Source organism: Microtus oregoni, unplaced genomic scaffold (genome assembly GCF_018167655.1).
Source record: "Microtus oregoni isolate MIOR12 unplaced genomic scaffold, Mior012 000016F_ref0000370, whole genome shotgun sequence".
In the NCBI taxonomy this organism is placed as follows: domain Eukaryota; kingdom Metazoa; phylum Chordata; class Mammalia; order Rodentia; family Cricetidae; genus Microtus; species Microtus oregoni.
Genome location: NW_024543075.1, coordinates 18,025,617 through 18,158,658, shown reverse-complemented (window position 1 = coordinate 18,158,658; position 133,042 = coordinate 18,025,617). Strand labels below are relative to the sequence as shown.

Below are 133,042 nucleotides of genomic sequence, written 5' to 3'. Positions count from 1 at the left end.
ACCTTCAACCCCAACAAGCGCATCACTGTAGAGGAAGCGCTGGCTCACCCGTACCTGGAACAGTACTATGACCCAACAGATGAGGTGGGCTGGCCACCAGGAGCTGGGAGGGGCATCAGTATCCCCAGTGCTGGCCTGTGCCTTACTGTCTTTGCCCCCTAGCCAGTGGCTGAGGAGCCCTTCACCTTTGACATGGAGCTGGATGATCTCCCCAAGGAGCGGCTGAAGGAACTGATCTTCCAAGAAACAGCCCGCTTCCAGCCAGGGGCCTCAGAGGCCCCCTAACAAGAACAGACACCCCTGTCCCCCGGGACCTGGTGAGTGGCTCACAACGCCCTTGGCTGCCTAGCCTGGGTGCCTCATCCACGTGTGTGGTACCAACAGAAGGGCCAGGGCCTGCTAGTCATTTGCGGCCCACCTAGTCCTTTGTAAACCACTACCAAGGCCCGTCCATCTCCTGCTGTCATCAGTATCCACTGGAGACCCACAAAGGCGAGGGATCCTCCCACTCTGAGGAGTCACCCCAGGCCTTAGGATGGGGTGCACCACAATGGCTTTGAGAGGAGGCCGCAGTCACAGTAGCACTTGGTGGTGGCTGCTGTTGCTGCAGAGGAGGGAGCCAAGACCCACGGACTGATCAAAGGCACTGGTCTCAGGGGCTCAGTGGGGTCTCCCCAGCTCACTTTGCTCTTCTTCCTTCAGGTCCTGCTCCTACCTGGTCCTTCTCTGCAAATCGTTAGTAATGAACTTTGCTCAACCCGGACCCTGGCAGCCCAGGCTGGACTGAGGGTGGGCCTGGCCATCTTCCACTCCGCTGGGATCTCCTGCTTCAGGCAGGCTCCCCTCACCCCAACACCTGCCCCATCTCCCTGGGGCCTAAGTGGTGAGGTGGCCCCAGAGCTGATCTCCGCTGCTCTGCCTTTATCTACCCCGCTAGCCCTGGCTCTGGCAGACCATTCTGGAACGGAAGGGCCACGACTGCCCTAGGACCTGTGCTATAGAGGGGTGGAGGGCACTGAGTAGGGACCCAGGCTAAGCTCTGCCCTACTCAACTTGTTGGAACTCCACCCTGTTTTCCCCGAAGGAACATTCCTAAGTCTCAAGGGCTAGTTTCCCTGAGGAGCCAGGCCAGGCCAAACCCTCTCCCTCTCAAAGCTGCCACATGTAACGCCCTTGCTGCTTCTGTGTGTGGGTTATTGGAAGTGGAGGTGGGGCCCGTGGAGAGCTGGTGCCCCTCCCCACCTCCCTGTGCCTGTATCTAATATATAAATATAGAGATGTGTATATGGATGACCCTGCCTCCGTCTCTGTGTGCCAATGCGACCCCCAGCATGCTGCTTTCACGACTGACCCCTGCATGCAGCTGTGGCCTCACATAGCCACAGTCTTTGGCTCAGCTGGCCAGGGGTGAGGATGGGTTATAAGGTGTTCCAGACTCCTGGAAAGGGGTCAGTTTTCTTTCAGTCACTGTGTTCCCTAACAGCTTCCTGTTTAACTGGCTGGGGTGATTTGTCGTGACTCAGGAGCACCCTACACCCCAACATTCCTGGGAAGTGGCAAAGGTAGTTATAGATCCTGGCCACAAGCACTCATGGAAAACAGGAAGTTCTAAAAATGGTGAGGGGAGTTGCTCACCACCACCCCCCCCACACACACACACAGTCAAGAACAGAAGGGGTGCTGGGATCTACAGAAGGTCTGTGGACATGAAGCCCAGGGCTGCCTGGGTTCCTGTGCCTGCCCCAGCTCTGGGACATACTGCAGTCTGGCCGGGTGCCAGCGGCATAGCAGCAGGCTCAGCAGGTCCTGGGGCGTGGTGCTGCCCAATAGTAGAGCCAGCCTACACCGGCTCAGCGGGCAGACTCAGCAGCAGGCAGCAGCAGACAACAGAGCCTTCTGGGACTGGGGAGGCTGCACTGTGGCAGGCGCCTGCGGTAGGAGTGAGGCTATGATCCCTCTCCTGTACTTGGCTCTGCCCACCCTGGGCAGCTACATCATGCTCTCTTTCTTCTTCTTGCGCCGACCTCATCTGCTGCACACAACCCGGGCTCCCACCTTCCCTATCCGCCTGGCTGCCCACCGTGGAGGTGAGCTGAGTCAGGGAGGCGGGAGGCGCTGGCAGCCACTTGGGGCGGTGTGAGCCTAAGAAGACAGGTGCCACAGTGGGCAGCACATAGCCGAGTGAATGAAATAAAGACAGAGGTGAGGAGAGCCACGGGGGCCTGGGAGGCATGGAGCAGGGAGGGAGCCAGTTCAGCGTGGCTGATGGGAAGAGAGGAAGCAAGTAGGAAACCATCAGGAAGAAAGGAAGACAGGAAGGAAGGTCAGGCCAGGCCCTAGGGACCCACCCAAACTGCCTCACACAGGGTCCGGAGAGCGGCTAGAGAACACCATGGAGGCAATAGAGAAGTAAGTCCGACATGTAAGGTTGTGGGGTGAGCTCTGCAAGGCAACCAAGGGTGCTATTTATCCACTTCCTAATTTGGGTGTCTTGAAGCCCCTGGAATTGTACAGGTGGGGTCATATGTCCCACCATAAATTCTGTCCCAATATCTCCCCTCCACTACATGCCCTGGTTCTTCCCTTGTCCTCTTCCCCCACCAACCTTTGCTCTCATAGTTCCATGGCCCAGCGAGCAGATATCTTGGAACTTGACTGCCAGCTCACACGGGATGGCGTGGTGGTAGTATCACACGACAAGAACCTGTCCCGCCAGTCGGGCCTAAATAAGGATGTGGACAGCCTGGACTTCCAGGTGAGCTCTGCAGCCCCTCACACTGAGAGCTGACACTCGTGCACATGCTTCCTAATGTCAATCTCCGCCCTCCACAGGAACTGCCCCTCTACAAGACAGAACTGGAGATTTATTTCTCACCAGGTAGGGTGTGGACAGCCAGCCCCGCACTGCTTAGCCACCTCTCATATACTCTCCCTACCCCCCCCCCCCCCAACGCTCATCTATCTTACTCTGACCCCAGTTTTTGTGACCCAACTCCCAGGCCATTTTGCCCATGGGTCAGATCGGCACATGATACGGTTGGAGGATATATTCCAGAAATTTCCAAGGATTCCCGCGATTGTGGAGATCAAAGAAAAAAATGAAGAGCTCATCCACAAGGTGGTACTGAAGCCAGGCAGGTGAGGGCAGGTCCAAGAGAGGCCTGACTTCCCTTACTCCCTGTGTTCCCATCCTAGGTAGCCAACTTGGCTAGGAGCTTTGACCGCAGTGAGATTACTATTTGGGCTTCAGAGAAGAACTCAATCATGAGGAAGTGCAAGGCTGCCGTGAGTCCCTCTTTCTCTGCTATGGGGCTAGAAGCCACCCAGTCCAAGGAGCCTACGCTAGAAGGGCCCAGTATGGCCCCTGGAATTAGGTTTGAGCACAGTCCCCAAGAGTAGGATTTGGAGAAGTAGGAGAACGTGACTGTGTGCACTGGTGCCATGAGGCCAGTACTAGGGAACCCCCAGTACTGGCTGTGCTGTTCGGCTGTTACTGTAACACAACCTCAAGAAACACTGGCTATGCTAGTCCGCTGTTATGGTAACGAACCTCAGGAAACACTGGCTGTGTTGATCAGTGTTACTGTAACAGAACCTCAGGAAACACTGACTAGGCTGGTCAGTGTTACTGTAACAGAACCTCAGGAAACACTGGCTGTGTTGGTCAGTGTTACTGTAACAGAACCTCAGAAAACACTGGCTAGGCTGGTCATGGCTCACAGTTTTGGAGACTTTAACCCATAGTCACTTTGTCCCAATTGCTAGAGGTAGAGAGGGCATGAGAAACAGCCACTTGCTAATGGCGGCTGAGGAGTGAAGACAGTGCCTGGTCTGGCTTCTTCCTTTTTCTCCTTTTGTTTCATCCAGACTCCTAGCCTACAGAAATGGCGCTGCCCACATTCAGGGTAGGGTTCCTCCCTCCCCTAGCTAATTCTGTGGAAACATCCTCACACACCCCACAGGTGTGTTTCACCAAACTCCAAGGTACTACTTCTTAATCAAGTTAACAGAATTAACTACTTCTTAATCAAGTTAACAGACTTAACCATTACATTGTTCAAGGTGTGACTTTGATGTCCTGCCCTGGTCCCCTTGGCCCTTGCCAACTCTGCTGGTCCCCGCTTCTCACTTCTCTCCTTGACACCCAGAACCCCGACATGCCAATGGCCTTTACCATATTGCGATCAATCTGGATACTTCTGCTCTACTACCTGGGGCTGCTGCCTTTTGTCTCCATTCCTGAGAAGTTTTTCTTGTGCTTCCTGCCCACCATCATCAACAGGTACCAGGGGTGAGAGGGGGCTTGGAAACACCCTGCTCAGGCCACACTGCCCAGGACCTGTGGAGGAGACCCAGGATCCCCAGTTCCCTAAGAGTTCCCCAAGAGTCTTTAAATTGTGTGTGTGCGTGTGTGTACATATGCCCACCTCATGTGTGCAGTGACCTACAGAGGCCAGAAGAGGGTGTCAGATCCCCCAGAACTGGAGTTACAGGTGGTTATGAACAGCACATGAGTGCTTAGAGCCAAATTCAGGTCCTCTGAATGAACAGCAAGTGCTCTTAACCACTGAGCCATCTCTCCAGCCCCAAGGCCCTTTAGAGAGGGCAGCGTTTGTTTTATTGAGACAGAGTTTCATGTATATTAAGCTGGCCTGGAACTAAGTAGCTGAGGAAGGCACTGAATTTTTAATCCTCCTGCTTCCACATCACTAGAGCTGCGGTTATAGTCATATACCACCACAGCTGGTTCTAGTCAGGGCCAGACACTGAACCCAAGGCTTTTTGTTTTGTTTTGTTTTGTTTTGTTTTGTTTTCGAGACAGGGTTTCTCTTTAGCTTTGGAGCCTGTCCTGGAACTAGCTCTGTAGACCAGGCTGGCCTCGAAGTCACAGAGATCCGCCTGCCTCTGCCTCCCGAGTGCCACCACCCGGTGAACTCAAGGCTTTGTGTGTGCTTGCGGAACAATCTACCAACTGAGTCACATCCTGGCTTGTTTGTTTGTTTGAATTTGTTATGGGATGTGTGTGCCATGGTGTGCATATGGAGGCCAGAGACAACCCTCTTTCCGCCTTTGTGTAGGTTCCGGGGATTGGACTCAGGTTGCTAGGCTTTCATGGCAAGAGCCTTTATTCACTAAGCCAGTGTTTCTCAACCTATGGGTCGAGACCCTTTTGGGGAATGAATGACCCTTTCACAGGGGTAGCCTAAAATCATCAGAAAACACGGGTATCTACATCATGATTTATAACGGTAGCAAAATTATAGTTACGAAGTAGCAATGAAACTAACTTTATGGTTGGGGTCACCACAACATGAGGAACTGTACTAAAGGGGCACAGCACTAGGAAACCACCACACTAAAAAAAGGGGGGTGATCTTTCTTTTTTGAAACAAGGGTCTCACTATGTAGTCCAGGCTCACCTCAAATTCTCAGTCCTCCTGCTTCAACCTCCTTAGTGCTGGGATTATGGGCCTGTGCACTGTAGTTCTTGCCTGGCATTCATGAAAACTAGGGGGTCTGTGACCCCCTGACTTGCAGGCAAGTATGTTATCAGTATGCAGCTGTAGAAGAAATTCACTCACTCAATACGTTGATGGCAAATGTCTCTGGTCAATGTAATTGTAGTAGTACATGATAACGTGGGCAGGCCAGTCTAGGAAATATAACTGCTGTGCCTGGATCAGGCCCTCTGGGCTTACAGCCTGGCTTTCTCCTTCTCTAAAGGTGAGTCAGTCCATTGTGCAGCAAGCAGCACTGTTAACAAAGTAATGTAAGAAGACGTATTAGGAACTAGATACTTCCTTAGCGGGGTGGGAGGGGGCCTGCCTTGTCCTTGGCCTTTCTGACAACTTCTCCAGGATTGTCCCCAAAGCTCTGGTTCCGCTATGTGGTTCTCAAGAAAGCTAGCTAGCCACACAGCCCCTTCCAAAGCATTGCACTGGCAGTGTTTACACAGGGTTAAAGGTTTTCACAGACTGGGGGAGTATTTGACCTTTATCTTATAGCACCCCATCCTGGGAGGGAAGAGGCACGACAGCCCTGTTAGTGTCAGCTATGCTGAGAGTTTCTGTGACTTGCCCAGGGTCACACAGCTTGAAATATTCCAGAGCCTGACCTAGGACATGGCTCTAAAATCACCCAGGGAGGAAAATAAGCCATGACAAGAAGCAGTGTCTCATCTGAAACAGCTGTCCACGTTTGGGCACTGTGTCAAACACCTGTAATCCCAGCACTCATGAGGCCAAGGCCAGAGGGTTGCAAGTTCCAGGCCAGCCTCAGCTATTCTTAAAACCCCACACAGACTCAACCAGGAGGACCCCCGTGACGTCCTGGAATCAAGTTGGTTCCAGGCCCATCGCTGATGCACTTCTGACCCCCACTGTCTAAACTCAGTTCCCTGTGCTGAAGATGGGAAGAGGGACAAGCTCTTAAACCAACGACTCCAGGACACAGTAGGCTCTCACTGAGGGATGAATTATTCCTCCAGGCAGCTTCATAGTTTCTTCAGGCTAGGCCAGGGGTGCACTGGTCAAGGAGTCATTCCCACCACATCCCTGTGATGGGGGTAGAGGGGCACGGACAACACCAAGGAGCTGACCTCACCAGTTCTCTCCACAGGACTTACTTCCCATTTTCCTGTGGATGGATGAACCAGCTGTCAGCTGCAGTTACAAAATGGTGAGGCGGGCAGGGCTGCCGGGTGGAGGTGTCACACAGGGACCTGCTACTGTCCTTTGTCCCCTCTCATCGTTGCCTTTGCTATCCCCATCCTTCCCCAAGGATCATCATGAGGAAGAGTCTGATTCAGTACTTGCAGGACCGAGGGGTGCAGGTGAGGACTCTGACACTGCCCCAGCAAGGAGCTGGTTCCCGGTATATACCTGGTAGCACAATCTCCATCACACTGCAATCGGAGGTGGATCATTTGGGCAGGATCCCACCCCTGAGTCTCAGTTTCTTTGCCTATAAAATGCAGAGAATGAGCCAGGCAGTGGTGGTGCATGCCTTTAAATCTAGCACTTGGGAGGCAGAGGCAGGTAGAGCTCTGAGTTCAAGGCTAGCCTAGTCTACAGAGCAAGTTCCAGAACAGCGAGGAAAGAAACTTGAGAAACACAGAGAAACCCTGTCTTGAGCCCGTTTGAATGCAGAGAATGGTACCTGTAGCTCTTTTGAATGTGCACCTGGGATTAATCAGGGATTGATAATTTAGCGTCTGCTGGAAAGGCCCTGGGAAACCAGGCCCAGCCCACCCTGTTGCTCTGCCTTCATCAGTGGTCTATGGGAATAGTGAAGGCATTTTGGTTTGGGTTTGAGTGTTTTTTTTTTTTTGTTTATTTTTTATGTGTAATAAGTATTTTGCCTATATATATATCTGGCCTGACGTTGAGGCCAGAAGATGGCGTCAACTCCCTTAAAGTCGTGGTTACAGATAGTTTTGAGCTGCCATGCAGATACTGGGATCAAATCTGTCCCTCTGGAAGGGCAGAGTGCTTTTAACTGCTCAACTATTTCACTGGCTCCTTTTTGTTGTTGTTTTGAGGCAGGGCGTCACCATATAACTCCTGCTCTATAGACCAACCTGTCCTCTGACTCACAGAGATCTACCTGTCTCTGTCTCTTGAGTGCTGGGATTAAAGGCATGTGTCACTATGCCTGGTCATGGTTTTGTTTTCATTTTTTTATTGTCTTATTTTATGTGTATGGGTGTTTTGCATGTATGTATACCTGTGTACCACATGTGTGCCTGGTACCCAAAGAAGTCAGAAGAGGACATCAGATACCCTGGAAGTGTAGTTACAAATGGCTGTGAGCCACCATGTGGGTGCTGGGAATCCAAGCAAGGTCCTCTGGAAGAGCGGCCAGTGCTCTTAATCACTAAGCCATCTCTCCAGCCCCTGGTTTGGTTTATTTTTCTTTTTTTTTTTTTTAATGTAGACCAGGCTGGCCTCAAACTCATGGCAATTGTCCTGCCCCTGCCTCCATAATGGTGGAGTTACAGGCATAAACTACTGTGCCTGACCTTGGACATTAAATCAGCAAGCCTCATTGAGATGGTTCCAGGCATCTACCAAATGTGGGGAAAAGAAATGAAGACCGACAACCCCATGCGGGATGTGACATCACAGCTAAGGACAGGAGTCAGTACTATGGGTCATGGGCAGACGGAGGTGGGATCAGGCAGAAAAAGGACAGGGGAAGACAGCTCTTGAGGAGAAGGACATCACAGGTAGGCATATCCGAGCTTAAGCTTGGAGAGCAAAAGTCTGGGCTCAGAAGAACGGGGTGGGTTCCCTAGGCTAAGCGCAGCAGAGGTCAGTTAGGCCTGTGACCCGCAGCACGCAGGAAGGGAAGCCTTTGAAGGCTGGTGCAAGAAACCTGACCTAGACAATTCAGAGTGAGACTCGCTTGTACACAACACGGCGACCCTATGATGGGGGAGAGTGTCATTCATAGCCTGAGGCCATCATGGACAGGAGTCAACCTTGGGTGACAAGAGCAGGGAGCGCCCAGGCTTGGCTCCTGCCTGTCCTGGTGTCAGTGAGGCTCTAGAGAACAGCTCTTCCTTACCAGCCCTCGCTCACCGCTGACCTCCACGTGTTTAAAGATGGGACCCTCATCTGTGAAACCCAGACAGCAGAGATCCGGTGAGCTCCTGGAATCAAAATCCCATGTCATCCAGGTGCCCTGGCTCACACACCTAATCCATGGGAAACTGAGGCAGGAGGATGGTGAGTTTTAGATCAGCTTGGGCTAAATAACACTCCCTGCCTCAAAAGAACAAGACACCTGACTGGAGAGATAGAAGAAAGAAAAAAAAAAGCAAACAGGAAAAAACCCAAAAGACAAAACAAAGACAAACAAGGAGGGCATTGCAATGGCTAAAGGCTTCTGCTATCAAACCTGATGACCTGGGTTTGACCCATAACTCCTACGAGCTATCCTCTGACCCACACACCTGGGATGCTGTGCACCCACCCCCACATAAACAAACATAATCAGATGTTTAAAAATTAAAACCCAGTGGCTGGGGGTGTGGCTCAGCGGGCAGGGCGCTTGCCTAGCAGCCGCAACGCCTGGGTTCAGTTGCCAGCACCAGGTAACACACATAGTGGCTCTCGGTTGAGAGCGCTGGCTGCTCTAAGGCGCACCCAAGTTTGGCTCCCAGCACCAGTAATCAGTGGTTCACAATCACTGTAACTCCAGCTCCCAGGGATCAGATGCCCTCTTCTGGCCTCTGTTGGTAACAGACATAACACCATACCTATAAAATAAATAAGTAAACCTTTTTAACAATTTAAATACAAATAAATAATAAAAAACAACAACAAAAAGCAAAACAGAAACAAAACAACAGGTATAACCTGAGCACCTGGGACACGGAAGAAGAATGACAGAAGTTCGAGGTCACCACCAGCTGCGTAGAGAGTTTGAGGCCAGCTTGGTTACAAGAGACCCTAACAGAGAGACGAGACCTAGGAAACTGTAAAATAATTAGTGATAGGCTGTTGAGTATTCAACTTAAAAAATATATTACATTTGTATGTGTGTGTTGTGTGTACGTGGGGGGGGGGGGGGCACATCCCGCAGCGTACACACAGAGGTCAGAGAGTAAGTTATAGGACTTTCCTTCCACCATGTGGATGCTGGAGATAAATCTCAGGTCCTTGGGTGCCTTTACCTGCTGAGTCACTTCACTGGCCCTGGGTTGTGTTTTTTGTTTGTTTTGTTTTCCAGGGCTTTGGAAACAGTGTTACACCATCGAGCAACATCCCCAGCTCTTGGGTTGTTTGTTTGTGACAGGTCTCATGTAGCCCAGGCTGGCCCTTGAACTCCCTATAGAGCAGAGGGTGTCCTTGAACTTCTTTTCCTCCTGTCTCTTGCTTCTTAGTGCCATAAAAAGAAACAAGCACCCACCACTGCACCCGGATTTCACCTTCTGTTTTGTTTTTCAAGACAGGATTTCTCTGTTTAACAGTCCTGGCTGTCCTCGAACTCATAGAGATCGGCCTCTTCGGCCTCCCAAGTGTTGGGATTAAAGTCGTCCACCTAGCTTTTACCTTTGTTTTTAATAGAATTTCTTACTTGTTTTGAGACAAAGTCATTCTATAACCTTGGCTGGCCTAAAATTTACTGTATAAACCAAGCTACCAAGCTGCCCTGGAACTCACAGAGATTCACCTGCCTCTGCCCTCCTGAGTGTTGAGACTCCTTAATTTTAAGTTCACGCACTTATTTATGTATTTATTTTTGAGACAGGTCTTGCTATATAACTCTGGCTGACCAGCTACTCACTGTAGCCCAGATGGCTTCAGAATCTTTCACCTTCTTGCCTCAGCTTCCCGAGTGCAGGGCTTATAGGCACACACCGCAACACTTGACTCTAAGATCATACAATTTAAGTTTTGATAACAGTTGTGGGGTTTTTGTCTTGGTTTGATTTGTTTTTTGTTTTTTTTGAGACAAGGTTTCTCTGTGTAGTCCTAGCTGCTCTGAAACTCACTCTGTAGACCAGGCTGGTCTCAAACTCAAGAGATCCGCCTGCTTCTGTGTCCCCAGTGCTGGAATTAAAGGTGTGCGCCACCACTGTCCATCAATAATAGCTATGTTTAATAACCAGTCTGAAAATTCCTAAAAAGGTTACCATCAGCTCTAGCTCACCATTGCTGAGAAGTCTGTGCAGAAGAGGGGGTGCCACCTCCTGGAAACTAAAGGAAGTGTTGGGTAGATTTGGAAACTAAGCTGGTCCTTCTTTCCCGCTCAGGTGCTATTTTGGTGCCTTAATGAAGAATCGGATTTTGAAGTGGCCTTCAATCTGGGGGCCAATGGTGTGATGACTGATTTCCCCACAGCCCTGAGACACTACCTAGACAAGAAGGAAGAACCAAAGCCCCCTGCTTCCTCAATCTGAGGCCCTGTTCTCTCTTTAAGAAAAATAAATATTTTCTCGTCATGGATCGAAGGGTTGGAGGGTCAGTCTTGAGGACTAAAAAGATGGGACTGTCACCCAGCATGTAATGCTTACACACCATGAACACAGCTCTGGGTTAGATGCATATTGCGTGGGAGGGCACACAACATCTTTGAAGAGATCAAGAAAACCTGAGATTAGCTGGGCCTGGTAATGAACATCTTTACCTCAGTACCTGAGAGGCAGAAGCACGTGGATCTGTGAGTTAGATGCCAGGGCTACAAAGTGAGACCTCCTGCCCCCAAAAAAGTCTGGGAGGCCTAATTAGGCTGGCCCACTTGTTCTGCTACATTCTACACCCTGTGCCAGCTTGGCCTTCACTCTGAAGCATGTTAACCCAGGTGTCCTGAGCCCAGACTCTAGAGATCACAGATTCAGTGGTTTTCCTGAAGCCATTAAGAGACCCAGGCATACAGGGACCTGATTTCCCTCACGTTGCTGCTGTCGGTCTCCTTTAACACATTGAGCTGCAGCAGGCAGGCATGGGGGATCACAGGCTTCCCACTGTACCAACTGTCCACTTTCTGATCTCCAACACTGGGACTTAACTCTAATGGGTATTCCTGATGCAGTACTTTTCAGGCCTGCTGGGTACTGGGATTCTGCAATGAACACAAGTCTATGTAAGCCAGACACATGTTGAAACAGACATTTCCACTGGGATCAGACCTACAATAGCCTGGGGGCCAAGCATCCCAGAGGATGTCCGGAATAGATGATGTCCAGCAGTAGAGACTGGCTCCTAAAGCTTTGGTTCTGGGAGTCTACTAGCAAAAGGACACCTTTAGGCCTTTCCTTCCAAGAGTCTGCTCCACGTGCTTGGGGAAAGTGAGACTTCCAACTTTGACTCTTACCATCTGGATAATCTCTGGAGAGGATCTCTTCTTCAAACCTCAGAACCTGGTCAAATGGAGAAACTACAGGATTGTGGGAGGGATTACCAGACTGGCCGGCGGATTAACGAAGACAATTACGACTATTTCTCGGGGGGCGGGGGGTGCGTACAGACACCACCTCCTACTAACCCCACGTCGGGTTAGAATCTTTGTCTGTTCGAGCACCAGGGATAGCTATAGGCGAAATCAGGCCCGGGCACCGACTGGCTTCCGAGCTTAGGCTGCGAGTCGCAACCGCATTTCCGGGCGAGCAGGCAAACTGAAGCCGGGAGCAGGGGGAAGGGCAGACCTGCCTGCGCTGGCCGCCGTATGACGCGCCCCCTCATTTGCATGCGGCCCTCCGATTGGCCACGGCGGCCGCCGGGACAGGAGGCCGGCCCCCTCCCCCTCCCGCCGCAGCCGCGGCAGCAGCTGGTCTCGGTGTAAACAAGTCGAGGCGGCTGCGATCCGGGCCGGGGGGGACGGCGCCCATCAGGAGCGCCCCCCACTCCCAGGCCAGGCTACCCCGCGGACCGGGTCCTCCACGCGCCCAGGCGAGGTGAGGCCTGCGCCGACGTCGCTGCGCGTCGCCCCCGCCCCGCAAGCGAGGACTGCCCCTTCCCCCGCGCGCGCCCCCTCCCATCCCCTCGCCCCAGGTGAGCCCCGGGGTCTCAGGTAAGGCTTGGCGACGCAGGTAAGATGCCCTCGGCGCAGATGAGGCTCGGCGCCTCCAGGTAAAAACCCCTCCTCTCCCCAGGGGACCCTCCTCCTTTGATGAGGCCTCCTGCCTCCTCCAGGTGAGAGACCCTTTCCCCAGGCGAACTCCAGGTATCCCACGTTTGCCCTGCCCCTCGTCCAGATAGGGTCCCAAGGACTAGTCAAGCCCCGTACTCCCTCGAAACTAAAAACTGGCAGCCCATCCACTCTGAAGCCCCTTCTTCCCGTTTCAGATGCCAGCTCAGCAGGGGTGAGGCCAGAAGCAGGTGGGTGACTCACCTGGAACTCCTCCTAGCCTCAGTTTACCCGCTGATGCAACCTGAGGCCTCCTCAGTGAGTCAAAACTGAAATGACTCTGGTCCCTGGTGAGACTGCTGGCTCTAGGGAAAGGAGAGAGCAGCCAAGTGTGACAGAGTCCCCATAGTTCTGGGCTTGCCTACAGATGTGTGGCCTTGGTCCTGACAGCCCACCTCTCTTCCCTGGCAGGCACTGGGCTCCCTCTGCTCCCCGTGGGCCGCTCCCCGCGTGGGGCCACTGCCCTTGGCCCCCGCCATGGTGCGGATTTCGAAGCCCAAGACGTTTCAGGCCTACTTGGATGATTGTCACCGGAGGTATAGCTGTGCCCACTGCCGAGCTCACCTGGCCAACCACGACGACCTCATCTCCAAGGTGAGCAGGCCACATTTGAGTCTAGAATGGCAGTGGGCTGCCTGGCAACTCCCCATCGACAGCCCTAACCCCTTCCTCTCGTCTTCCCACTACCCTCCAGTCCTTCCAGGGCAGTCAGGGACGTGCCTACCTCTTCAATTCTGTGTGAGTATTCACCTCCTTCCTTTCTTTTCCTGACCTCTGTTGTGACCTGTGACCCCTGGCATCATGCCCAGCCCATATTCCCAGAGTCCCTTGTTTCAGACAGGAAGCCATGATCAGGCCTGTCTTAGAGCCAAACACAGACACTCAGTATACTAGCTAGAGGGGAGCTCTGGGGTGCTGAGACCCTCCCTGGGACCACCCTTTGTCCCCACAGGGTGAATGTGGGCTGCGGGCCAGCAGAGGAGCGGGTGCTGCTGACAGGTCTTCATGCTGTCGCTGACATCCACTGCGAGAACTGCAAGACCACCTTGGGCTGGAAATATGTGAGTTCGTGATCTCTGACCCCAGGCTGGCCTTTGATCTAACCTCACATCCCTTCTTCCTCGAAAGCATTCACCTTTCAGAGTAGGACCTGGCCCAGCACAGACAAAACAGACTTTCTCCCAGTGACTGCCGTTGGTCCTTTGCATTCTACAGAGCTTTGAGGATGTTCCGCTTCCCTCAGAGGCACCAGTGCCCCATCCTAGAGACGAAGAGCAAGTAGCGTCAGCATTTATTGAATGCTTGTACGCCACGCGCTTGAGCACACTTGGCGTATAGTCTCTCACTCAGTCATCACAGCGGTTCTGATGGCAGAGTCTATTCCGGAAGACAGGGAGGTCTGAAGGTGTTAGGACATTTGCCCCAGATTCCATAGCTAAGACCCTGCATGGATGTGGAAGTTAGGTGCACAGATCCCTGCACCGCTTGCGTAGCTTCTGATGCTGTCTAGCATCTGATTTCACAACCTCAAGTCTCATTTCCTTATGTGGCACTGGAGCATAAAGCCACTAGCTGGGGTGGAAGATCTTTATGAATATCAGATTGGATGTAACAAAGGGGGTGCTTTTGGGAGTGTACAAGGAATTGGGTTGGAAAAAGCATTACTTGGAGTGGTTCTTGTGAGCTGGAGGCCCCAGTCAGAGACAGACAGTCCTAACCTGACTTTACCTCTGGCCCTGCTGCAGATTTTCTGTGTGTCCCTGGACCCTCTGAAGTTCCTAAAAATGTGCCCTAGGCCAGAAGTTAAAAACTCAAATGTCAGCCAGGCAGTAGTGGCACGTGCCTTTAATCCCAGCACTCAGGAGACAAAGGCGGTGAATCTCTGTAAATTCAAGGCCAGCCTAGTCTGCAGACTGAGTTCCAGGGCTGCCCTGAGAAACCCTGTCTTGAAAAACAAAAAACCAAACTCAAATGTCAGCAGGGTGTGGTGTTATATATCTTTAATCCCAGCACTCAGGAAGTAGAGGCAAGTGATCGCTTGAGTTCTAAGCCCACCTAGAATAACACAGTTCCAATACAGCTCGGGATACATAGACCCTGTCTCAAAAAACAATAAAAACTGCCGGGCGGTGGTGGTGCACGCCTTTAATCCCAGCACTGGGGGGGGGGGGGGGGGAGGCAGGCGGATCTCTGTGAGTTCGAGGCCAGCCTGGTCTACAAGAGCTAGTTCCAGGACAGGAACCAAAAGCTATGGAGAAACCCTGTCTCGAAAAAAAAAAATAAAAACCCTCAAATGTCTAGAAAGCCAAGCAGATATTGTGGATTTGTAAATGGGCAGCATAGATTTAGGGCAGGAAAAGCAGGCTGGGGCAAAATGGAGTGAGCATGTATATTTAGTTTAGTATGTAAGTTATATTGTGTTTTTTTAAATGTGGTGCTTGTAACAAATCCAAGCCCTCCCACATGCTAACCATCTCCAACCCCTAAAGTTATTTATATTAGGCGATCTGCTATCTAAACAAAACTATCTATAGGCTGAAGTGGCCCTCAGGCCACCAGTTTGCAATCCCTGGACTGTGAAATGAAGTCTTCTAGGTACTTCCATGGCCTCCCTGTTGGAGCTGCTGTCATTAATGTTCTAAAGGTACCCACGACTCCACATTCCAGTCCCAGTGAGAAACGGCCCTGCCAGTTCTGTGTTTGTGGGCAGGGAGCTGGGCTTCTCTGGGCCAGTTTTTTCATATATAAAACAAGACCAGTCATATCCCTTTCCCAGCCCCATTGCCTAGCGGTAAAAGTCTTGTCCATGGACAGCAGCCCTTTCTCTCCTTTTCAGGAGCAAGCCTTTGAGAGCAGCCAGAAATACAAAGAGGGGAAGTACATCATTGAACTCAACCACATGATCAAAGACAACGGCTGGGACTGACCTAGCTCCTGACGCATGTGGCTTCACCCTGGCCTGGCCGCCAGGGGGAGCCACTGGTTTCGCTCCTCCTCAAAGGAGCTCAGTAACCTTGGCGCCCCCACAGGGGAAGGATCCAGCTCCTGTACATATATTTTATTGCATGCACTGTGAACTTGGGTGGAGACCAGGAGGGGAATTGCACCCCCAGCACCTCCCTGCGATCTGGCTGGCTTGGATCTCATTTTTTAACCCCTTCTTGTCCTGCCTGTCCCATAGATATGGCCTGTGTGCTGCTCTCATGGCCCTGGTGCACTATCTTTCTGTGAACTTCTCCCACTGGATCCCTCTTATCCGCAGCGTGTCTGTTCTCATTCTGTAGCGTTTGTAAATAATAAAACAATGGAATGGAGACTGCCCGTGGTTCACATGGAATACAAGAAGGGGGACCTGGAATTCAAGCTCCTTTCCTATAGACAGGTTACATTTTGAGCCTCAGCAGGAGGGATGGGGTAGGAACAGTAGGCCAAGATGGTCTAACCTTTGACCTCTTGCCAGTGTATGTCTTGGCTTTAGTGCCTAGGAGGCAGCTTCAGGGAAGGCCACCACTTCTCTGGCTTTATATCCATGCTTGGACTACAATTCCCAGCAACCCCAGCACAGGCTCTCTGTGGCCTTTGCGTGCGTGTGGCGCAGTGCTTACTGGGAAATGTAGTTGAAGTGTTTCTCGGAGCAAGCCCTCACGCCTAGCATGAGCTATCAGACTGTGGAGTTGTGCACTTCCCTCAACTTCTGAGACTTGGAAGTTTTTGAAACTGTAAATTAAGTAGCACTCTAGGCTTTAGTCCTCTGCTGCGGTCTCTTGTGGAAGATGTCCAGTGTCTGGCATGGCATGTCTGCTCAGGCACCAACCCTGCACTTGTCCTCCAGTTCACTTCGCAAGGCGAACTTCCAAGTGAACAAACAGAGGGGTCACCTTCCAGAAAGTCTGGGGCTTTAGGGTCTAACCAGATCCAGATACCACCCCTGCCCCCCACCCGGGCTTCCCCCTCCGTGGGAACGGAGACCAGCTGGCCGGAAGCGCCAAACTGCGTCCCTGTCCTAGCCCTAGGGATCAATCAGGCCGAGGAGTTAATTATGTAATGAGGGGGCAGGGGGTCGGGACTAGTGAAGCCGTGAGGGAGAGGGGAGGGTACCCAGGTATCCGGCCTCCTCTTGGACCCCTTCGAGGCCCCAGGGGTCTCCATTCCAGCCCACCTCCCGGGCCCCAGGGAGGGGAGGGGCTGTGATCTCTGGTTTGGAAGGGGCTGTGCTGTGAGCTATAAAGGGGGCATCTCTTAGACTCTGGACTCTAGCAACGGGACACAAGGCCAGAAGCTACAACATGTACCATCCACGAGAGTTGTACCCCTCCCTGGGGACTGGCTACCGTCTGGGACACCCCCAGCCTGGGGCAGACTCTAGCTTCCCACCTGCCCTGGCAGAGGGCTACCGCTACCCTGGTGAGCGGTTGGATCGGCTCTGGGTAGGGGGCAGGAGACTGGGAATATGTGGTCTTCCCCTGGATCCTCATTCTTCCCACATCTCCAGATTTGGATACCTCTAAACTGGATTGCTTCCTCTCTGGGATTGAGGCAGCCCCCCATACTCTGTCTGCACCCCCTCCTTTGCCCCTTCTGCCAACTTCTCTGGGCCCTGAGACAGCACCACCACCTCCAGAGGCCCTTCACTCGCTTCCTGGGGTCAGCCTGAGCCTGGAGAACCAGGAACTGTGGAAGGAGTTCAGCGCTGTGGGGACAGAGATGATCATCACCAAGGCTGGCAGGTGAGGGATGGCCAAGTCAGTTTCTGGAAGAGACAGACTTCCTGGGGACAGAGCTGTGTTTAGGAGTTTCTCCAGGGGTAGTAGAACCCAGAGAGCAGAATCTGACTGGGGCCTGACACTATCTATGACCCTGGATGGATAGGAGTTACACTGTAACGAGGTTCAAGGATCAGTCCAGAGAGTCTGCAGCTGGGTTTGGGAGCCATTCTATGAAGGGTCAGAGAGGTCAGTCTGGGCCTGGGGCAAGGAAGTCTGGATGGGTTATAGGTTGGCATATGGCCTAACTCAGAAACAGCCTATGAAAAGGGGCAAAGAGCAGCCAGTGACCAGTGTCAGAAAATCTGTCCAGGATCAGGGTCAGTATGTGGCTAAGTCCCAGCTCATCCTAGAAGGTAAGTGCTCAGTGTGTGAGCTCTGGCAAGGTCTCTAAGGCCTGAACCCTTGATAAATCCTGTTTCCAGGACCCGGCACCTATTGTTTCTGAGGAAAGTTAGTCTTGCAGCCGCAGGGATCAGCGATGCACCACGGTGGGAGCGAGCGAGCGACTCAGACTCAGGCTTCAGGAAGAAAGCAGTCTCCCGTGTTTCTGCAGAGTTTGAGGGGGACAGCAGTCAGGAGTCTGGGCAGAAGGGGCAAAGACTCTGAGACAGGATGCTAAGGTGTTGTAACAGAATGGAGAGTGAAGGGGCAAGTGGGGAGATGAACCTGCTGGGGCCTGTCAGAGCCCCTAACCTGTCGGTCCCATCTCCCCATCTGTAAAATGGAGTAAGTCTTCCAGCTCTTAGATTCTGCACTTGAGGATCAATTACAGCTCCCTTGCTCTTACTGTGCCAAAATTGAGGTGCCTGTTGCTAGTTCCTTTGCTGGTGCTGGGCTCACTTGTGCTAGTGGGTAGCTCCAGCCCTTTCCATTCCTCCCCCTCCCCTGTGCAGGCGCATGTTCCCTGCTTGCCGAGTGTCAGTCACTGGCCTGGACCCGGAGGCCCGCTACTTGTTCCTTTTGGATGTGGTTCCAGTGGATGGGGCTCGATACAGGTGGCAGGGCCAGCACTGGGAGCCTAGTGGCAAGGCTGAGCCCCGCCTGCCAGACCGTGTCTACATTCACCCTGACTCTCCTGCCACGGGTGCCCACTGGATGCGACAGCCAGTATCCTTCCATCGCGTTAAGCTCACCAACAGCACGCTGGACCCCCATGGCCACGTGAGGCCCAGGCTGGGACTCCTTGGTTGGGTTTTAGGGTGGTACTGGGTAGAAGATAGGCTGGACCCCAGGTCAGAGAATCACCCCATGTCTTCCCTCCCAGCTGATCTTGCACTCCATGCATAAGTACCAGCCCCGAATCCACCTGGTGAGGGCCACCCAGCTTTGCAGCCAACACTGGGGGGGTGTGGCCTCCTTCAGATTTCCCGAGACCACATTCATCTCTGTGACAGCCTACCAGAACCCTAGGGTGAGTATCCTTGCTTGAGGGAGGGGCAGTGCCCCGCCCGAGCTACTGGGGCCTTGACCTGGATGTGTGTTCTCAGATCACACAGCTGAAGATCGCAGCCAACCCCTTTGCCAAAGGTTTCCGAGAGAATGGCAGAAACTCTAAGAGGTGGGCATCATTCATTCAATGGGTGTTTACTAATTGCTTACTGTGTGCCAGGCCCTGGGAACATGATAGTAAGTAGTAAAAACACTTCTCCACTCTTGATTCAAGAAATACTTGAGGTTTCTCAGCCCTCATACGATGGATATTCTAGTGGGCAGTGCAGCAGACAAAACCAAGAGAAACCTAGGATGTTCTAGTGAGCAATAAGCCACGGGAGGATGGGAAGGACTGGAGGACGCAGCAGATAAAAGGCACCCTGAGGACATTAGAGAAAGACCTGAAGTAAGGGGAAGATACCATGTGGGTGCCTGCCAAAGCAGTGCAAAGGCCCCGAGGCACAAGTGTATTGCAGTGAGCAGAAGGAAAAGCAAGTCAGGGAAGCGACTGCTTACCAATGAGAGACTTGGGTGTGGGCCTGGGGAGAGCCTCTGGTCTACCCCAAGACAAGTGACTGGCTCACTGGCTCACATGTAGACAGTGGCACGTCATGAGGGAGGCTTTCCTGCCTGCAAAGTTAGGTGCAGCAAGGCTCCAGAGAGGCTGCGATATGGCCGACGGCCTGGCCTTTGCAGTTGGGAAGGTGCTGTCTCGGATCTTAATACCCACGGGGGAAAGCACTGACGAGCCAAGTCCAAGTCAGAGAAACCTCTGCTCTGCTGCCTTTTAGTGGCTTCTCTGGCCTTCAGTTTCTTATCTGTAAAGTGGGTATAATATAGCACCTGCCCAACAGGGTGCCTGGGAGAGTTAAGTACTATTAGTGCTACCATCATCATCACCATCATCATTCCCCAGGGAGCGAGATGCTCGTGTGAAGAGGAAACTTCGGGGTCCAGAGCCGGCGGCCACAGAGGCCTGTGGGAGTGGGGGTGAGTGCCGTCCTGATGGTGAGGCCAACTTGAGACACTGAGCCTTCCCTAGCCAACCTGTGCCTTCTGTCTCCTCAGATACACCAGGGGGGCCCTGTGACTCCACCCTAGGTGGGGACATTCGGGACTCAGATACAGAGCAGACTCCAGCTTCTGCTCCAGCTCCTCCATGTGGTGGTCCCAGTGCTGAGGCCTACCTCCTACACCCTGCAGCTTTCCATGGAGCTCCCAATCACCTACCAGCCAGGTAAGGTGCTCCAGGAGGGCTTGGTGTTCCAGGACGGGTGGCCTCTCCTCTTCTGACACCTCTCTCCTGACTTCAGGAACCCCAGCTTCCCTGAGGCTCCAGACCCTGGGCGCCCAGCCCCCTACTCAGCTGCATTCCTGGAGCTACAGCCTGGATCAGGGGGCTCTGCCTATCAGGCCGCTCCATCCTTTGCTCCACATTTCATTCAAGGGGGCCCCTTCCCTCTACCATACCCAGGACCTGGAAGTTATCTGGACATGGGATCCAAGCCAATGTACTGAGCTGAGTAGTAAGCCAAGACAGGGCCTATGCCATCTTCCCTTTAAAACCTCCTGCTCCCTTCCCCCAGCCTGGTAGCACCCTCATTCAAGTGCCCCCACTACCACCAAATGGCTGCCTTGGGCCTCTCTCTCCTCTACCCCTTACTTCACACCTTGATTTCACTCCACCCCCTCTGGCTTCAAAGCTCAGGCAAGGCTGCTCAGAGCCCAGCTGGGGCCAGCTTCCCCTTCTCAGCTCTCACCTCAGTGTGAATGGAGGGAGACTTTGCCTGGCCAAATGGGGCCCAGCCCAGCACCCCCACCTCCTGGGGGCCTCATCACTGGTGTAAGTCACACCAGTTTGTTCTCAGGATCAGAGTATTTTTTGTTAATAAAACTCCAAAGACTCAGAAACTAATGGTGTTGGCCCTGGGGGAGCCTGGGGGAGCCACAATTGTAAGGGGAGACCCAAGCAGTTTCCAGATGCTTGCCCTTGTGGATGTGAAGTAGCCTGCTCAGGAAGATGGGTAACTTCCCTCACAATGGCTGTTTAAGAATTAAGGCTGTCCTGGAACCTGGCCTTCACCCAGAACCTGGGAAAGATCACCAGATGGAGCCTAAAGGCTCTGTGCCAGGGGACAAACAGGACAGGTTTCCATGTCCACCTCGGTCAAACCTGACAGAAATCCCAGAACCCCAGTACTAGTTTTCTTGTTTTATTAGAATTTTTTTCTTTTTTTTTCTCAAAATGTTTTATCTAAAAACAAAACCAAAAAAGAAAAAAAGAAAAAAAAAAAAAAAAAAGGAAAAATGACTGGAAAACTTCACGGACAAAGTGGGAGAAGGAGAGAAGCCCGGAGCAGAAGCCCCAACCTCTCCAGAGCAGTCCGCACCCTGGGGCCAGCCAAGCCAGGCAGCCCCTCCACACCAGCCTCCGCCTGGGAAGAGGGCAGTCACAGTGGTCCAAGGGCCAGAGGGGCTGGGGCCAAGGAGTCACAGGAAATAGTCGGCCACCGGCTTCTTGGAGGGGATGCCACGTGTTTCTTGGGGTGCAGCCTCAAAGATGATGAAATCTTTCTGGAGATGCTCATCCAGTTCCAAGATGGCTGCCACATTCCCACAGCTGGATTTGGGAACAGCACCGTTAGCAACAGCGGCCTAGATGTCTACCCTCACCCTAGCTCCTGGTCCTGCCAGCTTACCGGTAGCAGTAATTAGGTGCTGACCACACAGTAAGCACGGTCTCATTGAAGTGCCACTTGTAACCTTCCATCACCAATTGGTGGGCACGGCAGATCATGTCAATGTCATTGGCTGCATTGAACTGGGCCACCACATCACTGCCAAACAGGTAGCCTGCCCCACGGGGGCTCACTCCCCAGCCTGTGGTGTCTGAGACAAGACAAGGACAACATGTGGGCTTCTCTGGCTAACTACTATACCAGAGTTAAAAGCCTGTGCCTCTTCCTTCCCTCATCAACCTTGCCTTCTTCTAGAAAATCCTGGAGACAGGATAGCTCTGAGGAGAAAGACTGCCTCATGGCTGGCCTCCTCATCAGCGGCCATAAAGTGGACTGTCCAAGCAGCACTTAGTGATAGGAGGCGCTCACAGCCAGAGCACCAACCATCAACAAGGACTCCTGGCAGTAAGGTCACTTTAGCCCCATGGGGCAGACTGCAGTAGCAATGATGGGACTGGAGGGTATGCTTAGGATTGGTATGCAGAAAGCCAAGCTTTAAATTTCAGTTCTGCCTCAAACAAAATAAGGAACCCTCAGAGGTCACTGTTCTAGGGAAACTAGTTTCCCCTCCAGAGAAGCTACTGTTAAGGTCTAAGGCCTCTTTCCACCCTGTGAGCCATGAAACCCAAGGCCACCACTAGAGGCCTCAGTACACCACCACTCATGCTGTCTGCTCTTATGGAGGGTCCAGTCAGGCAGTGGAAGGCAGAAACCAGTGTGGACCAAACTTGCCCTTCTCTTCCCTGCCCCGACTCTCCTCTCTTGTCATACACTTGCTTTATCCAGTCTCCACAGCTAACGGGACAGCCAGTGCAGGTACCGCCCTCACCTTCAGGGTCAGACCACAAGAGGTCACACATGGGTCCATCATGGGGCACCTCTTGCTTCCGGTCAATCGTCCGGATCTGGTCCAGGGTCTGGATGGAAGGGGAGAGGCCCCCATGCACACAGAAGATCTAGAAGGGAGTGTAATACCACAGAGAATGGAGGTGGAAGCCCAGAGTCCCACCACTGCCCCGCCCCCAAGGAGATCCGGCCAACCTACCTTGCCATCGATGATGGCAGACAGGCTGAGGTAGTCAAAGATCTCAGTGCAGTAGCGCCAGACAGTCACTGAGCCATATTTGCGCAAGCACTCATCATAGAAGCCATAGACCTGGGTGATCTGGCGGCTCTCGTGATTGCCCCGGATCAAAGTGATGCGGTCAGGATATCGAACCTAGAGGCAGCACAAAGCCAGGACTGGTTATAGTCTCCATCCCCCACTTGGCCCCTCCCAAGTCTCCAAGATGTATCCACCAGCCTCACTCAGTCTTCACCATGATCTGCCTAACCTAGACTCCTGTTATCTCTTACATAATCATGGTGTCCCTGCCTCACAGGCTCCTAGGGGCGTTTTCCAGAGAACTACAAGACCAATGATTCCTCTCACCTGCCAGACTCAGGCTCCAGTCCTCAGTGCCCCGCCCCACCCCGCCCCGCCCCACCGTGGCCGCTCACCAATGAACTCTCCCAGTTCACTCAACTCCTGCTGCTCCCCGAACACACGGCCTCTGCCTGCTTCCCAGAACTCACATCACCAGCCTCTTCCTCAAGGCTCAGGAGACGGCCCCACTCATGGCCGCAGTCATGACCAGCCCCGCTAAGCACACAGTCCACAGCCACAGCAAAGCTCCAAGGTAGGTGACAGGGAGGGTGATGAGGGCAGCAAGTAGTGGCCAAGGCTCATGTTCCAGGGGTCAAGTGTCCTCACCTTAAGAGCCAGCAGGAGGAGGAAGGTTTCAACACTGTAGAAACCACGGTCCACAAAGTCTCCCATGAAGAGGTAGTTGGTCTCAGGGACATCGCCACCTACCTGGGAGGAGGGATATGGCTCTGCTTGGCCCCAAACTATCCTCTCTGGTTGCAGTGGCCAGAGTCTAGCTGAGCCCCTTGTCTCACCCAGAGACCATGCAGCCTAAGGCCTCTCAGAGATCATGTCCTCCAGTCCCCCCTAGTTCACAGCCCCAGTGTCCCCCCACTCACTCTGAAAAGCTCCTTGAGGTCATAGAATTGTCCATGGATGTCACCACATACCTGGGAAAGAAGAATAGGTAGACAGAGTGGACAAAGGCACAGTCTTTTTGTTCCCAGGGATCATCTTTCAAAACATCTGTTACACTCCAGGCCAGCCAGGGCTCTATCACTCCATCTTAGGACCCAAATTCCACCTCTAGTCCCAAGTGAGCCTGTTCTGGTATCATCTATTGCCCCTCAGTGAAAGCCAAACGCCCTGGTGCAGGAGATGAGTTTTTCCAGGTAGACCTGCAGCAGCGTCAAGAAGACTGGCTTCATCTGTCTGCCCCTGTATCCAGCACAGTTACTAACACAGGACTACTGTTTCACAAACTTCTGCCTTGGCTATGAATGAGCACCCCACAACAAATTGCAATTCCCGCAGCACCTTTTATGTTCTTGTGCTGCGCAAGCTAGAACTCAGGGCCTCATGCATACTGGGAAAACACCCCATCACTAAGCTGCAAACTTGCCCACCATCTAATCTTATATCAGGGCTCACCTGAAAGTCGAGAAGCAAGAGGCTAGGGATGTTCTAGCCTCTCATAAATTTAGAGGTGGGGGCTGTTATCAAACCACTTAGGATGTTCATGTCCTCAAAATACCAAGTCAGGCTCCAAGAGACAGAGTACTCACTGTGACTGGCGAGTCCACCCTCTGCACGTTGCTCTCTTCTACCAAGATCTCTCTGGAGACATGAGAAGACCAGGGTCACCAGTCAGGCCAGCCCAGCCCAATTCCTGACCTTTTTTGGAGGGAGGGAGGACATGAGGTAGTCCTTGAACCTCCATGGGGCAGAAGGAAATCCCCATGACTTGGTCAGAAAGCACTGACCATGGCCTTCCACCACTCAATACCTGCAGCCAAATGGACCAAGTCCAAGTTCTCACCCCGCCCCCAACCGCCATTCAAGTCCTTCCAAACAGGCCGGGACATTTCCAGCCTTGATTCTCCCAGTGGTTTCCTCTCAAGAGGAGAGCTCACACCCCTGGGAGGGAGGTCCCTTTTCCTTAGAGCAATGACTCTCCCTAGGTTGAGCTGACCTCACTCCCTACCAATCAGAGCCCTCCTCTCAGGCTATCCAAAGTAAGGGTAAGGCCCAGGGCAGGGTGCCCCAGATGCACCTTTTCAAAGGGTTGTGTTGCTCCTTCACTGTTGGCAATTAAAAGGGGGAAAAACAAAAAACAAAAAAAAAAAACCACTCATTTTGTATCCCTGGCTAGCCTGGAACTTGATGTGTAGACCAAGATCGTCTCAAGGACAAGAGATCTACCTGTCTCTGCCTCCTGTGTGCTAGGATTGAAGGACTGCACTACCGTAGCATGAATTTACAGCATATGGAATTGGCTCTAGTTCTTTTTTTTTTAAAGATTTATTTATTATGTATATAACATTCTGCCTCGATGTATACCCACATGCTAGAGGAGGGTGCCAGATCTCAGTACAGATGGTTATGAGTCACCATGTAGTTGCTGGGAATTGAACTCAGGACCTCTGGAAGAGCAGCCAGTGCTCTTAACCTCTGAGCCATCTCTCCAGCCTCCTGGCTCTAGTTCTTGTAGTGTGAACTACTTCTCAAAATCCCTTCGGCAGTTCCTGCAGTCCACTCTCAGCAGCCCTCCCATCTCCAAACCTGAGCTTAAGCACAGCACTAAGCTCACACGCAGGTCAAGACAGTATAGACAACTGTGTTAGGGTCAGTGTCATGGGATGGCCAACACTGGGCAGATCCCAGGATTCCCAGCACAGAGATGCTGAGCTCAAGACCAGCCTTGTTCAAGGCCAGCTAGAGCTAGTGGGAGGAAACACCGCAGACACAGTCTCTATCTCCACCCCCCACTCCCTGCCACACAGGATTGGAGGGCAAGGGTGAGGACCAAGCTACTGTTCCATTAAACAGGGTAGAAGCCACACTGAAGCAGTTCCCAGAAGAGGCAGGTAACTAGCCTCAACTGTCGCCTGTGTCTTTCCCTTTCACCCCTACCCTGCTTGAAGGTTCCTTCTCACTGTGCTCTGACAGCTGGTGTCTTTCAAGGACTGGCATCTCTTAGAAACCCCTGATAGCTTCAATCCACAAATACGCCATTAGTTCCCTTCCCACCACGAGTATCACCACCTCCTGACTTACACTACCCAAAGAGCACGCCAAGTTTACTTCGAGCCCAGATCCACTGGAAGAATATTCACAACCATTTTACTGAACACAATCTGTTCCACTTTACTGACTTCAAAATCATCACCGCATAAAGTGGCAGAGCAGACTCAAGTCCACTGTCACCGCATCCAAAACTTCCTAGAAAATGCTGCCTCTCTCCATATGTATAGCGCTTAACTCTTTTAAGGTTTTTTTTTTTCTTTATTTTATGAGCCACAGTCTCACGTGGTGGCCTTGACCTAGCTGAAGATGACCCTAAACTCCTTAGCCCCCCCCCCCACCTCCCAAGTGCTTGGGAGTAGAGGTGTGCAGAGACTGTGACTTTTTATTTCTTTATTTTTAACAGGGCCCCACGCAGTAAACTAAACTGGTCTGAAATTCATTATGCCCTATTCTAGTTTATCTACTATGTTTCTCTTAGGGTACTAGCCGAACACGAGACTGACCCAACTCCATCTTCTTGAATCACAACTAAAAGGACCAGTATTCGGAGAGGCAGTTCCATTCCTTCCTTGCTGGTAAGTGGAACAATCATAGTCCGTGTTTGGTAAAGTGAGCACAAAACCACTTTCTCTTTAAGATGGGACTGAGAGACTTTTTACAAACCACAAGTTTTTTTTGTTGCCTTGAACCAGCTCTTTATTCAAGGCCTGTCCCAGAACTCAGTTCTCTCCAAGAAACTTTCTCTTTCGCCCCAACAGGGCAGGCCGGTTTCCCTGAGTTTCCTAAAAACTTTCTGTCACTCGCTCTTACTCCATTAGAAACGCATCTACATCCGATCCGTGGTTCCTGGGGTGAAGTGGCCCTCCGGACCGCTCCTCTCCGGGAATGCTTCCGGGATGGGACAAACCCTAAAGTTCTCAGCTTAGTCCGCCCAGCCGGAACCCCTGGGCGACCGGCTGGCCTCTCTCCTGCGGGCCCGCGGGCTCACCTGGCCTTAGCGCAAAGGGCCTTGACTTCGCTCTCTTTGATGAGCTCGCAGCGCCGCAGTTGCTCGATCTGCCGATCCAGGTCGCTGATTTCCGCCATGGCCCACCCCCCCGCGCGGGTCAGAGTCGGGGCCGCCGCCCCCTCCGGACCGCACAGGGGTCTCCTGGGAAAAGCGAAGGCGAGCCCGCCAATCAGAGGGCCCGTGCGGGAGGGGGGACTCGATTCTGGGACCGCCCCCCCTCCCCTCACGGCGGCCCAGGACCCTCGGTGTCTCGCTGCCCTGGCCGTACCCCGCCAACTCCCGTCGAACCCCGCGGGCCCGCGCTAAGGACGGTGGCCTAGAGGGGCCTCGGACAATTACCGCCGCTAGGACTCCGGCTGGGTCTCTCCGACTCCCCACTTTCCTTCGCTTTGGGCCTCCGCCACCGTCGCCTCTACTTCCGGCCCCGCCGCGGAAGCAAAGGGAGGCCAGGTCTGTCGCGCGCCGGAAGTGACATTTCCAATCACGCCCCTCTCGCGGCATGCGGAAGGAGGAACTAAGGAATCGGAAGTGGGCGGGCGATGGAGTCTGGGAGGCAAGCATTAGCGTGTTTCAATTATGTATGCCAAATGACGTGACCTCTGATAGACTTGTCATCTCACGTTACACTTTTCTCTTGCCTGCTTTCTGCCCTTCTTCTACGACAGGTCCGAGGGTGAAGCTGCCATGTTCATCATTGCTTTTCCACCGTTTAGAATAAAGCCAAGTATTGCAGACATGTATAATTGTTCAATGAATGGGCCAACCCTAGCCATGGTTCTTGCATGGCGCGGCCCTAAACGTTTGCCACGGGATTTCGGAACCTGAGCCACGTATGTGGCACACCTATTTGTAATTCCAGAATACAGGAGGTTGAGGATGGATCGTGGATTTGAGGCTGTCACAGCTACATAGTAAATACTCAAAAACAAAACCAAACAAAACCCACCAAGAAGACATATTTGATAAATACGACTTGTCACCAAGCCTAACTGATCTGAACTGGACCCTCAGGACACGCAGGGTGATCAGAGAGAGAAAACACACACAAGCTTAAGTCTAATTGAAAAAAATAAAGTGCCTACTCCACTCACACCGAGCTTCTTTTTAAGATTCCCTGCAACCCAAAATAGTCTAACATGTTTCTTCTTGTCTCACTGTGCCTCAGAATGGCCCAAAATATACAAAATATCCATCTGTGCTGACCCTAACTCACAGCAAATCTTGTCTCGGCCTCCCAAGTACTAATTACAGGTGTTATGCAACCCACACCCAACGTAACTTCCTATTGCCTGGACATATTTCCTTCAACGTGGCGATGGCTCAAGTTAACATGCTCAGTTGCAAAACTAAAAATTTAGTGTTTGAACCAAAGTTCAAATGTGAACCCAGAAAAAGCGGTTTTCAAGTCTGATTCCCATCCCCCGTTTACTTTCTGAAACTCAAAGCAACACAAAAGCTAAGACCCAGCCCTCTCTGAATTCACACTGAAGTCCTCTGCTTCCTTAGTCTTCTGACAGGTTATTGATTTTAATCTCCCAAGTCTCCACTTTGGCACGTCACCTTTGGAATTTTCGGTCTTTGTTTTTCAAGGCAGGGTTTCTCTGTGTTCCAGAACTTGCTTTGTAGACCAGGCTGGCCTTGAACTCACTTCTTGTCTCTGCCTCCTGAGTGCTCAGTTGAAATCTTTTTCAGTTTTTTACTGGCCCTCAATTATGTGGCGTAAGATTTGCTTCCCAAAAGCCAGGAGATGGTGGTGCACACCTTTGATCCCCGCAGAGGCAGGTGTTCTGGCTACAGAGTTCCAGCATACCCAGAACTACACAGAGAAACCTTGTCTCAAGAAAACAACAACAAAACACACACACACGTACAAAAAAACACAATCAGAGCTGGGCGGTGTTGGCACAGGCCTTTAGTCCCAGCACTTGGAAGGCAGAGGCAGGCGGATCAAGGTCTACAAGAGGTAGAACAGGCTCCAAAGCGACGAAGAAACCATCTTGGAAGACAAAAGACTGTCCTAGAGTTACATGTGGTGTGCAAAGAAGTGAAACAAAATTTCGGAACACTAAAGACTTTTCCTTTGAAGTGCTGGTGATGGAACCAGGGCTTATGAATGCCAGACAAGTGCTCACCCACTGAGCTGTATCTCCAGCCTGGGTTTGGTTTTGGCTATAGAAAATACATAGAAAGATGAGGACAGCAGACTGTTTTGATACCCGTACTAAACTATCCTACGCAGATCATAACAGAAAAAGTGCAAAAAACTTTCTTGAAGGGAAATCAGCACAGAAAGGATCCAGAGCAGGAAGGCTGGAGACTACAGGACACAAAATGGTTCAGATTAAACAAGTACCTATTAATACCTAGAATCATCAGCCACATCACATTATTAGAGATATGATGGGGCTGCACTTCAGAATACTTATTGCTCTTGCAAGACCCAGATTCAATTCCCAGCACCAACACACTGGCTCACTACCATGAATAACTCCAGGTTCAATGGATCTGAAACCCTCTTCTGGCCAAGGCCATCAGGCACTAATTGTACACACACACACATTCAGACAGACACTTTAAAAAAAAAAAAAATCCTATACCCAACATTGGATGGCAAGGATCCAAAGACTGGCCCGTGGTTTGGTGTGGGACTCTTGTTCTAGCCATCAAGGAACACCAGCAGCTCAAGAAGCTCCATTCTCAACCCGGAACCTGAGTTCTGCAGGTGCAGACCTATGAATTGTGTATCCATGTCTGTCTGTGTGGGAGAAGATTCGATTCTTCAAAAAGGTCCATGTTAGCCGGGCGATGGTGGCGCACGCCTTTAATCCCAGCACTCGGGAGGCAGAGGCAGGCGGATCTCTGTGAGTTCGAGACCAGCCTGGTCTACAAAGCTAGTTCCAGGACAGGCTCCAAAGCCACAGAGAAACCCTGTCTCGAAAAACCAAAAAAAAAAAAAAAAAAAACCAACAACAAAAAAACAAACCAAAAACCAAAAAGGTCCATGTTCTCAAAAACCTAAAAAGCTGTTGGTAATTCCATTTCATGTTGTATGCAATTGGGAAACAGCTGCTTTATCCCACCAATAAACTTTTATCTTGTTTTATCTTGGGCAAGATAACAAAGCCTAATTTAGGAATGAGAGGGCTGGGGATACAGCGCAGTGGCCAAGTCCTTGCCTAGTATCGATGAAGCCCTGGATTGGGTCCCAGTATGGCTTAAACTGGGCACTGTGCCCTATGCTTATAAACCCAGCACTTGGAAGGTGAGCAAATCAGTTACCTTCAATTAGAAGGGGTTACCACACTTCACAGTAGTCTTTCTCAAAACCCTCACCCAAACATACACAGACCAACAAAGCCCTACTCCATCCTTTTAACGGCACAGGAAGAATCCAAAATAAGGTTCTTTCCTAAACTTCGCTACCTCCCTAGTTCCCCTATACCCTACAAGACATGGACAACAGACTCGCCCTTAAATAGTTGTTTATTGGCAGTGGGCTGGAAGGGATGGCAGAATTAGCATTCGCAGACAACACCACACCAGTCACAAGGGCAGCAAGAGTGATGGATGGGAAAGCCTGAAGGCCCCCTCTTCAAAAGCAAGTGGGTAGGCGGGGGCCTGGAGTGTTGATGGGGCAGCCTTGGATCACCTCTGCTTAGTAGGCATGGTTAGAGATGAATAGAGATTCGCTGGCTGCGGCTCCAGACTGACCACTTGGGGTGTACTTTCCTTGACAAGCAAGGCTGTTGGCCTAAAAGGGAAGAGAAACCAGGTGAGAGTTCTTCTGGGTGCCCCCGTCCCCCTGAACGCCCAGGCACGCGCTCCCACCTTCACGCTGCCTTACCAGGGCTCGCTTGATGTATTCCTCCTGGGCAGCCTTCAGGTTCTCCTTCTTCCCGCCCCAGGCCTTCAGAGCAGAGGCCTGCAGGGCCCTGCCGTAAGAGAAAGTCAAGGCCCATGGCTTCAGCAGTGGGCACTTGTTGATGGCATTGAGGTTGATGGACGCCTCTTCCTCGCTCTGCCCTCCAGACAGGAAAGTGACTCCTGGAGATCAAAGGCAGAAGGACATGGGGGGCCTTCACTAGAGGTGCAGGGCAGGGAGGAGCTGCCAGAAGCTACCCTGCAAAGGGGTCAAATGTGATGGCGTAGCTATCCACTTTACCAACCAAGATGAGGGAGTGGGCCTCACCAGTGACAGCAGGGGGCACTGTGCGACGCAGGGCTGTGACAGTTGCCATGGCAATCTCCTCATTGGAATACTTCTGGGTACACGCATGGCCTGGGGTGACCATGTTGGGCTTCAGCAGTGTGCCTTCCAGATAGACATGGTGGTCACTCAGAGCCTTGTACACAGCAGCCAGTACCTGGAACCGGGCAGGGTGTGAAGTGAAAGGACAAGGATCACCTGTGAGTGGACCCAGCCCACATTACCCTGGCCAGACAGGCAACCTAACCTACCTTCTCGGTTACATACTGGCAGCGCTTTAGGTCATGGTCTCCATCAGGAAGGATTTCAGGCTCCACAATGGGTACAATGCCATTCTGTGGGGAGGGACAGGGTAGTGAGGTCTCTTGACTGGGAACCCCACCTACTAATCTCCACCTTAGCCAAGATGTTATCTTGATGATGATAGTGAATCAAGGCTTCAAAGGCCTCAGCCTCAGATTTTCCCACAATCCCCCCGCCCCGTTCCCTCCCACCACTGCTTTGTAGAGTGGCCTCCACTTGTTTGGCATTGAGAACAGTTGCTCTGGGGGAGGGAGATGTCCTGGCAGATGGACAGAAAGCTAGCCCACACTGGAACCGAATGGCGTAGGAAGTGGTCTACTGTGGCCCAGTCCTTCAGTCCCACCTGCTGGCAGATGCTGGCATAACGGGCCAGAACATTGGCATTTTCCATGATGGCAAGGGCTGAAGGAGTATGCTCCCCAATCTTGAGCACACAGCGCCATTTGGCAAAGTCAGCTCCATCCTTCTTATACTGGGCACAGCGTTCTGACAGCCCATCCAGCCCTGAAGAGGAGGAACAAAATGAAGAGAGGCAGAGTCATGATTCCACTCCAGGCCCCTGGTGAGCTGGTGAGGAAGGGAAGGAGGCAGATCACACTCACCTTGGGTGGTGGTCTCACCATTGGTTCCTGCCAGGGGTACCACGCCTTTATCTACCTGCCAGGATACAGGGCAGCAATTCAGCTCTACCATCCTTCCCTCTACCCAACCAGCTCCATCCCTCACTGCAGCCTCTCAGGGCCTACAAATATTTTTTATGAGTCCCTCGAGGAAAGATACACGTATTATCTGAGAGAACATTAATTGGAGGAGCCTCTCACTAAGCAAACCGCTTCACTGCTTTACACTTTGACTTTTTCAGCTGTAAATAAGGAAAATCTTATTTAAACAAGCTGTAAAATAAGGAAACACCTTAGAACCATAGGGGGCTGTAGAGTTCAGAGATAGAGCACTTGCCTAGTATGCAAAAGGAGCTGGGTTCCACCCTAAGTCTGGAGCAGATCATACCTAAATCCCTAGGCCCTGCTAACTCAGCACCCAGTCCCTGTCCTATTAATCCGCTTCCCCAGATCCATCTCTAATCTTACACCTCCAGGGCCCTTACCTTAATGCCCACAACACCGCCCTTGGACTTGATAACTTGGGGGAAGGGACGTCCATCATCCGCCTTCTGGTAGAGTGTTTCGTGGAAGAGGATCACCCCCCCAATGCAGGGATTCACACGGTCATCAGCAGTTAGCAGCAGCTGGCGGTAGAAGCGCCTGTTCTCTTCAGTGTTCTCAGTGCCAATGGACTGCAGCCGCTTAGCAATGCTTCCTGGAGGGAGGATAGTGCGGAAGAACAAGAGGATCAGCCTGCCACCTCCAACCCCAGGTTCCCCGCCCCTTCCCCGTTTCTCCTGCCTCTACCGCACCAGTGGACTCATCTGCAGCCAGGATGCCCTTGCCCGGAGCCACAATTCGGTGAGCGATGTCAGACAGCTCCTTCTTCTGCTCCGGGGTTAGTGCTGGGTATGGGTAAGGCATGGTGCCAGTGACAGCACGTTCCTGAGGGAAGGAGACAGATAGGGACAAGTGGTTAGTTGGGCCATCCTATAGTCTCCCCTGGTAAATGAGGACTCCTTCCCTGGAGGGCAGGGAAGCAGCCCCACCTCCCCTGCCCCACTCCCTGAGGGTCCTGGGCTACTTCCTGTCCCAGAGCTCTCCCGTACACCCAACTTCCCTATACTAGACCTGCCTCTTCCTGTACCTTTCCTAACTCTGTCTGTTGCTGGGTGTTGCCCAGCTCAGAGTGGGGTTGCTCACTGGCAACTGGGGGAAAGGAAAAAGCCAGAGCCAGGGACAGGCGGGTCATGTTGAAGCTGGACCCATCTGGCTTGCGCGTTGCCATGGGTCACCTTGCCTAGAAACAAAATTGAACCGGGAGTATTTTAGAATATAAGGATCATATAGGGCAGAGAGCCCAATACCATCATCTGAAAGAGCCCAAGAAAGAAATCATCTGTGTTTGAAGTCACACAGCAAAGAGAGGAGATAGAACCCAGATTTTCTGACTGAGGTGGGGCGTCCCTTGCAATCTACCCAGGTCTGGCCCTGGCTTCAAGGACAAGAACCCAGATTTTCTGACTGAGGTGGGGCGTCCCTTGCAATCTACCCAGGTCTGGCCCTGGCTTCAAGGACACCCCAAGGTCAGGCCTCTCCCTCCTGGTGTGTGTGTGTGGGGGGGATGTTAGGAAAAGGATATTAGGAAAAATACATGGTAATCAAAAACAGAGAAAGGGCTATGGAGCTCAGGTGGAAAGGAAGCTTTGCCTCCACACTGCCCAAGGGGAAAGGGTAGAAGTGAGACACGTGCCCCACCCCTTCCCTGAAAAGTGCTCCCGAGTGTGCGGCTGTAGCAGTTCCAGGCTCAGAATCAAGGTCACAAGATAAGAAAAGATATCGAGGTGTTAATAGGCCACGGAGCAAGGCAGAGAGGAGTTTCCCCTCCTCCACAGGGGCTCCCCCAAAACGAAGCAAACTCCCCCACCCCATCGAGGAACCCTGACGCAGTATACGAGCTGACCTTCCCACACCCATCCTTTTTGGGATCCTCGAACTGGCAATGAGACCCTAATGCTTGCATAGGTGGGGGGAGTCCTTGCAAAAATAAAAAAGGGGGGTCTAATTTTCCATATCATCTTGCTTCCTCCCCCGCCATGACTCAGCGCACGGAGCTGCTCGTGGCGCAGCGCGCTCCCAGGGCGCAGGCTGGAGGGCAGAAGCTGGGCTGGGGGCGAGCGTGGGGGTAGAGAAGGGAGAAGCGAGGGGCCGTGGGGATGGAGGCTCCGCGCTGCTGCTTTGCCCCCGCCACCGGCCCGGGATCCTACCCCAAGGTCCCTTCCCCGCGCACGTGTCAAATGGCGCTCACCTGGCACAGGAGGGGGTGGGCTGCCGGCTACGGCGGTGGGTGAGCGAAAGGACGGAGGAGCGAACGCGGAGTCACCAGAACCCCGATCTGCGTGCGTTCCAAAAGAACGCAGCCTATTGAGCTGAGGGGGGTGAGGGGGTGACGACGGGAGGCGGGGCCTCGGACATTTAAAGGCGCCGCTCCGCCCTCTGCGGGTATTTTTCCTTGCTGGGACATTAAGTGTCCAATTGCAGGCAGGCACTGTGCACGGCACCGCCTCAAGATGCAACGATAGGAGGCGGCGCTGGGGAGGAGACGAGCGGTCAGAACCCGATCCCTCCTCCGCTCCGCTAGGACGTGACTCGAGCCACATCCCTCGGGTCACCAGGGCCCTCCCTCCCCCAGTTCCTGCTCGGCGCGCGCGCGAGCGTCGTGACTCAGCCGGAATGTGGGCTGGCGAGGGGGTGGGAGTGTCAGAGGGAGATGGTGGCTGGCCTCCCTTCTAGACCCCTGGCTTCCGGCCTGCACAGTGGCAGCCTGACGTCACTGCAAAGAACCCAGAGGTTCCGCGCCTGCCCGCCTCGTACGGCTACGGGGCGCAACCAGCCCCTCCCCTGCCCTAGCACCCACAAGGAGTGGGAGAGGGCGACTTAGCTAGCGGGGTACGCAGGCAAAGCCTCCTCGGACCGGCGCGCCAGCCTCATCGCGAAAGAGTGGCCTAGCCTGGTCCGGACTAAGCTTGCAGATTGGCGGGAGTCACCTCCCGCTACAGCTAAACACCATCTTTGAGGAAATGATCGACAAGGGCTGGCTCAAGCCAGACTCGTCTTCCCCGTACCTGATTTTCTTCTCCAAAATAAAAATCCGTCTCCGAGCTCTCTGCCACCCACTTACTCTCAGAGCATCCAGTTCCCTCAGACCCCAATCTGCAGCCCCATCCCTACCCTGGGATCTGGCGAGCGGCCCACCTGTGGCGCTGTGAAAGAAGCCGGCAGAGCCTGGTCAGCAGCGAGTGAGCCCGGAGGCCCTGGGCTGGGTTATAAGGCAGCGCCTCTCCTCCACCCCTCCCCTGCAGACACCCGCACCAGTGTCCCTGCCCGGTAACCCCTGCCCTTTCCCCACCACGAATCCCGCGGCAGGGACCTATATTTAGGGAAACCTGAGGCTCCTGACATTCATGCCAGCGTGGGGCCCCTGAGTCGGGGAAGAAAAAGGAAGCTTTGGGTTGCCTGGAGGGGAGGAGGTGCCCCTGCCCACTCACCGGTCTTTAGAAGAACCTCTTCCTTGAAAACAGAGCGGTGAAGAGTCTCCGGCCAGGGATCTATAAGGCAGAGCAAGTCGGAAGGTTGCTAGGGTGTCTGGTTGTTGCCTCCCACTGACTCCTTTGGTCCCCTCCTCTTTCTCTGGGCCTGCTGGTGGCTGTATCTTTTTTTTTTTTTTTAAGAAGAGCAAATACAGGCAGGATACTCACCTCTTAAATTAACTGGGAGTCTATAGGCAGGCTGCGACTGGCTGTCCCTATATCTTAATATTCCAGGTTGGCAGAGCCCTCTCATACGGTTGCCTGGGTGAGCGACGTCCAGCATCCTCACCTTCACTTATATAGTTTACCAGGGAGGGAGGGGGCGAGGGGTAGGGGCACTGGGCCGAACACCAGCCCCTTTTCCTTCCAGCCCTCCAAAGGAACTGAATTCAGCTGTCCAAGGGCTCTCAGAATCCTGTCCTGCAGGGAACCAGGCCCTCCACTCAAGGCTCCCAGGTTAGGCTGGACCTGCCAGCTGTGATTCCAGTGGCCTAGCAGTGGTGTCCTGAGGGCCATTTTAGAGGGGGCCCTAGGGGCTGGCCACTCCCCAAAGAACAAGCCCCCCACTCCCATCCTTCATCTGAGCTTGATCTCGAAACAGAGGCAGTTGAGGCTCTGGCAGTCCGGAAGCTGGCAGGCGCAGGCACAGTCACACAAGGGACAGCATTGAGGACATCGAGGAGCCCAACCCTGAGGGAGAAGAGAAGGGTGGATGAAGCAGCACCAGGACTTGGGTCTGCTTTCCTCCAACTGGAGAAGGGAGGTCCCCCTGCCCAGGGAAACAGAGGGTTCCATCCACCTTCTCTGGAAACAAAGCAATTCTCCACGCTGAGAATTCAGCAGTGAAACACAGTAGTACACTAGCCTACTCCAGTAGTGACACACGGTAGCACACTAGCCTACTCCAGTAGTGACACACGGTAGCACACTAGCCTACTCCAGTAGTGACACACACGGTAGCACACTAGCCTACTCCAGTAGTGACACACACGGTAGCACACTAGCCTACTCCAGTAGTGACACACGGTAGCACACTAGCCTACTCCAGTAGTGACACACACGGTAGCACACTAGCCTACTCCAGTAGTGACACACACGGTAGCACACTAGCCTACTCCAGTAGTGACACACACGGTAGCACACTAGCCTACTCCAGTAGTGACACACACGGTAGCACACTAGCCTACTCCAGTAGTGACACACGGTAGCACACTAGCCTACTCCAGTAGTGACACACGGTAGCACACTAGCCTACTCCAGTAGTGACACACACGGTAGCACACTAGCCTACTCCACTAGCCTCCAAGCTCCAGTGCGCAGGGGCTCCGTGGGTGAGGAGAGCAGACCAGTGAAAAACTGGCTTTAAGTCTGACTAGAATTTGGGGGGTCATCTCTGCTCCGCTCTGAGCCCTGTGCAACCCAGAGGAAGCCAGGACACGGAGAGCACATTTTGGTCCTCATGAAGGTAACTTCTGGGTGTTGGACTTCCTTGCTGGCATCAAACCAAACTGCAAGATGTCTTCCCTCCTTCCTTTGTGAGACAGGTTCTCACTGTATAGCTCATGCTAATCTGGAACTATGACACCTAGGTTGGCCTCAAAACCCTGACAATCCTCCTGCTTCCACCTACCAAGTACTTGGGGCTTCTGTTGGCCTTTGTTTTAAGGCAGAATTTCACTGTGTGGCCTGCCATAATAGAACTCACTTACTTCCTAGTGCTAAAGCAGGTGGATTTCTGTGAGTTTGAGGCCAGCCTGATCTACATCTTGAGTTCCACGGCAGCCAGGGCTAGATAACAGCAGTGGCTCTCAACCTGCCCAACGCTGCGATCCTTTAATACACCTCACGTTGTGGTGACCCTCAGCCATACAGTTTTTGTTGCTACTTCATAACTAATTTTGCGCCGGGCGGTGGTAGCATACGCCTTTAATCCCAGCACTCGGGAAGCAGAGGCAGGCGGATCTTTGTGAGTTCGAGGCCAGCTGGAAACGTTCGTGTTTTCCGGTGGTCTTAGGCAACCTCTGGGAAAGGACTATGTGATCATGAAGGGGTTGTGACCCACAGACTGAGAACCAGAGACACAGAGAGCTCCTGTCTCAAAAAACAAATAAATAAATAAACCTGACTTTTTAAGCCAGGTATCATGACTTGAGCCTGTAATCCCAGCACTTGGAGGAGAAGGCAGGAGAAGTTCAAGTCAGCCTGAGCTACATGAATTGTCTCTAAACGACAAACAAGACAAACAAACAAAAATAAAATGAGGGGCTGAAGCAATGGCTCAGCAGTTAAGAGCAATCTTCGCTCTTCCAGAGGACCTGAGTTCAGTTCCCAACACCTACATAGTGGCTCGGAGTCATTGTAACTCCAGATCCCAAATTCCAGGGGCTGTGACACCTTTTGATGTCCTTAGGCACACATGGTGTAGGGTTTTCCTCAGGCAAGCCACTCATAGATAAAGTAAAATGAATCTAAAGAAAAAAGGCTTTTTTCCCTCAGTGCGTAGAATCTAGGACCTATAAACATTAGGCAAATGCTCTACTTTTGAACCGCTCTGAATGGGGAAGGGAGCTTTTTACAAAACAAAATGGAAATGCATAGTGATTTGCCCAAAAGAACACAACCAGAGAGAAACTGGCTTGAACTGGAGTTGGTTTCCCTGGGCCTGGGATTCCCTGTGTCTATTTTCCCAAGGCCAGGAATGTTGGCTTCATTCTAAGGCTTCAAAGGCAAGGACAGTTGGTCTCATGTTCTCTACTTAGGGTGAAGACACGCTCAACAGGTGTTTGAGCCACAGATAGATGCTGAATGTATAAACTAAGCTAAGCATATCACTTTGCCTTCTTTAGGGAAAGGCAGAAGAGGGCCTCTCAACTCCAGGAGAGATGACTGTCTCGTGGACATAATGTCCTGAGAGATAGGAAGGGACATTCAACACACCAACCCTCGCTCCTCTGGGCTGGGACTGGGATGATCTGCAACTGCCCCAGGCATGGATGGGAGGCAGGCCAAGGTACTGGCGTGGACACACCCCGGTGGCTGTGTGACAGAAGGCTGGCTCCTTGAGGCCACGAGCAAAGCTAGTGACAGCCACAGTTGCATCAGAAACCGGGCCAAGCCAGGAATAGGGAAATGACCTTTCCAACAGCTGAGATTTCGGGGTACTGTGTCAGATGACCAGAGAGATCGGCTGTCAGGAGAGGCTCCAGCAAGGGGGGGAGCCCAGCCAGCCCAGGGGAAGGGGTCTTAACTGGCCTGTTACTGTCAACAGGGGCGAAGGCTGTCAGTGGAGGGGAAAGAGAAGTGGCTTCTTTGTGTAGAGCATGATTTGGGCATCTCTGGGGATGAAGTGAGGTCTGTGGGTTTCTAGAGGACCGCACCACCACTCTGTGTACAGAGCCACTGGCCAGAACACTTCACTGCCCTTACCTCAGGAAAGAGGGTATTAAAAGCGTCTTCTGGCTCTGTTCACAGAAGGGTTTAGTCCAGCCATTAATAACTGGCTAATGGATTTCTTGACTCTCACGAGCAATGGGCCCTGGAAGACCTCTGCTGTTTTAAGTACATTAATGACTCTGCAGCCTGTTAACCCGTGTTCTTGGGTGGGGTTTACCTTTTGGACTTCGGGAGGGCTGGACATTTTACTGGCTAGTTGGTGCTCACGCACTAGAATAGTAAGACCTAGGTGTGAATTCTGCCTGGCTAAATTATGTTCTGAGCCTCAGTTTCCTCGTCTCTGAGACAGATATCGCACTGACTTTTCAGAGTGCCAGTGGACCGAAATGAGATCCTTAGTGAGCACTCGGTGAAGGGAGCCACACCCGTCGTCTGGTTTCCCCACTCGCTGCTCTGTAGCCCAGGCTGTCCTTGAACTCACAGAGATCCACCTGCTTCTCCCTCCGGAGTGCTGGAATCAACGGCGTGTGCTACTATGCCCCGCTTTAGTGGTAGTTCTTAATTCTAACATACATCCAAATTACAGGAGCTTGTTAAAAAGTACAGACTAGAATCCTGTCCCAGACCTACCTACAAGTGAGCGAGAGGCCTGAAGGCCTGACATGCTTGTTTTTGGTCACCCCCTTCTGTGCCTAGAACTGTCTGCTCATTTATCTCTGCCCTTCACCACATTGTAAGCCCTGGGAGCACAAGGAGATGGTCTGGCTTATTTTTGCTGAGTCCCCAGGGTCAGCACAAAGCCTCACACGGTGGCTCCGTGTGTACTGTACACATGAGGGAGGGAAGAAACGAGGGCTCCATCATTCAGAGAGCAGGGCTCTCCTACAGAGAGGAAGAAAACCTCGGGTTTGTGGTCTGGCTGGCGCATCTGACCCCAGGCGAGGGAGTCACCCAATCTTCTGTGAGCCTCAGTGTCTACACTGGCCAAACAGACAGGCTCTGTAACCTTTTTGGCTGGCATTGTTACCATAAGGAACCCGGAGAACAGAGGCACTTTAATATCCTTGGAGGAAAGACAAATCAAGGACGGGGTGAGCTTGGCCTCCCCTTGGTCACTCTACATCTCTTTCTGGATCCAGCAGGAACTGGACAGGACCAGTTTCTCGTGTGCACAAGGTTCTGAAGCCCATGCACCAACAGGTGGGAGACCCTGTCTTCTCTCAGGTCCACGAGATTCTGAAGCCCTGCACCAACAGGTGGGAGACCCTGTCTTCTCTCAGGTCCACGAGATTCTGAAGCCCTGCACCAACAGGTGGGAGACCCTGTCTTCTCACAGTCAACCTCAGCACCTCAGCTCATTGCTTTTCCTGAGAAGCTGGATCCCTGACTTGTCACCCCATGTGGACAGATAGGGAAGGAGATGGTAACTCCTTGAGATAGGTGTTCTGGATCCCTTGTGCCTCTGCACAGCAAGTTCCAGCAGTGGCTTCATAGTGAGAGTGAACAGCTATCTTTTTTTTTTTTTTTAGTGTTTCAAGACAGGGTTTCTCTGTAGCTTTGGAGCCTGTCCTGGAACTAGCTCTTGTAGACCAGGCTGGCCTTGAACTCCCAGAGATCTGCCTGCCTCTGCCTCCCAAGTGCTGGGATTAAAGGCATGCGCCACCACCGCCCAGCCAGTGGCTATCTTCTTTCAAATAGACTCAGAAAGAGTTCTGAGTCTGATGTGGTTGCTGGGAATCAAACCCAGGTCCTTTGGAAGAGCAGCCAGTGCTCTCATCTGCTGGGCCATCTCTCCAGCCCTCAAATTTATTTTTGAGATAGGGTAGCTTGCCCATACTGGCCTTGAACTTCCTACGTAGCTTTACCTTGAACTTCTGATTGTTATTACGAGCCTATGAGTATTCTGACCTTGTGTGTGTTTGTGCACCTGTGCAATGCCCGTTGCCTGTGAACCGGAAGGCATCCACACCAAGTTTACGTGGTGCTGGGAATCAACCCAGTGCCTCCAGCACACTAGGCAAACACCCTCCCAGCTCAGTTGTATCGCCAGTCCTCATCATTTATTTTGAAAGTCAAAACATCTGCCAGGGATTTACACCAAGCACAGTCAATCCAAGCTAAGAATTTGCGGTGGCTCAGTCTGTTACCCCCTGCTAAGGAAGGTCATCACTCCAAGGACAGGAACTCTGTTGTCTTAATCTCTGAGCCCAAAATAGTCCCTGTCCAAGAAGGTGGTTGATCACACTGAACATTTTTAAACCCACAAACGTAAAAATTGTTGTCTTCTGTAGGTCAGCTTCTCCCTCGAGGATTCTATTGCAGCTTAAACTGTGGAGCCATTTGCGAGCCAAGGCTTTTCTGTGTAACACTGGGAAAGCCACAAGCATCCCCAAGCCCTCTTATTCCTCCACAAGGAGAGCAGAAGGAGAGAATAATACATCTATACCTCCAGGTTCAGGCACGGACACATGGCCAAGTGCGATGTGCAGTTGAAATGGTCATAAGGAAGCAGACTGTGTGGCGGAGCTCCATCTTTGCAGGGAGGGAGGAATGCGCGGTAGTCAGGAGGGTAGCGCACACACACAAAGAAGGCAACTTCACGGAGCACCTGGAAGATGACCGCTCCTCCTATCTCTGCACACTCCCTTGTTTCCTGTGATGCTAGCCGAGTGCTCTACCTCTTTGCCTTTCTACCTGAGTATTTCGTAGACAATACCTTTAGTAATAAAAATAGATTTTTATTGTAAAACCCACCTGTAATCCCAGCACTGGGGAGGCAGAGGCAGGAGGATCTCTGTGAGCATGAGGCCAGCCTGGGTTACATAGTGAGACCCTGTCTCAAAAAAGCAAAGCCAAACAAAACAACTAAACCAGCAAAAACCCAGCCTGCTTGATAATTAATATGATTTAATTTTAGAAATAAGATTAAGCCTTCCACCGTCTTGGCACCTATGAAGTCCTGCTGGGAACAGAACCTCTAAAAGGCAAATATGTCTGGAAGGCTGTGGTCCCGTGCCATTTCAGCTGGCTAGAAGCGAGGTCTCCGGAACCAAAGGGGGCCCCTGGCTCTGAAGTCTAGAGCTGGTTACGGCTGAGATGAAATTGAATTTTACTTGGGAAGAGAAGCGCTAATGTGCATAAAGCAAGAACAGCACTGCCTCCTAGAAGCACACTGAAAAGCCAGAGTGGTCTGGGGAAAGGGAACTCAGACCCACGGAAACAGTGGCAGGGTTCAGGCCAAAGGCCAAAGCAACTTTCTCGCCAAGGTCACTGGACACAGACTCCTCTCACAAATTTAAACTAACCACAAGGAAGTAAACAGAAGAGAAAAAAATTACAGTTAAGCCAGGATGTTGTGGCGCACACCTGTAGGCTCGGCACTCAGGAGACAGAAGCAAGAGGACCAGGAGTTTAAGGCTAGCCTTATCTGCAAGACCCTGCTGCAAGCGAAATTTTACAATTTTAAATAATGTTAAATTTAAATAAATCCTCATCTCTCAGAGTTGCTGGTGGAAACAGCACAGAGCCTCCAGCAGTGAGCTCTCTGGAAAATATCTCCCAACGAACAGAAGGCGTCTTGTTGAGGTCAGTGCTAGGTCCCGGTCCACACCAGACAAGCGCTTCACTTACAACCCTGTTTTCTTTTAACTACTTTGTTCAGAAGTCCTGATTACGAGGTTCAGTATGATGGTTCTCACCTTTATTCCCAGCACTTGGGAAGCAGAGGCAAGTGAGCTCTGTGAGTTCAAGGCCAGCCTGGTCTACACAGTGAGTTCCAGGACAGCCAGCACTATATAACAGAGAAACCTTATCTCAAAAAAAAAAAAAAAAAAAAAGTCCTGATCATGCACTGGGAGCGTCACACAAATCATCTTTCTCCAGCTGTCATCCTATTTTCTTTTCTTTCAAGTACCATTCATCTCCAGACACAATCTGATATGCGGCCATGTTGCCTTTAGCTGTCTGCCTATGACTCAGTACCTGACCTAGGGTTGCGGCTCAGTAATAAATGTACTGGACAGGGGGCTGGAGAGATGGCTCAGCGGTTAAGAGCATTGCCTGCTCTTCCAGAGGTCCTGAGTTCAATTCCCAGCAACCACATGGTGGCTCACAACCATCTGTAATGGGGTCTGGTGCTCTCTTCTGTCCTGCAGGCAGACACACAGACAGAATATTGTATACATAATAAATAAATAAATATTTTTAAAAAAATGTGTTAGACAAAGAAATGAAGGCCCAGACCATGCCCAGACCAGAGGGTTAAGAACGCGTTAAGAACGGAACTCACAGCTTCGCTGGGATGAGGGCAGCAGGCATCCAGGTAGTGGGCTGGACTGGGCAGAGGGAAGTCGCAGGCTTCTGCGCAGCTCCAGCAACAGTCCTGGGTCTCTGAGGCAGTCTGCTTCCTGCATGGGGAGCTGCAGTCTGTGCAGCAGCCCTGAGCCTGGGAGATGACAAGACTCAGGATCTGGACCAGACAGCAGGGACAGGCAGCCCTCCTCTCTACAAGGGAAGGACTAACTGGAGATAAGAAGGCTCTCCTGGTCCCAAGACCCATGCGACAGATGCGCTGACTAAATGGCAGGTGAGGGGACACACTAATCACCAGGTTCCTGGTCCCTTCCTGCCCCTCCAGGCTCCTCACCAGCAGGCAGTGCCTGGTCAGCAGCACCAAGCCCAGCAGCAGCAAATACACGCCCACAGCGATGAAGACGATAGCCGGGATAGGGAGCAGCAAGGGAGGGCTGCTGATGGACGCTGGGGCTGGATTCCATGGGCCAGAGGAGGTCTGGGTAAGCACAGAGGAGGAGGGGCGTGAGGTGGGGCAAGAGCTGTACAGGATGCCAGGAGGGGCACAGAGCTAGGTGAGAGGTCCACAGGGCACTGAGTCACCTCTGCCCTGTCCCTCGGCCATCTCAGCCATTCTCATCTTCCTATCAAGTACCTGCCGTCAGTTTAGAGATATCTGTGAAACACTGCTCTCCTTTGCAGAACACTTCTCTGCACAGATTTGTGTATCTAGCTCTGATCTGACAGGTTTCCCATCTCTCTCTGCCCTCGCCCCTCTTCTAACTCATTTCTTTCTTTTTATTTTTTTTTCCGAGACAGGGTTTCCTCTGTAGTTTTGGAGCCTGTCCTGGAACTAGCTCTTGTAGACCAGGATGGTCTCGAACTCACAAAGATCCGCCTGTCTCTGCCTCCCAAGTGCTGGGATTAAAGCTGTGCACCCCGCTTCTTCTAACTCATTTCTTTCCACATCAGACTGCCCTGGCATCTCCACCAGCGACTCCCAACAACTGCTTATTTCAGGGACAAAGCTTCCCCACCCTAGTCCTAGATACTCCGTCCCCCACCCCATACCCTGCAATCAGGCTCCATCCTCTCTCTGGCCCCTAGGCCTCTGCTTGTATTGCTTACTGTCTCTTTGATTGCTAGCACACTATCTTGCTAGGGATCCCTAAAATGTGCCACCTCCCGGGAAGTGCACCCTGGGCACTGTCTCACAGCTCTGGTCCAGAGCTAAAAGGTATTGGATAGAAAGAAAGCCCCCTCCCCAGTCCAAGCTCAAAGGCAGGAGAGCACATAGCACTGGACTCACGTCCATGGGGCAAGTCAACACTAGTCCGTCCAGGAGCTGCAGAAAAGAGAAGATTCTGGGCTCAAAGCCGAGTACCCTTAGGCCGGGGTGCCCAGTCTTCCCTCTCTTCCTGAGTGGGGAAACCTGAGGCCCACGGATGGCGGCTGGACAGGCGGGGGTCTCGGGATCCAGCACCTTCTCTTCGCCTGAGCCACGCCCTCAGCAGTCCCCAAGTCCCGCGGGCCGTTTACAGATAGCACGCTGCCTTGGGTCCGAACCGCCAAGGCGCCAGCACCGCCCAGGAGCTTGGCGCTGCTTCTTGCCTCTTGCCGTTGCCAAGGGGACCACAGTGCTTCTACTACGGCGGCCGCAGAGACCCAAACTCTCTATTCCCGCCTCATTGTACTCTCCTTGCCTTTTTCGACCACGTACCCTAGGTAATCGCCACCATCCCGGCTTTCCCTCCAGAATTGGAAGTAGCGAATTCTCGCCACCGCTGGCTCAGGAAGGATGCTCGTCAGATGCTGGATGTCGGAGGAGGCAGGCTGGGTCCACTCCCTCTACTGCAAAGGGGGAACTGCCTGCCTCAGACATACTGCGTTTTTAAACTTTATTTTCTGGAGAAGGGCAAGAGCAGGATCAATTGTAGACAAGGAGCAAGACTCCCCCAAGTCCCACGAAAAAGCAGATGCTCTGACTAAATGGCAACTGTGTCTCACGATAAAAGCTTGCAAGTGAGGGGATCACCAGGTTCCTCGTCCCCAAGGCCTTCCCTTTCTTCTCTGCCAGGCCCCTCTCACTTCACCAGCGTCAGTCCACCAGTCCAGTCCCGTGTGTCTTGTCCCCATCCCCGTCCGGCTGTCTGTCCCCTCCCCCCATTTCTCTCCTTCATTCACGTTTTGTTTGCTAAGATGAGGCCTGTGACCCAGGCTGACCTGAAACTCACACCATGTAGTGTGGTTTGGTCTGGGCCTCACAGCAGCGACCTCAGCCCCCTGAGTGCGGTGTTCACACCTGGTCCTGTTCTATGCTGAACTACCAACACCTACTGACTGCAGGATAAAACACAGCCTTCGCAGACTCAAAGCCATCTACTCAGCCTCCCCTGGCTTCTCTCCAGAGCTCGGAGAATAAAGCAAACTTCCTTCCCTCCTGCTGTCTTTCTATTGGAGGACAGGGCATACATACGTCTAGAAATAGATACGACTTTGTGTCTGATCAGTTCTTTCGGTGGTCCACGGAAGATCTACTTCAGGGATGCTGAGCCATGCACTGTCTCAGCTCTGAGGCCTTGGGGATGCTCTGCCCTCTGCCCAAAACACCCTTCCCTTTCCCTCTCTTGAACTCCTTCCTCGTCCCTCAGGCCTGTGCTCAGCTGTGCCCTTTCAGGGTCTTGCTGCCCACTTGAGGCAGACGTTACCATGTTGGGCTCCGCACTCTGCAGCCTCGTCCTAGGGTACTGAATGTCTCCATTTCTGCCTGGCCCCTGGGTCAGACTGCCAGGGCCGCGCTGCTTATCCTGATTCATCTCCACGACCCAAGCTCCTAGTACTTGGCCTTGAGACCACCCAGAAGACAACAGCCCCTGACACTAAAGACTCTGAATCCAGCTCTGACTCTACCTGCTGAGGGAGCGTTATCTGGCACCTGTTCCCTTGGCTGCTGCTGTGCTCAGTTTCCCTGTCACTCCTAACCTTCTGGTTGCATATGTGTGCACGCACATGCCTTTGCACACAGACACAGCTCTTGTGGAGGCCTGTGATACAGTGTCACCCACACCTGCTATGTGAAGAGATTCCGTCCCTGATGTACTTACCACAGCTGCTTCCCCTGGACTTCCTTTTCATTTTATATTTTTTACTTACTTTTTATTTTATTTTAGGTTGTTTCTCTCTCCCTCCCTCCCCCTCACCCCAGAGTCTCACTATGTAGCTCTGGCTGCCCTGGCTATGTAGACCAGGCTGGCCTTGAGCTCATAGAGATGTGCCTGCTTCTGCCTTGCCTCCTCAGTGCTAGGATTAAAGGTGTGCACCACTATGCCTGCTCCCTTGGGCCTCTTTACACCACAGAAATTGTCAGGTGGTGGCGCACGCCTTTAATCCCAGCACTCGGGAGGCAGAGGCAGAGGCAGAGGCAGAGGCAGAGGCAGGTAGACCTTTGTGAGCTCAGGCCAGCCTGGTCTACAAAGTGAGTTCCAAGACATCTAGGGCTATTACACAGAAAAAACCCTGTCTCAGGAAAATAAATAAATAAATAAATAAATAAATAAATAAATGTCAGGCTCTGTGCCACTATTGTATACAGATTCCTCCAAGACTGAAGCATTTCATCTTGCAGGGAAGCCCTTGAAACAGAAAGGTAGACAACTCAAAACAGCTTCAGGAAGTCTCTGACTCTGACCAGTTCTCTAGGCCTCCACCTGCTGGAGTAAGTGACACCTGCTGAGAGTCTTTCTCCAGCAAGACAAGCTGTGAGGATCCCTGAGACCAGTAGGTTTAGGCCAACTGAGTCACGTGGGCAGGACACTCTCTGAGCTGCCTGCTAACTGCAGTGTGCTCCTGGTTCTCTGCTTTCCGCGCTGTCACCTACCCTGGGGTGGGCTCTGACCATACACATGTCTTTGAGTCATTTCTGCTCCTCTAAGTAACTCCACACCCATATTCCTGTAAGTAACCCCGACGAAACTCATTGGCTAACCAAGTTGGACTTTGGTGATATGGGTACTTCGGTCTTTCCTGGGCTGCCTATCTGGGGCGAGTAGATGGTGAGTAGGTGGGGTGTGTGTTTCCCCAGGAAAAAGTTTTGTCACACAACAGTTTCCAGGTCCTGAATCCCCCTTCAGCCTTCAATCACAGCAGCAGGGCCCCAGCCATTCCTACACAGCCTCTGGCCTTCTCGGGAATGACTGAGCCCTAGGAACAGTGCTCGGCTAGTCCCTGAAGTCAGCATTGTTGGTTGATTTGAAGCGGGATCAGACTGCTTCCTTGAGATTCTCTTCTTTCTGAGTCTCAAGGACCAGGATGAGGGCAGTTTCCTCTCTCCTGTAGGAAAGGAAAAGCTCCCCCAGCCCCCCACCGCCTGTCTTCAGCCCCTTCCAACAGAGAGATGTGAGCCTTGGCAAGGGCCCCAGGCACACCCATGCTCTGCAGTGGCCAGACTCACTGCTGATGGTATTCTGTTCCTACCATTGGCTCCTCCAGAGTGTAGGAGGGCAGACAGTGCACCAGACAAACCAATAGGAGGGATGATGCATGTGCCTTGCTTTGCCAAGGCCCCACTTCTACCCACGTTATACCATCAGTAGGAGGTAGGGAACACTGACTTTACTCTAACCAATGGCTGCCATGCTCCTTCTACCTGAAGTTCACAGCTGAAGATGTCAGATAGGACAGTGTTGAACTGACCCAGAAGAGTGAGAAAAGGATACCATATTCCCCATCATCATGGACCAGTTGAGAGACAGGAGATCCAGAGGGACCAGCAGATGAGAGAAGCTTGGGCAGGCTTGGGTGTGACCCTGAGAGGGAGTCAATCAAGCAGCATTTTGATCTAATAATTCCGGCCCCTCCATTGGCTATCAGACAGCGTTGTCTTCTAGACACTAAGAAAAGGCTCCTGGGCTGGCAAGATGGCTCAGACATGCATGTCTGATGAACTGAACTCAACCCTCAAAAGCCAAGGAAAGGTGGGAGGAAGGAACAGACTCCTCTGATCTACACACACACACAGGCTGTAGCATGAGTGCATCTCTCTCTCTCTCTCTCTCTCTCTCTCTCTCTCTCTCCACACACACACACACACACACACACACACACACACACGAGAAGGGGGGAGTTTTCTCAACATTCCTAATATGAAAATGAAAGCCTCAGAGGGTGGAGGCCCACGCCTTTGTTCTTAGCACTCAGGAGGCCGAGGCAGGTGAATCTCTGAGTTCAAAGCCAGTTTGGTCTACAGAGAGTGTTCCAGACAGCCAAAACTACACGGAGAAACCATCTCAAAAACCAACACAAAGAAGATGAAAGGCCTTATATCTATGCCCTGACCACGTGGGAATGGAGAAGCTGCCCTTGCCCTGGGCCAAAGTAGCATCTCTCACCCCTGTGGTTCCAGAATACGGGAGAGAAGACAGGAGGAGCCTTAATTTGAGGATAGTCAGGGCTACACAGCAAAACCCTGTCTCCCAGACTGAGAGCAGGGTAGCTCGACGGTAGAGTTTTTCAAGGCATGCCCAAGGCTCTTCGCTTTAATCCCAAGTCCCATGGAAACACACATAATCGGACAGTCATTAATGACTACCCCGGCGAGGTCTCGTACAGGAACTGCACCTTATGCCGGCCTTTTGAAGCCCTCTGTAGAGTTCCTGCTGATATCCCTATTTGTACATAAGCATCCCAAGACTCAGGGGAGTCGAGCCCCACACATTCTCCCGGCAAGGGAGTGAGTGGCAAAACTAGGATTCAGACCCAGGCAGTAGGAGGCTCAGAAAATGTCCAAAGCTTAGCAAAGGTCACAAGGACAAGCTACGGAAGAACAGATTAGTGGACCCATGGTTGTCAGTCTCCATCTCACCTATTGTGAAGCTTGCTTGCTTTCTGGTGTCAGGAGAAAGGGGAGGACCAGACCTTCTTGGAACTGTACAAACTCAGGACAGGTACAAACCAAAGAGCTAAATAATGAATGTGCTGGCGCCGGGTTGGAGTATTAGGTGGGAAACAGACACCAGGGGCCGCTCAGCCGTTACTTATTTACAGCCTCGGGATGTCACACCTGCCTCTGCCCCCATCTGCCATCTGCCTGGGTCCCGACGAAGAGCCTGGGAGCCTTTGGATAAGGGAGCCCAAAGCCACAGGAAATGGTACACCCCAGCCCCAGAGGAACCTGCGAACAGGTCTGCAAGGGTGGGGCCCGGGTGAGAGACTTCCCAGGTGAGCCAGGCAGAGGGAGGGAAGGACACAGAAGTCACCTGAGCACCGCCCACATGGCCCCTTCACAGGCCATGTCCAGTGGCTACAAACCTTCCTGGTTGTAGTTCCAGGCATGGCCAGAGACTTCTAGAACACTTAAACTGCAGCAATGGGCAGAGGGTACCCTATCTTGAGTTTATTTTAGGTGGCATGCCAGTTTAGCAAGAACATACATACCTATACACAAAGACACACAGACACACACAAAGACATACGCTCCAAGGCATACATGCCTGCTCAAATATACTATTTCCTTCCAGCCCCCTTTCTATACTTTTGCTTGTTTGGCCCCTTTAAAAAAATGTTCTTATTACCATGTAAGTGTGTGTGTGTGTGTGTGGTGTGTGTGAGTACAGGTGCCCCATGCCAAGTGTGGAAGGCAGAGGACTATTTTGTGGGATCGATTCTCTTCTTTTACCTTTGTGTGGGATCTGGAGATTGAACAGGAGCTAGCAGCAAGCACTTTCACCCACTAAGTGTTATGCCCAGATCAGCAAAGTCCCCCAAAAGCAACAAGGAGACAGAGGCTCCTATGTAAAAACAAAAAGCCTTTATTTTATACAAGTTTGCAAACCCAGTCTCTCCATGTGTGCAACATACTGGAATAATCAGAGAGACACCAAGATCAGCTGGAGTTGGGTTTTTATAGTAGAAAAGGAGGGGGTGAGGAGTCTCTAAAGTTCAGAACCCCTGATAGGCTGACATTTGTCTAGGGGTATCCTGGTCAGTGTGTGCTGGCAGGTGATCCTATCTACAGCGGTTGAAATGTTAGGCATTTCCTTGGGACGGTCTGTTTTTGGGTGGTGCTCAGGTAACCTCAGTTTGTGGTTCTTCCTGCAACCAGGTATTGCTTCAGGGTAAACTACTGAGACTCAGGCCTCCATTAAACTTATCAATGGCTGATAAGTTGGAAGGTGATAATGGTTGGAAGTAAAGACCTTCCTCTGGGTGGTCTGTTACTATTTAGCTTACCAAGGCTGGCTCCCCCATCCTCCCCTTTTGTTTTGTTTTGAGACAGGGTCTTGCTATGTAGCCCAGGATGGCTTTGAATTGGCAATGATCCTGCTCACTCAGCCTGCCAAATACTGGGGTGACAGGGATGAGCCACCACACTGGTCCCCTTTCCACACTCCTGTTGTAGTCACGAAGAAGCTCCCCTTTTGTAGAGGGAGAATGAGTAGAATCATTGTATCTAGGGTAAACATTAGAATAACATCGTCTGCTACACTGTATCTAGGGTAAACATCAGAATGAATGGTTGTTTTCTGGAAGTACTTTGACCTTAAAGAAATCATTGTAGCACACAGGCTTGCTTTCTGCTGTCTACAGAGTTGCTTTTCCGAAGGACTTTTCTAGACTTTGCATGACTTTGGTCACAAGACTTTGGTGGCACACCTGGAGGGTCCTGCACACCTGGAGGGTCCTACCAACAGGACACAGTAAGGACTAAGGCTGCAGGGGAGGAATCTTTTCCTTCACAAAACATACTGGTTAGATCCAGGCGTTAGTATGAGGAACTTGTTTTACCCAAAACTACTTTTGTGCAATAATCAATAAATTCACCTCTACATGGCCATTTGGGGTTCAGTTCACAGAAACTCTTCCTCCCTGCTGCCAGAGAATCTAAAATTCGTCTTAGAGTTGTTATGCCCAAGTCTCTGGTCCCAAAGTGAATTCACGGAGCTGGATTTCTGATGCAAATTACATGAGGGTTTTTAATACTCAGACTCAAGTTTGGACCAACACCTTTCCAGCACCCCAGCATGGTGGGTGCAGAAAGTGTGGCAGGGAGCCCGGAGAGGGTAGAACTTTTAAAGGGGAAACGCTGTAATCATTTTGGGATTGGATAAGGAAGGCATAGGGTAAGGTAGTTTCTGAAACCATTGGTCAGTTTGGGGGCGTGAAAACCTAACAAAGAGCCATTAATGACTAACAAGGTATCTTCAAGGATAGGATGCCTCCTGGGAATATCTGGACCTCATTAAATTTTATGGCTCTGCTCCTTAACTTAATTGACTATTTTTAGGGTATCTGTTCAAATTTCTGCTATCACAGCACATTTCTGGAGCTGATCTCTGCCCTGCCCCCCAGCTCATTATATGGCTTAAGATGAAGCCCCTTCTTTAAAATGGAGTTTGCAAAGTCAGGTCCTCACAGAGTGACCTTCTTTCTTGGACGACCTGAGCAACACCCTTTTACTACCAGATCCAGTCTCTTATCCTGTCTTTTTTGGCTGAGGGAGGCCCTCAATACAGGGTTTCTTTGTGTATCCCTGGCTGTCCTGGAACTCACTCTGTAGGTCAGGCTGGCCTTGAACTTGGGGATCCTTCTGCCAGGATTAAAGGTGTGTGTCACCACTCCCTGCTCTTTCTTTTCTTTAGCCTCCAGTTTAGAAAGCACAGCTATGGGCTCTGGCCAGGACAGCCAAGTCTTGTCATTTATGATGCTTTGTTGTTGGTGGTGGGTTTTTTTTTTTAAAAAGATTTATTTATTACATATACAGTGTTCTGTCTGCATGTATACCTGTAAGCCAGAAGAGGGCACCAGATCTCATTATAGATGGTTGTGACCCACCATGGGGTTGCTGGGAATTGAACTCAGGACCTCTGGAAGAGCAGCCAGTGCTTTTAACCTTTGAGCCATCTCTCCAGCCCGTTGTTAGTTTTTTTTTAATATTTATTTATTTATTATGTATACAATATTTGTTTGTGTGTATGTCTGCAGGCCAGAAGAGGGCACCAGACCTCATTACAGATGGTTGTGAGCCACCATGTGGTTGCCGGGAATTGAACTCAGGAACTTTGGAAAAGCAGGCAATGCTCTTAACCACTGAGCCATCTCTCCAGCCCCCGTTGTTAGTTTTTTGAGACGGGTTTTTCTGTGTAATTCTGGCTGTCCTGTAAATCTCTCTGTAGATCAGGCTGGCCTTGAACTCAGAAATCTGTCTGCATCTACCTCCCAAGTGCTGGCACTAAGGGTGTGTGTCACCACTGTCTAGCCTGGCATTCCATTTTAAAAATATGTATGATTGCCAGGCGGTGGTGGCACGCGCCTTTAATCCCAGCACTCGGGAGGCAGAGGCAGGTAGATCTCTGGGAGTTCGAGGCCAGCCTGGTCTACAAGAGCTAGTTCCAGGACAGGCACCAAAGCTACAAAGAAACCCTGTCTCGAAAAACCAAAAAACCAAAAAAAAAAAAAAAAAGTTTGATTTTATTACAATTCTTATGGTGTGGGTGCTTTGCCCACACGTATATTTATTTACTGCTTGGTGCCCAGAGCAGAGGGAGGTCAGAAGAGGAAACGGGATCCTTTGGAACTGGAGTTACAGACAGTTTTCACTGCCACCATCGGGATACTGGGAATAGAACCCAGGATCTCTGGAAAAGCAACCTGTGCTCTAACCACTGAGCCATCTCTCCACCCCTCCCACCTCCTCCCTTGTCATTCTGTTTCCAACAGTGTTAAAGCTTTCTTTTTGGAGCTCACAAGATTGTACCGTGGAATTCACACCATGGGGCTCAAACTCCAGCTGCTAAGGAAGACCTCTTGGCCCACAGAAGAGAGGTCTGAAATTTACTAAATAGCAAGTTCAAGGCCAATCAGAGACAGTTGCAACTTTGTTTCAAAGATGACAGGGTGGGGGAGGGGTTCAGTTCCCAACATAGCGGCTCACAAGCACCTGTAACTGTAGTTCCCAGAGTGTTCAAGCATCTCCTGAATGCACACATTCATGTGGTTTATAAAAACTTGTGCAATGGTGTGCACAAACACATATAAATATTTTATTTATTTTTTTTTCATTCATTTATTTATTTTTGGTTTTTTCAAGATAGGGTTTCTCTGTGTAACGATTCTGGTTGTTCTGGAACTCACTCTATAGACCAGACTGGCCTTGAAGTCACAGAGAGCTGCCTGCCTCTGCCTCCCAAGAAATCTCTTTTTTAAGAATATGTGCATTGGTATTTTGTCTACATGTCTGTGTGAGGATGCCTGATCCCCTGCAACTGGAGTTACAAATGGTTGGGAGCTGCCATGTGGGTGCTGGGAATTGAACCCGGGTCCTCTGGAAGAACAGCCAGTGCTCTTAACTGCTGAGCCATCTCTCCAGCTCCCACATAAATAAATCTTAAAAAAAACACAAGCAAACAAATAAACAAAGATGGGGTGAGTGGGTGGGTAGAACACACTTTTAATACCAGCACTTGGGAAGCTGAGGTAGGTAGACTTCTGAGTTCCAGGCAAGAATTATTTTATAAAACAAAAACAACCAACCTCCCCACCGCCGCAAACACACAACAAATCCCAAGTATGACAAGTACACACACACACACACAACCTGGAGCATGTCACACAACTTCTCTGTGCAGAGGGTGGGGGCATCTGTCTAGGGAATTGTGAGGACAGTAGAGACATATAAAAGAATTTAGATTCTGCATGGCATCGGTAAAGGTTAAAAAAAAAAGGAATAAAGCAAGCCAGCAAGCAAACGTCTCGGGGTCCTGAGTGCCGGGATTAAAGCTGTGTGCTATTGCTTCTTTCTTTGTTATTTATTTAGGAAGAGGACAGAGTCCCAATCTGTAGCCTAGATTGATCTGAATCGCAGTATGTCTCAAACAGTGGCCTGAAACTCATGACAATCCTCTTCCCTCAGCCTCCCCTGTGCTGGGGAAATAATCCATCCAGCTGGAACTGATACTGTTCTATTGGCTACCAGGCCCATGTGTGGCTCAGAACCTGAGTCTCATGATGGTGTCCTGTGCATTTTTTTGTTGTTGTTTTTTGTTTTTTTGTTTTTTTTAGACAGGGCTTCTCTGAAGCTTTGGCGCTAGCTCTTGTAGACCAGGCTGGTCTCGAACTCACAGAGATCCGCCTGTCTCTGCCTCCCGAGTGCTGGGATTAAAGGCATGCGCCACCACTGTCCAGCCAGCCCTTGTGTTTTTGAGACAAGTTCTCACTATGTAACCCAGGCTGGCATCAACTTTTCAATCCTCCTGTCTCAGTTTTCTGAGTGTTCCAGACTACAGTGGTGAACCACCAGACTCTATGAAAACTTGATTCTTAGTGTACAAAAAAAAAAACGTATTAAATTTTTTTGAAGCACAACCACACACATATAAAGAGATATACAGTATACATTTAATGTTATTAAAATTTTCCTTGGGGCTGGGGAGACGGCTCAGCTGTTAAGAGCATTGGCTGCTCTTCCCAAGGACCTGGGTTCAATTCCCAGCACCCACATGGCAGTTCACAACTGTCTATAACTCTAGTTCCAGGGGATCTGACACCCTCATATAGACATACATGCAGTATGTCTATAATAAACATTACATAAGTAAATAAATCTTTAAAAAAATTTTTTTCCTTATAGGCATAGATTAGGGGAAAGCAATGAAAGCTGCCTTAGGGATGTAGTTTTTGAGGATTGCAATAAAGCCAGACTTTCCTAAACGGGCCATTGCCCATTGGTAGGTTGCAAAATCATGAAATGTGTTTGGCAGGGAATGTAGAAAAAAAATCCCAGGACACTGCCTAGAAGGGCCATCAGTACTGGGAGAAAGTGAACTGGGCTGGGGGTAATTGGGCGGGAGAGCATATTTCTGTGGGTCCTGAAGCTGGAGTGAGCTATTGTGTCTCCCATCTTTCACATCTCAGACAACCCTGGGCAGCTGTGGGCTGTTTGGCTGAAGTCACACAACAACACAACACTGACGGTGAAAGACAGGAATGTAGAAGAGTCTAGAAGGTTCCAGGGAGACTCTGGTCTGTCCCATCCATCCCTGCTCTGGCCCTACATTTCAGGGTAAGCTTCACGGTCAGAAGAAAACAGTTAGCTGTCCCAGGGCATGGAGATGAACAGCCCTGTCAGGGTTTCAATCCCCAGGACTAAATAATAACAAAACAAATAAACCCCTTTCAGTTCCTTTAGGACTTCTACATCTGAATAATATTATAGAAACCAACAAATCACTGGGTGTGTTATAGCTTACCTTTAATCCCAGAACTGGGGAGATAGAGGCAGGTGGATCTCAGAGGATCTCTGTGAGTTCCAAGCCAGTCAGAGCTACACAGTGAAACTTAGAAACAATACCAATGTTTCACCATGTCTAATCGTACAGTCTCATAGACACACTGTATTCTCGCCCTTCTCTGGGATCTGCTATCCGCACCTTTCCCCAAGCTGAAGTCTCTGGTGGGTTTCACTCAGTTACATCACAGCAGTGAAGCCGTATGGCAGGCTGCTTACCACCACACCCCCATCACTGGTTGGTCTGATTCGGTTTGGGGTTTTGGAGGCAGGATTCTCCATTGCACACGCTAGCCCAGAATTTGTGATCTGATGCTTCAGTCTCCAAGTTTTGGGAATGACAGGCCCGTGTGTGTGGTGTGTGTGTGTGTTTTATTTGTTGGTTTTCTCCTTTGGCGGGTGCCGGGGAGAGAACACAGAGCCCTGTGAATGTTAGGAAGGGTTCTACCACTGAGCCTATTCAGCTCCTCTTACATTTACTTTGAGAGACAGGGTAGTTCAGTTACAGTATGCATTGCCAAGCAAGCGTGAAGCCCTGACTTTTATGCCACCACCGCATGAGGCCAGATACAGTAATGGCCTTCAGTAATCCTAGCACTTAGGAGATAGAAGATCAAGGCCAACGGGGGACGGTGGTGGTGCAGGCCATTAATCCCAGATCAAGGCCAGCCTGGTCTACAGAGTGAGTTCCAGGACAGGCTCCAAAGCTACAGAGATACCTCATCTCGAAAAACAAAAACAAAGGTGCTGAGAGATGGCTCAGAGGTTAAGAGTACTGACTGTTCTTCCAGAGGTCCTGAGTTCAATTCCCAGTAACCACATGGTGGCTCATAACCATCTGTGATGAGATCTGGTGCCCTCTTCTGGCCTGCAGGCATACATACAGGCAGATGCTGTATAGATAATTAATAAATAAATTTTTTATTTATTTTTATTTTTTAAAAAATATTTATTATGTACACAATATTCTGTCTGTGTGTATGTATCCCTGCAGGCCAGAAGAGGGCACCAGATCTCATTACAGATGGTTATGAGCCACCATGTGGTTACTGGGAATTGAACTCAGGACCTTTGGAAGAACAGGCAATGCTCTTAACCTCTGAGCCATCTCTCCAGCCCCCAATAAATAAATTTTTTAAAAAATAAAAGAAAAACAAAGACAAAGACAAAAAAACAAACAAATAAAATACATTCAAGGCCATTCTTAGCTATGTAATGAATCGGAGGCCAATGTGGGCTACATGAGCGACCCTGTCTCATAAAGAAAAAAAAAAGTATGGTGAGTAGCTGGAACTTGGGACACACCACCCCTCCTGTAACATCTGATATTGAGACGCAGACCCTCCCATCCTTGAAACTGTCAGCTTATCGCGAGCGGTCTTCCAAATCAGTGACTCTTTCTTGCAGACTCCATCTCTGAAATGTCTATCAAATCATCAACAAATTCCAATTGGTCAGTTCTACCTAAAGCACTAGAACGCCTCGCCCCGTTCCATTCTTTGAGAACAGAAACAAACGCTGAGCCAGGCGGTGGTGGAGCACGCCTTTAATCCCAGCACTCGGGAGGCAGAGGCAGGCGGATCTCTGTGAGTTCGAGGCCAGCCTGGTCTACAAGAGCTAGCTCCAGACGGAGAAACCCTGTCTTGAAAATCAAAAAAAAAAAAAAAAAAAAAAACAAAAACAAACCAGAAACAGAAACAAACGCTGGGCGCTGTGTCAAGTGATTGGCCAATGGAAGGACAGTGTGAGGACACCTCCGTGCCAATGGGAGGCTGAAGTTCCTTTCTGTCTGACCGCCTCGGAGGAGCAATCTGGCACGCGTCCTTGCAGTTCAACACCTTCCTCCTGTGCTGGGACAGCCCCTTAAAAGCCCCTCAAAAGGCCGGGCGGTGGTGGCGCACGCCTTTAATCCCAGCACTCGGGAGGCAGAGGCGGGTGGATCTCTGTGAGTTCGAGACCAGCCTGGTCTACAAGAGCTAGTTCCAGGACAGGCTCCAAAACCACAGAGAAACCCTGTCTCGAAAAAACCAAAAAAAAAAAAAAAAAAAAAAAAGGGAAGCAGGATGGCAGGCTACAAACTCCCTCCCTCGCTCCTGGGCCTCCCTGACTCCTCCGTGCTGTGGATGGAAGGAGAGGCTTTTCCAGGCAAAAGTAATATATAAAATAATATATAAAAATGTGCATTCCAGGGTTTCTGCTTCCTTTTCTATTTATTTATTTATTTTTGGATTTTTGAGACAAGGTTTCGCTGTAGTTTTTTTAGAGCCTGTCCTGGAACTAGCTCTTGTAGACCAGGCTGGCCTCGAACTCACAGAGATCTGCCTGCCTCTGCCTCCTGAGTGCTGGGATTAAAGGCATGCACCACCACCGGCCATCCCTTTTTTATTTATTTATTTTTATTTTTTAATATTTTTTATTTTTATTTTATTTGGTTTTTCGAGACAGGGTTTCTCTGTAGCTTTTGGAGCCTGTCCTGGAACTAGGTCTTGTAGACCAGGCTGGTCTTGAACTCACAGACATCCACCTGCCTCTGTCTCCTGAGTGCTGGGATTAAAGGCATGCGCCACCACCGCCTGGCCCTTTTTTTATTTTTATGGGATAATAATCTTTTACATTTTCCTTTTAATGTTTTAAATTTTCAAGTATTTTGACAATTTGAACACCCCCTCCCTTCCGTTTTCCAAGTTTGGGTGCTGAGGAGAAGCATCAGCCTCTCCCTTGCCCTCCCACCTTTGTCCCAGGGAGGTGAGGCCCGTGACAAGTCTAAGAGACAACACAGAGCCCGGTGTGTATCTGCAGAGGCTGTGCAGGGGGTGCTGAGCAACGTGGATCACTAGGGTGAAGGAAAAGAGAAATTGGGTTGTGGAGTTTTCTCTTTACTTATTTTCTTTTCCTTCCCCTCCTTCCTCTCTCCCCTCCCTCTCCCTCTCTGTTTCCCCTCCTCTCTCTCTCTCTCTCTCTCTCTCTCTCTCTCTCTCTCTCGTGTGTGTGTGTGTGTGTGTGTGTGTGTGCGTGCACGCGTGAACAAAAGATCGAATCAGGGCTTCACACATGCTAGGCAAGTGCCCCCCACCCTTTTAAGATTTATTAGCCAAAAATGGTGGCATAGGCCTTTAATCCCAGCACTGGGAGGCAGAGGCAAGCAGATCTGTGTTATTTCAAGGCCAGCCTGGTCTATGTAGCCAGGACAGCCAGGCTACATAGAGTGACCCTGTTCAAAAAAAAATTATTGTATATCTGTGGGTGTGTTTTGCTTGCACGTACATGCAGTGCCCAAGGAGGCCAGAACAAGTCCCTTGTAACTGTAGTTACAGACGGTTGTGAGCCACCGTGTGTGCTGGGAACCAAACCCAGGTCCTGTGCAAGAGCAGCCAGTGCTCTTAGCCACTGAAGCATCTTTCCAGCCCTCTGTTTTTGATTTGTGGAATAGGGTCTTTCTAAGATAGCCCATGATTCTCGCCAGCTTGTGATTCTTCTTCCTTAGCCTCCTGAGTCCTGGGATAAATTCTAGAGGGTCTCCACCAGCTCCAGGGTTTTAGGAAAAACTGAAATAGTCGGAACTGGGTTACAGCTGTAAGGTGTATTGACACATACTTTAACCCCAGCATCGAGGAGGTGGAGGTCTCGGAATACAAGGAGTTCAAGACCAGCTTTGGCTATAAAGCAATCTCAGGGCTAGCTTGAGCTACATGTCCAGATGTCCTGGATAAATGTGAAGTACAATCAAGGCCAGGAGCGGGACTCGTAGGTCCCTTGTCTTTACATACCATAGCTGGGGGGAGGGTATCTGGAGAGATTTGTTTTCATGGCTATATTTTCTCTCCTGCAGACCGGCATGGCCCTGCTCTTCCTGCTGGGCTGTGTTTTCTTCCCACTGTGCTTTGCTGGCCTCTGTTGGGGGCTGCAGAACCAAACCAACTTGCAGATGGAGAGGCAAGAGGCTGTTTTGGTGGCGTCAAAGTAAGATGGGAAGGTGGGCTATCTTTCCTGGGGCCAGGGCTGGTGGAGCTGAGGCGGCAGCTTGAGGAAAGGATACAGGGGAGAGTGAGTGGGGCTGCCTCAGTAGAATCTTCTGCAAGTCACTGGCTCTCTGAGCTTAGACCCTCATTTGGAAATGGGTTTAATACTAAAGACCATTTCTTTTTTTCCTCAGAGACATACGTGGGTCATGGGAATGAGTGTCTAAGGGCCATTGGGCTCTGGGGAGGTGGAGGGTGGGACTCCCAGGGCACCCAGGGCCTGTGCTCTACCACCCAGCTGCATCCCAATCTTTGTTCCCCTGAGATGCAGCTTTACCTTGTAGTCCAACAAAGCCTCATAGCAGGGGTTTCCTGGCTCAGTCTCCCCAGCGCTTGCCACTGAGTGTTTAGGTGAAATCAGCTAATAGTTTTCGTAAGAGTTGTCAGAGGGGGTGCACATACCATTGTTCATATGTGGAGGGCAGAGGGCAGCTTGCAGGTGTTGGTTCTGCCCCTCCTCCACGTGGGGTCCAGTTCTCTGTGAACTCAGTCATGAGGCCTGGCAACAGTCAGCTTCACTTGCTGAGCCATCTGGCTGGACTGAAGTGTGTTGCTTTTTAACTGATAACTCAAGACTGCAATTTAAGGAGATACTATCTTCTGCTGGCAACACCGCACTGGGCAAACGTGTTTGTGGGATGGGTAGGATCCTCAGGCCGTTAATATAAACCTGAGCACCGCCAGGGTGTGGCGAGGACAGGAGTGTGCAGTGCTGGGCACAGAACCCAGAGCCTCCACAATGCTAGACAACCACTGAGATATGTCTCCTGTCCCCAGTGGCAGAATTTACCAAGGTGTTTGTATAACTCCCTAGCAGAGAGGACAAATCAGAAGTGTAGACACCCAAGCCACTCCCCCGTCTCCCTCTGTTTTAATCTACACTGTCCACAGTTAGCTTACAGCCCCTTGACCAGGTCTGTAGTCCTCAGTCAAGAGGCTTTGATGCCAGCTCATCAGTCCGACTTTGGGCTTCCTGTACTTTTGCTCATCTTTGTTTCGCTGCGTATGTTTTTGTTGTTTGGGTTTTGTGTTTCTGTGTTTTGAGGTAGGATCTTACTCCATAGCCCAGGCTATCTTTTAACTTTTTTCAGGTTTGCTTGTTTTTGTTTTATTCTTTTACTCTTGGTGAGCCTCCTGCCTCGGCCTTCCGAGTACTGTGATTTCAGGCTAGGCTAGGTCCATCTGTCTACTGACAGGATCTCCCTATGTAGTTCTGACTAGCCTGGAACTCCCAGGAATCTGCCTGCAGTTCCTGGGTTGAATCAAACCCAAGCTGGACATAGCTTATGTTATCTTGGCAAGGCTCTTTTAAAGGTCTAAACTTTGGTTTCTCCTTCCCCAACCCTAGAAGGTCAAAGGAACGGCGACATAAAAATCTCCTTGTTCCGTGCCCGGACTGTAGTAACCCCCAGGAGGGTGGGCCCTTTCTCTTAGATCTTCAGGTCTACAATGGGTTCCCACACTGACTCCTGCGCTTGCCTGGGCCTAGACTTCCCTCAGTCATTCCCACAAACTGCCACTAGAGGGCAGCACAAAACAGCAAATCATCCCCTTCCTCTAGGGAGCACAGGGAGTAGGCTGTGGGCTAGAAAGGTCAGTTGTCAGTAGATTTTTGAGACTTATCTCAGGGCCAGCCAGAAACTCAAACTACAGTGTTAGGATGTCAGGCCCCATGCTATACAAGTCTGAAGGACTGTTGGGTTTGCGAAAGGCAGGCCTATAGGAAGGCCATGTTCCCATGAGGAGCAGCCATGGGGTAGGCCTAAGCTACCCTGGCCAAAGCACTGGCCCTGCTTTCCCCTTGGATTAGATGAGGGGTTTAAGTTAACCAACCTCCAGGCTCTTCCTCCTTCATAGACTGTTCTGGGGAGTGGCAGGAGAAAGGGAGCCAAGGCAGCAGGAGAAGGGAACCCAGGAGGCCGCGCAGTCTGAGGAAGGGATCTGGCTTCCATGGAGACACAGGGGCTTCCAAGGCAGCATCTTCTTTCTCTCAGGCCCACTCTCATTCCCCTCTCCCCGAGGTTGGCACTTTCCCTGTAGCCCAGGCTAGCTTTCACGTGAGATCCTCCTGCATGGGTCCCTTGTGTGTCACACTGCTAGGAGCACACGAGGAGCCACTATGCCTTTAACCCTAGTGCCAGCGTTGCTGGCACGGGCTCTGATAATGAACCTTCATCCCCCCTTAGCCCTGTTCCTAGTCCTTCTTAACTTTCTGACCCTGGCGATGTGGGCTCACCCCTCAGGACCATTTCCTGACCTCTAGAAGCCTGGTGCTGTCCCCACAGTGAGGCAAGGACACGAGACAGAGGGAGACGGAGGACATGGGAGGTGCCGGGTGCGTGTGAGTTTCCACTCCTGACTGGAGAAGGGGGGGCCTCTGGCTCTGAAGGGCACTGTGCGGCCGTTGTGTTCCCAGCCATGCTTCAGTGTTCCCTTCGGGCAAAGCAAGAGGCCCCACCTACTTGGGCTGCCTTCCCCGGGGAATCTTCTCAGCTGGAGTGGGCACCCCTGAGCTGAGATCCCTGCAGGTCACTGAGGGACACACATTAATGTTTATAAGCCTTGGCAGGAGGGGGTGCCAGACATTTCCAAAGTACTGATGGGAAAGGGGCTCAGAACGCCCTGCCAGCCAAAGGAGTCCGGGGCCACCTTCTTTCCCAAGAGAAGAGCCATCTCTCCCCTAGTTCTGGTCCCTAGCAGCCCCCTGCGCTGCAGCTGCTGTCTCTTTAAGGGCCTCCCCCTCCCTCTTTCCCTGTCCCCCCCCCCCCCATCTCTGTCGCAGCCGCGGCTGTGGCTCAGAGCTGCATGGGAGACAAAGCTGCCGCAGGTCCGGTTTCTTGGTGTCTGGTCGGTGCCATCATTTCCCTCCCCCTCTCCCACCCTCCCTAAGCTGGTGGCTTCCCCTCCCCCTCCCCCTCCTCACAGAGGGGGCAGGGGGCTGGGCACCAACTCTGCCATGCCATGTGCAGTGTCCGCACAGGGCATTGGGGCTGTGGCAGCAGCAGGAGGAGGCGGTGGTGGCCTGTGGTGGCGGGAGAGCCGCGTTGACTGGTGACCAGTTGCCCGGCTGCTCTCGGCTTGCCTCGGTCCTTCCCACCCTCCCTTTTTCTGGGCTGGCACCATCATCCCCCCCCCCCCCCGCCTCCTTGGGCCCTCCCAGCCTCTCCACGTAAGCCCCCCCACCTGCCGCGGCTCTCCCTCCCCTCCCCCAACTGCATCCTCCTCCTCCTCCTCCTGTCCCCTCTCCTGCTTGGTCCTCTCACCAGGTCCTCCCTTGGTCGTCTCTTCCCATCCCTCTCACTGGCATCCTCCCACCCCCTCTCTACTCTGCCTAGCTAGCTTTCTTTCTGTGTCCCCAGTCTCATTGAAATCCCTTTCTCCCTTGCCCTGGACTAGCCCTCTTGTCCCATCCTGTCCCCGCCCTGGCCCCTTTGTGCCTCCCCTTCCCTCTTTCTCTCTCCTTCTCTGGCTTGCCATCCCTTCTCCACCTCTGACTCCCTCAGTTTGGCTTTCTTGTCCTTTCTGGCCCCTCTGGTCTCCCTGCCTGGGTCCAAGTCACCATGCTCACCCCAATGGTGGCTGGGGGGGTGGTGTTCCCCGGACTCTTCCTCTTATCCAAGAACACGCTCCAGAGGCTGCCCCAGCTGCGCTGGGAGGAAGCCGATGCTGTCATTGTCTCCGCCAGGTAAATGGCATGCCTTCCCTGAGTTCAGCCTCTCTCCCCCAAACAGGCTTCCTGGGGAAGGGGCCTCAGCACCTCCCTGGGCTCTGCAGCAGTGGGGAGGTTTAGATGCAAGCTTCCTTCCCACCTTGGACCTCACCGTCCCCCGAGACCTCATTGAAACTCGGCCATCTGGTCTACTATCCAGCTTGATCTTGCTTGTCCCTCTCCCACCCTCTAAAGCAGGCCAGCATGTGACCAAAGAGTCCCACAAGATACAAGGAGCAAGTCAAGGGGCGAGATCGCGCTTTTCGGGGCTAGTGTTTGCGGGTCAAGGCACAGAGAAGTAGATGGGGAAACTTGTATATCCCCAGAATAGGGCCATCAGGAAGAGGACCATGGAAACAGTCAAGGAAATAGTGGGAAAGTGGCGGGGGTGCTTGGGGTCACTGTGGGGCCAGTTACTGTAGGTATGAGCAGCATAGTGACGGGGTAACCAAACGGTGCAGGAGCAACTGGGGACTCCTGTGTCCCTCACGGGTCCCTTCCCCCCTCCCCAGGGAGAGACCTCACTGTTAGCCATTCCCAGCACTGGCTCACCTCAGAATGATCTCCCTGGTGTCCTGGGAGGAAGGAGACTCTACTGTCACAAACTAGGAGTGAAGAAGGCTTGGAGAGGCGGGAACTGAGGGATCGCAGCTAAGCGTGGCTTCACTGAAAGCAATAGCGAGAGAGCGTGGCTTGGGGGGAAGCTGACGAGAAATGGCCCCGAGAAGCACAGGGTCCACTGTGGCAGCAAGAAGAGAAATGGAGGCACACGCCTTATTTTCCCTCCTTCTGTCTCCCTAGGCTGGTGTCCTCTGTCCAAGCCATCATGGCCTCCACAGCTGGCTACATAGTCTCCACCTCCTGCAAGCACATCATTGACGACCAGTAAGTGCCCCATGACCAAATCTGCCATGCCCCAGCAGCAGAGGTGTGGGAACCAGGGTCCCCCAGATCTGTAGTGGTCCCTGAACTTGGGCCCACGCAAGTTCATGTGATTATTGCAACTCAATACCAGGGATAAATTTATCGGACCCTGTCCTAAAGGTCAGAAGCAAGGAAGCAGGGGTGGGTACCAAAGAAACTCCTCAAAGTAATTCCCAGGCAGCTTCCCGGCCTCCTGTCATGAGTTCTGAGTGCCAATCAACTCTTGCATCCCTCAGACTCTGTTTCCATCCAGAACCTCCCTGAGTGCCTCCTCACCAGGCCAGGCTCATCTCTCAACTTCTGGAGTCCGGTTGTCTCAGGGGGAAGAGAAAGAGATGACATAAGTCCACCGAGGGTCAGGCAGTGGGGGCGGGAGTAGGGTGAAGAGGCCAAAATTTGGCACTGGCAGCGACTGCAGTGTTTGGTGCTTGCCAAAAAGGTCCAGGCCTGAAAGGTGGGGCTGGAGGAGGGTGAAGGGGAAAACACTGGCCCTGTCCGTGGTGCTGATCCGCCCATTTTTAGCTGGCGGTGGGCGGCTGCAAGCTTGCCGTGTGCTCAGGACAGTTTCACTCATACTTTCTGGCTCTTCTGCCCTTCTGTGGTGTCCTCTGAGCCTCAGGGGACATTGTCTGGGTGACCCTGGTCTCCATCCGCCTTCTGGTGTCTATTTGTCTCTTTTTCCAGTGAGTGAGTTCTCTCCTCCTAAGCCCTAGAGTGAGGTCACATCCTTCCCCAGAGGGGCTTCTGCCTGGAGGCATTGAGCGCTAAGTGCCTAGAACAGTTCTTGGCTCCATGGTTCAGGGCTTTAACTCTCAGGATCCTTCTCCGTGACTTGACTCCAGCTTGCCCTCTCCGAATGCCTTCCGCAGTCAGAGGGTCCAAAAGGAGCCTGGGCACCAGGAAGTTCCTCCTCACCTGTTCCCACCTAGAGGCCACCTTTTGGCTCTTGCGTTCCTACCCCCTAGCCCCGTCTTGACCCTGTTCCCCCTTTAATCCTCAGGTAGGTGGGAGGGTCGGGGCTAATCCGGGGCAACAGCTGTTCTTGCTTCTGAGCATCTAATTGCTGACAGAGCAGAGATAGAATCTGACACCTCACTTATCAGCTCAGGAGCCTGAGCCCCTCTGGCTCCCCCATAGCCCAGAGTCCCGTGAGACCATTCTTCCAGCACATCCCTAGGCAGGCTCCGAGTCTTCTCTGAGCATGGTTGGATCCTGCCAGTATTTCTGCTCTCTATCTCTTGCCAAAGCCTCTCCCCATCCCTCCCTACGTGACTCTGGGCCACATTCCCCTACACCATTGCAATGTGGGTCCTTTTGAAGGTGAGCTGCTCCTCACTTCCAAGCCAGCCAGCCTGGGCAAGCTGGGGCTATTTTGTGCTCACCCCATCCCCAGCCAGTCTGTACCCTCAGTTCTCCCTCTCCAGAACCCTCACTTGGTGTACGCTGGCCAGTCCAGTTGGCTTTTGCTCTGCTCCGTCTATCTCCCACCCCCACCCCAGGCCCGCCTGAGGACTCCTGGCCTTGAGAAAGCCTCAGTGCTGACTCAAGAGAAAAAGCGCAGCGTTGCCTGTTCTTGTGCTTCCCGTATTTGTTTACTCCAAAGTCTGTAGAACTTTCTCTCATCTTGGCATCTTTGCTCAGCATTTTCTCTTTACTGCTGGCCGGACCTGAACTAACAATAGGCACACCATCTCAGAGCTAAGGCTAGCTGCCATGATGGCCCTCTGCTTCACTAGGGATGGGCTCCAACCTTTCTCTAACCTTCTTGAGACAGTGGGGCTGATGGCAAGGACTTCTGTGGTTCTCCCTTGGCTGTATCACTTAGCCTCTCCGTGACACAGGGTTTCACGAGCAGTGACCGACTTGCCGCTGTGTAAAGATTTAAGTACCCGCGTAGTGCCTGGCATGTGAGAAGCTGTCGCATCAGCTGGTGCTGGGCCACGGGATCGCTACGGTGCTTGGAAGTGCTAACTGGGGCCATCTTTGTACCTGCCCGCATCTCATTCTCCTCAATGCTCACGATCGCCAGCACTCTGGTCTCCTCTCCCTACGACACTGCAGAGGCAGGGGTGGGTGGAGGGTAAGAAGCAATGACCCTTGGAGAGAAAAGGACAGAGACATGGTGGGTTGTGAGGTCTGCCCAAACCTCAGAAGCTAAGTGGTGGATCCCCACCTTTAACAGCCTTCAACTCTGGCATCTGCAACTCAAGCCTTGGGGTTTGTTCTGAGAGCCCCCGGGGATGCTAGCTCACTCCCATTAAGCATCCTGCTCCCCTCCAACCTGTCTGCTTCCTCTTCCCTTTCTCCTCCCTGCAGGCACTGGCTGTCCTCGGCCTACACACAGTTTGCGGTTCCTTACTTCATCTATGACATCTACGCCATGTTCCTCTGCCATTGGCACAAACATCAGGTCAAAGGGCACGGAGGGGAAGACGGGACGCCCAGAGCCCTGGGCAGCACCTGGGCCGTGGTCCGCGGCTACCTGCACAAGGAGTTCCTCATGGTGCTCCACCACGCGGCCATGGTGCTGGTGTGCTTCCCACTCTCGGTGGTGAGTCCTCCCTCCTGGAGTCAGGAGAGCTGGGGTGGCTGCGAAAAGCTGCTGTGCCCCAGCATGCCAGCACTGCAACACAGAGGTCCCGGGTAGTGGGGTTTAGGGTGGGTTTCCTGTGCAGCATTCTACCTGGACCTCAGGAGCTCCAAGTCAGTCTGTAGTGCTACAGTCTGGGAGGTTGTCCTTCCTTGTGGTGTGAGGCAAGCCTTCCTAAGCCAGAGACTTGTAAAACAGGCAGTACCCCTGCTTGGCAGTGCCCTCAGAGCACTCAAATTCCAGGACGACATGTCTCTCTGGGCAGAGGAGGTAGCTCCGCTGACAGTGTTTCTGCAGCATGTGTGAAGCCCCAGGTTTAATCCCCAGCATTTTGTAAGGCCAGACAGCTCCTGAGAGTGGAAGTGAGAAGACAGGAAGTTTAAAGTCGCCCTCAGCTCCACAGTGGGTTTGAAGCTGGTCCGGGGTACATGAGACTCTTGTCTTACAAAAGAAAAAGCTGCCAGGCGGTGGTGGCGCATGCCTTTAATCCCAGCACTCGGGAGGCAGAGGCAGGTGGATCTCTGTGAGTTTGAGGCCAGCCTGGTCTACAGAGTGAGTTCCAGGACGGTCTTTGGCTATACAGAGAAACCCTGTCTCAGAGAGAGGGGGTGGGGTTTGACAATAGGGCTGAGAGAAGATACAATAATTGTTCTCAAGCACAACGGCCTGAGTCTTTTTGAAAAGCTGGGCTTAATCCCAGCTCTGGGGGAGTGAAAGCAGTGAAGTGGGGCTCGCTGGCTAGACCAACCAAGTGACTGAATCCCTGGGTTGGTGAGAGACCCTGCCTCAAAACAGTAAGACAGAGAGCAATTGAGGAAATTGATCTCTGGCCTTTACATTCATGCCTGCACACATGTGCATACACACATAAACACATACACACACGAGTCTCTGAAGGTGACAGGAGCCAGGCATGCAGACACAGCTCCTCAGGCCTTGTCTTTTCCCTCAGGTGTGGCGGCAGGGCAAGGGGGATTTCTTTCTGGGCTGCATGTTGATGGCCGAAGTGAGCACGCCCTTCGTCTGCCTGGGCAAGATCCTCATCCAGGTGAGAGTGGATCTGAGGGCCTGAGGGCCCGTGGGGTGGACACGGCCGGGGACTTTAGGGAATCCTCCAAAGATCATGCAACCTCCCAGCATGCTGGTGTGTGCCTACAGCCCTAGCACTAGGAAGACTGAGGCAGGAAGATCATGAATTTGGGACTTGCCTGGGCTACATAGCAAGAATAAGGCTGGGTGGTGTGGCGGTGGTGCATGCCTTTAATCCCAACACTTGGGAGGCAGAAGCAGATGGATTCCTGTGAGCTCGAGGCCAGCCTGGTCTACAAAGTGAGTTCCCAGGACAGCCGGGAGTGTTTGCACAGAGAAACCTTGTCTTGAAAACAAAACAACAAAAAGAATAAGACCAAGAATAAGAGCACTGGCTCGGTGTGGGAGGAGCCATAGGCGGCATGGAGGGCAGGTAGCTGTGGGACCGGGCAAGGAGAGGGCTCTCCCTGCCCTGCCATGCTGCTCTGTCCACAGTACAAGCAACAGCACACGTTGCTGCACAAGGTGAACGGCGCCCTGATGCTGCTCAGCTTCCTGTGTTGCCGGGTGCTGCTCTTCCCCTACCTGTATTGGGCCTACGGGCGCCATGCCGGCCTGCCCCTGCTCTCCGTGCCCCTGGCCATCCCGGCCCACGTCAACCTGGGCGCCGCGCTGCTCCTCGCACCCCAGCTGTACTGGTTCTTCCTCATTTGCCGCGGGGCCTGCCGCCTCTTCCGACCCCGAGGTCCCCCACCACCCTCTCCCTGTCAGACTCAGGACTGAGGCTGGGGCTTGGGAGCCCTCCTCCCCAGCCCCGCGGAGACAGGGCTTTGGGGCCAGTGGGTTGGGGGTGAGAGCCAGGAGTCCCTTGCCTTGACAACCCCAAGACAGAAAGACTCAGAACAGGGAGGAGCTAAATACCCTCAGGAGCTGAGGTCGGAGGAGTGGAAGGCAGGGAGAGAGGGGACCGGACCGGGATGAAGAGCTTCTTTCGGCCTCTGTGCTAACAGAAGGAAGGGAAGTGGGAGTGTCAGACATTGTACTGAGGTCTGGAGAGCTGGGCTCAGTGGGACCAAGGTGTCAAGGGACAAGGGGGTAAGCCCCGCTGCTAAGGACATCCCAGCTCCGCTGCTGCAAATCCCTCCCTGCTCCCCATCACCTGGGAGAGAGAAGACACCCTAACTCATCCCATGTGGGCAGGTGACCCCTACAGTTCCTTCCTGCAGAGACCGATGTGAGGAACCTTATTTATTTTTTCGCCTGTCTCTGATTTGTTGGGGTAGGGGGAGGAAGGTGAAGGCTCCCTTACAACCTTCCCAGTGCTGAGCAACCCTGGGGGCAGGCAAGGGCGCCAGCCCCTTCTTAGGCTGCACATTTCGCCCTCGGGCCCTGGCTTGTCCCTGGTGCTACAGATCTCTCATGGCTTCCTCCGGTCTGGGGTCACAGACCCTGGGAGGTGCTTTTACAGACCGCTAATAAAGACGATCTTCGTGAACGCCAGCAAGGCTCTCGGGTCCACTTTTTGGGGGCTGGAAAGGGAGGAGGTAAGGGGATAGATACATAGAGGAAGGAAGGAGGGCATGGGCATGGGGTGGATGGCCACAGGGAGGATCACTGACAGCCTGGGAGGAAGGGGAGGTGTGAATGGACACATAAGAGGGTCACTGGGCAGTCAAGGAAGGAGGAGGGGATGGGGAGTGGATGGCCACAGAAAGGGTCACTGCGGCAGCCAGGAAGGAAGGAGGCACTGCCTTTATTTCTCAACAGAAGACCAGTAGATGCGTAGCACACAGCAGAATCCAGGGCTCCTGTCTGGCTCCTCAGGCCCCTTTCTGGAAGCTCCTGAGGAGTGTGGAGAGAGATCAAATGGGGAGGGCTCATAGGAGACCTGCGTTCTCGGGAAGGGGTAGGGCAGGGCATGGAGACAGGACTCACACGTGCATGCAGAACTGCAGAAGGAAGAGGAAGAAGGCCAAAAGCAATGCGCCCACCAGAATGTGCTGAAAGAGCCCAGGGCCGGAATCTGCCAGACAAGAGCAGAGTTCTCCCAGGTCCTGCTGGGAGGCAGGCCCCTCTATCAAGGCAGTTCATACCTGTCCTTACAAAGGTCACAGGTTTCTCTCCAATAAACTGGGCCACAGCAAAAAGGCTAGCTTGGTCTGAGTCTGGGTAATCAAAGAAGTCAGGCCTGTCTACAAAGAGCCCGGAGTTGGCTTCTGGTATTGAGGCATCGGTGCCAACTCTTCTGGGTGCTAAGAACCAAAGCAAAATCTGTGACAAGAGTCCCTCGGGCCCATTGTGCCTACCCGAGAAGCCAGGCAAACTCAGGGCCCTGCTCCTTTTGTTGCCTGGGCTGGGTGAGCTCCTATTAGATGCCCACCATGTCTGAGACGGGGAGGGTAGCACCTGGATGCAGAATGGAAGAGAAAAGCCTGCCCAAGTGCCTTGGCTCCCGGTTCTAATCCTATCGCTTGGCAAGAACGAGGGAGGGGAGGGGAAGGTAAAGGAAGGGGAGGGGAAGGGAGAAAGGCCTGGGGCTGGGCTGGCCTCCTGATCACAGCCAAGCTGCCTCCTTATTCTCAAGCCTCCTTCACTCCTGCCGTTCCCGAGCCCAGCTTCCCACCTGTCTCTACAGCCCCCAGCTCAGTCATCCCCATCCACAGGCACACAGGCACCCACTGCCACAGCTCCATAACCCCTTCCCTGCTATAATTCTGTGATTCTATGATGTCACAGGCCAGAGCCATTCCGAGAGTCTGACGCAGAAGAACCCCCTGAGCCTCATCCTCGGGGATGGCACTGATACAATGTGGTGGGGGGCTGGGGATGTAGCTCAGTGGTGTACACAGGCCTCCTTGGGTTCAGTCAAGCGGTCACTGGCGTCCGGCTGGTGTCCCAGAACTTACTGGGACTATACAACAATGTATTTGTACAGCAGCTGTATTTGGGAGGTGAAGTGGGTGGGCTACACACCTCCAGTTGTCCTTTGGACCAACCACAACTGTTGTTTATCAAATGCTTATTAAAATGCCAAGAAATTTGCACAGATTGGCTCATGTAATTTGCAGAAGCCCTAAGAGGGAGGAGCAAACCAGTGTGCAGTGGGAAGAGAGGTGCGCTGAGGCTCTACGCTTCCCACGGGTGTTCATTTTTCTATCTGGGGCTCCCCTTAGCCTTCTGTCCCCAGATTCAGGGGTCTGCATCCATACATCTCCAGGCTTGGTCTTAGTGCTCAGCAGCGACAGAAGCGCAGAGATGAGGAACAGGAGAAATAGCAGTCTTTCCCACCAGGTGGCAGCAGTGCTCCTCCGTGCTACCCTCGCTCCTGCAAGTCACACCGGGTGCGGCAGGCAGGTTCCTCTCTCGGGACTGGCTGTCAGGAGTCGTTCTGGGAACTCCCCCCAGCTTATCCCAAGGTTAGTCTTGTGGCCATTCAAAAGAATCTAGATGATTCACCTCATCGTAGGTCAGTTTCTCCGTTGGTGGTATTGCTGGCACGTGTGCGCACCCACCACCACACCACACCCCCACATCCCAGCCTCACCCCTCTAGCTCCCACAGTCCTCCTGGTGTCACTCCCTTATTGCGACTTACGCTCCCCTCCCGAGTTGTAAGAGGTAGCTCGCCTCTGATTGGCAGTTAGACCTGTCTATCACAAATGTATTCCAGCCCACCCGGGCCAAGGACACTTCAGGGTCTCCTTGGTGGCTCCGGTGCCTGCGCTTGTTATTGAGACTCCTAACTACTCTGTTACTCCGCTTGGCCCCTAGGTGGCGCCTCTGTCTTTCCCGCACTGACGACCCACCTGTTTTCCACCTAAGAACCTTGCCACGATCTGCTTTTCTTGTCTTGTCTTTCTTGTTTTGTTGTTTTGTTTTGTTTTTGAGGCAGGGTCTCACCATGCAGCCTTGGCTGTGCTGGAGCTAGCTAGCTCTTGTAGACCAGGCTGGCCTCGAGCTCACAGAGATCCGCCTGCCTCTGCCTGCTGGGATTAAAAGTGCGCACCACTACATCTGGTTCAGCTTTTATTTTCTCAACAAAAACACCTAGAGAACTAGGCAGGGGATGCACACCTCGAAATGCCACCTCTGGAGGTTAGAGCAGGAGGGACACATAGAAAGATCCCATTTGAAATTTTTAAAAAAATGTATGAGAGGCCCTGCTTTAAAAAAAAAAAAAGGCAGAGGCTACCCTCTGGGGATAGCATAGCACCCACACCTGGCATGGTTTACCTTCGTGATTCTTGAAAAGCCTGTGTACTCAGGTGTGATCTTCTGAGTTATATTAAAACAGCTTTACCAACTCCCAACACTGCTTAAGAAAGACAAACAAGAAGCCAAAGTGGAAGCCGGGTGGTGGTGGTGGTAGCACATGCCTTTAATCCCAACACTCCATGAGTTCGAGGCCAGCCTGGTCTACAGAGCGAGTTCCAGGACAGGCTCCAAAGCTACAGAGAAACCCTGAAACCCTGCTTGTTTTGTTTTGTTTTTTTGTTTTTCGAGACAGGGTTTCTCTGTAGCTTTGGAGCCTGTCCTGGAACTAGTTCCTAGCTCTTGTAGACCAGGCTGGTCTTGAACTCACAGAGATCCACCTGCCTCTGCCTCCCAAGTGCTGGGATTAAAGGCCTGCACCAACACCGAAACCCTTAAAAAAAAAAAAGAAAAAAAAAGAGGAAGAAGCCAAAGTGGGAAGTCTTGAGGAAATATGCCTGTTGTCCTCTATGCATGTGACCCCACAAAAATGCACAGCCCACCCACATACACATAACCAACAACAAAACCCCTGGGGTTGGAGAGATGGTTCGGTGGTTAAAAGCACTGACTGCTCTTCCAGAGGACCTGAGTTCAATTCCCAGCACCCACATGGTAGCTAACAACTATCTCTAAGATCTGATACCCTCAGACAACATACATGCAGGCAAAATATCAATGCACAAAAACAAACAAACAAACAAACAAACAAAAACCCACCCCCATTTTACCGGCCAGTCAGTAAGGCAGTTGCGACCCTTTCCCCTCAAGGAGATCTCCCATTCTTTCATCTGTCTGACCATTAATTAGAAAATGTACTGGAGACCGGGCAGTGGTGTTGCACGCCTTTAATTCCAGCACTCAGGAGGCAGAGGCAGGAGGATCTCTGTGAGTTTGAAGCCAGCCTGGTCTACAAGAGCTAGTTCCAGGACAGGCTCCAAAGCTGCAGAGAAACGCTGTCTCGAAGAAGAAAAAAAAAAAAAGAAAGGAAGGAAGGAAGAAAGAAAGAAAGTGTATAGGGCTCCTGCTATGTGCTGCACTGGGCTCAGTTTATGGCTTAGATAGAGCATGATTTCAGAGGCAGAAAGGCAGAGGCAGGAGGATCTTTGTGAGTTCCAGGACAGCCAGGGATATATAATGAGATGACACTGGCTCAAAACACAAAACAAAATCCTCAGAATCCATACAGAAGTGCGCACATATAACCCCAGCCCTTCTACTTGGAGACGAGAGGACAGGGATGGGGCCAGAAACTTCTTGGAAGCTCTCTGGCCAGCTGGGGAAAGTAGAGAAAGAGACCTTGTCTCAAAGCAGAAGATGAGGCAGATATGTGAGGCTGTCCTTCCACATCCATCCCCATGGCACACACCAACATGTGAGGAGGGAGGGAGGGAAGGAGGGAGGGAGGGAGAGAAAGGAAGGAGGAAGGGAAGGAGGGAGGGGAAGGAAGGAGGGAGGGAGGGAGAGAAAGGAAGGAGAGAGGAAGAGAAAGGAAGGAGGGAGGGAGAGAAAGGAAGGAGGGAGGGATGGGCAATTTCTGCCTTGTGGGAGCCTGAGAAACAGCTCACAGGTGCGCCTTGCTTTGGGAGAGAGACACCTTACAGGACTGGCAGGCACCTGCTACCTGCACACCCTCAGTCCCCCTGAGGGGCGTTCTGCTCTCCACTGGCCTCACTAGCGCCCCTTTGCTGATGTCCACCAGTGGAGGTTACTTCCCTTTTTATTTTGCGTCTCAGCAGGGTGCCCTGTCCCTCACCCTCACTAGTCCTCCCCCCCCACTCCTCTGGTTGGCTGGGCCTTGGCCTTCTCTTTCCATGTATATTCCCTCTCCCTAGGTGATCTCATCCATTCTCACGGCTTTAAATACCATCTATATACTGATGACTCACAAATGTATATTTCTAGCCCAGACCTCTCCTCAGCGCTCCAGACTCCTATACCCAACTTCCTGCTTTATGTCTCTGTGTCGAAAAACATCTTGAGTGCCATAACCCTACACAAAGCTCTCGATTCTCTTTCTCCAAGCCTGCTCCTCTCTCTCCATCTCAACCAGTGCTTCCATGATTCCCCTAGACCGGGAACCCGAGAATTATCTAAGGTCTTCCTTCTTACCTGACAGTCCCCAGGTGAGCATCTGCCGGTGCCATTTCTGACAGGAAGCTTCTCTGTGTAGATGTGGCTTACAGCTGCAATCCAAGGTAGAAGAGGTTGACAATCAGGGATCCCAACCAGCCTGGGATGTATACCAAGATTCTGTTTCAAAGAAGTGGGGTGGGGGGATGAAGAGGAAGGGGCAGGAAGGGGTAGGAGGAGGGCAAGGCAAGGCAGAAACCTCCCTCTCCAGGTTTCCCTCCTGTTCTGGTAAAGCTACACCGCTTCCTGCCTCCTAAGACCCAACTTCAACCGTTCAGCAGGAACCATTCCAACCCAACACGCTACACGAAAACCTCCTGTGTGAGAGCTTCCCCGCCAGCCTGTCTACCTGTTCATCCCATTTCCCATCCTTCAAGCTTCTAGCCACACTGGTTTCAGGCCACTCTTTATATTCTAAGTTCTTTTCAATTGACTGATTAACTTTTTCTGAGATAGGATTGTGTTTCATAGCCCAGGCCGGCTTCAGGGTTGGGTTCCTGCCTTCGCCTCCTGAGTGCTGGGATCACAGGCATGCCCTCCATATCTACTGTTCATGACTGCCTTCCAGACGCTCTCAGACCTTGCTTAAGCCACCCCAACTCCCCTCCAGATCCAGTTCATGCCTCATCTTAGAAATGCAGGTTGACACATTTCCCGCAGGAAGGGGGCCCTGAGGCACTCAGGCTCGGGGGCCATCCTTCACCCTTCTGCCCACCTCGCTTGCTGGAATCACCTGTGTGTTTGTCTCCCTAAAGGGCTGTGAGGCTGGAGGTTGCTGCCTAGAAAGTACTCAAGAAATGACAGGGGAACGGGACATAAGTGTGTGGGGGACAGAGCTTTCCTACTCTGAATCGGTAAGGCTCATTACTGTCTGCCATGCTCCTGGGCTCCTGCCTTTGGGGGAGCCTTTGCAAGGTATGCTGGGATGGTTCCAAGCTGTGTACCATGAGAAGACAGCAGTGGTGGACTCACGGATCACACTCTTCCCCTTACTGCCCTTGACCTCCCGCCCCTTGCTCTATAGTTCTGGCTGGTCTGGAACTCATGGACGACCTTTCTGCCTCTGCCTCTCAAGTACTGGGATTGCAGGCATGTGCCTGCAGGCCTGGCTTCTCGCTTCCTTCTTTACCCTGGAGAGTTACGAAAGGACCTTGTGGCTGCTTGAAAATCTTATCACTTTAGTCTGGGAGCTATAGCTCAGTGGAAGAATACACACTTTGTCTATACAAGGCCCTGGGTCTGGTCTTGTATACACAAATGAACAAATTTAAAACTTTTTAGTATATACTGATTTGTGTCTGTGTGTACCAGCATGTGCCATGGCCCATGTGTAGAGGTCAAAGGGAAACTTGTAGGAATTCTCTCTTTCCTCGACCTTGCGAACTCCTGGAAGCCATCCCAGGCTCATGTGGCACGTGCCACTGTCATTTGAGTTATCTCACGTCCTCAAATGTGTATGCTCTTCGAAGAGGTAACATGCACGTGGCACAATTTAGAAGCATTCAAATGGCATCTATCTTTAATCCCAGTGCTTGACGGCAGGGGCAGGCAGATAACGGAGGCCAGCCTGGTTTACATGGTGAGTTCCAGGTCAGCCAGGGCTACACAGTGAGACCCTGACTCAACAAGAAAAAACATGTGGAAAGTTGCATGTTGGAGGCTAAGTCTTTCCTATGCTTGCCCTTTCCTGCTCCCCAGCAGCCTCATTCTCCAGCAGTCACCATAGTTACCATTTTCTTGTGCAGTTCTCTGGAAACAATACATGCACAATTAAACATGTGTAAGGTCTTTCCTCACCAAATGGCAGCATTTTCCACGTGTGCGGCTCTGACTCTGCATCTCGGTTTAAGGAATGAGATTGTGAAGATGAATCTGTGTGTGTGTGTGTGTGTGTGTGTGTGTGTGTATGATAGATCTATCTATCTATCTATCTATCTATCTACTTATCTATCTATCTACCTATATACTTACTGCCTCCTTTTTCATGGCTGCATACTATTTTGATATAGGAAATTATGTCATAGCTAATTGACCAGTCTCTCTTGCATGAACATTCCATTTGTTTCCTTTTCAGAAGCTGTAGGGAAGAATCTTCTACTTCTATTATTTTGCATATCACCTAGTATGCACAGGATAAGGTCAAAGAGCTGGACCTTCCAGGTCAAGGAGTATGTGTGTTTATGATCTTGGCAGCCAATGCCAGAGCAGCTGCCGCAGAAGGGTCACTTGTGCTGGCATTTGATAGGTGACGGGTGTTGTGTTATATAATTTGACTTTATAGTACTCCTTTAAAAAGTTTTAAAACAGCCGGGCGATGGTGGCGCACGCCTTTAATCCCAGCACTCGGGAGGCAGAGGTAGGCGGATCTCTGTGAGTTCGAGACCAGCCTGGTCTACAGAGCTAGTTCCAGGACAGGCTCCAAAGCCACAGAGAAACCCTGTTTCGAAAAACCAAAAAAAAAAAAAAAAAAAAAAAAGTTTTAAAACACAAAAGCCGGGCAGTGGTGGCGCACGCCTTTAATCCCAGCACTTGGGAGGCAGAGGCAGGCAGATCTTTGTGAGTTCGAGACCAGCCTGGTCTACAAGAGCTAGTTCCAGGACAGGCTCCAAAACCACAGAGAAACCCTGTCTCGAAAAACCAAGAAAAAAAAAAGTTTTAAAACACGAACACATAACACTTACAGGTAGCATTTACCATATTATCTTCTTTATTCGGTGCTGGGGATCAGCTGTTGCACACCAAGCACACACTGTCGGCTGTCTTCAAGGGTACAGTTAGTCAGCGTTAAGCTTTTTGGGCAGCAGAATTTCTCTATTGAGTCCCAGTATTTAGCGAGGCTGACTTCATGTCAGGCCCAGTCTGGACCACTTGGGACTCAGAGATGAATCAGCCCATTTTCACTGCGACAACTCCAGGGCTGATGGGAGACAGTTCGTCAACAGGCAGACACAACTGTCATCAGGGCTGAGTCTGGGGGATCTTTAGGCTAAAGGGAAAAGGGAAAGGAAGGTGGTTGTGCTAGGGACAGGTGACTTGGAATGACCTGGAAAGTGCAGTTCTCAGGAACAGAGGACCCAAAGGCCCAGAGAGCTAGGGCGGGAGGCGTCCTTTGAAACCGCAGGTTGCATGTTGCCGGCCTGAGGTGGGCAGGGAGTTCCTGGCTTGAAGGACCTCTCGGAGGACTTGGTCTTTCCAGGAGGCAAGTTTCGGACACAAGATGATCAAAGATTAGGATTGAAGACTCCGGTGGTAGCACCTTTCTGTAACCCCAAAGAGGCAGGAGGTCAGGAGTTCAAGGCCAACCTGGCCTGCCTATCTAGACTCAGTAGTAAAAAACGCCTACTAGGGTGAGGCGGGAAGCAGTGCGGTGCAGACTCTTCCTGACTGCAGGTTCAAGCCCTGAGGTCCTCCCCGCTTGAGGGACAGAACTGGAGATAGCAGATGGCGGCAGGAGGTAAAGAGATCGGGTGCTAGGGGCTGGTTTGGGTTACGGTTACGAGAAGGAAGCAGGCGTGGGGAAACCAGTCTCCTTCGAAAGAGGTTTCCCCAGCGCAGCTGTAGCGGCAGGCAGGTCCCTCCTTCCCTGGCGGGTCCCTAGGTCACTGCGGATCTCTAAGCCACGCCCACGGACACCGAGGGGTAGGACAGCTGCCCTCTTCTCTTCCCCCCTCGGGTGCTTTGTGGGTTGGGGGTGTGCGTGAGAACCAGCGTCGCTATGGCAACTAGGCCGGGTGGTCGGGCCCTGGAGCCCTGGGAGCCAGAGAAGGCGAGAGGCGGGGCAGCGGGAGGCGCCAGGGCTGCGCGGCGGGGCGGGGGCCTGGGTCTCCCGGGAGGAGCTGGGGAACACCGGGCGCCTCTCGCGGAGGTGCACGCCAAGTTCTCGGGTGAGTGTGCACGCGTGTGAGCTGGCTCGAGGAGCACGGGCGGGTGTGAGCGCGAGCACACGTGTCGGGTGTGCACTCGCGTGCGCTCTGGGGCCCTTGCCTGGCCCTCTGCGCCCCGCGCCCCTCCCGGCCGCCCGCGGCAGCTCCCGCCACTCCCGCCCCGCGCCGCCTGTCGCTCGGTCCTCGCCCGCCACGCCGCAGTCGCCGCTGCCGCCCAGCCTGAGCCCGCGGGCCGCCCGTGCCGGGCACCTGTTGGAGGCCCAGGGACAGGTGCAGGGGCTAGGCCGGCCAGGGGAGCGCGGGTGAGGGTGAGAGGAGGAAAAAACCTTGGCCCGGGTTAGGGACTAGGTAGGCAGGCAGAAGCTTGGGCTGAGCGAAGACAAGCAGAGGTGGGTGACAGCCTGGCCAGACCCGCGCCTGATGGAGAAGATGGCCAGAGCCTCAGAGCAGCAAAGGAGGGGGAGCTGTGGGGTTTGAGGGGATGGGAACAGAGGGGGAGTCTAGAATGAGAGGAAAGTCCTGGGAAGGTGACAGAGAGACAATGTACAGGTAGTGGGGCAATGCTAAGGGGAGTCACGACCTGTCTGCCAGGACTGATCTGGCAACCCAGCCAGCCCCTTGTGAAGCCAGGCCTCCCGCCTGCCCACCAGCTAGCACAGATCACCTCTCCCTTGACATCCAGGGTGGGCAGTGAGGTTTCTCCAGACCCCAGCCAGCCACTCCAGCCCTGCACCCGTCTCCGTCTCCCAGCCAGAGGTGCTGCATGAGGGGCCGCAGGGGCGACCGCATGACCATCAACATCCAGGAGCACATGGCCATCAACGTGTGTCCTGGACCCATCAGGCCCATCCGCCAGATCTCGGACTACTTCCCTCGCAGGGGGCCAGGACCAGAGGCCGCTGGCAGCAGGGGCTGCGGGGATGCCCCAGCCCATTTGACCCCTCTGGCTCTGGCCCCCCCTGCGGCTCTCCTTGGGGCCACCACACCCGATGATGGAGCTGAGGTAGACAGCTACGACTCGGATGATACCAGTGAGTCTGGGGGCTCAGCGGGCTTGTGGAAGGGAGCAGCCTCCCGAGTGTGTGTGTGTGTGTGTGTGTGTGTGTGTGTGTGGAGGGTGGGGAGGAGGGGGGACAGTCCTGCCACCACAGCTGCAGTCTGGGTACGGATTACAGCTTCAGCAAGGCTCAATATTCAATATTTCTGCTGAGACTCTCCACCACCCACACAGTCAGTTGCGGCCGAGCCAGGGACCCAGACGCAGGCATGCACATGGCTGCTCAGCCTCTTGCACACACACACACACTGGCAGGCCAGCAGAGATGTGGACACGGTCTTCTAGCCACTAGGTCTCACACCCTGGACTTGGACCAAAAACACACTACCTTCTCCCTCTTCTCTTCCCTTTTCTGCAGCTGCCCTGGGCACTCTAGAATTCGACCTTCTCTATGACCAGGCTTCCTGCACTCTGCACTGTCGAATCCTCAGGGCCAAGGTGCGCTTCCTTTCTTCCTGGGCTGTTACCCTAGGGTGGGGGGCTGCATTTTCCCCCAACCAGAGCAGATTCCTGCATCTCTGGAACTGTACTCTGTGGGGATCCAGTCCTGCAGGAGGAGGGAGGAAGGCTTGGGAGTCTAAAGCCCCCTTTGCACATATCCTGCAGGGCCTCAAGCCCATGGATTTCAATGGCCTGGCTGATCCCTATGTCAAACTGCACCTCCTGCCGGGAGCCTGCAAGGTATGTCTCCTTCCAGCATTGGTTTGACTTATGGGTCCCTCCCAGCCCCCACCTGCAGCCTTTGGGGCCCCAAGGTCCATGAGTCAGAGCCCTTTGTCCCCCATGCCACAGGCCAATAAGCTAAAAACTAAAACCCAGAGGAACACACTGAACCCTGTGTGGAACGAGGAGCTGACGTACAGCGGAATCACGGACGATGACATCACACACAAGGTGCTCAGGTGAGGGCTTTTCCTCCAGGCCAGCACCTCAGGGATAGCTGTCATTGGAACCTTTTGTTGGTCAGTCTCCCCGTGTCCCATTAAGCTTGTTTTGCTGACACCCCATGATAACCAGTGGCTGCCAAGCCCCCTCCGCAGCGGCCCAATTGTCCTCTGGTCCTCTAGCACAGGATTGTTGGTTTGGCAGCTGAAGACCTTACCAGAAGTCTCTGGTGCTGCCTGTGCTCATGGCTTCCTCTGCCCACCTCAATCTTTCCTCTGAGGCTCAACCCCAAACCTGCCCCTGAAAAGGTTTCTCTGCGCTCCAAGACCCATCCCCAGAGCCCTTGGCTTTAGTCAGACCTTCACACCTCAAGCTGCTACCTACTTTCTCTGAGGAGGAAAGTCTTCAGGTCAGGGAGCTTGCCCTGTCACCCTAGGTGTGAGAAGTACCTCAAAGAGGAGCACGTCAGCCGAGTGCAGGTCCGGAGAGACCTTGTCCTTTATTCTTGGGTAATAGGGAACCACAGAGGGTTTCTCACCATTGTTATCAGGGTTCTTCTACCAAGCCCACCTTGGATATCAGAGGTGGGAGAGACAAAGGCAGAAGCAGCAAAATTGGTCTTGTGCTCCTCAGGGTAGACGAGGAAGCCTCATGGTTGCAGAACGCGGCTTTGGTTTCAACAGGGTCAGCCCAGGCTGCTCTTGAACTCAGATCTCTCTGCCTCAGCCTTCTGAGTGCTATGCTCGCAGTGTGCCACCATAGCCCATTATTAGGGAACATTTTGGTTTGGTTTGATTTTTTTGAGACAGGGTTTCTCTGTGTAGCCTCGGCTGTCCTGGAACTCGCTCTGTAGACCAGGCTGGCCTCACACTCACAGAGATCTGCCTGCCTCTACCTCCTGAGTGCTGGAATTAAAGGTGTGCGCCACCACCACCACCCGGCTTAGGGAGCATTTCAGAAAATGGGTATGCTCTACCCCCACTTTACAAATGGGCAGTCAGGTGACCTGCTAATGGGCAGGGCTGGAATGTCAACACACCTTCAAACCATAGCTACTCACCCCTTAAGCCTGTACTGCTGTGTCTGGGACAGGCTGGCTCCCTGCTCCAGCAGGAAAGAGCAGGGCACCCAAGTCTGTCAGCAGTCCTTGGCTGTGTAAAGCAGCTAAACACCCACAGGGGACTCTACCACTGTGCCTGTGGCCACACCCCGTGGGGTTCAGCTGGCACCTGTCCCCAGGTGGGGAATGGGAGTTATGGAAGCTGTGAGGACTTCCTGTCCAGCTGGGTAATTCTTGATGGGTACAAGACAGCTCAGTGCAGGCAGGGCAGACCCAATTGCCCCTCTCAAGCCTCCACCCATTTTACAGATGAGGTGACAAACTTAGGGCAGAGCTGGGACTGGTCCAAGGACCCCTTTCTCCCTCTGGAGTAGGGCTCAGATACCCAGGGGCCCTGACCCTGTAGTTCCCCGCCAGGATCTCTGTCTGTGACGAGGACAAGCTGAGCCACAATGAGTTTATCGGGGAGATCCGAGTGCCCCTCCGCCGCCTCAAGCCTTCACAGAAGAAGCATTTTAACATCTGCCTTGAGCGCCAGGTCCCGGTCCGTGTGGGGCTAATGGGTATGGGGGAGGGGACCTGGAGAGGTCAGCTTGCCAGAACCTTGTCTTTGCCCCCTCAGCTTCCTTCACCCTCTTCAATGTCTGCAGCACTGAGGGGCATTTCCTGTTACCTAAAGGAGGTGAGGCACATCCTTGAAAACCCTGTCTCGGTGGGAGGTGGGAGAGGCCCTAGACTGACCTCTGACCCCTGCCTCCTTTTCTGGCAGCTAGAGCAGGCAGAGCAGGGACCTGGGCTGCTGGAAGAGCGTGGGCGCATCCTGCTGAGCCTCAGCTACAGCTCCAGGCGGCACGGGCTGCTGGTGGGCATTGTTCGCTGTGCCCACCTGGCTGCCATGGATGTTAACGGCTACTCTGACCCTTATGTGAAGACGTGAGCCTTTGCCTAAGCCTGACCCCAGCTTGACTGCTCTGGGGCTTAGCCTGTCCCTAACTTCATGGTTCCCCTCTCTCCCTAGGTACTTGAGACCAGATGTGGATAAGAAATCCAAGCATAAAACATGTGTAAAGAAGAAGACATTAAACCCAGAATTTAATGAGGTAAACATGACAAGGAGAAGTGAAGATGGGCTGGAGGTGGGGATGTGGTCAGAAGGCCTGACAGAGAGCACTGCCCGCCTTGTTCTCAGGAGTTCTTCTATGAGATGGAACTCTCCACTCTGGCCACCAAGACCCTGGAAGTCACAGTCTGGGACTACGACATTGGCAAATCCAACGACTTCATCGGTGAGTGGAGGGGCCCACCAGGTGCCGAGGGAAGTGGGGCAGGAGAATGGGCACTGATTGGGTCTGCCTGCCTTGGCTGTTCTCTAGGTGGTGTGTCTCTGGGGCCAGGAGCCCGGGGAGAAGCGCAGAAACACTGGAGTGACTGTTTACATCAACCCGATACAGCCCTGGAGCGCTGGCACACCCTGACCAGCGAGCTGCCCCCAGCAGCAGGGGCTTTCCCTTTGGCCTGAGCAGACAGTAGCTGCCCAGCACAGGCCCTTGGGGCCGGGTCCAGTACCCAACCTTCGCACGAGTGTGTTGCACGTTTACATGGGGTGGGATGCCCCCTGCCCCACACTACCTGTCTTATTTTTGTGAGTCTCTGTGACCGTGGGTCTGTCTTCTTGTGAGGGACCATGGAGAGCTATTTCACATATGCAAACTTTCTCCTGCCTGACTTGCTGTTACCGCAAATATGCAACCCCCACGCACGGGGCCATGTGGGGTGTCCTGCCAGTGCCCCTACCCCATCCTGCTACTCCTCTCTTGGCCTCTCCAGGCTGCCCGGCCCCCTGCTGCACAGGGAGGAGGTCGGATTAGGGGAGATTAGAGGAGGACATTTCCAAAGGAGGAAAGAACAAGGAAAGAAAGAGCCAGCCCTTTAATACAGAGCCTTCTTTAAAAAGTCCCAGCCCTGTTCAGCTGCTCTTCTAAAGGGGTGGCCTCCACAGGGTCTCTGCTCCCTAAGATGTGGCAGATCCTCTTGGCCACTCATTTAAATAACTGTTCCCTGGATGGGGCTGGGATGTGAGGGCAGGGCCCCTGCCACCTTCCTCGGGGACATTTGTGCATGTTTACGCCTTTTCTGATTGTGTCAGTGGCCGAAGCATGGCAACTGGGCATCAATAAACATCTCTTGAAGAAGTGGGCTCGCTCGCGTGTGTTGTGCGGGGCTTGGCAGGTCATGGCGGCTACTCCGGGATGTCGATTACCAGGTCGTCGTCTCCGTCCAGGGCGTCATCCCCGCTGCCTGCGTCGCTGAACATCTGCTGAGGGACGGTGCTCAGGATCGTGTGTGGGGGCATCTTGGGAGGAGGCAGGGGGGTCAGGGCTGCCCCAACACTGGCCCCAGAACCCCTGGCAGGGAAGGCCAGTGGCCCACCCACAGGGCAGTCAGGGGGTCCTACAGCCATCTGCAGCAGGGGAGAGACACAAGGAGGACTTGTCAGATGCACTGGCACTAGGCAGCTGCACAACACCCACTGAAAGGCAGCTCGAGGGGTGAGGGCAGCCCCACCGCAGCCCCTCAGTCTCAAGCCGTGAAGTGCCTGGGTGAGGGGCAGTGTTGGAGGCATGATGGGGATGGGTGAGGGGGTCTCACAGGGAGCCTGACAGAAAAGCTGGGCTCCTTCCTTGCTAGCAAAGCACCATGGTTGCTCTGTGCCAGCGGTTAAAGCCAGATTCAGGACTAGCTCAGAGTGCCTTCCTCCTCCTGCCTCTGGGCACCTTGGGTATCACCTGCCACCATTGGTCAGCTTTCCCTCCTCCTCCTGTGGGATTCACTGTTTCATGGTAGGCATCACAGGCTACCTGAGCCAGAAGCCTAAGCAGTAGCTCTGTTCCCCAGCTTCTATGGCATTGTGGATGAGCCCCTCCTTGGGACCCCAGCAGTCACCGGCCTGGGTCAGGCCCTCCTCTCAGCTCACCTGGTCTAGGTACCAGCCTCCTAACTGGATTCCCTGCCTTCAGCCTCTCCCAGATCCAGCTCCTCCTCCACACTGCAGCCAGAGTGATCACTCTAGAACACAAACCTGAGCATGTCACTCCTCTGCCTGAGGGCCCTGGCTACCCTCAGGTTGACAAGTGAGGTGTTCCTAACACGCTGACCCTGCTCCATTTGTCAAGGTCATGCTTTGTCCTCTGAGCTGGGGCCTCTGCTCTGCCCTGCCCACCCTGCCAGGTCCTCACACATCCTCCCTCAAGAGAGCTCTCTGCATGTTGTGACAGCTCACATGTCGTGGGCACAAACTGAACACCTATCATGCCCAGGTAACTTCTATCAATAATCTCTACTTTATAGGACCACCCTGGAAAGGGAAGTTAAAGGGACAAAACGCTAGTCCTCACTGGACAGGCCCAAGGTGCCCCTGGGACTGGGGTAGCAAACGATGTCTGTGTGGTCTCCCGTGGCCTCCTGATTGCTTCCAGACCCTTACCTGTTTGTGGGGTCATGTGACGGTGCTAGAGTAGGCAAGGCCTCAGGAAACAGGGATGCGGACTGGAGGGCCAGCTCTGGGAAGAACCGGGACCCCTGTGGTGATCTGAATGAGAATGCTGCCCCCCAGAGGCTCTAATGTTTGAATACTTGATCCCCAGCTGTTGAAATTTTATAGAATGAAGAAGTTGGCCTTGCTGGAGGAGGCGTGTCATTGGAGGTGAGCTTTGACTTTTCAAAAGCCCTCACTGTTCTCAGCTCAGATGCTCTCATTCTCCATCTCTCCTCCCGCTGCCCCCTGCCCCCTGCCCAGCATCATGGACTCTACAGATCGCCTTGGTCATGGTGTCATAGCAATAGGAAAGTAACCAAGACAACCCCATGTGCCAGAGATGACATGCGTCATGAGGACCAGGCCTCTGCTGGCCCCCCTCTGCATCACCACCTTGCTCCCCAGGAACTACCCTAGCCAGTATTTCCTCAGTATGACCAAGAGCAGTCAGTGTGGCTCTATGGGCTGCCGGGGCCCAAGTGCTGGCTCGGCTATGTTCTCACTCATTTAGACTGAGAAGAGTTGAGTGACACTCCCATGCCACCTCAGCTGGAACTACCCCATGCTCCAGCATCAGCCCTTCCTGGATCCTCCCATGCCCCACCTAAGGCAGTTGACTCAAGTCTTTCCCTATCAACCCACACTAAACACCCAAACCTTACCTACCCTAAATTGCTGAGCTGTTTTCTCCCACCTGTCCTGAAGGCAAGAAGCAAAACCTCTCAGGAAAGGCCAGTGTGTATTATTGTCCCACCGTTTCCTCCAGTACCAGAGATCAAACTTAGGGCCTTGAAAATGTCAGGCAAGCACTGCTACTGAGTCACATGCCTAGTCCCCTGAGTTCATACTTAACCCCCAGAAACTAGAGGTACAGGAGGTTGTGAGCTGTTTGGTGTGAACTACTGAACGTGGGTCCCCTGGAAGAGCAGCGAATGATCCAAACTGCTGAGTCATCTCTCCAGCCCTACAATCCATCCTTCCATGGTTTCTCCTGCCTGCCCAGCCCCTCTCTCTCTGAGGCTATAGCCCTGGCTGGCCTAGAATTCACTATGGAGAGCAGGACAGCCTTAGACTCATACAGTCTGTCTCTGCCTCCCAAGAGTTGGGATTAAAGGTGCACACCACTAGGCCAAGCAGAATCCCCACTCTTAGCCACTAATAAATACAACCTCTGATTCTGCTTGTGGTGTCAGAGCACCGAGAGCTGGTTAGCCTGGTACAGTGATGGCCATTCCCACCTTCCTTCATCTTTGGCTCAGTTTTCATCACTCCCGGGGCTTCATGGTCGGCCTCTTCCCTTCACCAGTGATGCAGCCCTAGAGACTCAGCTCACACAGGCCGCAGTCCAGTTACCACTTGCAGACGCCTTCTCAACAGGCCCAAGGCCGGTTCTTCATCTCTCCTTTAAAATCAGCTCCTCCATCATCCTCATCCTCATCCCAGACACACTGCCCCCTACTTCTTCACTGCTCAGGGAAGAGAGCCCTGGAGTCCTTCTGGGCTCCCTTCTCCCTCTCACAGTTAACCTGGGGAAACCCTGCAGCCCGTCTTTGACATGGAACCATGGAGCTCTTCTGGGTCTCTTGAAGGCCCTTCCTTCCCACCATCCTGACTACTCCAGGCCTATTTCCACACAGCCATGTTGTCCATGTGTCTACAATGCAAGCGGAACTACATCCTGCCCTGCTTAGCCTGCCCAAGTGGCTCTCACTCCTGTCTCTCTTTCACCTCAGGGTACTATGTGCTTCCCTCAGGCACCAGGTCTCTGACCACCTGCCCAGCCCTCCCCCCCTTTTCTTTTTCTTGTTTGAAATACAACTTCATTATGTAGCCTTGGCTGGCCTGGAACTCACTTTACAGACCAGGCTGGACTTGAACACACAGGGATTCATCTGCCTCTGACTCCCAGGAGGCTGAGTGGGCCTAAAGACGTGTGCCAGCATGCTGTGTTCCCCCTTGTCTTTCAACAAGCACACTCACAGTGTCCTTCCTGTACCCACTCAGCAGCACCCTAGATAATCTACCTTCAAAGTCCTGCCACTGTCCTCATTTTCTCTGCTGGGGCCAATCCACCTTATTTACCTTCTGCCCATTCTGCAGACAGAGCAGGAGCTCAGTACAGGGTTACAGGGTCTGGCTCCCTGTTTGTCACGAGCGGCAGCAGGGCAGAGAGGCTCTCGGCACAGGAGGTGCTCCATGGCCATCTGCTCATTTCCCTGTTTCATCACTCTGAGCCTAGGATCCCCTGTCAAAGTCACACTGATCTGAACTAGGGGAGCCGGGACTCTACACACCACAGTCCTGCCCAGCTCCAACAGGACTATGTACAAACGTGTTTCACTCCAGCCATGCTGCAGGGCTTGCTCAGAGTCGGGCTGTGAGGCAGAACCTCAAGCAGCCTAACTTGGGAGCTCCTCTGCTCTGCCCTTCAGGGTTGAGCCTTGGACCGAGTCTTAGCATTTCAAACCAATCTTTCAAATTTTGGATATCAGGCTGGGGATACAGCCCAGCTGGTACAGTGTGTGCCTAACACGCACGAAGCACTGGGCTCAAGTCAGCACTGTGTGAACCAGATGTGGTGCACATGCCTGTAATCCTAGCTCCTGGAACGTGGAAGCAGGAGGACCAACAGTTCAAAGTCATCTACTACCTACAAGAGGCCCTTTCTCAAACAAAACACCCAAAGTCTCTGTGCACACCCTCTAGTCTTAAGCTTCCTTCAGGTGGATATCCTGCCTTTGTGGCCCCTCCCTAGAGTCCCCACGTCAGGGTACCTTGAGTTTCCGGGGTAGGCGGGGCCGTTTCTCCAGCTTGGGCCTCAGGGGGCTGGGCTCAGGCAGCTGCAGGGCCAGGTAGTCAGAAGGGAATGGGGGGTAAGGGGGAGAAGCCAGCTGAGGTGGGAGTAGGAAGATGGAGATGGGAAATGGAGTAGGTAAAGGTGAGGGGTGAAGGGCGGAAATGTACACAGGAGAATGGAAAAACAAGAGATGCTGATGAGTGTGGCTCCCAGGCTCCTGAGAACAGAGGGGAGGGACAGCAGCAGGACTGTGTCCTGGGTTTGCCCCTAGTCCTACCCAGGAGAGATGTAGGCAGCCTGACTCACACCCTCCAAAGACTACTTGCTGGCCACATGTGGAAACATCCTGAGTTGGGAAGCCTCGCCCTGAGACCTAGCCCCTTTGCCCAAATGATGCCCACTGTTTTCCCAGGCACGGTAGTGCATGCACTACTTCCTGGTCTTGATCCCAACTCACCGAACTCAGGTATGGGGACGGGGCCCCAGAAGTCTGCAGCGGAAATCCTGTTGAAGTAGGCAAGGAGAGGCTGGAAGGGGATGGGGCACCGCCCATCGGAGGGCTTCTCTTCCTGGAGAAGGGATAGGAAGAAGGGTCAGAGGCAGCTGGAAAGCCCAGATCCCCAACCCCTACTCTGGACAATTACGGCTCCTTCTTACCTCTTGGGGGCTGGTGTGTCAGACAACTTGGGCGTCCCCTCGGTCTCACTGTTATCTGAAGAGGCAGTGGCATCTGAATCTGTGGGGAGGGCTGGTCAGTGGGGCTGTGACCCCGAGAATACAGAGCATGTGATTCTGAGCGTCCCTTGGCTCTCACACCCATTCCCTACTTAGAACCTCCAGGGCACATTAGCCAACACACACCACATACAGGCTCCTAGATACTCTCCTGGTCTTTTTAAGCTCAGAAGGGGAAGACAAGCACATGACCTCTGCTTTCCAGATGGCCTCACCGAGCTCAGAAGGTATGAATGGGCCCGAATGCAGGTCTGGGATCTGTGACCATCTTAGGCCACCCTTTCACATGCTCTAAGGAACTTTCAGCTTTATTCAGAGACCTGCTAAAACACCCCTCAAGCCGGGGGCGTGGCGCACATCTTTAATATCAGCACTTAGAAGACGGAGGCAGCGGATTATATTAGGAAGGCAATAGCAGGAAGATCTGAGTTCAAGCCCAGCATGGTCTACAAAGTGAGTTCCAGGACAGTCAGAGCTGCTACACAGAGAAACCCTGTCTCGAAAAGAAAAGAAATGCCCAACCAAAAACAACAACAACAAACAAACACCCCTCAAAACTATATTTTCTTTCTCTGCTCCACATTCCAACTGCCACAAGTTCAGGCCACCAACATGTCAAAATCCCCCACTTTGCCATCTCACCACTCACCGCCCCTACTGGTCAACACAATTGAATAACTCTGTCCACATGTTCTAGCAGGTTCTTATATCTGTCTTCAGTCTACCTTAAGGAAGACTAAGTAAGGACTAAGTGCAGGACCTCCTGCACGTGGGCTAGTTAATTTACTTCAGAACTGCAATCCTGGCCTCCACAGCGGCAGGCCCTCATTCTTCCACATCTATTTCCTAGCTCAGTCTTCTTCCTAGAAGGCTCGCCTTTCACTTACTGATCATTGTAAGTGATATATGTTATTTCTTACTCAAATCCTTAATTTATATGTGAGATACAGTCTCAGTATATGTGTATCCCTGGCCTTGAACTCAGAGATCTTCCTGCTATTGCGTCCCTAATATAACATTCTTACTTAGATGTTTGCGTGAGTGTATGTATGTGCACCAGGTGCATGCCGAAGCCTGAGGGAGTCAGAAGGTGGCATTCAACTTCCTGGAATAGAGTGAGGTGGCTGTGAGCTGCCATGCAGGTGCTGGGAACTGAACCCAGGTCCTTTCCAAGAGCAGGAGGTGCTCTAAACTACAGGGCCATCTCTTTAGTTCTCTGGTTGCAATTTAAAGTTAATTGTTAAAAAATAATCAAGTGGGGCTGGAGAGATGGCTCAGTGGATAAAAGCATTGCCTGCTCTTCCAAAGATCCTGAGTTCAATTCCCAGTAACCACATGGTGGCTCACAATCATCTGTAATGAGGTCTGGTGCCCTCTCCTGGCCTGCAGACATACACACAGACAGAATATTGTATACATAATAAATAAATATTTAAAAAAAATAAATATTCAAGTTGAGCTGTGCACTGGTGGTGGCACACACCTTTAATCCTAGCATTTGAGACCAGACTGGTATACAGAGGCAGTTCCAGGACAGCCAGGGCTACAAAGAGCAAGCCTGTCTTGGAGAAAGATCAACCTGTTTCTGTTCCTTGGTGCACACCAACCTGGCCTCCTCTCATCAGTTTCCACCCGGAAAGCTCGAGCTGTGTCTTCACAGGTGGAACTGATCCTAATTCCTAAACCCTTAACTGTTCTCTCTCATCCACACACAATTCAGACATCACACTTGTGATTTACAAGCTGGAATGTCTCTAGCACCGCTGGATGTTGTCTGTTAGGCTCTCTGTAATAGAGACAGGTATTATGTAGCTGAAGCTGGCTTTGAATTTCTGGTCTTCCTGCCTCTACCTCCTAAGAAGGGGTGGGATTAAAGGCCAAGATACAATGTCTTGCTTTTTACTCCCCACCCTCTTTTTTAAAGTAACTAGGTTGCTTTTTTTTAAATATAAAAAAATTAGATTTACTTATTTGTGTGTATAGGAGAGCATGTATGTGGGGTTCAGTGAACAACCTAAGAGTCATTCTTTCCTTCATTGTGGGTGCTGGGGACTGAACTCAAGTGTCTTTGCTCAGTGAGTCATATCAAAAGAAGCTGGTTGAGGGGCTGGAGAAAAGGCTCAGTAGCTAAGAGCACTGGCTTCTTGTCCAGAGAAACTGGGAACAATTCGGAGTCCTCACTGATCACAACCATTTATAACTCGTTTTTTAAGAGATCTGGTGCCCTCTTCTGGCCTCCACAGGGACTGCATATACATAGGACACATAAATGCAGGCAAAACACCCATACACTTAAAACATCTTTGAAAAAACAGAAGCTGGCTGGGGGGCAGGGGTGATGTGTGTGGTGGAGGAGGAGGAGGTGGTGTCTGAGTGGTGGGGGGCAGGGGTGATGTGTGTGGTGGAGGAGGAGGTGGTGGTGTCTGAGTGGTGGGGGGCAGGGGTGATGTGTGTGGTGGAGGAGGAGGTGGTGGTGTCTGAGTGGTGGGGGCAGGGGTGATGTGTGTGGAGGAGGAGGTGGTGGTGTCTGAGTGGTGGGGGGCAGGGGTGATGTGTGTGGTGGAGGAGGAGGTGGTGGTGTCTGAGTGGTGGGGGGCAGGGGTGATGTGTGTGGTGGAGGAGGAGGTGGTGGTGTCTGAGTGGTGGGGGCAGGGGTGATGTGTGTGGAGGAGGAGGTGGTGGTGTCTGAGTGGTGGGGGGCAGGGGTGATGTGTGTGGTGGAGGAGGAGGTAGTGGTGTCTGAGTGGTGGGGGGCAGGGGTGATGTGTGTGGTGGAGGAGGAGGTAGTGGTGTCTGAGTGGTGGGGGGCAGGGGTGATGTGTGTGGAGGAGGTGGTGGTGGTGGGGGCAGGGGTGATGTGTGTGGAGGAGGTGGTGGTGTCTGAGTGGTGGGGGGCAGGGGTGAGGTGTGTGGAGGAGGTGGTGGTGTCTGAGTGGTGGGGGGCAGGGGTGATGTGTGTGGAGGAGGTAGTGGTGTCTGAGCGGTGGGGGGCAGGGGTGATGTGTGTGGAGGAGGAGGTGGTGGTGGCACAAGCATGAAATCCCGCACTGGGGAGCTGAGGGAGGACTGTGAGTTTGGGACCAACAAAAGCTACAAACAAAAAATACACTTCAAAAAAATGTCAAAAATGTTATGAAACTACATAAAATTCAATGTTCACAAATAAAGTTCTAATAAAACAGGCATTTTGTTAATTAATATGCTGGCTATGGCCGCTTTCATGTGAACTATGAGGTTTGTTTCAGAGACAATATTTTAGAAAACCAAAAATATTTTCTTGATCCTTTGCAAAGGAAATTTATCAACTTCTGTTATACTGTAATTATTACCCTTTAATCCTGTTTTACTTTTTATCAAACTCTCATTATCAGCTGCATGCCTTTAATTCCAGCACCTGGGAGGCAGAGGCAGGTGGGGCTCTATGAGTTCGAGGCCAGCCTGGTCTACAGAGTGAGTTCCAGGACAGCCAAGGCTACACAGAGAAAAGAAAGGAAAAAAAGAGAAAAGGGAGAAAGAAGGAAGGAAAGGAAGGAAGGAGAGAGAGAGAGAGAGAGAGAGAAAAGAAGGAGGAAAAAAGGAGGAAGGCAAGCAGCAGCAGAGGGTAAACAATAAGACTTAATTAAGAACTACTGGAGGGTCGGGTGGTGGCACACGCCTTTAATCCCCGCACTCAGGAAGCTGAGGCAGGCGGATCTCTGTGAGTTTAAGGCTGATCTACAACAAGAGTTAGTTGCAAGATAAGCGCCAAAGCTACAGAGAAACCCTTTCTCGAAAAAAAAAAAAATACAAAAAACAACCAAAACTATTGAAGGGATTGCACCAGCTCCACATCCTAGGAGGATGGACCAGGCACAATTTGTTTAAAGCACCAGTATCTCATGTCTTCCTGCAAATGTTCATGACTTTGCTCACCGGAAGAATCTTCATCCACATTCTCATACTGCAGAAGTCGATCTAGAAGGAAACTGGGAGAAGTGGAAAAGAGAATTATTCTCATTTTAGTAATGTTCTCCGGCAAGATATCTATCTAGTTCCTCCTAGAAGGCCCACTGGATCCTCCTAGGAGGATATGCATTTGTGGTCCTACTTCAGGATGGAGCCAGGAGGAGGATTCCCTAGGCGTAGCATCGCTCTTGTCCCTCAAGAAGCCTTACCTCTTGTCCCGGGAAACCTTCAGCAATTTCCTCTGTGCCTTCCTGAGCTCCTCCTGGAAGCACTCGTGTTCCTGTATCAGACAGGGCAGGTGCTGAGCCAAGAGCAACCAGTAAAATGCCCAGAACCCAAAGACATCTCTTCCTACCTACCCCCTTTACCACATGGGTAAACTGAGGTCCTCTCAGCGCTAGGCCTCCCACTCCACAACCTCCTCACACCAGCACTCACGTAAATGAGAAACTTAAGCTTCCGCTTCAGGTTCCTGTATTTCTTTTTGTAGTCCACTTCGCCGTCCGCTGGTCCGTTCATGACCCGCCTGGGAGTATCGCCCCAGTGTGGAGTCCCGCTACCCAGAGCCAAATCGGCCCGGCCTCTTACACTTCCACTTCCGGAGACTTGGCACCGCTGTACGAAGCGAACTACAACTCCCGGCGTGCTCAGCGCGCAGAGCGCGTAATCACACCGCCGGTCGTCCAGGGAAAGACCTGAAAGCTACGCCGCTTCCAATGGCTTCGCGGTGCGCTGAGGTCACAGAGGAGCCGGACGCTGAAGGGCGGTTGATTCTAAACTGACTAAAGATTGGGAGCCATAAAAGATAACCAGAAATGCATTGTGTTGGCGAGGATACCCATTCCCTTCTGCCTTCCTAAACAACAGAGACCTGACTTGGATATCCTGACCACAGAGCAGCGTGAAGAGTTGATAACGTTACAGCCAGAGATTTCCGGCGGCGAATTCGGCTTCTAATGAGAATTTTAATAAGTAGTTTTATCAAAGAGCAGAAACCTCGAGACCCACCAACTGCTTTAGGGAAAGCAAGATCTGGCAAAGTTCTCCGTCCCAGCGCTTGAACGGCGGAGGTCCAACGGTCCCGCCCCTCAGGAGTGGCGTCACTGCGCGTGCGCAAACTGCTGTCAAACTCACTGAAGGCGGCCCGGAAGAAAAAAGGCGGGAGCTACCAATCCCCGGTGGCGCAAAATGGCGCCGGGAGACGAGATGCTGGAATTCACGCGCAGCTTCTTCTGAGGTTCCCCTGACCTCAGGTGCATAGGGTATTAAGAGTCTGGATTGGAAAGGGCAGGAGTCGGATTGGGACTCTGTCTTGACACGTGTCTTTGCAGCACGGTTACGCACGCCGTCGTGCGACAGCAATTTCTGACCCACGTGGGCCAGGATCACCTTGAACCTGAGGAGAAGCAGGCGTTGAAGCGGCTGGTGGAGGAGGAGCTGCTGAAGATGCAGGTGTGGGCGTGAGCCTGGGCCAGGAGAGACAGGGTTTGTTGCTGAGGGGTTGGGACCTTGGTTCGGTTTGCCCTCATGCTGCACCCACAGGCGGATGCTGGTACCAGGGAAGGAAAGCTAGACTTGATCAAAGTGAAGAGGTCTCCTGCTCCCAGCAGTGACCCAGAGGCAAAAAGGTTCCGCTTCAATTCAGAGTCAGGTTAGTGCCTTCTCCCCTGCATTTATCTGTGTTTGACTACAGCATCATTGGTTTATTGATAAGGCAGGGTGCATGTATTACATTGCACGGCAGTAAATGAGGGTCAGGGAGGCAGGGACCAGGTGGAACCATACACGCCTTGGTGCTCCCTGCTGTCCTTCACTCCTAACCAGAGTAGAGCTAAAGGTACCCTATCCTAAATGTAAGGAGCAGGAGGAACCTATCCTAGCCCTGTCCCCATATTCCAGACTCCAGCTCTACACCATCCAGTCCAGACTGCTCAGGACGTCCAACAAAGAACAGCACAACCAAGGAGAAGTCATGTTCGAGGAGAGCTGTAAAGAAAGCAGTTGAGAGCACAGATGAAGAACAGCAAACAGACCTGGCGGCCAAGATGGGATCAGAGAGCACTGAGGAGGATGGGGGAAAAGAGCAGAAGGCTGGGGCTAAAACGAAAGCTGGGACCAAGAATGAGCAAGCACCAAGAAAGGCTTCAGCCACTGAGCAGCAGGTTAGGGAAGAAAGTGGAAGTAGTGAAGAAGAAGCTATGCAGGGTAGAGCAAAGATGGGGGAAAGAACAGGTGCTAAACGCCACAAGGAAAGTGACGACAGTGACGAGGAGACCCTAGCCAAGAAGAAAGAGCACAGGGAACCCAGACAGAGGAGCAACAAAGGGAAGAGAATGAGCTCTAAGCAGAAAAGCCGGGCTGGGAGGCGAACTCGAGGCGTGGGAGACAGTGAGGAAGAGAAGGGAAAGGGGGCAGTAAGTAGTGGGGACAGCAGTGGGGAGGAAGGGGAGGAAAACAGGAGCAAGGCCGGGTCCCAGACTGAGAGCAAAAAGCAGAGTGCCAGCAGCGAGGACGGTGAGAGCAGCACGCAGGAGTCAGCAGCTGCTCAGGACACTACAGAGACAGGCACGCGAGGCAGGCGAGACAGCAGTAATGGGGAGAGTGATGTGGAGAGGGAAGGGAGTGACTCCCAGGCAGGAGAGAGCACCAAAGAGGAGAGGAAGAACCGCTCCTCCAAGAAGAGCTCCAAGAAAGGCAAAGCACGAAATTCTTCTTCCTCATCAGACTCAAGTCCAGAACACACGAGCCAGAAGGTGAGAGGGTATACCAGGTGGGTGGCCTCCACCAGGGGAAAGGCTGGGCCTTCAGCTGCAATTTCCTTTACTAGGCTAGGTCTCGACGCTGTGGAGAGGACCATCCAGCTGTGGTGAGACTAAAGCGTTATATTCGGGCTTGTGGTGCCCATCGGAACTACAAGAAGCTCCTGGGGTCCTGTCGCTCCCACAAGGAGCGCCTTAGTGTCCTCAGGACTGAGCTGGAAGCGCTGGGCATGAAGGGTGAGACTGGATGTGCCCAAGAGCTGCAGGAGGGCGTGGGCACTGGGGAAGAGAAGCTCATGAGCCACTTCTGCTCCAGGCAATCCTTCCTTGGAGAAGTGTCGGGCCCTGAAGGAGCAGCGAGAAGAGGCAGCTGAGGTGGCTTCCTTGGATGTTGCCAATATCATCAGCAGTTCGGGTAAGTAATTTTCTCTTCAGGAAAGGAAGAGGCTGGGGTCAGATAATTAATTTTCTTCCCCCACTCCCCAGGCCGACCACGAAGAAGTAACGCCTGGAACCCTTCTGGGGAAGGAATCGCCCCAGGGGAGCTTTATAGCCGAACCCTGGATTCAGAAGAGGAGCGACCACGCCAAGCACCTCCAGACTGGTCCCATATGCGGGGCATCATTAGCAGCGATGGTGAGAGTAGCTGAACTCCATGCTCCAGCAGGGACCCTGTCCTGCTATACAAAGAGCCTGTGGCACCGAAGCAGTCTCTTAAAAAGATACTATAGCCCCAAGGACCTAAGTTGTTGGCACAGTATTCAATTTTATGTTCTCTAAGGTTTGGGGGTTTGTGTTTTTAGAGTCAATAAAGTAATGTTTGTAATTACTTCATCTGAACTAGACCCCAACTCTCATGCCCTATCTTTTGGGATATAGCTAGTAGTCTCTTATGGATTCCCAGTTGCCCCAGCCCCTGGCCTGCCAGGCTGTATCGGAGGACACAGTTGTCCTTTCAGTGCAACCAAGTCTCTAGTCAAACTGGCCTGACCAACACGAAGCCTAATGGTAGAATATACGCCTAACATCAACCAAGGCCTGGTCTCAATCCCAGCACCCACTCACCTCCCCCACCCCCCGCTCAGTTCATCTTCTTTCCCCACACTGCCAGGGACTTTTAGCCTTCAAGAGGTAGGCATAGAAGATACCACTGACCAATCAGAGCATGACAAACCTCTGCAGAATTCCGTGTCCAGGCAGGCATCTAGTCAGAAACAGACATGGGGCTGCTGGGGAGTTTCTGTACCAAGATTTTCTGAGAAGCTTTGAACTCAAAGCAAAGCAGAAATAAAGGGATCAACAAGCTGATGATCTCCCAATCATATGTGCAGTCATTAAAATCATTAGAATTTTTAATCACACGACCCAGTTAAGTGCAAGTAACACTATCACTTGCTACTCATCGGTCCTTCACACACACCTTAGACAGAAAGGGAGAAGTCCCAGGGTCTGTTAGAATAACCAACAGTTTATTAAAAGCTTGCCCTAGGGCTCTGTGCTAGCCCCATAGCTGAGAGGGGCTCCCCTGACTGCTCCCAGGCTTGGCAGCAGCCCTTTCCAAGGTCCTTCCCTTGTACCCCGCCCCAGCCCTGATCCCAATTTAAAAAAAAAAAAAAAAAAAAGACAAGACGGCACAGGACATCAGACAGCAAAAGGAGAATGGTGAGACCCAGGCATCCTGACTTTAAGACCCCCAATCCTTCTGGAGGAAGGCCTCTTCCCATTCTCCTTGCCTTGGGCACCAGACCTGCCCTGCCATATCCAGGTCTGGGGACCCTGTTGTCCCCAGTTCGTGGCCCCATCACAAGGGTTGTATAGTTCTCTGAATATAATATATCTAGACCCACCCTTCCCCTCCCCCAGGGGACCAGATGAATATTTGACACTCACAGTTCCACCTTTTGTAGGTGGTGATGGAGAGAGACCCTGGCACCATGGTGGGGAGGCAGGGCTCCTGGTCAGCCTTGGGGCACCAATGCCCAAGCTGGCCTGGGGTCACTGGCCAGCCCCAAGAAGCTCATGAGATGTGGAGGTCTGATGGGGAGCTGGAGCCAACATCCTGTCCCCACCCCCACTGGGTAGGCTGCAAGCCTGCCTGTAGGATCAGGCATCACCCACTCCCACCTTGCCCTATTCCTCAGCTCACCACCCTGCACTTCAGGAATAGAAGTGGGAGGAACCGTTGAGGATGTGGGAAGCCACACTGGTGCTTCGGCTCAGCGGCCCTGATACTGCAGCAGGTGGGCCCACGCTCTCACTGCTGCTGCCCCCTGATGCCGCCCGCCTCAGGGGTTGAGGGCTGTTTCTTAGCAGTAGCAGAGCCCCTCCACGGGGTGTTCCACTCTGTGTTGGGGGCCCTAGCCAGTTTGGAGGCCCTGGAGGAGCCAGCAGAGCTGGCTGACGCCAAGCTGGTGGGGGCATGCCTGGTGGAGGAGGGCCGTGGCTCCAATGGGCCCCTGAACGGGGAACTGGACGGGAGGGCCAGGCAGGGGCTGGGGGCGGAGCAGGATAGCCTTGGGCAGCAGCTTCAGCTGGAATGCCCCCCAGTGCCATGCTGGAGAAGCCCAGCCTCATGCTCTCGGCATCAAAAGCCTCGATCTCACGGGCCTGCCGCTCAAGCAAACTTCGGATTCGCTCAGAACGCCCTGTTTGCAGGGCCAGCAGCTCTTCTTCCACCTGGGACGCCCAAAACAGGGGTGAGAGTACTGGAATGGAGAACCCGCTCTCCCTTTCCCAGTTGGGGGGCAAGCCCCTTACCCGTTGCTCTAGCAGTGCCCGCCTCAGTGCTACTCTCTGCTCCAGCTCCCTCAGCTCCCGCTCATGCTGACTCTCTGTGCGGATCTTGATCTTGCTCTGGTAAGCATTGAGGAGCTCCAGCTCCTGTTGGAGCTGCTGCCGCAGGGCCTGAAACTCTGCCTCTTGGGTCTCATCAAGCCGGAGCTGGAGGACAGGGAGGGGAGGGTTTAGGTCCCCACTATCCTCCCCTGCCCCAGTAGGCCTGGGCCCTAAGGTGGCAAGGCACGGCAGTCTCAACCTCTACCAGAATGGAAGATGGTCATACCCTGTGGACAGCAATTACACTTGCAGGAATCTATCCCCCAGGTATACTTGCACATGTGCTCCAAGTATTCACGGAAGCGTTGTGATAGCAAAATGCTGGAAACAACCTAAATGTCCACCAATAAGGGATGGGTTAAATAAATTATGGTACAGCCATTCCATGGAAAATTCTATACTATATAAAAATGAGATATGTGTTATGTATAGTGACATGGAATGATGTCCAAGAAATATTGGGTGGAAGGGAAGTCAGAAAACTATGTAAAGTCTGATTCCTTTGTGTTGAAAATTTGTATGTAATTTTCCAGATATGCATTGGAAACTAGACAAGCTAATCACTACAAAATTACCTCTGAGAGGTAGGACTGAGTGAGAGTGGGGCCCTCCAGCTCTTTGGAGTCAGTGTGCATTTGAAGCAGCCCACTCCAGTGCTGTGTACAGTTTTCCTAAGAGCAACCTTCCAGATTCCAGAAGTCTGAGTAAAAGGCCTGAGAGCCACACTCACAGTAATCTGCTCCCCTGCTCCCTGTTCACACAAAGTAAACTCTGGTCCAGAAAAAAATATTACAGCCATTATTTTCCTTGGTGTTTCTTGGCAGAACAGGCAGGATACACTTTGTTAAGACTTTAGGAAAATAGTAAGGGAAAAAAATAAGACCACTACAAAGAATACGAAATAAAACCACTATGAAGAACGTCAATAGTGAGAGCACACGAGTCTCCTAAGTCCAAGAAGTTCTGCTCACACCTCCCACCTTCCTTTGCCTCAGCAACGTTTAAAGCAAAGGCCAACCTCCATAGTCTCCCTCCCAGACCCCAGGCCTCACCGCCTGTGAGCTGAGCATCTCTGAAATGGACTGGTCATACTGCTCGGCCAGGATCGCCAGCTTGCGGGTCTGTTCCTCCTTGAGCCGCTTAAGGAGGCTCTTGTGCTGAGCTTTGGGTGTGGTCTCCAGCAAGTGTGCCCGAAGAGCCTTGTATTGCCGTGTCTGGATCTTACACGTTTCCTGGAACTGCTTCTTGATCTGCAGCTCCTTCGACTGTGCAGTGAACGGATCAAAGGGAAACGGGGCAGGGAGAAGGAGGAAGAAGAGGAACACGAGGGGAAAGGAGAAAGAGGAAGGAGACAGAAGCAGAGACAGGGAGAGGGAGAGAAACAGAAAACATGTTAGACAGAGGGGGCGGGGGGAGCTGTACACAGACAGACATGGAGAGATGGAACTGTTGAGATGAAGAAAGTCTCCATGGGCAAGAGAGGCGGAGAAACGGGAGGTTCAGAGAGTACATCAGAGGTGCATGGGTGTCACAGGAAGGAATGTAAGATCTTAGACAGGGAACTCAGAGTCTAAGAGGATTGGGGACACAAAGAAGCTCTGCTCATGCAAAGAGGGAGGGAGAAAAATCACCCTGAGACAGAAGCATGTGACCAAATGTTTAAGGAATGTAAAGACGGAGTGAGACCGAGGTACACACAACACAACTAAGGGCAGGCAGAGGAAGGCCCGGGTCCAGCACCTCAGGGAAGGCAGGAAGAAGCGCTGTGCTGGGGGCTGGGTTAGAGGTCACCCCATATCAGGCCACAGAAAGGAAAGGGCAGCAGGGGGTGGCCAGAAAAGGTCTGAGAAGTTCCACTGAGAGCAGCTGCCACCCTGCCCTGACCAGATCCACTCATTACTAGCCCAGCCCAACATACTTAGCCCCCACTCCAAGTCCACAGTAATCCCAGGCCTCTAGTTTGCACATTCTACCTAGTCCCACCTCACCACCCTCGACTGTAGTGGGTCTGCTGTCCCAGCCCCCAACCCTGTGACTAATGCCTGATCAGCTGATAGACGCAGTTCCAAATCATGTTCACAGTAAAGGAAGGGGCAAAGTGACCAAAAGACTTTAACCTTAGGTACTCTCTGCAAAGGTCCCACAGCGGGAACTATGAGGTCAGGAAGGTCTGTGGAAGTTCCACAGGGCTCACTGCCCAGAGCTGTTTGTGGTCATGGTGCAATGAAGCTATGAAGGCAGAGGATGAGGCTGAGGAGTGAGAGGAGTGAAGACAACGGAGATGGGGTGAAGAGTCATGGAGCTGAGGGCCAAGGGTCCAGATTCGGGGCAAACCAGGGAGGCTAGGCGGCAGGACAAAGCAGACAGAGGCAGCCTGGGCCAAAGGTATAGTTCCGCTCAGATATTTTATTTGTGTTTTTCGTTTTTTCTTTTTCTTTTTTTTTTCTTTTTTTTGTGGAGGGGGAAGGGGACAGGTTGGAAGGGAGACAGAAAAACAAAATCAAAGAGGGGAAAAAAAAACCCATGACTTCCCTCCCTGCCACCCCTGGCCCCAGGCCTGAGCCGATGAGGGTGAGGATGAGCACACACACAGCAGGGGAACAGCAATAACTTAGGGGATGGGGAAAACACAGAGTGTCATTTCTGGACTCCACAGTAAAGGAGGCTGCCTGACTAGAGATCTCTGGGGCCGGGACCGGACCTGGGGAAATATACTGAGGAAGAAAGGTCAGAGGGGAGGAGAGGCCAGGGGATTGGAGAAACTTCACTGAGTTGCAGGAGATAAAGTGCTCAATGCCCTAAGTTTGGGTGGAGGGTTAGAACTGGTTACCTCCAGGGAGGCAGGGCCCTGCGGGTCTGAGATCTCCGTCCACCCACAGTCCCTGGTGGTAGCTGTCGGGAAGCAGAGAGCCCAAGACGACGCTGGCTGCGTGGTAGCAACCGAGGGATCCGACTGGGCCTTTCACCCTTAAGCAGGCCCCAGCTGGCTAGTGTGTGAATAGCCCAGGGGGGCAAGCAAGAGGCTAATCTGTGGCTAGCCCGTGCTAGGCGCCAGTTCCAGCCCTTGCACAGAGCCCAAACTCTTGCCAATAGAGCGAGTGGGTGTTGAGTAGTGCGAGGATTTCCCTGACGGGGCCAAGGGACAGGTAGTCGGCTTCGGAAACCATTCTTGTTGGTCTTAGGGTACAGCGCAAACAGTCCCCGGTCTCCCACGGCCCCACAGCCCTGTAGGGCCCGAAAGGCCATGGGCGACAGGCGTAGCAGAACCCGCAACCAGAGTCGAGAGATGCCTCGACGAATCTGGGGGCCTTGCTGCCGTACCCATTTGCCCCCAGCTGCCACAGCTGCCAGAGGTAAAGCCAGGCTGGGCCAAGCTAGGAGCCAGGCAGCCCCAAGGCCCAGAGGCACACCCATAAGGCCTCGGCGCCAGCTCAGGCTAAGGACAGCCCCCAGTGCAGTGCCCTGAGCCAGGAGAAGGAACAGACTAGGGGGCAGGTGTAGGGCTGTACAAAGGAACAGGTAGGAGGCCCCCAGGCCTACTAGTCCTACCTCAAGGGCCAGCAGTGCTGCCTGCAAGCCACCCCCACCTTGGGCTGCTAGCAGTGGGAGTAGCAGCAGAAGGAGTAGGGGCAGAAGGCCTGAGGAGGACCCCACAGCAAAGGAGAGGCCAGCCAGGAGGCCATGAGATAGGAGTCCAGGGAGCTGGCTAATAGGGGACTGTCTCAGATGTGATGGGGGTGGTTCTGGGGGGATATCTGGGGAAGGACAACCATCTCCAGGATCCCTGGGGGTTCCAATAGGAGCTCCTCCCTCCTCTTCCTCCTCCTCCTCCTCTGGGACTGGAGTCAGAACAGGACCCTGGACCCAGCCAAGCTTGAACTCCACATCCACAAGGTTCCCACCCTCCTTCCCCCACAAACTCCATGCCCCATCCTCTTCCTGGCCAATAATACTTCTCTCCTGGGATGCCGTTGATGGGACTCTAATCTCCTTCATCTCCTCAGATATATCCCAATCTTCCTCATCAACCAGACTCCTATGTTTTTGTGGGCTGGAACTAAAGGTTCCCATTTCTTCCCCCAGAATCCTCTGCTCCTCTGGCTCCAAGGTGGTCCCTTCCTTTCCCAGAATCCTTCTCTCTGGCACTGCTTCCTCCTCCTCTCCCAGCATCCTTTGGTCCAGGATTGCCTCCTGGCCAGATGAGCAGGGCTGCTCTTCACTAGGGGTGCCTGTGCTGAGTGGTCCCAGAGCCCCAGTAGCAGGGAGGCCCATGGGTAGCTGGCCTGCACGTACTTTGAGGCTCTTGGGTTGCTGGCGAACCTGGGCCGCGTGCTTCTGCCGCAACTCTTGCTCCCGTCGCTTGTTGTACTCCAGCTGGTTGCCTAGCTCTGTCTGGTGCTGGAGGCGGGTTAGTTCAGCACGTGTACGCTGGACAGCTTGGAGCTGCCGAAGCTCCAGCTCTCGGGTAGCCTCGTGTTGCCGCAATAGCAGAGCACACTCCAAGTCTTTCTGTGTCTGTTTCTTGTTCAGGTCCTAAGGCAGAAAACAGGCAGGACCCACAGCCCAGTCAGGGAGCCTTCTTGGTACTGAAGAATTAAAAGCACAAAATTCCTTAGCGGAGAGTCGGGGAGGTGAGGAGTGTAAGCTCTCGGTTGGCCTAGGAAAGGGACACCTAAGGACATCCTAGCAAGGTCTAGTAGAAATGGAAAGCTGGAAGAATGCTGAAAAAAGCCAAACCAAAACACTAGGAAAGCAGAGAAGAAAGAAGACATTAGCAAGGCAAATGAGAGAAGAAAGGTGCTAGGATCCTGGACTGTGAGAAGAAGGGCAGGTGGGCCAGGTCACCTCTCGGAGCAGGTCCTGGTCTAGGCTGTGTCTAGCCAGTAGCATCTTGCGCTTGTATTGACGACACTGCAGTTCAAAGTACTGGCGTTGTCTCCGCAGCAGCCCCGCCTCCTCTTCTGCCTGGCACTGTTGCAACTGCTCCTTCTGCCTCAATAGCCACTCAGCCTTCTCTCGTTTGGGTGTGCTAGGGTTCTCCTGGAGCTCCTGGGAAGGGCATTGGGGGAACGGGTTAAGGCCTGCCATTGTCTTGCCTACCTGATGGCCCTTGGCTCACCCAAGGCAGATCTGGTCAAACCTCCTTTAACTGCTCCTTCCGAAGCTTATAGGTTCTCTTCTGTGCCTCCAGCAGGGCAGCCAGCTCCTTTTTCTGCTGCCCCAGGATGTGCTGCTGGAACTTCCGCTCCTCGGCCTGGGCAGCTCTGGCTTCTTTTTCACCAATGGCCTGGTGCCTCCGGGCCAACTTCTCAGCTTCAGTCCCAAAGCCAGCCCGTTGTGCCTCAAGCTCCCGCTGTAGCCGCCCACTGTGCTCCTCCCGTTCACCCCTCAGACGGGACTCCAGGGCCAGCAGCTGCTTCTGGTGCTGACGCCGCATCCGCTTATAGCCACTCAGTTGCTCCCGCAGGGCTGAGTCCTGCTCATGCTCCTGGATCTGACGACTGACCTAGAGTAGGAGGAAGAATAAACATGGGACTCAGTCCTAGCCCCCATTTCACTTATACAGATATGGTGAAGAATAAGGTTTCACTATTATTATTATTATTATTATTTTTTTTTTTGGATTTTCAAGACAGGGTTTCTCTGTAGCTTTTTGGTTCCTGTCCTGGAACTAGCTCTTGTAGACCAGGCTGGCCTCGAACTCACAGAGATCCACCTGCCTCTGCCTCCCGAGTGCTGGGATTAAAGGCGTGTGCCACCACCGCCCGGAAGGTTTCACTATTATTAAATATCTTCCCTACACTTAAACTCTCTGAATCTATTTCCTCAACTGAATAATTATCTGCCTCATGGGTTGGTGTAGTAGACTGAGAAGATAAAAACTGGTAAGTACAGGTCCTGGTGCAAAAGTAGGTACAGCTTAGATAAGTGCAAAAGAATGAATCCGATACACCTGGGCTCAGGTCCAGCTCTGTCCATTATTATCATTTAATCTCAAGTACGCTAACCTCTCAAACCACCAACTCTCATCTGTGACACAGGCCAACAATTGTACTGAACAGACAAGTGCAATACACACAGAAAAATGAACCAGTGGGAGCTGGCTAGCATCCTCCCTTCAGCAAACACTACTGAGGGTCTACCATGTTCCAGGTACTAAGCCAGATTCTGAGTCCTGATATGTTAGATCAAGATCTCTGGCTCCAACCTCTGGTCTCACCTTAACTGTTCTATCAGTGGCTCTGAAGCTAGTCTAGGTCACCAAGGCCCAGGAAAATCAGCTTTTCTGCACAGAATGACAAGGCAACAGCAGCCCTAGAGTGGTCCTAGCAACCCACCATCCCTCCTGGCCAGGCAAAAGCAAAAGCTTGAAAAAAGCATTAGATTTGTCCAGTGGCCTCTAAGGGAATTGTTGGTGCTCAAATACATCCCAAATTGGAATGCCACTTAAAGTTCTATCAAGAGCACAAACAGAAAACTATGTTTTATGAGAAGCCTGAACTTACTGGGCATGGTAACACACGACTATAAATCCCAGGACTTGGGAATCTAATGCAGAAGGATCACAAGTTCAAGGCTGAGCTACTAGTAGAACCTATCTTGATAAGCAAACAAACACTTTTTTCCCCTATGAATTGAGAAAAGTGAGATTCTAGAAGACTAAGATGCTATTTACACAAACAGAACCCCACCCAAAGGTGCCTGGGCAAGTATGTTGGGCAAATAGCTTCCCGAAGTCACAGCAGCCTCAATTCCTAAATGGGATTCAACCCTTTCCCTCCCAGGGAAAGCTGGAAAGATTAAACATAAGCATGTGGTGGGCCTGAAAACAAGTCACTGACATGAGGCAGATCTCTGAAGCCCGCCCCTGCACTCTGAAGCACTGAATCCAGTAAACCTGCACATTGCCACCAGGAGCACCACAGCAGGGGACACATGCCTGCGCAGGCATGTAAAGCACCTGAGCAGCCAGAGCTCAGGAAGGTCTCCACAGCTGTTATTTCAACAAGGCCTGAAAACCGCAACAGTTCGCTAGGCTAAGAATACCCAGAACAGGCAATGTGACTAAACAGTCTGCTGGGAAAGGGAGCAGGCAAAGACAGCAGCAAAGTGAGGGGGGAATCTTTATGTAAATCATGTGTCACAGGGAGAAAGTCATTTCTGGACTTCTGTCTGATGTATCCAGGTAACAGAGAAAAAAAGCCTATAAAGAAGTTGAGTGAGGCCGGGCGATGGTGGCGCACGCCTTTAATCTCAGCACTCAGGAAACAGAGGCAGGCGGATCTCTGAGTTTGAGGCCAGCCTGGTCTACAGAGCTAGTGCCAGGACAGGCTCCAAAGCTACACAGAGAAACCCTGCCTTGAAAAACCCAAAGGGAAAAAAAAAAAAACCCTGAGTGAGGTTGGCCACACTTCCACACTTACCAGGGAGGCAGTACGGATGGTGGCGAAGTGGTCCCGGTTACGGCAATAAGCCCGGCGGCGAGCAGAAGAGGTGGTGGAGGTGGGAGGGGCTGCAGGTGGTTGGAGTGGACCCGGGGTCATTTCTGGCTGGTAGGGATCATCATATAGGTTATCTGAGCCCTAGAAAAAGGGAAGAAAGAGGGGATGCCCAAAGTTCAGGTGCCAGTGAACCCCAGAGAGTTACCAAAGGAGACTCATCCAGGCTGAAGTGAGAATAGGGACCTAGGCAGCTCCTCAGCAAAACAGCTCCAACTTGGCCTCTTGCCTCCCAAGCTGCTCAGGGTGAGCTGCATACCGGTAGCCTGTGGATGGTGGAGCTGTGGGAAGTAACTGTATGCTCCCCCTCCTGCATCATGGCCATCTCTCGGGCTTCAGGGCCTTCCTCTTCCTCTTCTTCCTCCTCCTCTTCCTCCTCTTCCTCCTCCTCCTCATTGTCTGAGGCATCTGCTAGGCTGTTGACTGAGCTGCTTTGGCTGGAGGCGCTGATGGACATGCTGGGCACCGAGTGGCTACTTTCTAGACTGGTTAGTGTCCCGGCTCGGTGCATGTAGGGTTCTGCTTCCTGCGAACAGGGTGTGAGCTGTTGGGCAGTGAAAGGGAAGGACAAGAATATGGAGTAGCACGAGGAAAGAAGGTGAAGACAGGTGGGGAAGAAGGGCCAAGCCCAGTATGGGGAGTTGTCAGGACAAGCTAGGTCACCTCCTCTTCCTCTGGAGCCTCAGCACCAGGGCCATTGGGTGCCTCTTGGAATAGTATCTTCTTCATCTTTCGATACTGCAGATTATCCAATTCCCGTACAGCATCCTTGGTCCTCTGGATTAGGTCCATGATGACTGTGGGTGGCCGCTCCCGGAGCACAAAGCGGTGCTAGGGAAACAGAACACCTGAGATCTGCTGTCAGTTCTCCCCATCCCTCTAGATCCCAGGCCTCTCGGTATCTCCTGGCCTGAGGCCATGCCTACCGCAGCTGGATGCTCACCTTTGTCTTATCCCTGTTTCTCACAGTAACTGTCTTCCTACCCCGACAGCTCCATTTCTCCAGGCATCACTGATAGGTAAGGTATTAAGGGGACCCCAATCTAGTTTTGCATACCAAAGGCTAAATGCTTTTGGAGGTATCACATAACCTCTTCAGGCCCTCAAAAGTTACCCTTTAAAAAACCAGGAGGTCAATCTAGGAGTCTGTTAGTCCCAACTAGGGCTTCTTAGAGGACACTTTGGGTCTGTGAAAGGAATGAGGTTTCTCCAGTTTGGAAAACTTAAAAACATCTCAGGGAAATCATACATTTATCCATGATCTTTGACTAAGAAAAATGTGAAAACAAATTACTACTTAAATTAAGATAGTATGGCAGATAAAATCTAGCAAAACACAGGGGCCTTGAGGCATCAGGGCCTAGGGCAAAATTTATAAAGGAAGATTCCTGGATGAAGAATTGGTACTCACTGACCCACATTTTCTGCGGCTCTACCAGCTACTGTTCCAGAACTTAGGCCAGGGAGTGCTCACCTTCAGAAGAACCTCTGAGGTTGGTCTATCTTGAGGGATTTTCTGAAGACAGGAGTCAACAAAATTCCGGAAGTACTCAGACCTGACATCCCAGGAAGAATGAAATAGCAGGCATGAGCCAAGCAGCTAAACCCCAGAACCCCTTGGCCCAAGAAGCCCAGTCCTTACCAGTGTCCTGACTGGAGAGCAGGGGACTCGTTCTGTGCAATGTGGTATAAGGCACTCATTGCATTCATGTTAAACAGTGGTGGCTTCCGCTCCGCTACAGAAAGGACAAAGGAAGAAGGTGAGAAGAGGTAGATGATCAGAAACTAGAAGGGAACTCAAAACAGCATGGGTTCAAATCCCATCTCCCTAGCTTCCTTCCTGCTTGACTTTGAGCAATTCCCGATCCTGCTGAGTCTTAATTTGCTCTCAGTAAAATGTAATACCCATCCTATCTGCTGCATGCGGGCAGAGGAAGGATTAGAGAAAACAGCAAAAAGGCATAAAGAAGCACACTCAAATTATCAGAGAACAAAACCTACCAATGTGGGAAAGAAAAAAAACCAGAGACATGTTCTGTGTTCAACAAACTTTCAGTCTAAAATTAACTAAACAAACAACACTAGACAGAGCTAGAAATGTATCTTAGTGGTAGAATACTTGCTTAGCATGTGCCAGGCTCTAGATTTGATTCCCAAAACCATCAAAACAAAACCAGTAACACCAAGTTAACATTGTTAATTGTGGTAGGAGGGGAAACAGATAAATGGCTAGGAAACTAAGGAGAGGTGTTTAGAAAAGGGAATACTGGCAGTAGCTCTAAGAGGAACTCCTTCTAGCCCAGAGAAATGTTTTTATTTTGTTTTTTGAGACAGGGTTTCTCTGTACGTCTCTGACTATTTTAGAAATAGCTCTGTAGCTGGGTGGTGGTGGCACACGACTTTAATCCCAGCACTCAGGAGACAGAGGATCTCTGTGAGTTCAAGGCCAGCCAGGTCTACAAGAGCTAGTTCTAGGATAGGCACCAAAGCTACAGAGAAACCCTGACTCAAAAAGAAAAAAAGAAAAAGAAACACCAGCTCTGTAGACCAGGTTGGGCTCAAACTCAATACAGATCCAGCTGCCTCTATCTCCCAAGTGCTTGGATTAAAGGCATGAGCCGTCACCACCTGGTTGGTTAGCTGTTTTTGATCTAAATAGTGATTTCAAAAACTTACTTGCCAACAATAATTACAAGAATATAAATTTGCAGTCTTTCTTTAAGAATCAGATATGGGGGCTGGAGAGATGGTTCAGCAGTTAAGAGCTGTTCTTTCAAAGGACCCAGGTTCAATTCCCAGCATTCATATGGCAGCTCACAACTGTCTATAATTCCAGTTCTAGGAAATCTGACACCTTCACACCAATGCACATAAAATAAGGTTAAATAAATTATGGGGAAAAAAAAAGAATCAGATATGGTAAAATGGAGTCTCTATCCCTATATAACAATGAGTAGAACTAAGCAATAGTGGTCCTCTATAGGAATGGTGGCCTCCAGCTTGTCCTGCCTCCTTCAAGACCAATCCAGACACTGAATACTGGCTGCCCTTTCTCTTTCCTGTCTTCCCCCCCCCTCTTTCCTGCCTTTCTTTTTTTTCTCTCTCTCCATTTCTTCCTTCCTTTCTTTTTAATAATTTATTTTTATGTGCATTGGTGTTTTGCCTACATGTATGTCTATGTGAAGATGCCAGATGCTCTGGAGTTGGAGTTACAGATAGTTTTGAGCAGCAATGTGGTTGCTGGGAATTGAACCCCAGGTCCTCTGGAAGAGCAGACAGTGCTCTTAACTGCTGAGCCATCTCTCCAGCCCTACTGGCTGTCATTTCTAATGAGGCTTTCAATAGGGAGAACCTGTGTATCCACATCTCTACAAAATCTAGGAATACAGTAGACAGCTCGTCTCTATGACCTATTCCACACATTTCACCACCTGTCTGGCCATGGCCTCAGAGGGCACAAGTACAACTTACTCTGATGGCAGGCACAAGCTCCTAACATGCTCCACATGGCAGAGCCCACATAGGAAAGAGGACGCAGAGGCTCTAAGCCTGGTATAAGATAGCTTCGGTTTAGGAGGCCACAGGAAGCCACTGATGGCTCTGAGCAGGGACTGAAATGACTGCACTGAGCATAGACAGACCTCCTTGGCCTGAGTATATCACAGACTATTAAGTAGAGACTGGCTGCCAGGTAGTGGCGGCACATACCTCTAATCCTAGCACTCAGGAGGCAGATCTCTGAGTGTGAGGCCAGCCTGTGTGTGTGTGTGTGTGTGTGTGTGTGTGTGTGTGTTATGGGGGGTGGGTGTAGAGGGGTGGATGACTGGAAGAGGAAAGATCTCTGCAGGAAGCAATCAGTAAAAACTACTCTTTCTTGGACTGGTGTTGTGCTGGAAGTCTTACAAGCTTTACACCTTAGACAAATGCTTTGGTAGTGCAAAGAGATATGCAAAGAGAGCACCAACATGGCTCCGAGGCCTAACTCACTGTGCCTAACTTTTGGGACCTGTCAACTCACTCCTCTGCATTACACATGTAGTTCCAAAAGCTAGTCTCAGTTCCTCAGGCCTGCTCACCCTCTCAGCTTCTACAACGCTGCTTTCTGTCTGGAACGCTCTAGCCCGCATCTTTCTAGCAGTTCTTTGTCTTGCAGGTTTGTTTAAACATTTCTATTACACACAGGGCTTCCTTAGCCCCTAAACTAGGTCAAGTTTTGGCTCCGTTCCACTCCTGGAGCTTCTACACTCTTATCCCATTGACAGAAAACATGCCTAGCTTTCCCTACTTGAATGCAGTTTTAACGAAGGCAGGAATTTTACCACTGTACCCCCAGAACCCAGCACACTGGGCACTTAAAACAGATTTAGAATTCAGGAAGTGGGCAAGAGGCAAGAACTGTTAGAAAATTTTTAGGTATAAGAATTGGCAGGGGGGAGGCCGGAGAGATGGCTCAGTGGTTAAGAGCATTGCCTGCTCTTCCAAAGGTCCTGAGTTCAATTCCCAGCAACCACATGGTGGCTCACAACCATCTGTAATGAGGTCTGGTGCCCTCTTCTGGCCTGCAGACATACACACAGACAGAACATTGTATACATAATAAATAAATATTTTAAAAAAAAAAAAGAATTGGCAGGGGGCTGGGTGTGGTGGTACATGCCTTTAATCCCAGAACTCAGGAGGCAGGTAGATCTCTGAGTTTGAGGTCAGTTTGGCCTACAGAGCAAGTTCCAGGATAGCCAGAGCTACACAATGAAACCGTTTCTTAAAAAACAAGGTAGTGTTTGACAACTGCTTGTATCAGAGAAGCTCCAGGGTAGTCCAAAGGGACAGGCACTGGGTCCATGGGATGGGATGGGGAGAGGAGAATAATCTGAGGAGGCGAAGAGGACATCCTTACCCAGTTCAATACAGGTTATCCCCAAGGACCAGACATCCACTTTGCCATCGTACTGCCCCTCATCCATGGCTAGGATCACCTCTGGAGCCATCCTGGGAGGATAGTAGGAAAGAAAGGCTAACCACTGACCCAGATCATACATGTCTTATTTCCAACATCTCTGGACTCTTCACCTACTACCTCTCCTCTCCCACTCACCAGTATGGAGTGCCCACAAAGGAGTTGGCAGGTGCCATGATAGATGCAGAGCCAAAGTCTCCCAATTTTACTAAGCCTGGTTCAGACAGCAAGATGTTTCCAGCCTTCACATCCCTGACAGAGGCAAAAGATGAAAATGCATCTCAGAAAAGATGTGGAGAGGCTTTAGTAAAATGACCCCAAAAACCACCCCTCTCCTAGCCCTGACACTGTCATACCTATGAATCATGTTGTGCGAGTGTAGATATGCCAGGCCCTGAAGCGCCCCATGGGTCACTGCTGCAATCTCCACCTCCTGAAGGGGCTTCTTGTGTACTGTAGAAGGAAGTGAGGTAACAAACTGAGGGAGCCACGGGGGTGGAGTAGGCTACTTTCTCCCACAGCTTTCCTGCTTATCTTCTTCACCCCACTTTCTGGTTTACTTACCTTCTAGAAGATCAGAAGCTGAGCCCAGGCAATACTCCATCACCAGCTAAGGAAGGGTCAAGTGTTAGAGATCAGCAGGTTCTGGCCACCCCTGGCCCAGCTCCCTTGAGCAGAAACTCAAAACAGAGCTTTCTTGTTTATCTTCCACTCAGGCAATGCCAAAAGGGTAATGACAGAGAGGAAGGGCAGCTAGAGAAAACAAGAGGTGGTAGGAGAGTCTCTGGATTCAAGGCCTCCCTGAGAACGATTCCAAGACACCTACCATTGCTCCCATCCATCCAGATCCCTTTAAAGTCCCCTTCAATCACCTCCTCCTAAAGAACACATGTCCCTTGCAGCTTGTCAACTGTCTATGCCTCTCTGGATCAGCCTCTCATCCTGTGCCTATACAAATGCTTATATTTTTGTTTTACTTTTTGATACAGGATCTCACAGTGTAGCCGTGGCTGGCCCAGAACTCACTATGTAGACTAGGCTGGCCTTGAACTCACAGAGAGCTACCTGTGCTTGTAGCCTCAGTGCTGGGATTAGAGGTGTGAGCCACTATGCCTGGCTCATGGTTTTCCTGAGGACTAATATGGTCAGGAGAGACTTCCCAATTAGGAGGCTGGACCAGGAAAAGATGTAGCAGTTGTAGGTCGGCTCACCCAAGCTGTGTGCTCCCTCAGGTAACAGCCCCGGTACTGAATGGTATTGGGATGTCGTAGCTTCTGTAAGAACCGCACCTCCTTGATAATGTCCTGCCATTTCTAGGAGGACAAGAGAAGAGGGGGTTACCTAGCCTGCATGTTGAGACTAGGGTCCTCTGCCCTCCACAACCTGATCTCAATGAACCCAACTAACCTCATTTGACTGCTTCCCACTATAGGACATCTTCTTGATGGCCACCACCTCACTGTTCCGGACATCCCGGGCCTAGAGGACCAGATTGGATAATGGGAAAGACACTTTGGGCATGGTGTGGAGGAGAACCTGCTGAGTCAGCAGGAGAGGGTGGGTAGGGCTATTGTGGTGGAGTGGCGCAGAGAGCCTGAACAGCGACCCACAGGTTAAAAAGACTCCACCCTTGCTGGCTTTACCCTCTTTTAAGACCCAACTCACAAAGTACACAGCTCCAAAGCTGCCATGGCCAATTTCCCGGAGGTCAGAGAAAAGCTTCTCAGGGTCATCCTTGAAGAAGAGCTCAGCTACATCAGGGTCCTTCAGGCTCCCGGCCCGGCCCCCAGCTGGCATGATGGCCCCTGGGGGCCCTGAGATTGGGACCTTGCCTGGGAAAAGTAGATAGTACCATTAGAGCAAGGACAGGGCTCTGAGGGAGATGAAGAGCCTCCCTCAAGTTTCTGCCTTCTCCGCCTCTCATTCGCTAAAGAGGGAGGTACTGCTGAGGAAGGGCAGGGGGCTATTAGGAGCAACACCAAAGCTTAAAAATTAAAAAAATTTAAAAAAAGTGTGTGTGGGGGGGCGCTCAGTTCCTGTAGTACTAAAGTTTCCAGGAAGATAATTCTGGGAAGCCAAGCATCCTCATAACCCCCCTCAGTTTTCAACCATTTCCCAGTTCCCTATACACAACCATTCCCCTCAGACATCAAATAAGCCAACATGTCCTGCCCTACAAGTTCTCACAGCCCAATGATTTCCAGGCACCTTCCTGTCCCCCTTGGTGCTGAGGCTACCTCCTCCTTCAAGCTCTCACACACTGGATGAGAACAGGAAACAGTCAGGCCGGATGTGGTGATATCCGTCCATTGTTACAAGTGGGTACTAGCCTAAAGGGACCAGGAGACTCATTTGCAAAAAAACATAGGGACACTGTGGCAAGGAGGACATCTAGAATGGGGACAGTAGGGACTGGCACCTGACTGAGGACTTCTGTGTTCTGGGTTGTCTCACATATTCAATCACTGCATCAGCAGCATGCGTGAACATGGATGTTGTGGGTCACAGACAACATGTACTGAGCATAGACATTGAAGCATCTCACGTGCATCACCTCTCACTGGGCTCCTACAACCTTACAGATCAACACTATTGTCACCTTTATCCTTTAGAGATAAGTAAACAGGCTCAGAAAGGTAAAATGATCTGCCCAAAGCTGGTTTGCCACCACCAGGCATCCAGGACAACCATATAAAACCAGCAAGGCATGACCAGGATCACCATTTTCCAGAGTAACTGAGGCTTTCCCAAGGTCACAGAACAAGACCTTTTCCTCTCTGCTCAGGACAGCATTGTTAGGAGGGCAATCAAGCCCAGCCTCTCCATTAGAGGAAAGTCTCCTAGGTCATTCCAGCCCTTAGGGGGTGGGGTGCTCCAAGCCAAATTCAGAGAGTAGGCTACTGCAGGGCACCAGAACACTGAGGTACTCCAAAACAGGCTTTTTTAAGGACTAGTGGGGGATTTAGACACAAAGAGCACTCAGCAGAGTTGGACTCCCAAGGCAGAGTTCTAGCTTCTTAAAAGTACCTAACAATTTCAGCGTATAATTATATTCCGTGGTGCATTGTTTCCCGTCCATGCTGTTAATTTTGTCTCCTCAGCTCGACTGGCAGGGGGGGGGGAGCCTGAGTCTTTGGTGGGCCCCCAGGGTGTGAAGGGCTCAGAATAGCCTTGATTGATTGACTGACTGCCCCCAGGAGCCTTTAGTCTGATCAAGGCAGGCCCCCTTCTTCTGGAGTAATAGTGGCAACCACCCCTCACCACATACCCACACAAAAGGCAGGTGCTCACAACTTGCCCTCATGACTTCTTAACCAGTAACAAGCCCAAGACTGCCAAACCAGAACCTCAGGCCACATGAAAGAGTGCTAGCCATTGGAAAAACATCATACAGGCCCCCTTCCTTACAATAACATCTGAGCAATTACCATGGCCTGGGCTAAATCACAATCACCTTCTAAAATCCATGTTGCAAAAGAGTTCCTAAATGATCCTGCTGTGCATCCATCCCATCTGCAACATATAGCATCAGAGCTTCAGCATAGCAAAGGTGCTTCTCTTTGGTTAAGTGGATTACAGAGCGCAACTCCACGAGATCCCACACTCAGAACACTGTGTAGACCCTAAACAAATGCTTTTCCTTGCCTGATTCTAGGGTTGCCACAAGGCTTAATCCTGGGCTGTGGGGAGGAGAGGGGCTCATTCTAACTTAACAGCTAAGAAAGGCCATTAGAGCTATCATTTGTCAGAAGAGAAAGCTATCTCTGGAACCCAGGCCAAAGTCTGGGATCAGGGTAAAAATGAAGGTCACATTAGAAAAAAGACCCATGGGGCAGAACACAAGCAGGGCTTCCTCTCAGGAAAAGCTCTTGAGTATAACCTTTCTGGAAAGGAAGATCATTATACCCTCATTTTAAAACCTTACCCTAATACCGCCTCCTGTGGAGCCCTTATCAACCCAGGCTCCAAAGAAAAGGGATGGCAAGAAATGGGTACAAGCAGGGACCAAGACTTGGGTTAAAATTTTGATTCTGCCACTGGGTGACCTTGAACAACCTCTCTGGGCATCAATGTTCTCAACTGTAAAATGGGAAGACCATAATGAAAGAATTCTCAGGGGTTGAATGGGTCTGAGTGTGGCATGAGAAAAATGTATTCTTAAGTACTTTGTAAAGGGTAGGTCACTTGGCAAACGTGTGAGATTATTTACACTGCCACAGCAAGGGACAGGTGGGTAAATGCAGCTGGAGGAAAATATTAACAAGTACACACACACACACACACACACACACACACACACGGGCAAAAAAAAACCTCCAAGCAGACCAAGCCAGAAAAGAATATAAAGTAGCCAATGTGACTTGCACCTCCAGTCAAAGCAGCAGAGAGATTAAGGCAGGACTGACTGCCTCTAGTTTAAGGCCAGCTTCACCAGCCAGGGCTACAGAAAGGCTGTCTCAACCAAAAATAAATAAATAAATGAATGAATAAAAAGATAAACCCACCAACATGGGAGTCAACACCCTAGAGCAGTCTGGAGAGAAAGGAGTATAATAAAATCATGTAGAAGAGGTGGTTATGACGGCAAAATGAACGAGGGAGAAGACTCGAAAGGTGGAAATCCATTGGATTAGCTAAGCATCTTAGGGCGTGACCCTTGGTGACATGACAGGCCCTGTCACCCGAGAGCCCCCTTCAACCAGACACAATGAAGGGAAGAGGAAGGGAGAAAGGTGGCAGCAGAAGGCAAGGCTGGCCAGAAACTGACCATGGGCCCAGCAGGGCTTCCCCATCCTTGGGAGAGGGCCTACCCAGCCCCAGCTTCTTAGAAAGGAGCTGGCACAGACTCATGCCCATGCACCCATGTCTCACCTGGTAGGGGTCACTATGGTGCCCCAGCGCCTCCGCTTCCGCCTGAGGTACTCCAGTTGCTCTGACAAGCAGGGAGAGGGGCAAGGAGACCTTCCCCCTTGCCACCTCTTCCTCAGCTTTCGCCCTTCCTGAGGGGCGGGCCTGGGAAGCCTCCCCTGGAGGGGAGGGGGTGACAACCTGATCTGACCTCGCGGTCCAGTCCTCCCCCAACTCGAGGGCGACAGTTGCTGAATCCCGGATTTCCGATTGTGGGGTCTGAGCCCCGAATATTTGCAAGGACCAAAAATGAATCCGATATTTGGACGTCTGGAGAATGAGCCCCGGATACTGGTGCACGCAAGGTCCTGAATCCCAGGTATTTTAAATTGTATAAAACAGAGACCCAGGTTTGTAAAGGTTGGGACTCGAGTCCCAGATATCTGATATATGAGGGCTTGATACCTGGGTATTTAAGAAAGGAGGGGCCGAGCCCCAAAATTTGGGACCCAGGGGCCTGAGCCCCAGGTCTTCGGCCACCGACACGGGGCCCACCCCGAGGACGCCCGGCTGCACGGCTCCTCTCAAGCTGGGGTCCGAGAGTGACAGCCCCCACTCCAGCCCTGGCCTCCTCCCTTTCCCGTCCTCTCTCTCCGGAACAGCTGAAAGAATGTAGCTGAGGCGCTGCTGATCGTCCCTGCGTCCTCACTCCCTTTCCTCTTCGTCTCAGCTTCCCACCGCACCACAGCCCTGCTCTCGTCCCGGCCTCCCTCTCCCTCTTCCTCCCAATTCCAAGATGGAGACCGGACGGGAGCGCGCAGGCGCGGCAGGGACGCCAGGCCAAAGTGGGTGGGGCCCCAAAGGAAATAACCCCGCCCCTCGCCTCCAGCAGCCGCGGCCAAGACGAGAAGCTGCCTTGGAGCCCAAGTGCGCGCGCGCCCCGCCACGCGGATGCTGGGTGGGAAGAGGAGAGGAGAAAGGCTGGGCTTGCTTGGGGAGGAGCCCGAGCGCGCAGTCCGAGGACTGCCGGTGGAAAGAGCTGTGGCGCATGCGCCCGCCTAGCTTTCGCGCTGCGACTAAGCTTGTTGCTAGGGCAAGCTCCGAGGGGGCGCGCAAGGAAGAAAAGCTGTGGTTTGCGCCTGCGTGCAGGATAAAGGCTGAGAGGAGTAAAGCAAGGGTGCTAGCAGCTGCGCGGAAAAGGCGCGAAAACGGGCTATTATGATGTTACTAAGTATCAAAACTAGACCTGCGCTCTCAAGTGCGAGGTTGACGTACCAAAGTTGGGGAAACTCAACAGGTCAAATCCCTACAGGAAAACTGAGGTTCAGTAAGGTTGCATAACTTGCCAAAAGTCATGATGCATTCATGTCAAAGTATTTCTGCTATCTGAAAGCCCCTACCTAAACAGAATCAACAATTTAAGTTTATGGAAGAAAACAAGTGACCAAATGGCCACAGTTGAGGGGCCATGGTATGTCTAAAAGGTATAGTGAAGCCTATGCTTACAATTCCAGCACTCGCAGGCTGAGTCTGAAGCAGAATACAAGTTCAGTAGCACGTAACCTAAGGGAGTCACAGTATCAGAAAAAAAAAAAAGCTGGGCGTGGTGGCACATGACTTTAACCCTAGCGCTCAGGAGGCTGAGACAGAGAGATCTCTGTGAGTTTGTGGCCAGCTTGGTCTACACAGTGAGTTCCAAGACAGCCAGGGCTGCTTGGAACACAGAGAAACACTGTCTCAGAAACAAACAAGCAAAACATCCACAAATGTTTTCCAAAACAAATCCACAAACATGGGCAAAGTAGTAAGCGACCTATGCCCTATGCCAACCTATATTCCAAACCAAGGATAGCAAGGATGTTAGTCATCTGTACCCTGGAGAGGGTGACATTCTGAGATTCAGGCCAACATGGACTACACAATGTGAGCTCATCTTAAAAAAGAAAAAATAATTCAAGGAGCAGCATGGCTCAGGCATTTCATCCCAGCACTTGGGAAGCAGAGGCAAGCAGATCTCTGAGTGTGAGGCCAGCCTGGTCTACAGAGTGAGTTCTAGGTCAGCCAGGGCTATATAGTGAGATCCTATCTCAAATAACGAAACAAGGCTAGGGATATCATTCAGCGACAGCGTGCTCGCCTAGCGTATCTGAGGCCCTCTGTTCAATTCACAGCACCACAAAAGGGACAGGATCAAAACGGCTAAGCAGGTGCTTGCCGCGAAAGTCTGGTGACCTGAGTTCCATCCCCTGAGCCCACAGAAAGGCTGAAGAAGAGAACATAGTCATTGATCTGTGGTCTCCATGTGCATGACATGGCATGTACACACATCATGCATGTGTGAACACACAATAAGAAAAGGAAATCCTTTAAGGCAACAAGGAAAAGTATCCCCAAAAGGCTTACTTTAATCCAATCCCCAATAAATACCTTACACAATAGTGGTCAAAAAGCCATTTATTTTCCCACATTCCAGTTCTTCTCTTTTTTTTTTTTTTTTTTTTTTGTAATAGGTCTCCTAAGCTCAGAAGTAGGCCCAAGAATTTGATCTTCACCTGGAGAAAAAGAAAAAACAGAACAGGTAAGAAAGTCCAAAAACTGAGGAAGGAAGAATGGAAGGGCCATCTGGAGACAGGTTGTGGCATTAATCCCACAGGGGTAGCCTCAGAACCCTAGGATCACCCAGGGACCAGAAAGCTGAAAGCCTTTTCCTGCTCCTGGACTGAACAGGCTCCACTGTTTGCAATTCTAAGTCTAGAAGATGGGACAGTGAGAACTAGCTTCAAAGAACATCAACAAAGGCTGGAGCGGTTCCACAGTCTAGGCTGCTTCCACTCTCCCACAGTAATTTCCTAGCACACAAAGGCCAGCAGAACCTAAGGAAGACTTAAGAGCTGGATGCATAACACTTTCTTTTTTTTTTCCCCTCGAGACAGGGTTTCTCTGTAGCTTTGGTGCCTGTCCTGGAACTAGCTCTTCTAGACCAGGCTGGCCTTGAACTCACAGAGATCCGCCAGCCTCTGCCTCCCGAGTGCTGGGATTAAAGGTGTGCGCCACCACCACCCAGCTGCATAATACTTTCAAATGGGGTGGAAGTCTCCCAACAAGATGGAGATCTTTTTTGGATTGATTTTTTCACTCAATGAGAGGATGTGAACTAGTGGTATTAACAGTAGTAGGCCACCCTTTGTTACATTTGACAAGCTCATTCCCTCCAAAAATCTGGTTAGCAGAGAAAGCTGTTTTCTAAATGCAATGATGACTACAAAAAGAAAAACGCGTAGAATGCTTGGGCAGAGTATATGTCCAGTTAATAGGCATCACCACTAATTAGATTCTTTCGAGCTGTCTAAGTAGAATTCCAGGAAGGCCAGCAGGATGGCTGTCACCAGGCTAACAACTTGAGTGTGAGTCCCAAGACCCACAGGATGGAAAGAGAGGACAGACTGCTGGACACTGTCCCCTGACCTTCATGTGTGCACTATTGCGTGCACACATACACATGGCTCTCCTAAAGTAAATAAAAGGAGTTTAAAAAATAATAGTTTTGCCAGGGGTACTGGTGTATGCCTTTAATTCCAGCACTCAGGAGGCAGAGGCAGGTGGATCTCTGTGACTTTGGGACTAGTCTGGCTTACCCAGCAAGCTTCAGGCCATCCAGGGCTACATAGTGAGATCCTGTCTCAAAATGAATCAACCAATATTAAATAAATTTCAGGAAAAAAAAAGCAAGACTACATATTCAGAGCAGATCACCAAACCTGAACCCTCTTAATTCATCACTGCTGCTATAAGCGTAGGTGTGAAGAGAAGCTCCGACGAGTCTTCCAGTCAGAACATGGCTCAGAAGACAGCAGTCACAGAGGTCGTGTACAAAAGCATAGCAAGTCAGAGAATAAGGCCCCCGTATGTTGGTAAATGTCTTCAATCCCGGCACTTGGAAGACAGATGCAGGTGAATCTCTGTGACTCTGAGGATAGCCTGGTCTACACAGTACGTGTCAGCTGGCTGAGGCTACAAATGAGACCCTATCTCAAAACAAACAAAAAAAGGAAAGTAAGGGGTTGCTGGTTCCACTGCTCTTGAAGAGAACTTGAGTTTGGCTCCCAGAACCTATATGTAGCAGCTCAAAACCACCTGTAACTCCAGCTCCAGGGCATCTGCCACCCTTTCTGACCTCCTTGAGCTCCTGTGCACATATGATGTACATAAACTCATGCAGGCACACACATACACACATAAATAAAAATAAATCTTACAAAAAAGTAAGGGCAGGCTTTTAGTGGGTTAAAAAAAAAATAGAAACAAATAAAATTAAACCACATCCATACTCGGGGAAAGCTTTCGTTTAAATAGCCACGCCTCCAATAACCTTCATTGGCTGCGATCCTGTCACTCACTAATCACGCGTTCAGAGTGCACAGTTGTATAAAACTGGAAAGGATAACAGCAGGGACTTACAGGGAGAGCTTATTTATTTATTTATTTATTTATTGAGACAGGGTTCTCTGTGTAGGCCTGGCTGTCTTGGAACTCATTATGTAGACCAGCTGAACTGCAGCTCACAGAGATCTGCCTGCCTTTGCCTCCTGTGTGCTGGGTTTAAAGGCGAGCATCACTGCTGCCGCTACCCAGTTTACCATCTGAATTGCTGGTAATAGTCTTTTTCTCCCTGGGTCGTGTGTCCACTTTACAATAATTCCCCAAAATGTACTTTTATTGTTTTTCTTTCTTTCTTTCTTTCTCTCTCTCTCTCTTTTTTTTTTTTTTTTTTTTTTTGGTTTTTCAAGACAGGGTTTCTCTGTAGCTTTGGAGCCTGTGTCCTGGAACTAGCTTTGTAGACCAGGCTATCTTCGAACTCACAGAGATCCGCCTGCCTCTGTCTCCCAAGTGCTGGTATTGAAGGTGTGCGCCACCACTGCCCGGCTTGGTTTTTCTTTTTACACAAAAGTTACTTATTTCATAGTAAAAATAGGGCCAACAAGACGCCTCAGCAGGTAAAGGTTCCGGCCATGAAAGCAAGCCTGAGTTAGTTCTCCTGACCCTGCATAAATGTGGAGGGAGAGAGTCACCTCCACATGCACACCTGAGAACCTGAGTTAGTTCTCCTGACCCTACATAAATGTGGAGGGAGAGAATCGACTCCACAAGGTGGTTCTCTGACCTCCACATGCACATCACGGCACATGCTCGGCCACACACACAAAGGAAAAAGGAAAAATAATAAAAACACGGTATGTTTGTGGAAAAAAATGTTTCCAGTTCCCATAAGGAGACAGCTGAATAGGGCTCTCAGGGACTTACAGGAAGCAGCATCTGAGGATGGAGTCAAAGGATCTGCTTTACCAAGTTACAAGTGCCATCCCTTCCCACCGGTTCCCACAGAATTTCACCTGAGAACAGAGGGAGGGGCAGGCCGGTGCCCTCAAAGCCGTGTTCGAGACCAGTGGAAGTCTGGGCGCGGATGGAAGCACACAGCAGTGACACAGCACAGCAAACCACAGAAGAGAAGCAGGACCAAGCCCAGGACCAGCAGTCTGGTGCCACACAGAGCTAGCTCCTCCTAGCGGTGGGGACAGGGAGGGATGGGAAATGACAACAGAGAGGGTTGGGAATCTCCCAGTGGGAAGACAGCTTGCCCCACACCCTGAAAAACGGAGGTAAGCCCCAGGGGGCAGAGTCCTCCTGACACCCAGGGAATGGCTCTGGGGCAGTTAAAGAGCACATTTGTCCTGATGGGTTCCAAACGGCTCTCTTGCCCAGTCGTCAGCTCAACTCCCAGGAGTCACTATTTTCCACATTCCACCAGTCTTTCTTTCTTCCCTCCTTCCCTCCTTTCCTTATATGTATACAAATATACATATAAAAATATATACAGGGCTGGAGAGATGGCTCAGTGGTTAAGAGCATTGCCTGCTCTTCCAAAGGTCCTGAGTTCAATTCCCAGCAACCACATGGTGGCTCACAACCATCTGTAATGAGATCTGGTGCCCTCTTCTGGCCTGCAGGCATATATGCAGACAGAATATTGTATACTTAATAAATAAATATTTAAAAAATATATATATATACATATTTTTATATGTATATTTGTATTTTGGGTGTTTGGTCTGCATACATTATCTGTGTACCACCGGCATGCAGTGCCTGCAGAGTCCAGAAGAGGGCATCAGATTCCCTAGAACTAAGGTCACAAATAGTTGTAACCCGCTAGGTGGGTGTTGGGAATTGAACCTAGGTCCTCTGGAAGGGCAGCCTGTGCTCTTAACCACCGAGCCATCTCTCCAGCCACAAAACTTTCATTGCCAGCAAATGGCTTTACCTGCTTAAGGACTGTGCAATTAGAGCCAGATTCTGCTTCCCCTGATGGCTTTTTTGTTTGTTTCTTTTCAAGACAGGATTTCCCTGTGTAGCCCTGGCTGAGACTGCGATCTCCTGCGGCCCTCATGTGAATCCCAACAGGCTGGCTGCATTCACTTCCACCCTGAAGGATCATCTTCCCAGGGAAAAGGGGCTGGACCCCTACCCGGTCTCACCATGTAGCCCTGGCTGCCCTGGAACTCTCATCGTAGACCATGTTAGTCTCCAAATGGCTGCGGTCTCTGAGCAAACCTGTTTTGCATCAGGCGCTGCACTGAGTACTTTAGGACGTTCCTACTCAGTCCTCAGTTACCGGAATGTGTAAATTACTTCACAGGTGACGAAGCTTACTTAGAGAGGTTCCGATGCTTGCTCAAGACCACACTGCCTCTGACCTAAGGCGGGGTTATAAAAACCCATGCTTGCTCACTCTTGTTCTTTTTTAACATACTGTCATTACAAAGTGAGCTTCAATCCTCCAGCCTCAGACTCTGGAGAACCAGAGCTGGAAGAGAGCTGGCACTACAACAGACCAAGCTCGGCTTCATGAGGACAGCACTCCACATAAAGCCTTGAGGAGCAACCTGAGGCACTTACCGATGTAAGGAGCTTGGTGAGCACGAGGCGTTCGTGGCTCCAGACCCTGACACACTCTTCACCCATCACTGGGCTCAGGGCAACATCTCCAGCTCCCTCCTCTGAACAGGATAAAGGTGGTTGGCTAGAGGGCAGGATCTCTGGAATAGCACTGAAATAGAGGCAGGTCTCTGGAGTTCTTCCTGAGGCCACTCTGGCTGTGACGAGGATAGACTCTCCTGCAAAGGACCCTACAAGAGGTGCAAGACAGGAGATGGAAAACTGAGTGGGCAGCCAGAGAGCTGGGCGGCAGCCAAGAGCATTGGCTATGGGTTCAGTTCTCAGCACCCACATCTAGAGGTTTCTAAATGCCTGCAACTCCAGCTCCAAGGGATCTGATCCCTTCTTCAGGTCTCCTCCAGCAAACACACACACACACACCCCACATACCCCCCCCCACAAGCCTGCACACATATACATATACCACACACACACACCACACACACACACATTCACATATACCACACACACACACACAAGCCTGCACACACAAACCCCACATATCCCCCCACAAGCCTGCACACATACACCCACACACACCACAGACACATACACATATATCACACACGCACACCCACATATCCCCCCACAAGCCTGCACACATACACCCACACACACCACACACACATACACATATATCACACAAGCACACCCACATCCACATATCCCCCCACAAGCCTGCACACATACACATATACCACACACACACATAAGCATGCACACTCAGCAGTCATAGACATGCATATATGCAAACCAGGCATGGCAATGCACACCCTTAATCCCAGCACTTGAGAGGCAGAGGCAGGTAGATCTCTGAGTTTGAGACGAGCCTGGTCTACAGAGCAAGTTTCAGGACAACCAGGGCACCACCATCGCCCAATACATACAAAATCTTTTATGGAAAAAAAAAATTAAAAAAAAAAGGCCAGGTGGTGGTGGTGCACGCCTTTAATCCCAGCACTTGGGAGGCAGAGGCAGGCGGATCTCTGTGAGTTCGAGACCAGCCTGGTCTACAAGAGCTAGTTCCGGGACAGGCTCAAAAACCACAGAGAAACCCTGTCTCGAAAAACCAAAAAAAAAAAAAAAAAAAAAAAACCCACAAAATCTTTTATGGGACGCCAGCGACAGCAGCTCATACCTAGAAGGAGTGAACCACTGCCTGCAAATTGTCCTCTGACTTACACAAGTATGCTGCCGCACATGCCTATGCTCTCTCTCTCTCACACACACACAGAAACAAGTAACTAAATAATTGTAATTAATTAATTAAAAGACTGTCCATGAGTTTCTACTTACTGCTTTGGACCCATTTCCCAACTCAGCGTTCCGTCCCTTGTAGGCACCACCCAAACTGACCCTGGGAAGTTCCTAAACATGCCATGCTGGTTCCTTTCCATCTACATGCCTTTGTGTCTGCTGCTCCCTTTGCCTGGATGATACATGGCTAAACATTCTAAAAGCCCAAGGTTGGATGCTGTATCCTTGGAGGGTCTTCTTTCTTCACCAGCCTACTTCATACACTGACAGTTGTGTAATCCTGTTGAGTCTGTATTCTTGTATTCTGTAAACAACTTAAAGGGACAGCTAAGACACTTGAAAAATCACTACCAGAACCACAGCGAACCAGGGCTTCTCAGTGATAGGGCGGGGGAGTGAACACAAGATGTAAGCACTGCCGAGCAGAGTGGTGGTGCACGCCTTTGGCTCAGCGCTCAGGGCAGAGGCCAGCCTGATCTACACAGTGAGTGCAGGCAGAATCACACGGAGAGACCCTGCCTCAAACACAGACACACAAAACAAAGGGCTAGTGAGGACGGAAGAAAATGCAAAGCTCCAGTTGTAAGATGGTACAACAGGGCTGGAGAAATGGCTTAGCAGTTAAGAGCACTGATGGTTCTAGGGGTCCTGAGTTCCATTCCCAGCAACCATATGATGGCTCACAATCTCGTGGAATAAGATCAGGTGCAACTTCTGGCCTGCAGAGACACATGCAGGCAGACCATTGTACACATAATAAATACATCTTTAAAAAAAAAAAAGATGGGGCTGGAGAGATGGCTCAGCCGTTAAAGGCTAGGCTCACAACCATAAATATAAAGAGTTCGGTTCCCAGCACCCACGGCTGTCTCTCCAGCCTTTAAAAAATAAAAAAAATAAAAAAAAAAAAAAGATGGTACAACAGTTTGGATGTTCCTCAAAAGATTAACCACAGAACTATCCCATATTCCAGTTGTGTGCCTATATTCTCAATGGTACTAAAATGTATGTCCACACAAAAACTAGTGTTAAGAATAGCATAATTTCAGCTGGGCAGTGGTGGCACATGCCTTTAATCCCAGCACTCGGGAGGTAGAGGCAGGCAGATCCCTGTGAATTCAAAGCCAGCCTGGTCTAGGACAGGCTTCAAAGCTATAGTGAGGGGCTGGAGAGATGGCTCAGAGGTTAAGAGCACTGGCTGTTCTTCCAGAGGTCCTGAGTTCAATTCCCAGCAACTACATGGGGGCTCACAACCATCTTTACTGAGATCTGGCGCCCTCCTCTGGCCTGCGGGCATACATCAAGGCAGAATGTTGTATACATAATAAATAAATAAATCTTTAAAAAAAAAAGCTATAGTGAAACCCTGTCTAAAAAACGACAACAACAAAAAGAATAGCATAATTTCTTTCTTTCTTCCTTGGCTGGCCTGGAATCTGTAGAGATCCTGCCTGTGCACCTCTTTCTCCCCAGCCCTGGGATTAAAAGTATGCAGCACCATGATGAACCTTAAAAATCTCAAGTCACGGGCTGGAGAGATGGCTCAGAGGTTAAGAGCATTGCCTGCTTATCCAAAGGTCCTGAGTTTGATTCCCAGCAACCACATGGTGGCTCACAAACGTCTGTAATGGGGTCTGGTGCCCTCTTCTGGCCTGCAGGCATACACACAGACAGAATATTGTAATATTGTATACATAATAAATAAAAAAAAAATCTCAAGTCACAAAGGACTGCATGTCGTAGCAATGTCCAGAATAGGTAGACCACCAGAGACAGCAAGTAGACAGCAAGAGGCCAGAGAACCTGGGGAAAAGAGGGCAAGGACAGCTAAGGCGCAGATCTACTTAGACAACTAAAAAAAGTTCTAGGCCTGCCTGGTCTACAAGAGCTAGTTCCAGCACAGGCTCCAAAGCTACAGAGAAACTCTGTCTCGAAAACCAAAAAAAAAAAAAAAAAAAAAAAAAAAAAAGCTATAAAATGGATCTCAGGGTGACTCCCGATTGTGTAAATAGACTAAAAATGACTTACTTTAAATGAGGGGAACACACATCCGCGGTGACTCATACTTCAGTGTTGTCAGACATATATATGTATGTGAGGTGGTTTCAGAACTTGCTATGTAGTCTTAGAACTCCCAATGTAACCCTGGCAGTACTGGCATGCTTGAGCTCTCTCTCTCTCTCTCTCTCTCTCTCTCTCTCTCTGTATATATATATATATACATACATACATACATACATACATACTGGGGAGGGGTATTTGGTGTTAAACCTAAGGCCTCCTGGGGCATGCTAGGACAGAACTGAAGAAACTTGGAACTGGAACAGCAAAGTCAAAACATAGTGAATGTGGACAATATTCACTGCGAGTGTCTTCTCCTATAGGGGTCTGTGTTGCAGCAGGAGTAGCTAAGATGTACAGAGGTGCCCAAGGTCACAAGTCTGGTGAAGCCAGAAGTGGGGCCCAACCCTACCTGTTCTGATGCTGGACCCCCATATTCCCCAGCTCTCACCTTTCAATCCTATCTGACTACCATGGATCTTGGCTTGGAATGTCTGGGTTTTGTTTCTATCTGGACCATCTCCGAAGTTCAAAGTAGTATGTAAGCCGACGACGTGAGGCCCTTGCCACTTCCCTGTGACTGTCCCATTAACGGGGCACAGGCTCAGCTGGCCAAAAGCCCTCAAGAAGGAAACCCAATCCTGTGTGCAAAAGAAGAGTAAGAGAGAAGTGAGATTAGCAGCAGGGGCAGGCATATACCAGCAGGGTGAGCACCCAGTTACTTACCTGGGGAATGTCAGGGCTACGTAGGCCAGATGTATGGGTAAGGAGGAAGCCACCGAGGCCCAGACCAGAGAGGCCAAGGAGCAGCAGGATCAAAGTGGCACAGACCAAAGGTGGGTGATGAGCCAGACAGAGATGCAGGTTGTGCCCTGCCTGGCAGCTGCCCATGGGGAGCAGAGGGGTCTGGGCCTCCGCGGAGTGCCTGCTGGAGGACAGTGAGGGAGAACTGGACAAGAGCCTGCAAGTCAGAAGGCCCTCACCCATGTTACTCAAAGGCAAGCTAAAGCTAGAAGACAATGAATTTGCTCAAGGACACACTGGAGGTGGCAGAGCCAGGACCAAAATCCAAGATTCTGTACTCAAAAAGTCCACCTCCTTAGAGCGCTTAAGAAATGCTTGCTCAATTTTGTTGCTAAAATAACCAAGGGAGAAGCAGGGGACAGCATTCTGTACTAGCAAAGAGATTGTGAAAAGAATTCTCGCCTGGAAAAGAGGAAGTAGTTGATTTGAGGCCAGGGGTTTGGCAGCCAAACAGTCCAGCCAGAAGCCAGACCGGAAGTGTCTTGGGTCAGAGTTCGTACTTGGGAGCTAAGTTAACCAGCTAGGTAGGAATGAACGAATGACTCCGTCTTGCTGCTCTCTAGCGAGGTTAAGATGTGAACTGGGAGTTCTAAGAACACCAACTAATGAGGATTCGATAGGGCAGTAGTTTGCTCGGTACTTGGCCGTGCAGGAATTCAACAGACATCCATCGCCTTTCTTTTTATTGGTGTCATACTGATCCTTAAGACCAGAAGCCAGTAGAAGTAATATTGTGGCTTTTAACGCAGAAGTAATAGGGTTAAGGTTTGGAATCCGTCTCCAACTTCCGAGTACCCTATTCCAGGCAAGAAGCGATAGACTGATGAAAATAAACATCTGGAAGGCAGGAGCTCAGCATAAGGAGTGTGGGGGGGAGAGCACGGGAGAGTGTGGAAGCTGCCGGGAAAGGCCAAGTGTCACAAATGCTCGGCCCCTGAGCGGCCCCACGTCCCGGAACTTCTGCAAGGGGGAAGGTAGGAGGAAGGAGGACAGAGTCTGAGGGGCAGCAGCGGCTGGTGCATCTCGACCTCCCGTCCTCCCCAAAGCCCCCTCCAGAAGGATCTCGACACCCGCATCCCTTCCCGATCCAGTGGCTTCAGGACGGACCGCCACTAGGTCTCACCGCTTGCAGCCGGGCGGAGGCCGGCGCCCCGTGATGTCACGGGCGGCGCGGCAGAGGGGCGGGGCCCATGTAGGCGTGCTCCCGCTCCGGCCCCTCCCCAACCCGCCCGGAGGCGCTTGCGCGGTGGCCACGCGGGCTTTTGCGGGCTTCTGCCTGGTCTGCGTCAGGCCAAACCAAGAGGAAATTCACTCTAGGGGCCAAGTAAAGGAAATAACTCGCCGGGAGGTGAGGGAACCAGAAACAGGCGAGGGAGGCCGTACTAGCCGTCGTGGACACCTCAGGTTTCCCTCCCGAGAGTGCGCAGTAGGGTTTCGGTGGAACCTCACCAAAGTCACTTTTCTGTTGCTTGCCCGCGACCTGTTAGCACAGCCCGGCCACGCCCAGGTTTCCGGGTCCTCTGGGTAGGATTAGGGGGCTCCACTCCTCCGCCCTGCGAGCGGCCTGTAGGTTCTGCTCTTCTCTGCCCTCTCAGATAGTTAAGGTCTACACCTTGGCTTGGTCCTTGGCTCTTACTGGCTCCTAAATGCACAGGACCCTAAAGCTACAAGTCTGCTCAACAGGAGGCGTCTCATCTCACCCTGTAGGCCTTTTAGAGGGGAAGATCTGCTTACCTGAAACAGCATAAGACGAGCTAGGACCGCAGGTTCAAATCCTCACTCCGGCCCGGTGTGACGGAGCAATCCTGTAACCCCAGCAATTATAAGGTGGAGGCTGGAGGATCAGGAGCTAAAGGTCAGTCGAGTTCAGCCTAGGATAACCCCCAAAACCAAACCCAAACAACAAAAGAATAACTCTGCAGAAACCTTAATAACTATGTTTTCCTGGGGTTATGATTGTTTCTTTTAAAGGAAACCATTTGTTTTTTGAGACAGGATCTCACTGTGTAGGTGACTTGGAACTCAGTTATGTTTACCAGAGTGGTCTTGAACTCAGAGATCCACCCGCCTCAGCCTTCTGTGTGCTGGGATTAAAGGTGGGGAACATGGCCCTCTAAAGGAGAACGTTTGTAGCGCCGGGTTTGGTTCAGAACAGTTCTCAAAAGATGTAGTAGTACAGGTGGGCATTAGATATACAAGGAAACATTCATGCTCAGTACACATCAGAGAAAAGTGAATTAAAACCACATTGAAATCCTATCCTACCTCAATCGAAACTTTATTTTTTTTATATTTATTTATTTATTTATTTTGGTTTTTCGAGACAGTGTTTCTCTGTGGTTTTGGAGCCTGTCCTGGAACTAGCTCTTGTAGACCAGGCTGGTCTCGAACTCACAGAGATCCGCCTGCCTCTGCCTCCCAAGTGCTGGGATTAAAGGCATGTGCCACCACCGCCCGGCTCAATCAAAACTTTAAAGAAATGCTGGTGAGGATGTAGACAAAAAAAGAACCCTTATGTATGGATACTGGGAATATAAACTAGTCTAAATACTATGGATGTCAATATATAGGTTCTACAAAAAGTATAAATAAATGTAACATGGCCTGGCTATATCAGTCCTGAGTATCAAAATACTACAGGTAAACATAGAAGAAATATTCACACATTAGTCTTCATTTATTACAGCACTATTCACAACCTAGAGGTTCATCTGTAGTGATATTTCATTTGTATTTTAATTAATAAAGTTTGCCTGAAGACCAAAATGCAAAACAGCCACATAAATCAGCCATACAGGCCAGGCGGTGGTGGCTCACACCTTTAATCCCAGCAGCCACACAAATTAGCCATAGAGGTCGGCTGCGGTGGTGCATGCCTTTAATCCCAGCCCTGGAGGTGAATACAAGGCTGGAGGAGCCAGGAACTCGCTCTTTTTCAATCTGAAGATTTCATAGAGGCAAGAGCTCTCTAGTGGCTTGGCTGCTTTGCTTTTCTGTTTTTCAGGCTGGACCCCAGTGTCTGTCTCTGGGTTTTTATTATTTGAGCTACATTCATGGACAGAGAAATATATAAAACAATGTATATATACACAGTGGGATTTTTTTTTCAGCCATAAAGTCCAGTTATTCCAGTTGGATGTTTTGGAACAAATCTTGAATCCCAACACTTGGGAAGCAGAGGCAGGCAGATCTATGAGCTCAGAACGAGTCTAGCCTCAGCATAAAGTCAGCCACACTGAACCTGAAAGTTCACACTGAGAGTGGGAAGTCCACTTGAACGTATTGACACAGGAGACCACTTCCTAAATAGAACCCCAAGAGCACAGACACTGAAACAACTAATAAATGGGACCTCCTGAAACTGAAAAGCTTCTGTAAAGCAAAGGACATGGTCAACAAGACAAAACAACAGCCTACAGAATGGGAAAAGATCTTCACTAACCCCACATCAGACAGAGGTCTGATCTCCAAAATATACAAAGAACTCAAGAAATTGGACACCAAAAGATCACATAATCCAATAAAAAAAAAATGGAGTACAGACCTAAACAGAGAACTCTCAACAGAGGAATCTAAAATGGCTGAAAGATACTTAAGGAAATGTTCAACATCCTTAGTCATCAGAGAAATGCAAATCAAAACAACTCTGAGATTCCATCTTACATCTGTAAGAATGGCCAAAACATCAAAAACACTGATGAGAACTTATGCTGGAGAAGTTATGGGGAAAAGGGAACACTTCTGCATTGCTGGTGGGAATGCAAGCTGATACAACCCCTTGGGATGTCAGTGTGGCAATTTCTCAGAAAATTAGGAAACAGCCTTCCTCAAGACCCAGTAATACCGCTTTTGGGTATATATCCAAAGGATGCTCAATTGTGCCACAAGGACATGTGCTCAACTATGTTCATAGCAGCTTTGTTTGTCATAGCCAGAACCTTGAAACAACCTAAATGCCCCTCGACCGAAGAATGGATAAGGAAAATGTGGTATATTTACACAATGGAGTACTACACAGCAGAAAAAAAATAACGACATCATGAATTTTACAGGAAAATGGATGGAGCTAAAAAACATTATTTTGAGTGAGGTAACCGAGACCCAGAAAGACAATTATCACATGTACTCACTCATAGGTGGTTTTTAAACATAAAGTAAAGAAAGCCAGCCTACAAACCACAATCCCAGAGAATCTAGACAACAATGAGGACACTAAGAGAGACCTACATAGATCTAATCTACATGGGAAGTAAAAAGTAGAAAAAGACAAGATCTCCTGAGTAAATTGGGAGCATGGGGACCTTGGGATAGGGTTGAAGTGGGGAGGGGAGAGGCAGAGAGGGGAGCAGAGAAAAATGTAGAGTTCAATAAAAATCAATAATAAAAAAGAAGAAAAAACAGAAACAAACAAAAACAAGTCTAGAACACAGTAAGTGCCAAGCCAGTCTATCTTAAAAAAAAAAGTACGGGAGAGATAGTTTAGCAACTAAGAGCACTTGCTGCTCTTGCAAAGGATTCAAATCCAGTTTGTAGCACCCACATTCCAGCTCACAACCAGTAGTAATTCCAATACAAGGGGCTCTGATGTCTTCTCTGACCTCCACAGGCAACAGGCACACATGTGGTACACATACCCAGACAGGCAAAGCATTAATACACAAAAAATAAAAATAAGTAAACCTTTAGAATATTGCCGTCCCTTGGTAGCACATCCCTCTAATCCCAGCACTCGGGAAACAGAGGCAGGAAGATCAAGAGTTCAAGACCAACCTCATAACTAATTTGAAGTCAGTCCAAGCTACACAAGGTCATGTCTTAAAAGCCCATCAAAAAATAAATAAATTAAAAATTGCTACTGAAGCCGGGCGGTGGTGGCGCACGCCTTTAATACCAGCACTCGGGAGGCAGAGGCGGGCAGATCTCTGTGAGTTCGAGGCCAGCCTGGTCTACAAGAGCTAGTGCCAGGACAGGCTTCAAAGCTACAGAGAAACCCTGTCTCGAAAAACTAAAAAAAAAAAAAAAAATTGCTACTGAGGTGACTCAGCAGTTAAAAGTACAAGCTTGATGACCAGAATGCTGTCCCCAGAACCCATTCTGGAAGGAGAGCACAGACTTGTGAGAATTGTCCTCCGACCTCCAGAGCACACATGCACCTGCACGTGCGTGTGCGTGCGCGCACACACATACACACACACTCTAAAGATTTAAGAAAGAAAATAACAAAGTTGTGATATTTGCAGGAAAACAAGTACAACTAGTAATAATCATATTTAGTGGATTAAGTCAGCCTTAGAAAGATAAATATGTGTCTTCTATTTGAGGTTCTTGGATTTTATATAGATACAACAAATCAAGAAAGAGAGTGTGTCTCTGCACCCATATAAAACACACACGAAAATAGAAGTAGAACTGACTCACCCAAAATAGTGTAATCCAGAGGACGAGAGTAAGAGGGGGAGGGGAGGGAAGCTTGGAGGGAAACCATAGGTTTATTTATTCACACATACTAAGGTATATTTAGTTTCAAATTTTCAAAAGAATTTTTAATTGAAAGATAATACTTTCCTGTTGCCGAAATACATTTTGCCCTAGTAAAAATATAACCTGCCAAAAATGGAACCTCCCATAGTTAGGGTTGGGGCAGGGTTTTACTCCTATCTTTCTTTTTTTTTTATATTTATTTATTTATTTATTATATATACAATATTCTGTCTGTGTGTATGTCTGCAGGCCAGAAGAGGGCACCAGACCTCATTACAGATGGTTGTGAGCCATCATGTGGTTGCCGGGAATTGAACTCAGGACCTTTGGAAGAGCAGGCAATGCTCTTAACCACTGAGCCATCTCTCAAGCCCCCTACTCCTATCTTTCAAGGAGAATAAAAGCATCCAACCAAAGAATCCAGAGACCACTGGACAAGTGAAACATCAGAAGTGAAACACTGGACCGGTCAACAAGAGAAAATGTCCCAAGAAAAAGAGTAAATTGGCCAACTGATATCACCCACCTCCAGCTGACCATCTTGAGATCCTGGCTCAGAGCCCAGACTGGTGCTAGCACCCTTGCCACCCTTTTGCCTGAGTGGCTGTTCCTTCCCACCTGACAGCCCCCCAATGATCCCGCTAAAGGAGATGCGCAGGAAAATAGCATGAGACTCCACCTGTGTGAGGTGAATAAGACAGTAGCATATTCTAGCAAAGTGAAATGTACCAAACTATGAAATGCAGAAGACAATACGTGATGATTCCACCTATCTGAGATCCACAATACGACAGCCTGTGATTCTCTGGGCACGAACTGCGTAAGATGATAGCGTATGGTTCCACCTATGTGAGATGCACAAGGCAATAGTAAATAATTGCAACAGAAGGAGATGCACAAGAAAACAGCAGATGATTCCACCTCTATGAGATGCAGAGACAATAGAAATGATTGCACCTGTAAGCAATAAAAAATAGCAGATGATTGGCCGGGCAGTGGTAGTGCACGCCTTGAATCCCAGCACTCGGGAGGCAGAGGCAGGCAGATCTCTGTGAGTTCGTGGCCAGTCTGGTCTACAGAGTGAGTTCCAGTGCAGGCTCCAAAACTACACAGAGAAACCCTGTCTTGAAAAAAAAAGAAAGAAACAAAGAAAAGGAAAGAAAGAAGATAGATGATTCCAGTGACGTAAGCTGCACAAAACAATAGCGAATGATTCCTCCTATATGAGACACATCAGACAAGTGATCCAACCTCTATGAGATGCACTAGATGATAGCCTATGAGTCCACCATTATGAGAGTAGACAACTGCACATATGTACAACATGTGCACAGTACAATAGCATATTAATTCACTGTTGCGAGATGCACAGCAGCTCAGAGATGGAAAGTCATAGCTCCCAGGAACTGGAGAGAGCAGAAGATAGGGAGTTGTTGCTTAATAGATTCAAAGTTATGTGTTTGCTGGGCAAAGGCAGGTGAATTTCCGTTTTTATGGCCAGTCTGGTCTACAAAGCAAGTTCCAGGCCAGTCAAGGCCTTATCACAAAGATAAAAATAGAAGTTTTAGTTTTGCGCAGTGAAACATCTTGGCCATGGG

General features: G+C 51.3%; 14 protein-coding genes across 35 annotated transcripts in view; 7 read left to right on the top strand and 7 right to left on the bottom strand.

Annotated features, from left to right (window-relative positions):
• The window catches only part of Mapk3 (mitogen-activated protein kinase 3), a 6,312-nt gene extending 5,022 nt beyond the window's left edge, over positions 1-1,290 (top strand). Inside the window, exons 7-9 of the mRNA XM_041667280.1 lie at positions 1-84; positions 163-317; positions 703-1,290. The exon at positions 1-84 is cut by the window's left edge and continues 26 nt beyond it. Coding sequence (XP_041523214.1) covers positions 1-84; positions 163-285 — 207 coding nt within the window. The 3' untranslated portion in view covers positions 286-317; positions 703-1,290. The remainder of the gene's footprint in view (positions 85-162; positions 318-702) is intronic.
• A 658-nt stretch (positions 1,291-1,948) lies between these two features.
• Positions 1,949-10,942, top strand: Gdpd3 (glycerophosphodiester phosphodiesterase domain containing 3). The gene is made up of 10 exons (XM_041667100.1): positions 1,949-2,087; positions 2,367-2,409; positions 2,620-2,755; positions 2,833-2,878; positions 3,000-3,118; positions 3,196-3,285; positions 4,149-4,282; positions 6,619-6,678; positions 6,781-6,832; positions 10,763-10,942. The coding sequence occupies exons 1-10, from the start codon at positions 1,949-1,951 to the stop codon at positions 10,907-10,909; spliced, it is 966 nt and encodes a 321-aa protein (XP_041523034.1). The 3' UTR covers positions 10,910-10,942.
• Positions 10,943-12,245: 1,303 nt separating this feature from the next.
• Ypel3 (yippee like 3) lies at positions 12,246-15,952 on the top strand. 3 transcript variants are annotated; one of them, XM_041665948.1, is made up of 5 exons: positions 12,246-12,403; positions 13,048-13,230; positions 13,331-13,374; positions 13,589-13,697; positions 15,473-15,952. In XM_041665948.1, the coding sequence occupies exons 2-5, from the start codon at positions 13,114-13,116 to the stop codon at positions 15,560-15,562; spliced, it is 360 nt and encodes a 119-aa protein (XP_041521882.1). In that variant the 5' UTR covers positions 12,246-12,403; positions 13,048-13,113; the 3' UTR covers positions 15,563-15,952. The 3 variants fall into 3 exon arrangements, with proteins under 3 accessions (XP_041521882.1, XP_041521881.1, XP_041521883.1); XM_041665947.1 differs by lacking the exon at positions 12,246-12,403 and adding an exon at positions 12,808-12,894; XM_041665949.1 differs by lacking the exons at positions 12,246-12,403; positions 13,331-13,374 and having other exon boundaries at positions 13,157-13,230.
• Positions 15,953-16,888: 936 nt separating this feature from the next.
• Positions 16,889-20,579, top strand: Tbx6 (T-box transcription factor 6). Its single transcript, XM_041667121.1, has 8 exons — positions 16,889-17,040; positions 17,129-17,363; positions 18,296-18,563; positions 18,667-18,813; positions 18,890-18,960; positions 19,750-19,823; positions 19,902-20,070; positions 20,147-20,579. Exons 1-8 carry the CDS (start codon positions 16,923-16,925, stop codon positions 20,349-20,351), a joined length of 1,287 nt encoding a protein of 428 aa, XP_041523055.1. The 5' UTR covers positions 16,889-16,922; the 3' UTR covers positions 20,352-20,579.
• A 454-nt stretch (positions 20,580-21,033) lies between these two features.
• On the bottom strand, positions 21,034-27,194 carry Ppp4c (protein phosphatase 4 catalytic subunit). The gene is made up of 9 exons (XM_041666497.1): positions 27,073-27,194; positions 26,713-26,874; positions 24,263-24,314; positions 23,597-23,647; positions 23,325-23,426; positions 22,617-22,790; positions 22,401-22,527; positions 21,533-21,722; positions 21,034-21,453 (listed from the first exon to the last, which is right to left on the bottom strand). The coding sequence occupies exons 2-9, from the start codon at positions 26,808-26,810 to the stop codon at positions 21,324-21,326; spliced, it is 924 nt and encodes a 307-aa protein (XP_041522431.1). The 5' UTR covers positions 26,811-26,874; positions 27,073-27,194; the 3' UTR covers positions 21,034-21,323.
• A 3,004-nt stretch (positions 27,195-30,198) lies between these two features.
• On the bottom strand, positions 30,199-35,225 carry Aldoa (aldolase, fructose-bisphosphate A). Of its 2 annotated transcripts, none has more exons than XM_041667057.1 (9): positions 35,101-35,225; positions 32,658-32,790; positions 32,349-32,560; positions 31,846-31,900; positions 31,587-31,747; positions 31,192-31,275; positions 30,923-31,097; positions 30,578-30,777; positions 30,199-30,484 (listed from the first exon to the last, which is right to left on the bottom strand). In XM_041667057.1, the coding sequence occupies exons 2-9, from the start codon at positions 32,767-32,769 to the stop codon at positions 30,389-30,391; spliced, it is 1,095 nt and encodes a 364-aa protein (XP_041522991.1). In that variant the 5' UTR covers positions 32,770-32,790; positions 35,101-35,225; the 3' UTR covers positions 30,199-30,388. The 2 variants fall into 2 exon arrangements, with proteins under 2 accessions (XP_041522991.1, XP_041522990.1); XM_041667056.1 differs by lacking the exon at positions 35,101-35,225 and adding an exon at positions 34,154-34,308.
• A 167-nt stretch (positions 35,226-35,392) lies between these two features.
• LOC121457961 (keratin-associated protein 4-3) lies at positions 35,393-44,712 on the bottom strand. The gene is made up of 5 exons (XM_041667058.1): positions 44,428-44,712; positions 43,474-43,617; positions 43,117-43,272; positions 35,604-36,125; positions 35,393-35,453 (listed from the first exon to the last, which is right to left on the bottom strand). Exons 1-4 carry the CDS (start codon positions 44,431-44,433, stop codon positions 36,012-36,014), a joined length of 420 nt encoding a protein of 139 aa, XP_041522992.1. The 5' UTR covers positions 44,434-44,712; the 3' UTR covers positions 35,393-35,453; positions 35,604-36,011.
• Positions 44,713-61,661: 16,949 nt separating this feature from the next.
• Positions 61,662-69,163, top strand: Tlcd3b (TLC domain containing 3B). 2 transcript variants are annotated; one of them, XM_041665964.1, is made up of 5 exons: positions 61,662-61,752; positions 63,928-64,011; positions 66,367-66,601; positions 67,593-67,688; positions 68,165-69,163. In XM_041665964.1, the coding sequence occupies exons 1-5, from the start codon at positions 61,739-61,741 to the stop codon at positions 68,450-68,452; spliced, it is 717 nt and encodes a 238-aa protein (XP_041521898.1). In that variant the 5' UTR covers positions 61,662-61,738; the 3' UTR covers positions 68,453-69,163. The 2 variants fall into 2 exon arrangements, with proteins under 2 accessions (XP_041521898.1, XP_041521897.1); XM_041665963.1 differs by lacking the exon at positions 61,662-61,752 and adding an exon at positions 62,207-63,102.
• A 326-nt stretch (positions 69,164-69,489) lies between these two features.
• Positions 69,490-70,362, bottom strand: CUNH16orf92 (chromosome unknown C16orf92 homolog). Its single transcript, XM_041666118.1, has 4 exons — positions 70,293-70,362; positions 69,763-69,921; positions 69,605-69,692; positions 69,490-69,511 (listed from the first exon to the last, which is right to left on the bottom strand). The coding sequence occupies exons 1-4, from the start codon at positions 70,360-70,362 to the stop codon at positions 69,490-69,492; spliced, it is 339 nt and encodes a 112-aa protein (XP_041522052.1).
• Positions 70,363-77,550: 7,188 nt separating this feature from the next.
• Doc2a (double C2 domain alpha) lies at positions 77,551-82,458 on the top strand. Of its 7 annotated transcripts, none has more exons than XM_041666198.1 (11): positions 77,551-77,691; positions 78,619-78,967; positions 79,352-79,431; positions 79,600-79,674; positions 79,786-79,895; positions 81,356-81,482; positions 81,561-81,620; positions 81,708-81,871; positions 81,957-82,038; positions 82,128-82,224; positions 82,312-82,458. In XM_041666198.1, exons 2-11 carry the CDS (start codon positions 78,700-78,702, stop codon positions 82,455-82,457), a joined length of 1,209 nt encoding a protein of 402 aa, XP_041522132.1. In that variant the 5' UTR covers positions 77,551-77,691; positions 78,619-78,699; the 3' UTR covers position 82,458. The 7 variants fall into 7 exon arrangements, with proteins under 7 accessions (XP_041522132.1, XP_041522128.1, XP_041522133.1 ...); XM_041666194.1 differs by lacking the exon at positions 77,551-77,691 and adding an exon at positions 77,808-77,936; XM_041666199.1 differs by lacking the exon at positions 77,551-77,691 and adding an exon at positions 77,814-77,936 and having other exon boundaries at positions 78,687-78,967.
• On the bottom strand, positions 82,004-92,646 carry Ino80e (INO80 complex subunit E). Of its 4 annotated transcripts, XM_041666205.1 has the most exons (8): positions 92,389-92,646; positions 92,160-92,230; positions 91,918-91,970; positions 87,928-88,006; positions 87,728-87,839; positions 87,248-87,364; positions 83,913-84,004; positions 83,275-83,399 (listed from the first exon to the last, which is right to left on the bottom strand). In XM_041666205.1, the coding sequence occupies exons 1-7, from the start codon at positions 92,467-92,469 to the stop codon at positions 83,933-83,935; spliced, it is 585 nt and encodes a 194-aa protein (XP_041522139.1). In that variant the 5' UTR covers positions 92,470-92,646; the 3' UTR covers positions 83,275-83,399; positions 83,913-83,932. The 4 variants fall into 4 exon arrangements, with proteins under 4 accessions (XP_041522135.1, XP_041522136.1, XP_041522137.1 ...); XM_041666201.1 differs by lacking the exon at positions 83,913-84,004 and having other exon boundaries at positions 82,004-83,399; XM_041666202.1 differs by lacking the exon at positions 83,913-84,004 and having other exon boundaries at positions 82,004-83,399; positions 87,248-87,313.
• A 423-nt stretch (positions 92,647-93,069) lies between these two features.
• Positions 93,070-95,554, top strand: Hirip3 (HIRA interacting protein 3). 3 transcript variants are annotated; one of them, XM_041666193.1, is made up of 6 exons: positions 93,070-93,203; positions 93,282-93,402; positions 93,850-94,703; positions 94,778-94,946; positions 95,026-95,124; positions 95,196-95,554. In XM_041666193.1, the coding sequence occupies exons 3-6, from the start codon at positions 93,996-93,998 to the stop codon at positions 95,357-95,359; spliced, it is 1,140 nt and encodes a 379-aa protein (XP_041522127.1). In that variant the 5' UTR covers positions 93,070-93,203; positions 93,282-93,402; positions 93,850-93,995; the 3' UTR covers positions 95,360-95,554. The 3 variants fall into 3 exon arrangements, with proteins under 3 accessions (XP_041522127.1, XP_041522125.1, XP_041522126.1); XM_041666191.1 differs by having other exon boundaries at positions 93,282-93,601; XM_041666192.1 differs by lacking the exon at positions 93,070-93,203 and adding an exon at positions 93,493-93,601 and having other exon boundaries at positions 93,240-93,402.
• A 605-nt stretch (positions 95,555-96,159) lies between these two features.
• Taok2 (TAO kinase 2) lies at positions 96,160-115,629 on the bottom strand. Of its 4 annotated transcripts, none has more exons than XM_041666178.1 (19): positions 114,873-115,629; positions 111,666-111,832; positions 111,408-111,479; positions 111,212-111,313; positions 110,565-110,610; positions 110,357-110,453; positions 110,139-110,252; positions 109,941-110,032; positions 106,686-106,779; positions 106,518-106,599; positions 105,707-105,874; positions 105,303-105,587; positions 104,969-105,127; positions 102,685-103,050; positions 102,390-102,593; positions 101,838-102,077; positions 98,597-98,809; positions 97,467-97,649; positions 96,160-97,385 (listed from the first exon to the last, which is right to left on the bottom strand). In XM_041666178.1, the coding sequence occupies exons 2-19, from the start codon at positions 111,795-111,797 to the stop codon at positions 96,867-96,869; spliced, it is 3,168 nt and encodes a 1,055-aa protein (XP_041522112.1). In that variant the 5' UTR covers positions 111,798-111,832; positions 114,873-115,629; the 3' UTR covers positions 96,160-96,866. The 4 variants fall into 4 exon arrangements, with proteins under 4 accessions (XP_041522112.1, XP_041522113.1, XP_041522110.1 ...); XM_041666179.1 differs by having other exon boundaries at positions 105,303-105,569; XM_041666176.1 differs by lacking the exons at positions 96,160-97,385; positions 97,467-97,649; positions 98,597-98,809 and having other exon boundaries at positions 98,879-102,077.
• A 1,692-nt stretch (positions 115,630-117,321) lies between these two features.
• Tmem219 (transmembrane protein 219) lies at positions 117,322-127,144 on the bottom strand. 4 transcript variants are annotated; one of them, XM_041666655.1, is made up of 6 exons: positions 127,087-127,144; positions 125,886-126,087; positions 125,611-125,800; positions 121,803-122,032; positions 120,239-120,408; positions 117,322-117,400 (listed from the first exon to the last, which is right to left on the bottom strand). In XM_041666655.1, the coding sequence occupies exons 2-5, from the start codon at positions 126,048-126,050 to the stop codon at positions 120,271-120,273; spliced, it is 723 nt and encodes a 240-aa protein (XP_041522589.1). In that variant the 5' UTR covers positions 126,051-126,087; positions 127,087-127,144; the 3' UTR covers positions 117,322-117,400; positions 120,239-120,270. The 4 variants fall into 4 exon arrangements, with proteins under 4 accessions (XP_041522589.1, XP_041522588.1, XP_041522585.1 ...); XM_041666654.1 differs by having other exon boundaries at positions 125,886-126,084; positions 127,087-127,114; XM_041666651.1 differs by lacking the exon at positions 127,087-127,144 and having other exon boundaries at positions 125,886-127,062.
• Between the last annotated feature and the right edge of the window lie 5,898 nt (positions 127,145-133,042).

Coding starts and splice junctions, on each gene's coding strand:
- Tlcd3b (XM_041665963.1), top strand. CDS start 62,978: ATGCTCACCCCAATGGTGGCTGGGGGGGTGGTGTTCCCCGGACTCTTC. Junction 63,103..63,927: donor GCTGTCATTGTCTCCGCCAG/GTAAATGGCATG, acceptor CTGTCTCCCTAG/GCTGGTGTCCTCTGTCCAAG. Junction 66,602..67,592: donor TGTGCTTCCCACTCTCGGTG/GTGAGTCCTCCC, acceptor CTTTTCCCTCAG/GTGTGGCGGCAGGGCAAGGG.
- CUNH16orf92 (XM_041666118.1), bottom strand. CDS start 70,362: ATGGAGCTGTGGCAGTGGGTGCCTGTGTGCCTGTGGATGGGGATGACT. Junction 69,922..70,292: donor GCTGGGGGCTGTAGAGACAG/GTGGGAAGCTGG, acceptor TTTGGTTCTTAG/CACCCAGAAGAGTTGGCACC. Junction 69,693..69,762: donor TGTGACCTTTGTAAGGACAG/GTATGAACTGCC, acceptor CTTGTCTGGCAG/ATTCCGGCCCTGGGCTCTTT.
- Aldoa (XM_041667057.1), bottom strand. CDS start 32,769: ATGCCTTACCCATACCCAGCACTAACCCCGGAGCAGAAGAAGGAGCTG. Junction 31,748..31,845: donor TGGTGAGACCACCACCCAAG/GTGAGTGTGATC, acceptor CCTCCTCTTCAG/GGCTGGATGGGCTGTCAGAA. Junction 30,485..30,577: donor AATACATCAAGCGAGCCCTG/GTAAGGCAGCGT, acceptor CTTCCCTTTTAG/GCCAACAGCCTTGCTTGTCA.
- Hirip3 (XM_041666191.1), top strand. CDS start 93,478: ATGCTGCACCCACAGGCGGATGCTGGTACCAGGGAAGGAAAGCTAGAC. Junction 93,602..93,849: donor CCGCTTCAATTCAGAGTCAG/GTTAGTGCCTTC, acceptor CCCATATTCCAG/ACTCCAGCTCTACACCATCC. Junction 95,125..95,195: donor CAATATCATCAGCAGTTCGG/GTAAGTAATTTT, acceptor CCCACTCCCCAG/GCCGACCACGAAGAAGTAAC.
- Taok2 (XM_041666176.1), bottom strand. CDS start 111,797: ATGCCAGCTGGGGGCCGGGCCGGGAGCCTGAAGGACCCTGATGTAGCT. Junction 110,611..111,211: donor TGAGGGAGCACACAGCTTGG/GTGAGCCGACCT, acceptor ACCCTTCCTTAG/CTGGTGATGGAGTATTGCCT. Junction 105,128..105,302: donor CCACCATCCACAGGCTACCG/GTATGCAGCTCA, acceptor CCCTTTTTCTAG/GGCTCAGATAACCTATATGA.
- Ino80e (XM_041666201.1), bottom strand. CDS start 92,469: ATGAACGGACCAGCGGACGGCGAAGTGGACTACAAAAAGAAATACAGG. Junction 88,007..91,917: donor TGTGGATGAAGATTCTTCCG/GTGAGCAAAGTC, acceptor CCCTCCCCACAG/ATTCAGATGCCACTGCCTCT. Junction 83,400..87,247: donor GCCTACCCCGGAAACTCAAG/GTACCCTGACGT, acceptor CCCCTGCTGCAG/ATGGCTGTAGGACCCCCTGA.
- Ypel3 (XM_041665947.1), top strand. CDS start 12,874: ATGCAACCTGAGGCCTCCTCA. Junction 12,895..13,047: donor TGCAACCTGAGGCCTCCTCA/GTGAGTCAAAAC, acceptor CTTCCCTGGCAG/GCACTGGGCTCCCTCTGCTC. Junction 13,375..13,588: donor GCCTACCTCTTCAATTCTGT/GTGAGTATTCAC, acceptor TTGTCCCCACAG/GGTGAATGTGGGCTGCGGGC.
- LOC121457961 (XM_041667058.1), bottom strand. Junction 43,273..43,473: donor TGACCAGGCACTGCCTGCTG/GTGAGGAGCCTG, acceptor GTCATCTCCCAG/GCTCAGGGCTGCTGCACAGA. Junction 36,126..43,116: donor GCCCTCATCCCAGCGAAGCT/GTGAGTTCCGTT, acceptor CTTCTCCCTCAG/GGTTGGGCTCCTCGATGTCC.
- Tmem219 (XM_041666651.1), bottom strand. CDS start 126,146: ATGGGTGAGGGCCTTCTGACTTGCAGGCTCTTGTCCAGTTCTCCCTCA. Junction 125,801..125,885: donor GTAGCCCTGACATTCCCCAG/GTAAGTAACTGG, acceptor TTTTGCACACAG/GATTGGGTTTCCTTCTTGAG. Junction 122,033..125,610: donor TAGTCAGATAGGATTGAAAG/GTGAGAGCTGGG, acceptor CACCTCTTGTAG/GGTCCTTTGCAGGAGAGTCT.
- Ppp4c (XM_041666497.1), bottom strand. CDS start 26,810: ATGGCGGAAATCAGCGACCTGGATCGGCAGATCGAGCAACTGCGGCGC. Junction 22,528..22,616: donor CTGCCATCATCGATGGCAAG/GTAGGTTGGCCG, acceptor ACTCCCTTCTAG/ATCTTCTGTGTGCATGGGGG. Junction 21,723..22,400: donor CTTGTGGTCTGACCCTGAAG/GTGAGGGCGGTA, acceptor GTCTTGTCTCAG/ACACCACAGGCTGGGGAGTG.
- Tbx6 (XM_041667121.1), top strand. CDS start 16,923: ATGTACCATCCACGAGAGTTGTACCCCTCCCTGGGGACTGGCTACCGT. Junction 18,961..19,749: donor AATGGCAGAAACTCTAAGAG/GTGGGCATCATT, acceptor ATCATTCCCCAG/GGAGCGAGATGCTCGTGTGA. Junction 19,824..19,901: donor AGAGGCCTGTGGGAGTGGGG/GTGAGTGCCGTC, acceptor CTGTCTCCTCAG/ATACACCAGGGGGGCCCTGT.
- Gdpd3 (XM_041667100.1), top strand. CDS start 1,949: ATGATCCCTCTCCTGTACTTGGCTCTGCCCACCCTGGGCAGCTACATC. Junction 3,119..3,195: donor ATGAAGAGCTCATCCACAAG/GTGGTACTGAAG, acceptor TTCCCATCCTAG/GTAGCCAACTTGGCTAGGAG. Junction 6,679..6,780: donor TCAGCTGCAGTTACAAAATG/GTGAGGCGGGCA, acceptor TCCTTCCCCAAG/GATCATCATGAGGAAGAGTC.
- Doc2a (XM_041666198.1), top strand. CDS start 78,700: ATGAGGGGCCGCAGGGGCGACCGCATGACCATCAACATCCAGGAGCAC. Junction 81,483..81,560: donor GCCTTGAGCGCCAGGTCCCG/GTCCGTGTGGGG, acceptor TTGCCCCCTCAG/CTTCCTTCACCCTCTTCAAT. Junction 82,225..82,311: donor CAAATCCAACGACTTCATCG/GTGAGTGGAGGG, acceptor GCTGTTCTCTAG/GTGGTGTGTCTCTGGGGCCA.